Raw genomic sequence first — 138,924 nt, forward strand, 5'->3', positions numbered from 1 at the left:
TAATTTTTTAACATCCCTATTTGTTATAAAAGTCAACACTGGTTTGTGTTGTATATCAAAAAAGTCAACACTCTTAGCATTTTAAAGGAATAGTGCAACCAAATATGAAAATTCCTTTATCATTTACTCAACCTCATATTGTTTCAAACCCGTATGACTTAAGGACCATTTTTGCTTCTGCATTGAAACTACGCCATAGGGACCAGGTTTGCATTTGTAGTTCTGCCTTGGTGTGTCTGCATTGTCCTGTGAGTACACAGCCAAAGTGCTAGTATATTGAGAGAAAATGCCTTAATTGCTGAAATAGCTACTTTACATTTAATAAATAAACATATTTTATATAGATTCATCCACAATGAATCCACAAAATACATAAAGACAATGTATTTTATGGATTCATTGTGGATGAAACATAAACAGAACATAAAAACAGCAGATGTTCCCAAAAAACGAAACTAAAAAAGTCGAAATACAATGTGACACGATAACTGATCAGTGGATATGGATAGATCTTCAAATAATCTTGAAGAAAATGCAACGTATATTCCCTTATGAAAATTAACCATGGGTACTACAATACTACTATTGTAAAACCATGGTTACTATATAGTTACTACAATATTACTAGTAAAACCATGGTTATTTTTGTAAGGGTTAAACAAATATGGTGACAACGTGAAATTGTACAGAAATTTATGCTTAACATTAGGCTTGTAACTGCATCAACAATCAGAAAATTTTCCTGATGATTAGCGATATATATAAAAAAAAATTCAATAAAAATAAGGCTAATCATGTAATATAGTCTTTGTCTCTTCCTACATATGTCTCAACACAACTTTGGTAAAGAGTGAGCAGCAGGGTAACTTAAAGGGGGTCGCACACTGGACACATCTGGCGGACGACATGGCGCGTTCTAAAATCAGAATCTATTTTCTATGAAGGTACACACACCGCCGCTGCCGCTAAGCGTCTGTTGGCAGCGCCCAGCTACAAGTCCAGAGGCTGCTCAAAATTCTGCACGGAGCACAACTCGCATAGTTTTCCATTCAATTTGAACCAAATCATTATCAAAGGACGTACATTACATCATTTACTTTAGCCATCACTGGATGATATATAATATACTGTATATGTATCTTTCACATAACCAACACAATGTATTTTCAGTTACAAGCATGCAAAGGCGTCATTTATGGGTGGGATGGGTGGGACATTTCCCCACCACTTCTTGTGTTGGCCAATTTTGTCCCCACCCCTTTTTGAAAATGCTGTCCTGACATAATTGTCTAATGCAGAAGAAATTTTGCCAGTTTCTGAGCAGGAGTTCCCAAATCCCAGGACCAACAGTAGCAGATACTGGGATAAAGTTATTAAATTAATTATGTGAAATATTGATTGCAGCTCTTGAATTGGTCATCAAGAATATCTATTTATTTTTAAAGAGTAATTATTTGTGCATAACCTAATAAATATTCATGAGTTTCACAATGTCAAAACATTTTGTTTTTAAAAAAGAAAGTAAAGTCCGTCAGTGAACCAGTGAAACATTCATATGAACTGGTTAATTTACATAAACCGACTTACTAAAACGAGTTCCCAATGCTAAATGTACGGGAATTGTTTATTTTAACTTGTTAACTTTTAACATTTATATGAACTGTCCTGGGAACTAATTAAATGATTTGGTTTTCCCAGCGCCACTTATGAGAGAGAGAGAGAAGATGGTTTTGGTGAGCGTGTTTGATGACTCCCTCGGTTCCATTAGGTGGGTTTCCATCCAACTAATTTTATGCGCATTTTGAAATTGTGCATAAGAAATCCTGAATGGAAATGCTAGATATGCGAATAAACTTTCTAAATTTGCTTAAAAATTTAATGCGCTAGGAGGAGGTGGATTTTCTAGAATTTTGCACTAGTTTAAATGCGCATTAAGGAGATGGAAACAGTTTATTCGTAAAACGATGACGTGTTTTGACCATTCGTGCATGTTTATGAGTGTGCGATAGCTTGATGTGACTAGCCCACCAAAAGGTCTGACCTTGGTACACAATTCTTTGAACATAGCCCTTGTCATTTGGAAGTGTTTAACCCACAGCTGGTCGAAAAAGTTAAGGGAGTAACAGAGAAAAGTAAACATAAAATTGGTTGGGGTGAGTGAGTACCAGTCCCCTGCCAAGCACAACAGACACGTCAAATTCCAATGTCAAGTATTTTATTTACAATATTTACACCTCGAAAGCGCTGGCGATATGCCTCAGGCACCAGTTCATATGCACGTAGCACCGCTGCTTTCACAACATCGTAATCTAGGGACTGCTCTATTGGTAGCGCAGCACATACCTCTTGAGCCTTACCCACAAAGTTACATTGAAGCAATTCGCTCAAAGGCTATGAAGTAGGCATCTACCTCAGCTTCTCGAAAGGGAGGCACTAATTTTATATACTTTGCTACATCAAAGTTAACCTGAACATCATTCGGAGATCCAACATTAACAGTGCTATTCTGTGCCGGAACGGCAGACAAAGGTGAGGAAGGTCTAGAGCGTGGAGCTGGCACAGGCTTACGGCGTAAAGTCTCTGCCTCAATTGCTAAACTTTTCAGCTTAATGTCTCGGTGAGCTTGAGCTTCAATAGCATGGAGCTGGATAACTTGAGTGTCATGCTCCTGTTGTTTAATGGCTAGCTCAAGTTCTTTTAGCTTGATCACTAATACAGGATCCATGCTCGGTTCAGTATCAAGGGGAACAGCAACAGCACTAGTTTCAGCCATTACAGCTACTTCATTCTCCTCCTCTACCCCTTCAGTCTGCGAATCAGTCGGTAGGATACCAGCGTTAACTAACTCAGTGTACAGTTGATCTTTTAAAACCTGTTTTGTTACATCTCTAGACACAGAGATATTAAAGAAGTCAGCAATTAACAGCAAGTCCTTCTTACGGCAGCGATTGAAAACTTCTACCGAGGGAGCGAGGGTAAACTCAATCAAATCAAATTCCATTCCACATAGTATAACCTCTCCGCCCCTAACAAAAAAAAAAGAAAACAGCCAAAACTTAGTTAAGCAATACAAGAAATATCAAAACACAAATTAGCTTGAAATGCTCACAATAAATAACTTATTAGTTTTTCTTTGCACAAGATTTCAAACACAAATTTTAGTATTACATAGAATAAAACAAAGTTTTCAGCTTCACTTTGCACCAAATGGAATATTGCACTGCTTTACAGTGTTGAATTATCCCGGATGAGCCCCCAATTTTCACTGTTACATCCCAGATGTAAGGGTCTAGGGTAAGGGAGTAACAGAGAAAAGTAAACATAAAATTGGTTGGGGTGAGTGAGTACCAGTCCCCTGCCAAGCACAACAGACACGTCAAATTCCAAAGTCAAGTATTTTATTTACAATATTTCCAAATGACAAAGTAAAATAGGAAGCAAAATAGACTCCAGGAGGGGGAAAGGCCAAAACAACAAACAAAAGGACCCTCTAACTAGTTAAGGAGCAAAACTGTCTAAACTGACAAAATTAACAACAGAAATTTACACTAACTCCCTAACTAAGCAGAAACAAGAGAAAAAGATTCACAGAAATAAAATGGCACCCACCTCCCTACGGCTTCCAACACAGAGAAACACGTAGCGCAACAACAACGCTAATTACTTATTTGGAGGGCTACAATAAGCCATAACTTGAGTAAGTTTTACACAGTATCAATCTCTGACAAAACTACTAAAACAACACAAGGCAGGCGAGAGGTACAGCACTCTGGAAGTCAAGCTTCAGAGTGGTAGGCATGTTGAACAGCTTTTGAGCTTGCAGCCTCTGCACAGTAACGAGCGGCAGGTGCGAGCGATCACCTTCCTCTCTTCCGCACCTGGTTGAGCGGCAGTAACACACGGAGAAACACAGAAAGAGAGAGAGAAAGAGCACACAGCAGCACGTAGCATCCAACAATATTATATAAATAAACACGGAACGTAACAAAATGCACTTAAAAAATGCTAAACATTTTGGATGGAAACCCAGCAAGTGATGCATGTGCAATACAATGTGACAAATGTAGCGCATTGTGATGCTACAACACTACTTGTTGGAAAACGTAGCTTGTTACTGGAAAAGCTACACCATTGTGAAAATAGCTGAACTACTGTCACCCTACTGAAAAATTTACAGTAGTTCAGTTAATAGCATCTCTGCATTTAGTTAACTTCTCCCCAACACTGCGCAACATATTTGAATGTTCGTGAGCGACGAAGGGGAAGATTTCCATTGAAAAACAACTTTAATGTCAGTTTCTCACACAAAGCTATCGTATGGCTTCAGAATATAATGTGCAAGTCATTTGTACTAATTTATGGTGTTTTTTTGTTTGTTTGTTTTTTGTCCTAGCCCCTGGTCACTGTATGCATTTGTTGTATGGAAAAGAGTGACTCGGACATTCAGCAAAACATCTCCGTTTAAGTTCGACATGAGACAGAATTTTGAATTTGGTGAGAACTATCCCTTTAATGTGCATGCTTATCTCCTCTGTGGCATTCAAAACACCTAATTAGTCTATTGCAATGTCTTTGATATCTCTCTTAATAATGCACACTAAGAGCTTTGGGTCACATAACAAAAAGGAGAGAATCCAACCAGTCTGAAAGCTTACAGCAGCGAAACGCAGTGTAACCTTCCACTTGTCACATCAGCTAATTAACGGCATCCAGGACCATGACAAACACACAAACACTATAGCCATAATGAACAAGCTCTAGTGTAAAAGAATCAGTATCTCGGCAGGCACAGAGGGCTTGAGTTATGAAGCGTTCCATTGGCCGTTGCTATAACAATAGGGGAGGAGAGACAACCATGTGGGGGTGGAGACCCAGCTTGATTATAAAATCCTTCAGAGAGCCCACATTTGCTTCCTGTATGTTTTTTTCTTAATTTATTATTATTATTATTTTTTCTGTTATGTTTTGGTGCACGTCCTCCTGTCAGGAGGTCTCTCATGAATAGAGGTAGGAGGGAACATAGAGAGCAGGGATAAGGCAAGAGAAGCAGCTGTGCCTGTGTCTACTGCATGCATGCATGCATGCTGCAGACTAAATAAGAAACCTCCAGTCTTGGATTATCTGTCTGGCAGTACACTCGCAGCCTGAGACCCAGAGGCCGCCGCCTTCTCTTTCTCCTCCCTTTCACACTGAAAGAAGAGTAGAGACACTCTACTGTTTGTCTCCTGCAGACTCCATCCACTCCTGTGAGTATGCAACTGTGCATGCAACCATGTATGTGTTGTATCTGCACTGGTTCCATGATCTAAACTATTTTGAACTGTTTTAAGTTTTAGATGCATGAGTCTTTTAGATGTCTAATTGCTGATTAAAACATACTGTGTAGGCACTGAAATGCACTGCCATTGTTAGACTTTCAAGCTAGACTGCAATTGTGCATCAGGTTGTCCACTTTGATACTGTCTTTATTGGAAAGCATGTTTTGCAGGTTCAATTTGTGTTTAATGCTTGAATAATAGCATATATGTGCTGTTTTTTCCTTTTAGGTTTGTTCCACACATTTGCTCATCTTTCTAAACCCACACGCAGGCGTTAGGGCTGAAGTGCACTGACGCAACATATGTGGCTTCGGGGTCATGTGCGCTTGACGATGTGTGCTTTGACGTGCACATGATTCATGGTTGCATGTATACAGCCTGAACTATAGATTCCCGTGGAGTGCTCTCAGCCACCGGCGTCCCGAGAGCAGCGAGATGCTTTAAAGTGACACATTGCAATGTTTACATAACACACCTGCTTATTACACTCTATCTAACACCACTAAACCACAAACGCACACATAGCGTCACCCAATAAAATGCATTTAAAGCAGGACCAGTATGAAGCTACAGTAGGCGGTCAACGGTGGCTCATTAGAGAAGAGAAAGAGCTATTGATAAAGAAAGCATGCAATTTTGAAGTAAAATGCAGTCAGAGAGCCCACTGGCTATGGATGCACTCTATAAAAATAAAGGTTCTTTAACTGGAAGATAACATCTTTCTTTCTTAAGCACCATTTTTTCACTGTAAAAGTTTTTTAAGTTGGCTATAAGGTTGTTTGGAGATAAAAAAAAAAAAAGTTTGGTTACAAATTTGGTAACTCATTCTATATTTATTTATGCAATACAAATGACTGATACATGTCAATAGCCTGTAATATGCTTCCCTTGTCTCATTCCAAAAACCCAATGTTTTCTTTCTTCCATGGAACATAAAATTTATTTTTCTATTAAAATTATGGTCAGGTTTAGGGTTTGGGAAAGGGGTGAAACTTAGGAAAAACTGTAATAACATAATTTGTTGGTTCGTTTATTTTTCTTTATAAGAGTAAAAGTCATACTTTTTTGATGGGCCAACTCATACGATTTTGCAATCTTGTACTATTATTACGACTGGTCATGAGAACGGGTTTCAAAAAGAGATGTAATGCAGAATGACAATGTCTCAGGGCTCTATTTTGTGACAGTGCTAGGCACAGTGAAATGCTCAACTATGCCTTATCTAATTTTCGTGAGAGTGCTAATTCTAAGTGCAATTTTCATGCCAGCGCAAAGCGCAAGTGGGCGTGGGTGGGAGTGTTTGGGCTATCTGTGGGTGTATGCGCACAAACTGTGGGTGTAGTGTATGTTAATGAAGTGGCACAAAGCCCAATTAGCTATTTTGCTGAGAAATAGGTAATTGACATTTGAGAAGCACGCCTAATCTTGGCGCACCTCAGTTCATGCATTTGCAGTTTGGGAATCCACCAGCAGGTGGTAATAAAGTTAATGTCCAAACTCTGAAAATATAATGGAACATCAAATTATGTCCCTGACAATCACAGCCGTTTTATGAAATAAAAATGTATGAGATTTGTGTTAAACTTTCTAGAGGTTTTTGCATGATCTAATTTGTATTGGTATTTTTCCAACTGTTGTCGTAGAGTGATTTTTAAGTTACTGCAAAAGAGGCCTGTGGAAAAAGTTGGAGAGGGTAAAATGTGGTGGTGGCGTAGTGGGCTAAAGCACATAACTGGTAATCAGAATGTTGCTGGTTTGATCCCCACAGCCACCACCATTGTGTCCTTCAGCAAGACACTTAACTCCAGGTTTCTCCGGGGGTATTGTCCCTGTAATAAGTGCACTGTAAGTTGCTTTGGATAAAAGCGTCTGCCAAATGCATAAATGTAAAATGTTTGGTTTATTGACCAAAATATTTTTAAAAAAACTAAAAAATTTACCACTCTATTTTTGTTTAGTTTGAAATGTAATTTGAATTTAGAAATATTTTTGGTTTAAGTTTTTTTGTGTTTTAATAAATACATTTAATTTTTAAAGCAAAACTGACTGGTAGAAGTGAAGTGTGTGTCTATATAATTTAACAGAGCCTACATTCAAGTCCTGACAAGACCCACATTTTCCATGTGTATAAAAGAGCGTGTCACTAGAAATATGCCCGACATTCAATGCACAAAAAAAAATAAATAAATAAAAATAAAAACGTAAGTACATATTTCTATTCTTCTAATTGATTGCAAACAGCCCATTTACACTACCAAATTCTTATGAATGTGCTGTCTTTTTTTAAATCACTGGTGCTTAACAGGGAATGGACTATATAATTGGACGCAGATGGTGATATAACCGGAGAATAACTTAAGAATTAAATTGCATTTGACCCAGCCCATTAGTGCTTTGCACGGGAAATTTAGCCAAACCTACTTGCACCTAGACTTAGCGCATGCTTGCACAAAAATACTAAAACTCAATGGCCACTCCCACTAACTTTGCACGTATGACGGATCACATAGTGCTGCACTTAGCTCTCCTAAAATAGAGCCCCAGTCAATATTCACTTTTATTGTACAGAGAAAAATATGAATGGTGACTGAAACTAATATTCTGCCTAACATCTCCGTTTGTGTTTCATGGAAGAAAGTGAGTAAATAAAGACAGAATTGTAATTTTTTAGGTAAACTATACCTTTAAGGGTATACCATAATTTGGTACCCTATGATCAGAGTATGAATCAATAACAAAACCTCTCACTTAGGTTTAGGTTTGGGGTTGAATTTAGAAAAAATCGCAGTAATATTGTTCATTGGTGTGTTTATTTTTCTCTGTGGGAGTAATAGTCGTACGTTTTTATACAAGCCAACTCGCAGGAAGTCTCCCGCTTCTCAGACTTTTCTCCTGAGAAAAAGACTCCAGTAATCTCACAAGAGTTTCCACTAGATTTTAAGAAGAAAACTCAAAGTCTCAAACTGTGCTCAGATTTGCCAAGACACCAAAGTCTGTAATCAAAAGTCCGAGATTGCAATATGAACTCAAATATTTCACATCAATCCCAGATTATTTGCTCTATGCTATCCACATTCATTTTATTGCTGTAGACTCTTACTGTACATCAACAATTTACTCATTTGTGTCCGTTTTTGATTCTCTAAAATAATTTTTTATCTCCATTAAGTATCCTGAGCCATGAAAGAGCAACCTCTGAGCAATAACACTGTCCAGTTGGCCAGTCCCAAATTGGTTTTAACATTTAAATAAAAGGAAAAAAATGCAATTTTCCCTCGAGCAAATACAAACATGTGTCTTTCCATGTGCCTTCACTGGCTAATCTTTGTGACATCACATGTTCTGAGTATTTCAGGATCCTTATTCAAAAGTTCAGTGATTGCTTGCTGATGGAAACTGTGAATTTAATAGGAAAATCACTGTTGTGTACTATGGAAGGATGAAAACATCTTGGGGATTTGGAACGGAATGAAGGAAGCATATTACAGGTTATTCACATGCATCAGTCATTTTTAGGTCACACTTTAATTTAGGTGGCCTTAACTAATATGTACTAACATTAAATACAAACAAGACTATGTATTTACTGTGTATTTACATGTTGTTCTGCAAAATACCCACTCACATACTGGTTGAGTTACAGGTAGGTTTATGAGTAAGGGTAGGGTTAGGATTAGGGGTTAGATTTAGGTTTTGGGGTAAGGGTTGGGTTAGGGGTAAAGTTAGCAGTGTAACTACAATTGTAATTAAATGCAGGTACTTTAAATGTAATTACAATGCAACAACATGTATGTACATAACAGGTACATTGTATAACATGGTTAAGTGCATAAATAAATATGGAATGAGTAACTAATGTTTACAGTTTGTTCACAGATTTTTACTCTTTGGGGAATAAAAGTTGTACCTATTTGTACAAGCCAAGTTGTACGATATCTTACAATTTCGCCATCTTGCACGAACTATTAAGAGTTGTCATGAGATTATGTTGAGACTTCATCAAAAGTTTCCATTTGCTCTCCATTTAATCTCACTGCTGTGAAAAAACTGTGGAAATGTTTAGTTTAGTACAAAAAAAGGTTATTTTTACTACTGTAGTCATGCTGACCAGTCAGTTTCCATATAATTTGCTCCACAAACTCTATTCCATATGTGTGAAGATAACCTTCATTCAATAGACAGAGAGGCAACAAGGACAAACCTGTGATGAGGAGAATTTTATCGTCAGATTATGAGTTCCTTTATAGGACGAGAGTACAGTATGACAGATATTATCGCCAAAGTCTAGACAGCTCACATTTTTTCTCAATGGTAAACAGCACATTCAGGAAGGGAAATTGCTGTTTGTTCGTCTTCAAACTCGGTTAATTTAGTTCCTTGGCTGTACAGACGTACCTCAAGAAGGCGATTGAATATAATTGTGCAATTGGGCCTTGGAAGAGAGCATCAAACAAGGGGTTTTATTGCTCATTTGAGATCAAATATGCCTCGCAAAGGCTTTGTGAAGAATGTTGTCATACAAAAAATTTCCTCAGGAAAAAGTAAGGCCGATTGTAGCAAATCTCTTGCTCTCAACTGAAGGAGGAAGCAGGAGCCGGGTAAACATCCAAACATAGGACATTTATTTTACACACACTTTTCAGTGTCACACATAATGGTGTGCTTTCCAGCACCCCCTCAACATAGACACACAGACAGCTTCTCTCTCTCTCGAACTGCGGCTCTGGCTCCTCTTTATCTCTCTCCTGGCTGATTGCGATAATTCTCCCCCAGCCATCCATCCTTATCGCTCGGCCACGCTCTGCTCGCCACAGCGAAATATCATGTGCTCGGATCTGGTGATGCGATTGTCTCAGAATAAGTAAGCAAATCTCTTGTGTTCAGCGTGTACGTAACAAAGTACGTACGTAACAGCTCATTGTTCTAGATCAGTGAATGTCCACATCCCACATTTCAGACCTTTACGATTATTAAGTAGTTCTCTCTGCCTTTTTTCTCAGCCTTTGTAGTGGTAATGACCTAAATTCCCAGTCCGACAAGAAATAACACACCTGGATACTGAATATATACAACCACCACCCTGTATTGTGAATTATTCTTGTTAGTCAAAGCTCTGTTGTGCTTTGATGGGAACAGGAAGAAGGTCAACCAACCAAAAATGGGTACCAGGGTACCGGCCTGGGGTGACGAGAGGCTCTGGGTTCATCCTCTTCACCATCTGCCCTCACTGTCTCGCTTTGCTGGCATCATTGCTCACAGCCCTGTGAACTGATAACCTCCCTTCACAGTGCTAGCTTGCAGTTGTGGTTGCTGATGTCAAAGAACTCAAACAAATTAGCAATAGGGGTGGGCAGTATGACCAAAATCTTTTATCACGGTATATGAGTAGTTTTATATCAGGGTAGTTTTAGCATTGTGAACTTCTCGAAAGTGAAGTCCCGTAAAAAAAATGTTCACACTTTCGTTATTATTATTTTTTTATTTATCTACTAACAATGTCCAATTGTGGATGTACATGCATCACATGAGATTTATGTCATTTTTGTCTTTTTCTCTGAAATTAATGCAAATTTGCATCACAGTGTCATTTCCAGAACATCTCAAATTCTGTATTGTGGTTTATAGAATTCTGAGGTGGAAATGACGGTGATAGAAATATATTTTTTTTACATTTTGTAATAAAATGGCAGACTCCTTTGCCATGCTAAGTCTAATTGCATAGCATATCTTAAATACACACAACAACATTTTTACAAATTGTTTGTGTAATTTGGCAAATTACAGCTTGATTGGAAATTACATCCAATAAAATTTCACAAGTGATTTTTAACCTTGAATTTTCTTTATTTTCTTCAAACATATTTCATACAGTATTTCATCTCAAGCATGCTCTTCACTGACACTTTGGTCGACTTGGTTAACAAGTACACTAACTTAGAAAAAAATATTAGGGGCAAAATTGTTTGTGGTGGAAATTACATAAAACAGTTGTAAAATTAGAATTTTGTAGAATTGATTTTCACACAATAAATATTGAAATGGTTTGTTTATTTCACTCTGTTTAGATGATCATCGTTTTAAACATGTAATAATTCATATGGATAAAAAATGGAAAATCGTAATGGATTTTCATTGTTTAATATTGAAGAGTACCAAAAAATAAATAATGAAGGCCTAGTAAGATTTTTCCAAACTTGAATGTTACCTTTATAAAACAAAAAGAAAAAAGTTGAAATTTGTTAGTTTTAAGAACAATCAACTCCTTGGACTTGAAAGTGCCAGAAGTTGAAGAAACGCCCATCATGATAATATTATATTATATCATGATATAGTTAATTTTGCTAGGAATTCATTGAAAATATGGTTTATATTAAGAAATAATGTGGTATTGGCTATTTTTGGATAATCCAGAGAATGAAAACTTTTGTTAAACTTATTAAAAGCAAAATTATTTCCTCTTTTTATTCTGAAATTGATGAACCAAAAGATAAAATTATTCATAACACATGAATGACAAGTCTTGCATTGTATAACATTTGAGTTAGCCCTTATGTTGTGTTCCGGTCATTTTGACCCAGACGATTTATTTATTTTTATTTATTTTTTTACTTAATCCAATTGGAATAAAATTCCTGGACTTTGTTCACATATGGTATCTGAACACACACAAAAACATTTTATTGGTTTTATTTCACTTTGTTACACTTGTTGTGTTCCTGGTCAAAAATGACCGGCCATTGGAAATAAATGGATTAGACTACAAAATACAGAAATGTAAGGTGTTCAGGAGCATCCCAATCCTTTAGATGAGCACATATGTGGATGTGTTTATGCACACACAAAGTCCTTGGACATGTGCACACACACATAGACACACACACACATCATGCATTTAGCGCACTTTTTGCATTGTCTGTCCATGTACACTCTTCGAAGAATATTTAAAGATCAGCTTATTATATTATGTTGTGGTTGGGCTCATTTGAATCGGGATAGGCTGCTGTAAGTTTAAATACGTCATTGTATGTTTTAGGAAATAATAAGGACGTGACAAAAAAACACCTCTATTTATTATATTTATGTGTGTTTGTGGGAATTTCATACACTAATACTCATTGCAGTTTGGCCTCTGAGTGAAACAGATTTTCTCATTGCATTATACTAATTGAGACCTTTCCAACAATTTATAACACATGGCTATCTCATCTTTTTTTATGGTTTTACCAACTCTGAATATATTTGTCAGAAAATTAAAAAGCATTATTTTAGAACTGGTAGGAGCTGGTAGCTATATGCATTGTAAAGACCAAATTCTATGCTTTAAAATGACACCTCCTTTGTTCAGATCCAGCAAGTGGTAATTAATTTATTATGTTTTATTTATTTATTTTTTTTTTTTATTATTTTTTTCGCATGTAGTGCCCCACACTGGCCCGGTATAAGCTCTGTTCAATGAATCCTTCTATCAATAATATATATATATATATTTATTTATTTATTTTATATGTTGAAAAAGGAGTAAAAACCCTGTCTAAAAAAAAGAAGTTGATAAAAAGATATATACAATAATATATGCAACATGATTTATAAAAAATCTTAGTGGACCACTCATTTTTGACTGGAAACACACAATGTGTTAGCACACAATGAACACAACACAAGACTTAAGAAGAAAAAAAAACTAAAAAGAGTAAAACTATCATTGTTCTGACTCTAAATTTTGATTGGATGAGCCGCGTTCAAAGCTGTTCTAGAATAGCTGATATATGCACACCTGTGACCGCACCACACACTTGTTGATTTCTATATTCTATATTTCTATGCATCAAGTTGAACATTGCTCAGCCACCACAAATAACATAACTTTGCTTAGAGTTGAACCCTCCTAATACCAAGTTCTTCCACATCTTGACTTGTTTGGGGTATGTTATGCTCTGTATTTTATTCTGTATTATAGCTCCCATACGTAAATAATGTAAAGCAATTCGGCAACAGATATATCTAAACAGTAAGGCAAAATCTCTATCGGTTGAAAGATTTCTACTGCAACTCATCCTGAACCACTTAGCTGTAATGTGAAAAGTATGTTAATATTTAAGCAAATGTGATTATTGCTTAGTACTTTGATTCATGTGTATTTGAAATAATGAGTAATTAAGACTCAGCTAATTAACTTCACACAGAGAGACATGCTGTATTGTAGCAACTCAGTATGTGTGCAAATTATGCAATGCCTTTTAGGCGGTATTCAGAATGACTTTCACTTTTCAGCTTTTTTAAGGAATTCCTATCGCTAATTTTCAGCGCACCATTGATTGTGGTCATTCACAATCAATGGTACAATAACACAAATTGTATTTGAGGTGCTGAGCACAATTAACCAAATGTCATTTATAAGTAATTTTTAAACAAAACATACGTTTTTTTTTTTTTTTTTTTGGGGGGGGGGGGGGGGGGGGATATACAATACTTTTATGTGCAAATACTGTATTATAAAGTGATAATAGGGATTTTTTTAATGTCATTTATGCAATTCTGATTCTAATGGAAAGTGTTTAAGCAGTCTACTGTTGCTTGGTTAACACTTTTTATTCATATTCTTTAAGTTTGTGAATGTTAATTTGGCATTAGTTGGTAATACAATGTCGGTTAAACTTTAAAATAAAATTCTGTTCGTTAACTTTCATAGATGCACTAGGTAAAATGGACTATCAATAAACAACATTTTTAACAGCATTTATTAAGCTTGGTTAATGTTAATCTATGAAAATACAGTTGTTCACTATTGGTTCACGTTTAAAAATGCATTAAATATGTCTAATGTCCAAGTTGTATATACAACTTTTAATGATAAAATGTATAGGTAAATGCTGAAATTACCATCAACCAAGATTAAAAGGAATATTCCAGGATCAATACATGTTAAGCTCAATCGAAATCATTTGTGGCATAATGTTGATTACCACAAAAACATATTTTGACTCGTCCCTCCTTTTCTTTAAAAAAATTAAAAATCTAGGTTACAGTGAGGCACTTAAAATAGCAGTGAACGGTGCCACTCCGTAAACGTTAAAATACTCACTGTTTCAAAATAACAGCCACAAGATGTAAACAATATGTGTTAACATGATTTTAGTGTGATAAAATCACTTACTAAACATTTCTGTGTAAAGTTATCCAAATTTACAGCTTCGCTTGCCATAACAACGTAACACTGTAAACCCTAAAACCACAGCAAAAACGACCATTTAAACAACTTTACAGCTCAGATAATGCACAAGCTTTAACAGAAGAATTATACAATTATAAGCTTCACATTTCTGCTTTTAAACCTTCCAAAAATTAGCCACATTCACTTCCATTGTAAGTGCCTCACTGTAACCCAGATTTTTTTTAAGAAAAGGAGGGATGAGTCTAAATTAGTTATAGCGGTAATCAACATTGTGCCACACATGCTGTCGATTAAGCTTAACTTGTATTGAACCCGGCAAATTCACTTGTAATAAATGCTGTAAAATTATTGTTCATTGTTAACAAATACTTTATTGTAGTGTTACCACACTGTCTTGTAATTTAACTTTTGTGGTTACTGAAATTTTTGAAAACAGGTTACTTGTGTAAATTTACTTAAAATCAAATCAAAACTCTTTACTGTGTACTTCTTAACCCCCTGGTAATTCTCACCCTGAATATAGTCACCGCAACAAATAGAGAGAGACAGAGAGATACAATATTGATCTACAAAGACCAGTTATGGCCCTTAGGGTCTCTATAGGGCAACTATTGATTTACTACAAATAACATAGAACTGAGTGCTTATTGATCTTTGTTTTAGAGCAGACCTCTGATGACATCACTATAAATCTGTGAGCGATTACAGGAGATTAATGGTCTGCTAACTGGACAGATAATTAGTCCATCATAATTTAACCCATGACTGCCACAGTTATTTATTACACAGCGCATGGCACAAGAAAATAAAAATGGGCAAAGGTTGTCTGTTCAGCCCTGTGTATATTCATTATTAGGGGCAAAGGTAGTCTATTCTGCGCTGTGTGCTCGAAGTGTGAACAGAGGGTTACATATGCATATATACTGTACACAGGCTTAGTATTTCTGTATAAACATCAATGCTGCTATTGTCACAGAATGGACATATGTAAGTCTGTTTGTCTATTTTTCTGCAAGATCTGCAAAAATGCATTTTTATATATACTGTATATATATTTGTCGTTTTCCAGTATCTAAACATCCTTAAAACCAGATCAACTGAGTTTAGAAGCAAAGGGACATAAGATAGACTATAAACATGTTTTGCCAGGTAGCATTAAGAAATTTGCTTTAAGTCGAAACATCTAAATTAACTGGTTTTATTCAAGTCAGATATGCTATTTAATATGAATAAATCAACCTGAAAAATTAGGTTACAACAACAAAGGTAAATGTTAAAGGTTATATCAAGTAGAAATAGAAAGTTTAGGTAACTATTGCATGTTCCCTCTTTTTTCAGTGTTTTAAAAGTCCTGTTTTCAGAAAAATCTTACAAAATGTACAGAGGTTTATGCTTAAAACAAGGACAGATATACATTTAAGGGGAAAGCATTAAAATCAAGTTTCGATCTTGTATGTAACTTGATCTTGCAGTCCTAAGTTCATATCCCACATTTACAGAATGTTTAGCCTTTGTAATTCACATAAGCTATAGTTTTCACCTCTTGAATTTCACAAAGGCTATTTGATTTCAATAATTATTTCTCTGGGTGTAAAGTTAAGCTATTTAAAATGACCCATGGAATGTATAATGACTCAGCGATGTGAATCACAGGAATCTGTAATAATAGACAAACAGTAATGTTACTCATTGTAAAGTCCCATCTGTGTTGCATGTTCTTGTTTGTAGTCATTTAAGGTCAACTTCACCTGTTTAAGTCTTTCATTTTGACAGTTTTAACAAACTGGTCTCAGATCAGTGTCATCTCTGAGAATATCAGGGTGACGACGTGCAGCCCACATCATAAACAGAGCTAGTCAACCAGCAGCACTGAGAAAGTTAGCCTGTCAACACAGTTTTATTTCTATAAATCACATCTCGTTGGGGCCATTTATGGGTCATAAACTTGTACGCAGCCTCCAGCAAACCAGCACGGGACCGGTTCCTTCAGCAAAGAACATACTGCCATGTCAAATTCTGCATTGAAAAGCATATTTTATATTTGGCTAGTCATTTAACTGTTTAGCTTTATTTTCTGTAGTATGACTTTGGACATACTCTGGGGTTCCTTAGCGTTGCTTGTACCTGTTGAGATATATGAATATTGTACTGTTACTTTATGTCAACAACAGTCTCTTGTGTCATGTCTCTCCAAAGGAATTTCTGGAAAAACATCTGAGACAAAGTTGATACTTAAAACATAACTCAGGACTCCAAGTCCCCTGAGCTTTGAAAGAGCAACCTCTGGGCATGTTCCTCTGGGGTCATAAATTGATAAAATAAGAATATATATATATATATATATATATATAAAGTAAAATAAAGGTGTCTACTGTAGCAGAGATTAGCATGAGTGTTAGCAAGAGTTAGCGCTAATGTTTATGTGTGCCTCAGCCTAGTATTTAATTGACGGTAATGTTTACGGTAGCTAGCTTGCAGTTTGCTGTAAATAAAGAACGGTCTTGTAAATGAATGCTGTCCAATGCTTCAAACAAACACAGTTTTACTCATAAAAGGTGCAACACACTGACTTTTACGTCAAACAAATGTAGAATACTGTTTTAACAGATCGCTAAAGGTTTTCATAGCGGCTCAAGCCTGCTAGCAATCAACACAGCAGGAGGGTACAAACTCTGCGATATAAAAAGTGACAGAATGGCCATGGCGTCTCGGTACAATCACAGTTTGTTCTCTTTCACCAGGCTCAGTTTCTTTTCACAAAACCAGCTGAACGAGTACAACTATTTCAAGTGTTTAGCTGCTAGTTGGCAGTTCTCTTTTGTTATGTCGTCAGATTTTCTGAGAAACACTAGAGCCATTGTTTTAGTTTCGTTGAAGGATTCTTCATGCATCTACAGTACATAACTAAAGGAAAAGCTTCTTATAGTGGTACAAGACATCTCGCTAGTGACAGGAACATAGGTCATTTTTTATTGCTCCATCAAAAAGGGAGGCAGGAATTAAAGGCATTTTGGCTGAAAGTCTTCTTTCTAAAAATATACAATCACTCCATCCCCCAGATTAATGTGTGCTTCGGATTTGGAGCCATGTCAAGTGTTTACTCAAGCAATGAAAAGCATACAACCAAAGGAAAGAAAATTATATGACACCGGCACTAACAACATTACTAATGCATCATTCACAGCTCGCTCCTTTCCAAAAAAAGACGAACTAATATGTCAGTCTGTGTAATATGCATCTTTATCTATGTCCATATATGCCAGGGAGCCAAAAAGGATGACAAATAGCCCTTCCTGTCATGTCATTTGCAGCTTTGCCAAATATTAAACTGTCCTTGTGTACATGCAATCCATTTGTCTTCGTTAAGTTGCAGATTTTCAGCTTGACAGGCAGGAATATTGTTCGGGGTTGTGGGGGGTGGGGGGTTTGGGCATTGCCATCCATCTTAAGGGGGACGTCGCAATTTCACAAGCACCGAGGCAGGACAGGGCACTGTACGAGGTCAGTTACAGTGCATTCTATCAACAGAAAACAGCAGTAGAGGATCATTCAGCACTTTGCAAAAAAGTAATGTGTTAAAGACTAAATAAAATCGTAACTAGAGTTTTATGGCTTTAAGTTTAATGTTTCTTAGTTTTGAGGTGACCTAAACCGGTATGTGTACATTAGTAGAAAACAATTTAAAATTTTAGAAAACGGTTTGGAATTTTACGACTATGTGTGTCATCTGCCAGATGCGTTCGGTATGTGACTCCTTTAATACTACCTACCTACTTCTAAATAGCAATAGCAAGTAGAAAATCATGGTACATGACATAAACTAAAGGCAATTGCCTATTTAATTAAAAAAGAGTTGAGCCATTCAAATATGTCCTGCCCCAACTTCCTGTTTCAATAGAAAATGTGTCAGCAATTTTTTAATCAAGCCAATTTCCCTGCTCTGTTTGCTTGAGCACCCAACTACCCGAAATAGCAACATCGGCTTAACCAATGGAATGAGTTTGGGACAGGACTCTCTGTTTTCTGACAAATTGAATATGGGAGAATGTTTGGGAAACCATTTTGAAACAATTATTTTTTGACATTCCATTTGGTGCTGCTAGCTGCATAGAAATTACACACTTCAACATTAGCATTTTTGATGCACACCCAGGTTTTGTTTGACATCAAAGTTCACTGTTTTCCAAACTTGAGAAACCTGAACCATGTCCTAAATCACGGAAGTTAACTGCTGTTGATGAAGTATAATTTGCGTCTTTGCGTGCTCCTAATCTATTTCTCCTACTTGCTTGTCTCCAAATAAATCGCCTTCAGAGAGCAGCTCAAATTCTTTACATCTCTTGCAACGCATCCATGGGTTCGCGGCAGACAAACATTTAGGGTTGTTTCTAGCTATCTTGTTTTGAGCCATCAGGGGGCCCCCGTAAAGCAAGGTCATTTTTAATTTTACATGCTTTTATTACTATTTTTGAATATTCTTAAAGCTGCGAGTAAGTCTAAGGCAGCTGTTATTACTCAATTAGACAGTTGTGGCCGAAGAGGGAAGGGAGAATTTAACTACAAGGAAAGAGTCACAGATACCGCAGTTCAGACCCATTCAGAATATGATGAGAAGAGAGCTCTAAACATCCATTAGAAACAGCAGTTCTAAACAACCAGCTCTTAAGATCAAAGGAATTGAACTCTGGTTCGACCTAAGCAATCAAACCAAGTTTGAAAGCACCCTTTAACAAATTATCCCAACGTTTTACTTTTCATTTGGCTTCCCAAAAGCTTACAGGCAGCTGTAGACCAAAGGATAAAAGGGATGTTTTCTGGAGGAGAACAATGCAGCTGCTTGTAGTGTTGTCAATTTGAAAACATGGGCAACATTGTGTTAACACGTTGTGAGTTAAACCGCAACAGAGTGCGTACTTGCATGAATGTTCCTAGCTAGCGTGTGTGCCACTGGGGCATAAACTAATCTGACCACAGGGTTAAGACTGGCACCACCGTCTTTATTTGGTTTAGGCCTGAGTCAGAATCCAAAATCTGGGTCACTTACTAATGTAGCCATTACGAATGTTATTCCAGAGGCAAAACATCTTGACATGATAGACATTCTGGACATTTTAATGGATATATATAGGCTAATTTATTACATGGAAATTATACTGAAAACTACCTGTAGGAACAAAAAAAAATAAAAAAATCACAATTTAGATCTCTTCAATTTTGCAGTTGAAAACAATACGATTAAATGGAGAGCAAATTCAAACTTTTGCTCGCCTGCTTCTCAGATGTTTCTACTATCGATTTAAATGAGCATATTATGTCTCCTGAGCATTCAAATTTTCCTCTGGGCACATTTATATGTGTTTTTTCCAAGACATGTTTGGTTATTTAAAGGTGCAGTATGTAAGATTCAGAAACCCTTGTTATTAATGACACCTGTGGCCATTAAGTGAACTGCAGCCAGCTACTACTAAGTGCCCACACTCCACAGGGACGCGAGTGAGCGAGCATCAGCCAAAACAATGACAGAACATACAAAGAGACTGAACGTGATTCATGGCATCATGCTGACAGATAATTAAAATTACACAGTTATGATTGTATTTGATATTTGACTCTCCAGTGCTGGAACAGGGCTAAAACAAAGTGTAGATATACGTCTGACTATGCAAGACTGTAGTTTGAAGTAATTACTTTTATTTGCATGATACATTGACTGCATTTATACGATAGCCAATGTCGGCGTTAGCTAGCTAGCCAGCTTTATCAATAGCTGTTCGATAGTTTAAATTATTTGAAAGTTACGATGCAAGGTAGCTTGCAATTCGTCAGCGTTAGCAGGCAAGATCAAGTTAGCTAAAATTACACAGATCAATCCTTATGGCACTATATTTCACATGCTTTGCAGTTATGTAAGCTTACCTGTCCAATAAGAAGAAAGCCAATTCAGGGTCGGTTTTGATTCCCAAAAACGAACGAAGTTCCCACCAGGAATCAATGCCCTGCCGATGTTCACTCTAGTTTGCCCTCGACCAAGATCACATTACCGCTTAGCCAGATGGGATTCAGTAGATAAATGTTGTATTTTTTTTTTTTTTTTTGGCTTACTCAGAGTTCGTGTAGGTGTCGGTGTTTTGCTGGGAGCCGGTCGTTTGAAGGATTCCATCTCTAAGATAACGTTACCTAATAATGCAGTCTGACTGTTGACGCAGAAGAGAAGCTACTGTCTGTGGCGAGGCTCTCGGGAGCGTGCATAAATGTCACATCCTTTGGATTTTCCTGGCAAAAGCGACCCGCTCCCTTTGCATGAAAATCAGTCTACAGGCTTTAATAGGCAACCTAGGAAGTCCGGGAAGGGCTCATTATTTAAGTTGTGTTACAAGCCGTTCACACATTGGCAAAAAAAAAGGTGAATATTACATGAAATTTTAATTTTGTACGTTGCGCCTTTAATACAGAACAATTATCCATAGAGAGTATTCTGTAACTCACTGACAAAGTTTCCATAACATTTTGGTAGTAATTTCAGAACAGAAGTAAAACACCTTTTATTTTTCTGAGTGTAGACCAGGCAAGGGTATAGTGGACAGTCAAACTGGGCTGTTCTCCTCATTAATCTGTCTAGACCCCTGACCGTCCCTGTTTATTTCACTTCCACTCTGTCCTCATGACTTCCCAAAACAGAAAGAGAGAATGATGGTGAGAGACAGAGGCTGTTTTTCCTAGAGCTACTATCCCTTGTTAGTGATTCCTCCCATTACTGATTTAACTAAAAAAAAAAAAAAAAAACTAAAAAAAACAGCAAGGCTAAATAACACATCTGCTCCAACTTGCTATTTTTTTCACTCACTTTACTTTGAATATCAGTAGATAAAACATGTTGTTATCCATTGCTGGATTTTATTTTCCCTTACCAATGGTAAAAACAGCTCTGCAATTTCAGGGTTGAATGATTTTAAGACTTTAAACATGAAAGTATAAAAAGCAAAAATAAGTGGCTTTTGAAACAATGTACACTGAATTTTTATTTTATTTTATTTTATTTTTTTAAGTCTGATAAGCTTTCCTTTAGTAGATTAGAACCTTCTTTGCTCCAGAGATAATATTAGGGGAGTGCACTTCCAGATGAATGACTCTTTTAATCCCTTGAGCGTCTAATAGGATCTAGGTTATCTTTTATCAGACACAGGTATTTCTATCAGGAAGACTCGCAGACTTGAGTGAAATTTAAGATGATATTTATTTAATGAATATAAAACAGAAATGTAATGTCTCTCTTTGGCGTAAGCCCCGTCTGGCAGTCCGAAGAAGTTGTACTCGGAACATCATATCCTGCCGGAGATAGGATGCAGGGGCGAGGAGCCTACCCCCGTGCAGGACGGGACTCGACTGGTGGTGGTGGGGTGGTGGAGGTTGCCGTGTTAGCACACTGAAACAGCAAGGTGATAGATTGTGAGCAGACTTATAAAGCAATGGCTTACATGTGATTGGCCAGGAGTTACCTAGCTAATGGTGCGATGATGTACAGCTGCTAGTCTTCCCGCTAAAACTATGCTGCGCTTACATTTCCAGAATCAGAAGTTCTGTATGTATGGCAAATGTTTCTGTACGATTTGTTTTCAGGAAAGATGGCAATATTTCAGAGCTAATCATATAGAGAATTTTAGAAAATGTGTGTAAATTAAAAACTTGGAGACATTTTTTCTTTGGTTCGTTTGTGTTTTCTTTCTGTTTCTTTATTTTTTCTTTCTTATTTAATTACATTTAAGTCAACATATAATTAAAATTGTACTTTTTATTAGTCTTATTGTCTTATTCATCTGTGCACGTTATTCCAAAGAAAAATAAAATTTGTCTTTGTAATCTTTTAATATTCAAAATGCAATATCTTGCTCTGCCTCTGAAATTGCTTTCCTTTTCGGCAGATGTAACAAGAGATCGTCCGTGCGCATTGCCTGTGGCATACAGTATATCAGCGCACCATCATATACTGCCGCAACCTTGAACTGCATGTTGTTATTTTTTTTAATTAATATTTTTGTAATCTACCAAGTTATAAGTTTCCCTGTATAATTTACAGCATTAGCTGAGAGACAATTTCATATGTAATCAAACTGGACATTATAACAGAAATACACCCAAATGAATCACAGTCAAATCAAATTGTGTCTGAATTGAGAGCTTGTGAATAGGAATCAAAACAAATCAGGAAATCTGTATCAATACCTAGCCCTAACAACCTGTCTACACTGGACAAGTGGCGGTATGTTGCGTCTAAAGCAAATAGAACTCAATAAAATCAATTATGCTGTCTACACTGGATGTGTTGTTCCGTGTTATGTCGCGTAGCGCCGAGAATTGACGGATGCCCTGTTCTATTTTTTGCTGCACATGCTGGTGCTACTCCTGCCAATAAGAAAAATAAACAGTTTTGAACATTTGTTTAGATGCCTCCAGTGTAAACTCTCTCACGCCATTGCAGGGTGTAGACAGGGTATAAGTCTTGCCATACATTTTTTCTTATTGAATATCCTGTCTCACTCTAAATTATGTTCGATAGTAAAATGGGAATGCCATTGCATGTAGACTCTAAGAGCATTCAAATTAAGATATTTTAGATAACTGACAGAATAGTCTAAAATGAAACCCAGATATTACACAAAAGGTGGAGCATTGTAAAATTACAGTAAATTACAAAATTGAATAGATGCCGTTATTTAACAGCGACATTACCAAAGAACAAACACAAGCAACAAGCTGTCTTTGTACAGCTTTTGTGTGCATGAATAGATGCTATAATCTTTCGGCTTCCAATCAAATCTCAATTCTTTTCAGGAACAGTACCACTGGCTTCTCTCTGGGGTCTCTTTGCAGCAATCTCTGCATGGTGGCCTCCTTTGGACAAAAACTAGCATTTGATCAACTGCAGTATTGAAAGAACTCAATCCACAGGCACCTAAGTATCAATTAAAGAGAAGGTGAAATGAGTTTGCTCTCAGTACATGGAGTACTCAGCCTCCACAATGCTTCAGCACTGCTCTGCTGGAGGGCTCAGCCATGTTCGCCAGAAGCAAATGTCATGTCGTTTTCCTATTGTTCAATAAATGGGCTTGGTGGACAGACATCTGTGCAGTAATGCCAGAACAGTAATGGTGGCAACAAAGCCAGATGGAATAGAGAAAAAGCATCCAATTTTATGTTTTAAACCATCTCTGTAGGGTATCTAGTTGCCTAGCAAGTCATAACAAGAGATGCTACGGTAGTTTGGTACACATTTAGGGACGATAATAAACAGAATCGTAAAACATTAAGAGTCTGTTCTGACTAAATTTTATTTGATTATCAGATCTGTCCATTTTTTGAACAATGGCCATAGAATGATGACACCAGAGAAAGCCTGCTCCATAAAACAAGCTCACGGCTGTAGTAAGAGTAAGAGTCCAATTGGCATTGTAAGAAAAATAAGACACGGAACAACTAAATACAAAATGGCAGACAGTGGGTGCTCAACACAGTTTTCCAGCAGATAAAAAACAGCATATTAGATGAATACAATGCTGATAAATGGGTTTTAGTGAACAAATTTAGTGTTTACAATGCAAATAATCAAAAACTCAAGGCTTGGACCACAATGATGGAGAAAGTTAATGGTGGCAATTCTGTTTTGGATGTCGATGCTGATGATTTAAATCAGGTGTGTTAAAAAAGGGAGGCATTGTGTGCTTCTTCAGTGCATCTCAATCAGCTTTCTAGTTCAGTAGTTAGTACATTGGCCACTTCTAGTGCTATCCCATTGACAAAATCACTCCAGTGCACTGAAACATATACTCTCTATACATTTTTAAATCTGGCAAAAACAGATTGAAAGTTCTTCAGTTGAAATCGGTCTGTGCTTACTGAAATTTGAACAACTGCCTCCAGTGGCCGAAGCTGGAAGTGTTGTTAAACGGACGGCTATGTTTGAGTGTCAGTTTCTAGATAAAATGTCCACAGAGGGGTGCCAAAAGCAAGTTGTTTTTAGTCGTAAATGATGTAATAGAATCAACAGGAATGCATATAAAGTCAATTATTTTACTTTAAAGCAAAAATGCAACCTTTTAATCGCGATTACTTCATGATTTCCACGGGACCCGAACCTGCATCTTCGAGTGAACAAGATTACTTCCTGGTTTCTATGAGACCAGAACTCCTGTTTTGGTGGTCACTCGCACAACATTTTGTCAGTAGTGACACAGGGAAAGGTAAACACATTTGAATTGATGAAAAAAATGTCTGTTAAGTGGATGATGCTTGTCAGAAATTCAGCAGAATCTGGTACATGATTTCAGGGTAGATTAACATTCAGAAGCAGTATCTTGATTTCCCATGTGATCATGTTGATTGTACATACTACAGTATACTGTAGAAATAGTATGAGTAGTATGGTAGTAGTAAGCAGTGTTGTTGACAAATACTTGCTGTGTTTTAATGTGCAACTTCGTAATTGTGTCTTGGGTAATTGATTTTTTGTTAATTGGATTATCGCCCTTGCTTTTGACTGAATTTGTGAATTGAGAACCACTGTTTTGAGGGAGCAAAGGGCAAACCCAACATCAAATGCGATCCAGCTGCCACTCCATGCCATAAGTGAGATTCCAATCGCTAGATGAATAAAAAACTCTGTTTTCTCTCTCGCTTGGATGAACATTGAACAAAGGCATATGGTACACACTAAGGGACAGCAATAAACAGAATTGTAGATCATTAAGGGTCTGTTCTGACTAAATTTGATTTGATTATAAGATCTGTCCATTCTTTGAACAATGGCAACATAACAGTGACCTTGTGGTTGGATGATCCTTTGGGGAAGCATCAATGCTGTTCATACAGCACTATATAGAGGGCAAATCCAACATCAAATGCAATGTCACTCCGGGCCATGAGTCAGATTCTAATGACCATATGAGTAAAAAAACAAACTCCTTGATGTTTTCTCTCTAGTTTAGGAAAACTCAGAAAAAGACGTTCTGACATGCTACAATGGAGAAAGCAGCTTGAAACAAGACTGTTGCACCATCAAGGACTTCCCACTGCCAAATGATGGGTTTTCCCATTCTGAGCCCTCGGCCAAGTTGATCTGGCATAAGCAACAGGAGCAGATGCCATTTGATAATGGCGAGCCAGAGATGAAGCGGCCAAACTCTGTCAAAGAGATCAGATTTGTCACATTATTTTCTCACATCTTTTCATGTGGGAAGTTGTGTTCCCAATCAAAAACCACTGTGCCCCGCAGAGTGTCCAGGCCACAGTCTGTAGAAAATAGAATTAGTCAAGTGACGGGTTTGTTTTGCTGTGTGTCTCTCCATGTAGGGGTTCTGGTTGCAGTTTTCGCTCAGTATGCGGGGTTGTTCTCACCCGTGAATAAGACCTGCATGGATATTGGCCTTTTGGCTGGGTGCACAATATGCCAGTGTGCTCTTTGCTCCATGCCAGGCTGGAGCTGTAGTCTGTAAAGAAGACAAATGGGGCGCATCCTGATTTGGAATGCATTCCTGGCAAAGAGCAATTAAGCGGCTGTGGAAAGAAAAAGGAAAACAAGAGAGAGAGAGAGAGAGAGAGAGAGAGAGAGAGAGAGAGGTGAAAAGGTGGATAAAGTTAGTGTCCAAACTGTCTCTTTTCAGTGCACACTTTTACAAAGAAAGATATTAGAAGTTCTATACTAGGACAACATCACTATTGCATCACTATTACACTTTTATTGCTTACAATTGGGATTAGGGTTTGAACTAACCCCTTACCATAAATATTAAACTTGCATAACTCATCCCGGACCGTTTGTGCTATGGACACGCATCAGAACACCCTTGCAACAACTAAGAAACATTAACATTAACATCCACATTGCCATGTTCTGGCAATCATCCAGACAGCCCTAGCAACCAAAAAGCAACGTGATAAAAAACACTTTGAACACTTTGGTAACGGCATAGCAACACTCTGGCAACCACCCAGACCACACTAGCAACCATCAAGACATGTCCTAACAACTGCAAAGCAACTTGTTAAAACCACTCAGAACACCTTAGCAACCACATAACAACCACCCAAAATACCTTAGCAACCATTTAGAACACCGTAGCAATTTCATTGCAATGCTCTGGCAAACACCATAGCAATCAAAATCTATGTGATAAAAACCACTTAGGACACCATATCAACTGTATAACAAAGCTCTGGCAATTATCCAAAGAACCATAACAACCACCTAGCAGTGCCCTAGCAACTGCATAGCAATGTGATAAAAACCACTAAGAACATCAAATCAACCAAGAAGCAAAGGACACCCTGAATACTTTAGCAACCACATAGCAACATCATGGTGTGGCAACCAATCAGAATAACCTAGCAACCACCAAGCAATACCCTAGCAACTGTATAGCAATGTGATCAAAATGACTCAAAACACCTTAGTAACTATACAGCAACACTCTAGCAACCACTAAGACCACCCTAACAACCACTTAGCAATGCCCATAGCAAACGCAAAGCAACTCATTAAAAACAACTCAGAACACTTTAGCAACCACATAGCAACACTATGTCAACCATCCAGAACACTTTGGCAACCATCTAGAACACCCTTGCAACCACTTAGCAATGTGCTAGCAACCACATGGCAATACCCTACCAACTGCAGTGCAACACAATCTAAACCACTCAGAACACCTTATCAACTGTTTTACAACACCCTAGAACACCAGCAACACCCTAGCAACTTGCTAAAAACCACTCAGAACACCTTAGCAACCATATACTGTACAACCACACTTGCAACCACTTAGTAATGTCCAAGCAACTGCAAAACAACTCAGAACACCTTAGCAACCATATACCGTAGCAATACTCTGGCAGCCATCCAGAACACTTTAGCTTTCAAGAAGCAATACCCTAGCAACTGCACAGTAATGTGATAATTTTTTTTAAAACTCAGAAAACCTTAACAACTGCACTACAAAGCCCTAGCAACCACCCAGAACACAGTAACAACAACATATCAATGTGCAAAAAAAACCCTCAAAACACATTAACAACCGAATAGCAACACCCTGTCAAGCACCAAGACCACCCTAGCAACTACTTAGCAATGCCCTATAACAACCACAAATCAACTCACTAAAACCACTCAGAACACCTAGCAACCACCATGAACACCCTAGCAACAATGCCTTAAGAATGGCAAAGCAACTAGTAAAAAAAACGCTCAGAACAGCTTAGCAACCACATGGCAATAGCTTATATGGCTGCAACTAACGATTATTTTGATAATTGATTAATCTAACGATTATTAGAACGATTATTCGACTATTTGCGATTATTGCAATGATTAATCATTAGCTCTTAACTAACAATAAAGAGGACAAAATCATCTTTTAAAAATACCTCTAAATGACATTCACTGAATTAAAGGGGAAAAAATACTTTTTATTAAGTTTAATTCAGTAAAGAAATTCACTGCAAAAAAATCTATTGTTATCAAGTATTTTTGTCTTGTTTTCATTTAAAATTGTCTAAAAATCCTTAAAACAAGACACATTTACTTGAGAAGCAACATATAAGATATTTAGACTTGCTTTAAGAGAATGTATCTTAAATATAAGTGTATTTTGTATATAAGTGTATTATCTTCACTTGGTTATAATTGTACGAGTGCAGTAAAGACAAAATACACTCATGAAGGTCGCAGAGGCAGCCCTTGCCCCGCTAAGGGAAGTGGGCATTCACATCCTCAACTATCCCGACGGTTGGCTAATCCTAGCTCACTCTCGGGATGTGTTGTGTGCACACAGGGACCTGGTGCTCTCGCACCTCAGCCGACTTGGGCTTCAGGTCAACTGGGAAAAGAGCAAGCTCCTCCCGGTTCAGAGAATCTCTTTTCTTGGTTTGGAGTTGGACTCAGTCTCGTTGACGGCACGCCTCATGAACAAGTGCGCACAGTCGGTGCTGACCTGTTTGAAGGCGTTCAAACAGAAAATAGCTGTTGCACTGAAATTTTTTCAGAAGCTCCTGGGGCATATGGCATCCTCAGCGGTGGCCACTCCGCTCGGGTTGATGCATATGAGACCGCTTCAGCACTGGCTTCAGACTCGAGTCCCGAAATGGGCATGGCGATGCAGGACACATCGCATAGTCATCACGCCGGTCTGTCACCACCTCTTCAGCCCTTGGACTGACCACACATTTCTACGGGCAGGTGTTCCCCTAGAGCAGGTCTCCAGGCGCGTCGTGGTCACGACAGACGCCTCCAAGACGGCTGGGGCACCGTTTGCAATGGGCACGCAGCCGCCGCCTTGTGGACGGGCCCGCGGCTGCGTTGGCACATCAACTGCCTCGGTTGCTGGCAATTCTGCTTGCCCTGTGGAGGTTCTGGCCGTTGATCCAGGGCAAGCACGTGTTAGTTTGGACAGACAACACGGCAACGGTAGCATATGTCAACCACCAAGGCGGTCTGCGCTCTCGTTCTATGTCACAACTCGCCCACCGTCTCCTCCTCTGGAGTCAGCAGCACCTCAAGTCGCTGCGAGCCACTCACATCCCGGGCGACCTCAACACTGCAGCGGATGCACTGTCATGGCAGGTTACCCTCAGGGGAGAGTGGAGACTCCACCCTCATGTGGTCCAGCTGATCTGGAGTCGTTTCGGACAGGCACAGGTAGACTTGTTCACCTCCCAAGAATCCTCCCACTGCCCAGTCTGGTATGCCCTGACCGAGGCATCTCTCCGTATAGACGCACTGGCACACAGCTGGCCCCCTGGACTGCGCAAATATGCGTTTCCCCCAGTGAGCCTACTTGCACAGACACTGTGCAAGGTCAGGGAGTACGAGGAGCAGGTCATCCTGGTAGCACCCTACTGGCCCACCCAGACATGGTTCTTGGACCTCACGCTCCTCGCGACGGCCCCCCCTGGTGAATTCCCCTGAGGAAGGACCTTCTTTCTCAAGGATGGGGCACCATCTGGCACCCGCGACCAGACCTCTGGAATCTCCATGTCTGGCCCCTGGATGGGACGCGGAAGACCTAAGCAGTCTACCACCCACGGTGGTAAACACGATCACTCAGGCTAGGGCCCCCTCTACGAGGCACCTGTATGCCTTTAAGTGGCATCTGTTCGCTAAGTGGTGTTCTTCCCGACGGGAAGACCCCCAGAGATGCGCAGTCGGATCGGTGCTTTCTTTCCTGCAGGAGAGGTTGGGAGGGCGGTTGTCCCCTTCCACCTTGAAGGTGTACGTAGCCGCTATAGCAGCACATCACGACACAGTGGATGGTAAGTCCTTAGGGAAGCACGAACTGATCATCAGTTTCCTGAGAGGCGCCAGGAGGCTAAACCCCTCCAGACCGTGCCTTTTTCCCTCATGGGACCTCTCTGTAGTTCTTCAGGGTATACAGAGAGCCCCCTTTGTGCCTTTGCAGTCAGCTGAGCTTAAGGCACTCTCCTTGAAGACTGCCCTCCTGACTGCGCTCACTTCCATCAAGAGGGTAGGAGACCTGCAAGCGTTCTCTGTCAGCGAAATGTGCCTGGAGTTCGGTCCGGGCTACTCTCACATGATTTGAGACCCCGACCGGGCTATGTGTCCAAGGTTCCCACGACCCCTTTTAGGGACCAGGTGGTGAACTTGCGAGCGCTGCCTCAGGAGGAGGCAGACCCAGCCCTGTCGTTGCTGTGTCCGGTGCGCGCTTTACACATCTATTTAGATCACACGCAGAGCTTTAGGATCTCTGAGCAACTCTTTGTCTGCTTTGGTGCACAGCGGAAAGGAAGTGCTGTCTCCGAGCAGAGGATCGCCCACTGGCTCATTGACGCCATAGTTATGGCATATCACGGCCAGGACGTGCCGCCCCCGGTAGGGCTACGAGCCCATTCTACCAGGGGTGTAGCGGCCTCCTGGGCCCTGGCCAGAGGTGCCTCTCTAACAGACATTTGCAGATCAGCGGGCTGGGCAACGCCCAACACCTTTGTGAGGTTCTACAACCTCCGGGTGGAACCGGTTTCGTCCCAGGTGTATCGCTTGCACATAGCGCCTTTCACCTCCTCTGAGATGAAGACATGCACCATTAACTCCCAGTAGTGTTCACAAACTATGTTCCATGGTTGACTTCCTCCGAGCCCTGTGGCAGTTGAGTTTTTGATAATCCCCCTTTTTTTTAGGGAGTGGAAAATAAGATGGGGAAAAGAGGCCACGACTGGGCTAGCCTGTCTCTTTCTTTTGGGTAGTCAACTTGTTCCCAAAGGGCTGTTCAACACTCATAACTATGTTGGGGGAGGTTACGTGTCGGCCTGATGCACTGACTACGAGGCACACAGTTGTCTGCGCATCACACACCGCCAATTCACGTAACACAGTTCAGCCAGTTGCGCCGTTTTGTATAGGGACCCCTAGTGTCACTACATCGACACAACGTCGAGTGAGTGACAGATAGAGAACATCATGGTTACTTGCGTAACCTCTGTTCCCTGATGGAGGGAATGAGACGTTGTGTCCCTCCTGCCACAACGCTGAACTACCCGCTGAAATGGCCGGACCATGTCTCGGCTCCTCAGCATAAAACCTGAATGAGTGGTTGCATACCAGCACCTTTTATACCCGTATGTTCGGGGGAGTGGCATGCAAATACCACTCGCCTATTTTCATTGACCTTTTATCAAAGACCAGAGGTGTCTCGTGCTCCCAAGAGTGACCCCTAGTGTCACTACATCGACACAAAGTCTCGTTCCCTCCATCATGGAACGGAGGTTACACAAGTAACCATGACGTTTCTGAGTTTGATCTGCTTCCATATTATTTTAACTTTAATAAAGCTTTAACGCATTAAATATAACTGCATTTAAGATGTAACGTCGAGGTGTTTCCTTTAAAGACGCTCGACATGCAAGTTTTGCTTCAGCGGAGCAGCAGCTCCAGCTCCACTTATTCCACAACGAGAGTGCTTCTGTATTTACTTATTTTGTATTTTTGCATTATAATTCCCTCATACTTTGCGATCAGGAGCGAACTGCAGTGCTGCTTTCACGCGTCATCATTAGAGTTTAATGTGATCTCACGTTACGTTAAATGAGATCAAACAACTATTTGACAATGCAAATATTTGTTGAAAATGTTTTATTGTCGATGTTGTCGATAATGTTGACTAATCGTTTCAGTCGTTAATAGCTTACCAACTGTGCAGCATAGCAATACCATCTAAACCACTCAGAACACCTTGTCAACTGCATTTCAACACCTTAGCAACTCCCTGGCAACCTCCTAGCAACTTACTAAACCACTCAGAACACCTTATCATCCATACAGTATACTGTAACAACCACCCTAGCAACCACTTTGCAATGTCCTAGCAACCACAAACCAACTCGCTAAAAACCACTCAGAACACATTAGCAACCATATACCAACCTTATAACAGCACCCTAGCAACCACAAAGCTAAAAACCACTCAGAATATTTTAGCTAAAATGTAAAAAAATAAAATATCTAGTTGTATGAGATGCCCCACCCCCACTTTTTTCTTTTTTTTTCCAAGCAAACAACAACAGAGGTCAAATATTCCCTAATGTGTTTGCACATCTTACCAATGTTAATAAGATCTTTCATTTTGGCATCTGGCAGGAGAGGTAGTCAAGGACAGCAAGGGCTTTTTGGTGGAGGGGCTGGGGTGAGGTAGTTGCACAGCTGTGCACTGACTCTCTCTCTCTCTCTCTCTCTCTCTCTCTCTCTCTCTCTCTCTCTCTCTTGATTGCTTGCACTCTCTCTCTCTCTCTCTCTCTCTGCCTCTCGATCAACAACAGCCTCATTCAGGGGTCAATACGTTTCAGACAGTAGTGTTTGTGCTGTGCTAACAGTGGAGAGCTAAATTTATACTATCAATACATATTGACTCGTTCAGAGAATATAAGCAGAGATGGCTGTGACAGAGGGAAAACTTAGTAATGAGTAACAGAACAGCTGGAGAGGGGGTTCGATTAAAAAGACAAATAGAGCATGATTCTTAATGAGATGGGTTTCATTTATTGCTTACTTCAAATGAACTTAGATCTGACGTGTATTTAGCTGGTTAATTGAATGATGGATACAGGGGTGTCTCTAGGATTTGAAAACATCAGTTGCTAAAGCCACAACATCAGGGGCTAAGGGTATTGATAAATACCACGGTAATTACATGATAGTTACCTGAAGATTATTTTTAAATCATCTAAGCGTCTGGAACCCTTTGAATTTGACACAGAATTTTTTTATTTATGGTACTTAACATCTGATTTCTATAAGAGTAGTTTTAATATTCTGATTTTAAACCACTTTGGAAATGCGCAAGTGAAAACAGATCACAAACCTGGTGCAATGCATTGAGGCGCTATTTTTTATTCTGAATACAATCGCACAAAAGATGTAAAAGCTCAAGTGAAGGTACAGATTTTCATTGAATAGCTCAAATAAAAAAATGACTTAAAATTAAAATTTTCCTCAGTTCTCCAGGCTCCTGAATCTCAACTGGTACAGCACTAACAATGCCAAAGTCATGTGTTTGATTCCTAGGAGAATATATCTATTTAAGTCACTTTTACGCATCTGCCAAATGAGCAAGTGTAAATGTAGATCTCTAGTGGGGCAAGGCCACACCACCTACAATACCAGAGAAGAACAAACTGATAAAACAAAGGATTAAATGTCACTTCACATTTCTATATTGCAAGCCTGGCCACATTCTAGAGCACTTAGTGAAAACAGTCCAGTGGAAATGTAAATGGACATCATGTTAATTGTATTTTAATTCTGGTGATGGCATTGAGCCCACAGCTACAGTATCTCACCCATAAAGAGCTTAGGCCGAGATAAGCCAAAACAAGCCATAACTAAAGACACAGAACAAAAGGCATGATTGACAGTTATTCTAGAGGATTATGAGCGATTTGAGCACAGCAATCATAATCCGCTGGTTTACATGACATTTAAATTACATTAAAGCGTGGAGTTGTAGATGATTGCATGAACATGAAAACTAGACCTAAAACTAGAAGTCAGCCGCACAAAATGGTGTTGTAGAAGCCAACCCTGCTTAAAAAAGCCTAGATGCTGAAGCTAAAATGCTTTAGATGGCGACCAGCTTAAATGACCAGATAAAACCACTAGTTACTAGTATGTATGTATACTGTAATTTCAGCACAAATTGACCAGCATTAGTTTGTGCTAGTGAAACACTAGCATTTCCTTTGGAGAAATAAATCTAGATTGACATTTGACAATCGTTGACATACAGTAAGAATTTAGAGCTATACAATCAATGTGGATTGCACTGCTCAAATCATTTGGTCTTGGAAGAAATTGATCAGAAATGTTTATAATTAGCTTTACATTACAGTTTATATTGAAATATTTGACTTTTGATCACAAACTTTAAGGTCTTGGAAAATCTGAGACTAGCGACTGAGACTTTTACTCAGGATTAAAAAAATCTGAAAAATAGGAGTATCTATTTGCCCTCCATTTATTCTCATTGCTGTCTAGGAGAAACTATTAAAGATATCTTTTTTGCGTTTTTGTCTTTCTCGGGGGACATCAAAATAGCAGAACTCCATGCACCAGTTATTTTAAAATTACTTTTTGCATATGTATCTTCTGAAAAATTCTCTAGGGCCTGGTGTCTCAGTCAAGCTCACATCCACAAAAACCAGCCCACTCCAGGAACACAGAGTCCCTCGGCCTCCATATGCCACCAACCCACCGACTAAACAAAAAAACATATTAATAGATTCCCTGTCAAACAGAAGTCATGTCCCCATTGAGCGTAGTGACTACAGGGTGTCGAATGACTCATTCTGAGTATTCAATAACAGCCTCAGATGCTTATGGAGGAGATCGCATCAGTCATAGGATAGTTATCTCTATTTTGAGTCACCACCATCCCCACTGAACCAGAGGAACTTTTGCACATAGCAAACGCATACAGTCTGGGAGGCAGTTTGGCTGATGGACAGAGTAGGTCAAATGAAACAAGACTGAAGTATATGAAGCATCTCTGGAAGCAAGTAAGTTGACAGCACATTGGTAAAGTCATATGAATGCAAACTAATTTTGAGCAATAAAATTAGAAAGAAGGAATTCACCTTCGGAATAAGAATTGGAATAAATTATGGATGTCAAAGCAGCCACCACATGAAGTTTTCACAGAGAATATAAAGTCACCTCTCTGGATGATTCGGTTACCATCTGCTTATGACACCCTCACATCTTTAGAGGCATCCCTGGATTTCAAGATGTAATTACAGTTGTACGCTCTGATTAAATTTTGGATTCGATCAGAGTGAATACGGAAGAGGCCATTCTGAGAGACAGCATCAATAAAATATATTTCCACTGTGTGGGATTAATGTGAGTAAGCTATGAAATGCTGACGCCTTTTAAAATCATGTTAATATTCAGCCTTTAGATTCTGTCCTACCCTGGACTTTAGCAGTGGAGATCTCTTTGACTTGAATCTTTTGATTTTGTTCACCACAGAGTCTTTCTGAAAATGTTCATTCCATCCAATTGTATTGTACACACTATATACTGCAGAAATAGTATGAGTAGTACGGTAGTAGGCTATTCCGAACATACTGTAGCCAAATAAATTATTTAAGGGGGATGCACACCAGACACGTTTGGCGGACGACATGGCGCATTCCAAAATTCGAAACAATTGTTTTCAATGAAGGTACGCACACCGCTGCTGCCACTCGGCGTCTGTCATCGGCGCCTAGCTACGACTCCGGAGGCTGCTGAAATTTTTGCCGCACCACGGAGCGCAACTAGCAAATTTTCCATTAAATTCGACCCAAATCATTATCAAAAGGACATAGATTATTTACTCCAGCATTGTTCATTCTTGAAGAAGGGAAAAACCTTGGTAACTTTTGTGTGTACTGTCTGCCACCTGAACCACATCAACATGCCCTGTGTTTGATACCTGTGCCGTGTCCTAGCCGTGACATGGTGTGACGCTTCTTGTCTGGTGTGCGACCGCCTTTTCGACGATTCAACCAACCGAAACACCACAGTATTTTACCAGAACCGACTGATGGTGCTTACCGAAAATCAATCTACTGCCCCCAGTGGTCGAAGCTAGATGTGATGTTGAATGTATGGGCACATTTTATCTCCAGTTTCTGAGCGAAATGTTGCATGTTGTTTTAGTTGTAAAGGTAATGCATATTTTATTAACCATATATCCAAACCCAAACCCCAACCCTAAACCTAACTGTAAGTGGAGTAAACATGCAATTTAAGAGCAACAATGCAACCTCCGAATCGCACTCACCATTATTTATGCACTACAGGGAAACGTAAACACAACTGAATTTAAGCAAAAATGTCTAATGGGAGATGCCGTTTGTCAGTAATTATGCAGAAAGGGGTTGATTTCAGGGTACATGAAGATTTGGAAGCAGCATGTCAATTTCCTGTTTGATCACGTTGATTGTACAGTATACAGTATACTATATATTGTAGTATGTACAAGTATGGTAGTTAGCTCTTCTGAAAATATCCAAAGAAATTACTTACAACCAAGTGCATGAAAGTGAGCAAGAACAATTAGTTTACTTAAAAAAATCGTTTAAACAATCGAAACACCACTACATTTTACCAGAACATTGAGTGAAATGTTGTTCCACATTGAAGCTGCTAACCTCCCAGAAATATGAGCAAGTTAATGAGATTATTCAGACAGATGAGCATCTGCATATCATCAACTTCATGAAAGGACTGCATGGAACAATTACGGAGAGTCGTGTTTCAAAGACAGAAACACTAAATTGTTACCATTAGCGAAAAAAATACCCAGCATAATCAAAGTGGAGGAGAGAACTAACAAGAAGATTAGGAAATGCATCAACAAAACCAGCAACTTTTTTCGCATTAATATACAGTATATACATTTTTTCACAAAGTACTTTTGAGAAACACTGGTGCTTTGAGACACAGCTATTTTGGGGTTAGCTGATGCTAATTGGCAATAAGAGTATTGGCTAGACTCCTTCTTTAATTTCAAAATAATTAGTAAAGAAGACAGCACAATCTCACACCCGGAGATAAACGAATGGCAGTGGAGCCCTTAGCAACTGCTCTGCCTGGAAACGTGGTAATGAAACGGTTGGAGAAAAAGAACGAGAGAGTTTGACAAGCTGTAGTGAGACTGAGTTGAACTTCAGATGTAATGAGATGGAGATTCAATAGAATTCTGTTATTAGATTCTATCAAGTTGTTTTTGCTACTGTCCATTTAAAGACCTATTGAAACAGGGATTTGTGGCAGGACATATTAACATATTGTCCATTTTCTGAAAAAGCCAATAGCATTTAGCTTACATTATAGTCACACAAAACCACAGCTTGTAAAAAGAGTATAATAAAAAAATATATATAATAGTTGGGAAAAGCAAATGCAATATGAGAGTTAGCGCAACCGAAGACCTGCCGCAAACAATGATTTACTTCTTGCTAGTCGGAGGCACACAGTATTTATAATTTAGCAGGAGGGGACGTTCTCGTTCTAGAGGGCGTTTCATTGGACAAAAATTTGTGTACATCCGTGATGCAAGATGTTTTGCTGGAATTTGAAATTTTGCAAATTGAATTTTGCTGTTTTTTAAATGCGTAAATGTGCTAAGAGTTTGCTTTGACACATTTTAGGAATACACTAGCACATATATGACCTCACAGCTAACAGACATGGACAACAATGACAAAACATCAATTTTAAATTCACAGGGTCTTTAGAACTTATTTGTAAATGACCTCTGTTATGATTGGCTAACCTCAGCGTACCAATGTCTATCATCAGAGCCAAGTTTGTGAATACTGAAAGCGTAGTTACTGTATGTAAATATGAGCGGTCATATGTTAATGTGCTCATACTGTACATCATAAGCATTAGGATTTCTGAACAAACTTTTTTGGCAGTTTAGTTTCAACAAATGGTCTGTGTGGCCTGGATCAGGAGCTTTGCATAGTATATATAATACATACAGTAATATATCAAACTTTTATTTAGAAAAAGCTAAGAACGTTGTGTTCCCTATCTGTCACACACTGGACGTTGTGTTGATGTAGTGACACTAGGAGTCACTCTTGGGAGCCCCAAACACCTCTGCTTTTTAGAAAAAAGGCCAATGAGAATTGGTGAGTGGAATTTGCATGCCACTCCCCCGGACATACGGGTATAAAAGGAGCTGGTATGCAACCACTCATTCAGATTTTCTCTTCCCCGATCAGGTTCTCGCACGAGACCGCCGGCTCATCTCAGCGCGAGTTCGACTTCTCGTTCGGAGCTCGGGAAGATGATGAGTCATCGAGCACAGCATCGGAGAGCGGGCTCGTCCAGTCTGATGCAGAGGCTTCGGCTGTGCTTCCTCCTTCAGGAATGGTCGCCCAGTCTCACGCCAATGCGGAAATGACGGACATGCTTTCGGGCTAGAGTGGAACTCTCCCCTGTACCCTCGCGGCTCGACGATTGGTTCTGGGCCTAGGAGTCACTCTTGGGAGCCCCAAACACCTCTGCTTTTTAGAAAAAAGGCCAATGAGAATTGGCGAGTAGAATTTGCATGCCACTCCCCCGGACATACGGGTATAAAAGGAGCTGGTATGCAACCACTCATTCAGATTTTCTCTTCAGAGCTGAGCGGTTGTATTCAGTGCACTGACGCATCTCAAAACTGCTGGATTTACAGTGCATTTCAGCGGCTTCTCCCCCTCTGCACCCGTGGAGTGCAGAGAACGCCCCTGGGCGCTTCGGCAGAGCGAAAATAAGAGAGTATATTCTTAAAGAGTATATTTTCATACACATAAAGAGTGGCACACACATGGAACATCTTTTTAAAGATTCCTTTCCATTTGTGTGTTATTCCTGGTTGCGGTTGTTATCTCTCCACTTCTGACGGGCACGATCACTGTCTTACATGTCTGGGCACTGCCCACGCGGAGACCTTGTTCGTGGATGAGTCATGTCCTCATTGCGACAACATGGCCATGGCAACATTGCGGTCACGGCTTGCTTTCGTAAGAAACAAGCCACCCCGCCGCACGGTCCTTCCCAGAGCCGTTCGTCAGTCTCTCGCGGATCGCTCTCAGGCTCGGGAAGACGATGAGTCATCGAGCGCAGCATCGGAGAGCGGGCTCGTCCAGTCTGAAGCAGAGGCTTTGGCTGTGCTTCCTCCTTCAGGAACGGTCGCCCAGTCTCACGCCAACGCGGAAATGACGGACATGCTTTCGGGCTAGAGTGGAACCCTCCACTCTCCCCTGTACCCTCGCGGCACGACGATTGGTTCTGGGCCCCCATTCCTTTCTTCCCGGAAGTGCATGACAAGCTGACAAGATCGTGGGAGGCAACTTTTACTGCCCTGTCCCAGTTTTTCAGCTCCCTCGCTCTCACTACCCTCGATGGTGGAGCGGCCAGGGGGTATTCGGTGATCCCCCAGGTGGATAAGGCGCTCGCGGTGCACTTGTGTCCGCAGAGTGCTGCACCTGGCGCGGGCGCCCGAAGCTCCCGTCCAGGGCCTGTAGGTTTACATTGTAACTGATGACTGTGGCCTGCGGTGCTGCTGGACAAGCCGCCTCCGCCCTGCACACCATGGCTGTCCTGCAAGTACACCAAGCCAAGGCGCTAAAAGAACTGCATGAGGGTATTTCTGACCCGGAATTGATGCAGGAACTGCTCTCGGCGACCGACCTCGCTCTCCGGGCGATGAAGGTCAAGGCGCAGTCACTCTGGCAGGCAATGTCCACCCTGGTGGTCCAGGAGCACCACCTTTGGCGGCCAAGGCACGTTTCCTTGACACCCCCATTTCCCAAGTTGGCCTGTTTGGCGACACCGTCGAGGACTTTGCCCAGCAGTTCTCATCGGTGAAGAAGCAGACGGAGGCCTTACAACATATCCTGCCCCGGTGCAGCTTAAGACCCCGCACCCTGTCTGCTTGTCATCAAGGGCCCCCTTGGCCCGGCTCCGGAGTGGAGCCCTCCGCAGGAAGCAGATGCCGCCAGGGGCAAGGAGACCCACTTCTCTGGGGCTGGTCAACAGACCACTCCATCCCCCGGTGGAGGGCCGGGAGGAGAATCTTTTGTTGCCAAATGCCCTGGAGGCTGCGGCACCCAAAAGCCTGACAAAATAATGGTTCCCTCATCTCCTGGGTCACATATCCGGTGCGCTTGGCCGTCGTCACTTCCACCTTGGACTACGGGGACGAGATTCCTCCTCCCCCCTCCTTGGCCAATCTTATGGTGGGCGGCAGGAGCAAGGTAAGTGCTTCGATGTCCCTGGACTCAGCACGGCCACGGGGCTCGAGTCCCCTCGACGTGGCACCTCGACCTCCGCCCCACCACGAGGCCCCACCTGCCGGTACCTCCAACGTGATAATTCCCTTGGTCCCCGTCGCCTGGAGTTTGGGCTCATGGTTCGCGATTCCAACCCGTCGCGATGGCTGACCTGGACCGTCCAACTCGGCTATGCAATTCAGTTCGCCAGGCGCCTGCCCAGGTTCAGCGGCGTCTGCTTCACCTCGGTGAAGGGCAAGAACGCCACTACCTTGCGTGCGGAAATCGCTACCCTTCTGCGCAAGGGCGCGATAGAGCCTGTCCCTCCAGCCGAGATGAAGAAAGGGTTCTACAGCCCTTACTTCATCGTACCAAAGAAAGGCGGTGGGTTGCGACCAATCCTGGACCTGCGAGTATTGAACCGGGCTTTGCACAGACTCCTGTCCAAGATGCTGACACAAAAACACACTCTAACAAGCGTCCAGCATCAAGATTGGTTTGCGGCGGTAGACCTGAAGGATGCGTACTGCCACATCTTGGTCTTACCTCAACACAGACCCTTCCTGCTGTTTGCCTTCGAAGGCCAGGCATACCAGTACAAGGTCCTTCCCTTTGGCCTGTCCTTGTTCTCTTGCATCTTCACGAAGGTCGCAGAGGTAGCCCTTGCCTTGCACAGGGTCTGTGCAAGTAGGCTAACTGGGGGAAATGCATATTTGCATAGTCCAGGAGGCCAGCTGTGTGCCAGTGCATCTATACTGAGGGGTGCCTCAGTCAGGGCATGCCAAAGTGGGCAGTGGGAGGATTCCCGGGAAGCAAACAGGTCTACCTGTGTTCGATCGAATCGACTCCAAATCAGCTGGACCACCTGAGGTTGGAGTCTCCACTCTCCCCTGAGGGTAACCTGATGTGACAGTGCGTCCGCTGTGGTGTTGAGGTCGCCCAGGATGTGAGTGGCTCATAGCGACTTGAGGCGCTGCTGACTCCAGAGGAGGAGATGGCGGGCGAGTTGTGACATGCAACGGGAGCGTAGACCGCCTTGACGGTTGATGTATGCTAGCGTTGCTGTGTTGTCCATCCAGACCAACACGTGCTTGCCCTGGATCAACGGCCAGAACCTCCACAGGGCGAGCAGTACTGCCAACAACTCTAGGCAGTTGATGTGCCAACGCAGACATGGGCCAGTCCAGGAGCCGGTGGCTGCGTGCTTATTGCATCCGGCGCCCCAGCCCATCTTGGAGGCGTATGTTGTAACCACGATGCGCCTGGAGACCTGCTCTAGGGGAACCCCTGCCCGTAGAAATGCAAGATCAGTCCAAGGGCTGAAGAGGCAGCGACAGATCGACGTGATGGTCACGCAATGTGTCCCGTGGTGCCATGCCCATCTCGGGACTCGAGTCTGAAGCCAGTGCTGAAGCAGTCTCATATGCATCAACCCGAGCGGTGTGGCTGTTGCTGAGGATGCCATATGCCCCAGGAGCCTCTGAAAAAGTTTGAGTGGAACTGCTGTCCTCCATCTGAATGCCTTCAGACAGTTCAGCACTGACTGAGTGCGTTCATTCGAGAGAATAGCTGTCATCGAGACCGAGTCCAACTCCAGACCGTGAATAGAGATGCTCTGAACCGGGGAGAGCTTGCTCTTTTCCCAGTTGACCCGAAGCCCCAGTTGGCTGAGGTGCCGGAGCATGAGGTCCCTGTGTGTGCACAGCAACTCTCGAGAGTGAGCTAGGATTAGCCAGTCATCGAGATAGTTGAGGAATGCGGATGCCCACTTCCCTTAGTGGGGTCAGGGAGGACGAGGAACAGGTCAGCCTAGTAGCAACCTACTGGCCCACCCAGATGTGGTTCTTGGATCTCATCTTCTTCATGACAGCCCCCCCTGACAAATTCCCCTGAGGAAGGACCTTCTTTCTCAGGGTCGGGGCACTATCTGGCACCCATGATCAGACCTCTGGAATCTCCACGTCTGGCCCCTGGACGGGACGCGGAAGACCTAAGTGGACTACCACCCACGGTGGTAGACACATTCACTCAGGCTAGGGCTCCCTCTATGAGGCGCCTGTATGCCTTGAAGTGGTGTCTGTTTGCTAAGTAGTGTTCTTCCTGACGTGAAGACCCCCAGAGATGCGCAGTCGGATCGGTGCTTTCCTTCCTGCAGGAGAGGCTGGAGGGGCGGCTGTCCCCCTCCACCTTGAAGGTGTATGTATCTGCTATCTCAGCTCATCACGATGCAGTGGATGGTAAGTACTTGGGGAAGCACGACTTGATCATCAGGTTCCTGAGAGGTGCTAGGAGGTTGAATCCCTCCAGACCGTGCCTCGTCCCCTCGTGGGACCTCTCTGTAGTCCTTTGGGGTCTACAGGAAGCTCACTTTGAGCCATTGGAGTCAGCTGAGCTTAAGACACTCTCTTTGAAGACTGCCCTCCTGACTGCGCTCACTTCCATCAAAAGAGTAGGGGACCTGCAGGTGTTCTCTGTCAGCGAATCATGCCTGGAGTTCAGTCCAGGTTACTCTCACGTGATCCTGAGACCCCGACCAGGCTATGTACCCAAGGTTCCCACGACCCCTTTTAGGGATCAGGTGGTGAACCTGCAAGCGCTGCCTCAGGAGGAGGCAGACCCAGCCTTGGCGTTGCTGTGTCCAGTGCGAGCTTTACGCATATATTTGGATCGCACGCAGAGCCTTAGAAGCTCCGAGCAGCTCTTTGTCTGCTTTGGTGGACAGCGGAAAGGAAGCACTGTCTACAACCAGAGGATTGCCCACTGGGTCATTGACACCATCGAGATGGCATACCAGGCTCAGGACGTGCCACCCCCTGCGGGGTTACGAGCCCACTCTACCAGGAGTGTGGCGGCCTCCTTGGCCCTGGCCAGTGGCCCCTCTTTGGCAGACATCTGCAGAGCAGCGGGCTGGGCAACACCCAATACCTTTGCAAGGTTCTACAGTCTCCAGGTTGAGCCGGTCTCGTCCCGTGTATTGGCAGGCATGAGCAGGTAAGTTCCCCTCCCTTGAGGTGAAGACGTGCGCTCTTGACTCCCAGTCGTGTTCACAGACTGTGATCCCTGGATGACTTTCCTACATAGCCCTCTGGCAGTTGAGTTTGCGGAGAAACTCGATGACCAGCCCAGTACGTGCGCTAATGAGCCCCTGTACTGAGGTAGGTGCTCCACATGTGCTGGTTCCCCAAAGGCGACCCCATGTGATATTTTCCGCAAAATTGTTTCCATGTCGGCAAACTGCATCTTCCTTGGGCAGAGGCCTCTCTGCCCCCGGCCGCCATGCTCTGTAGAAACTCCTCCCCCTTCGGTAGGACCTACCTTGGGACCTCTCCTCATGACATACTTCCGACAAGACTCAGTAAGACCATGTGACGTATTCCACTCTTTTTGGGGAGAAAAGAGAGGGAAAGAGGCCTCGGCTGGGCTAGCCTGTCCCTATAGTTGGGCAGTCGACTTGTTCCCGATGGACCATTCGACGCTCATAAGAGCGTTGGGGGAGGTTACGTGACGGCCTGGTGCGCTGGCTATGAGGCACACAGTGGTCTGCCCATCACACACCGCCATTTCATGTAACACAGTTCAGATAGCTGTGCCGTTTTGTATAGGGACCCCTAGTGTCACTACATCAACACAACGTCTAGTGAATGACAGATAGGGAACGTCATGATTACTTTTGTAACCTCCATTCCCTGATGGAAGGAATGAGACATTGTGTCCCTCATGCCACAACGCTGAACTACCCGCTGAAATGGCCGGGACCTGGTCTCGGCTCCTCAGCACAAAACCTGAATGAGTGGTTGCATACCAGCTCCTTTTATACCTGTATGTCCGGGGGAGTGGCATGCAAATTCCACTCGCCAATTCTCATTGGCCTTTTTTCTAAAAAGCAGAGGTGTTTGGGGCTCCCAAGAGTGACCCCTAGTGTCACCACATCAATACAACGTCTCGTTCCCTCCATCAGGGAACAGAGGTTACAAAAGTAACCATGATGTTTTCCATGAAGTGTACCATTAATAAAAGTCCTGGATAAAGTCTTTGTGTAGCAAACATCGAATTTCACACTCTTACTGTAGGTAAAAGGAGCCAGTGATGACAGAACAGAGGCAAAACTTTGTGAAAAACTGTAAGCATTAATCTAAGCATGACTCAATGTACTGTAAGCTCTCCAGTTTAATTTAATTGGATTTTGAAAGAGAGAAAACAGCAAGAACACTGTTAGAGGCCCATAATATTGTAACACTTTGTGTTTGAACTCTTGACTTTCATATAGAGAACAAAACAAGACAAATTAAATTTTCTCAATTTCGAAAAAAAAAAAACAACACATGCAGATGTTAATTCAAACTGTTCTTGTAGGAGTTCTTGTCCAGTGAGATGAACAAGATGAAGAACTTCAAGAGGCGTTTCTCACTCTCCGTGCCACGAACAGAGACGATAGAAGAGAACGAGTTAACGGAACAGATAAATCATTTCAACATCTGCTGCAATGACGGTACGACTTTCCTCTCAGTATTAACATTCTCCCATTTACAGCTCAAGACATCCGAACATACAGTATTTAGGCATCATATCATAGTCTTAACTTACACAGTATTAGCTGTTTGTTTTGTATTACTGCTGTGCATAATCAAATGTGCTTATAGTTTGTATTACAAAATGTATAATATGAAAACACATTTTATCCTAATTTGGGCACTTTTACTGTATATGCAAACTTATGTGCAAAACAATTGCAACCTAGTCTTTGGTGGTTTTTCACATCTGTTCCAATCTTTTAATGTCATTAAATCCAGACATTGTGAAAAATTGTAGGTTTTTAAAGACATCATGAAACATCATTCACAATGCATTCAACATACAGTAAGTAATATGACATATTTGAGTAAAACAGTATATTCAGCAAGAAATATTGTAAAGCGAGACTTGATTTGATCCATTAGCAGTTGATTTGATGCAAAAAGTGGGCTAATATGTTATTGGTTAATGGTTTTCCCTGCCCACAAGGCCTTGGTTACATCAGCAGAAAGAAAAGTCATTCAGATCTAGAGACAGTTACTGATTTGACGAAGGATTATGAAAATCAAACTTTTTTTAACATTTCAAATAAACGTGAAATGACATTCTCAATCCATTTTACTTTCATAATGTAACATTTCACAGTGAAACAGGATGTTCAACAAGAAAAAACGAGGGCAGGACTCAAGCGCCATCTCCCATCAAAAATGTTTGCTTCAATTCAAGTGCGCTGCATGAGGAACCTCCGAGACATGGGATCAACCAGCCTGTGTAGACCTCCGGGGGTCAGGGTTACTCCAGAGTAGATGATGAGGAAACCGATTTCTAGCCCTCGAGCATCTGTGCTCATCTGACCAAACGTCTCAACTTAAATTGCAGTCATGGTTATCTTTGTGCCTACAATATTAATGCAGAGGTAATAGTACTATTCTGCTCTCCTGTCTGGCTCTTTGGTGTTACTGCCTTCATAAGTCAATATTAAATTTCTAGGGAGAGTGTACAAGCAAGACCACTTCAAGAATTTAAGACTCTGTTGAAGATCTTGAGGGGGGATTTCGCACAACTGTGGTGTTACAATATTTAAAAAAAAATAATATCTATCTGGGGAAAAATGTATCATTCTGGTTATTGGCCAGTGTGTATCTTGTTATAACTCAAAAGAAAAAATCTTTATGCTCTTTAGTTTGAATTCCAATCAACTTCATATGAACAAGTCACAGAATAACTGGGACTTGAAAGTGAACATAAATAATGATCACACCTACAGTAAATTCACTGACCATCTGATGTATATAGCACTGAAAAAATGGCAAGTGCTGACTGAAATGACAAGCTCAAGGAGTGAGGGTGCATAGGTTTTGAAATTAGTCTGCCTGGAAACAAAGTCGTGTTTACAATTTATCGGGGTAAGAGCTTCTGATAAAGAACTATTGGAAAGAAACATTGGATTTTGCCAGGTTAGTGGCAGCAAATCTTAGAAAGATAAGCAGAGTTTTGTTTAAGTCACTTTGTAGCAAGTAAACTAGATATCGATGAGCAGAACTGTATATTGCCAGACTGATTACACTTTGAATTCAGAAACAGGAGTTTGAAAATTCTGCTGCTGTAATCGATTTGAGTTTACGGACATTCAAGCCACTGCCCCCAGTGGCTGAAGCTGGATGTGTTGTGATGAAATGTCCATAGGGTGGCGCCAAAAGCAAGTTGTATTTTCATATGTAAATTATGTTTTACAGTGAACAGGAATGCATATTTTATTAACCCTACTCCCTAGCCTAAACCCCAACCCTAAACCTAACCGTCAGTGGAGTAAAAATTTCATTTTAGAGTAAAATGCAACCTCTGAATCACACTCACCATTGTTTTTGTGAATTACGATTAATCCCTGGTTTCTGTGGGATGAGAACCCATGTCATGGAGATTGCCCAGGCTATCAGTAGCGCCACAGGAAAAGGTGAACACATTTTAATTGCTGAAAAAATTTCTGATGGGGCATGATGCTTGACAGTGATTGGGCAGAATGGGGTATGATTTTAGGGTAAATTAACATTCGGAAGTGGCATGTTAATATCCTGTGTGATCATGTTGATTCTGTAACTTGCCAAGCTACAAGCTACTTTTAATTTAAAGTAAATAAACTTTAAGTTACCCTTAAAGTTACATTTTAAAAACATAGTTAGCTACACTCAACCCAGTAACAAAAAGTAGTACTACTCTGAAGATACTTTGTTTTCTGTGTTATGTCTGTGAAATAGTGACATATTTTTGTAGTTTTCTGTTAGCTGGCCATTATTTATTTATTTTTTCTTCACCAGTCTGTTTTTATGGTGTAATTTATTTCAGATTAACCTGCTGCTACATGTCATGTAAAAGCAAAACAAACTCTGGTTGGTCACTTTACATGTTGGTCAAACATCCTATTCATGTCCAAGTGGGCAGTTCTCGGTCAAAATAAGCCTGCAATGTGAACCAGACCTTATGTCGAAAGTCAAAAGCCTGGCTACGTGAGACCTGAGACACGCTTAATAAAAATATACTAAGAAAATAAAACCGCATGTTGAACCTCCAGTCAGTTATAGGACAGGGATTTGGCTCTAGGTGCAGGCTGGGAATGAAACATTTGTTTGGGGAGCAATCAGGTTCCTCAGCTGTCAGTTTGAGGCAGCTGTTTCCACAATGCCCAATTTTTCCCCATCATGGGCAAGCTGCTTTGATTGGCTGAGAGAACGGCAACCCCCCAGGAGATGCAGTGGTGACGGAGACAGCTGGAGCTGGATAGAGTTTGGAAGGAGGGAGTGGATTTGAAGAGAGATGGACAGGAGATGTGTGAGCGATTTTCATATATTTACATCGTCCCCTTATCTCCAGCTGCAAAGGAACCTCCAAGCCAAGCGTGGAGGGAGGCAAGTCTGCACCAGCCGGGTCAGGGAGGAAAAGCAATGCTTGAAAGCGCCTTCGAAATGGAACGTTCGATTTGGCTTGCCTATAAAATGTTGTGCTCATTAGTTTACATACTCCTTGGAGAATCTGTAAGATGTTTAGCTGCCTAACAGATTTTTAAGTATATCCCACAAGACAAAATAAGAACTGAAATTACACAAATTACTATTCTAAAGTTTACACACCCATGGCTCTTAATATTGTGTGTTGTCTCCTCGAGAAGTCCTTGCTTGCAGCATTTTGTGAAAGATTTGTATGTAAATTTAAAGAGTGTGTGAACTTTAAAACAGGACAATTTGTGTAAATTAAATTATTATTTTTGCTTTTGGAGTATATGTAAATACTGTATCTGTTGTGCCATTTTAGCTACATCAGGGCAATACTAAATGAAAAACAAAATGCATTTTTGCAAGATTCTGCAATGGGGCTAGTAAGCTTACAAGCAAAATTCTACCTTTTATAAGGCTTTTTATTTATTTATTTTTTATGCCAAGGGCACCAAAATATTATTCAGTAGACTTCCTTTCTAAAATATAAATACAGCTATACAGTATATTTTAATGTGCTGTATGTATACCTATTGATACTGTGTGAGAAAAAATAGTGACATAAAGGCAACAAGTTTGCAAAATTAAATCATTGGATTTTATACTGTCATTGTACAAAGCTAAAATAAATTATTAAAATATTATCAGAAAAAAAAAAAATATTACGTTTTTTTCTACCCAGCATAAAAGCAATGTTAGATGTATAAACCTGAAGTCTCATGACAAATGTTATAATAATACGAAATGGTGATATAGTGAGAAATCAGACATGTTACGGTTAAGTTAGGGTTAGGACAATAGTAAATGAAAAACAAAATGCATTTTTCTAATACCAATTTTTTTCTTAGAAAATTATAAACATCTTACAGATCCTGCAGTGGGGCTAGTAAACTTGCAAGCAAAACTCTACCTTTTATAAGGCTTTTCTTTTTGATGCTAAGGGCACCAAAATATTATTCAGTAGACTTCCTTTCTAAAATACAGAGAGCTGTATATTTTAATGTGCTGTATGTAGACCCATTGATACTGTGTGAGAAAAATAGTAGGTGTGATATAAAGGCAACAAGCATGCAAAATTAAATAATTGGCTTTTATATTGTCATTGTACTAAAGCAAAAATAAATTATTAAAATATTATCTGGAAAATATTTAGTTTGTATTAAGTTTTTTCTGCCCAACAATTTTTCCTTAGTTTATCCCCTGATGCAAATCTAACCTAACAATGACATCTAAATCCTTACCCTATCCCTAAACCCAACCATGATTTTAATAGAAATATAACTTTTGTGTTCCATGAAAGAAAGAAAACATCAGGGTTTGGAATGAGACGAGGTAAGTGTAGTACAATTAATTGACATCTGTCATTTGTTTTGCATAAATAAATATGGAATGAGTAACCAAATTTGTTCACTGACATTTTCTTTCTAAAAAGAAAGTGTTGGATAGGAGGCTACCAAAAATGTTTTGCCTGTATTGTTTAGATTTGAAATTCTCTTTGTTAATTGGATGGTCTCAATGGGAATAAAAGTCTGAATAAAAATAGAAATATACAATACAAGTACAAACTATTCTTACGTGATACTGATTTATTTTTTCTTTTCTCTTTTTTCTTTCTCGAATTGTTTCTTTCTGTGAAACTGTCAAAAGAATAAAATATTCACCTCAACTGACCTCATGATCACCGGCCTGTTTTCCGAAAGCATGATGAAACAGTAATATCCCATTTGTAAAAAATCTCTGAAATATGCCACTGACCTCCTAGCATCATTATGTCCTTTGACCCCAGTTTGAAATCCCCTGCCTTAGATAATTAGAACTCAATCATGGCAAGGTTAATGTAGCGACCTGACGGAGAGACCGATCTGATTCAAGTTAGGGAGGCAAGCCTCATATTTCTTCCCTGGCAGCATGTCAACCCTCATTATCTCGTTATATTTGTGATGTATCGCTGATCGCCATGCAACCAAGTAATTCTCCATGGAGTGCCGCCCATGATGGAGTCATCATGCAAATGTCGGAATAAGTCTTTTGGTTAACAAGTGTTTCTTGATTACCAGAAAGATGTAAGCTATATTTAATGATAATGCTTCCAAAATGGCTTTTTTTGACAGATTCCTTAGAAGGTCTAACATAATTACACACCCAGAAACACCCACGCTCGCACACACACAGAGATTGTTTTTATAAGCACACCAAAAAGCACATTGAGCAGTTCATTTTGCAGAGGATGAATGTAATGTGTGTTAGGCAGAACTGAAATGAGATGCATCTCATTTCGAGTCAGTCATAATAATAATTGCCAGCTGTTGTGTGGCTCTCTGGCTTGGCATGAATGAAATATGTTCTCACTTCTGATGAAAAGCATCAAGGACTGCAGTGCCTCAACCGTTTTGCTTAGAGGTATGAATGCAAAATAATTGTATGAATGAGGAACCGGGTGTTTAAAGGTCTATGCTTGCGCAAAATAGCATAAATTCCAGCACAATTGCACATTACAAAAAAACAACCAAATAGAGCTTAGGCCAAGTCCACACTAATATGTTTTTGGTTTTGATACATTTTCGATAGCATTTATTTTGCTATGTTTATGGCTTTCATCCACATTGGAATGGTGTTTTCCTCCACCGAAAACTGAGACTTACGAAAACGCTCTTCATTACCGCATACCGCATTTCGTTATCAAATGATAATAGACTAATACTCATATGAAAATAATTATTTGAAAATGCATTAATTTCGATACTTTTACGGCTCCCATTCACACTGGAATGACACTGAAAACGGAGACTTTTAAAAACACTTTCCATTACCGCATACTTTGAAAAGCGATGACATTAGGAAACTGAAAATCAAATCAAAATCAAATCACATTTATAGTCACACAACCATATACACAAGTGCAACAGTGGGTGAAAGTCTTGGGTGCAGTTCCGAGCAACATAGCAGTCATGACAGTGATGAGACATAGATGAGACATATTCTAATTTGCAATAAACATCAGATTTACACAACACAATTTACATATCTAATATACACATAATTATACACAACACAATAAACAAATAATAATATGCAATGTACAGTATACAATACACAATATAGAATACACATACACATAATATAGAATGCACATACAATAAAACATTATATAAGTATATATAAAATATACAGTAGGTTTTATTGTACTGTACTGACATTCAAGCTGTCGGCTGATAGTCAGTTGCCAGTGTGTTGTTAAGAGAGAATATAATTTATGACAGTCCGGTGTGAGATAATAAGATTAATAAAGTGCAGTGCTGATGTATATTGATTGTGAGAGATCAAGAGTTCAAAAGTCTGATTGCTTGGGGGAAGAAGCTGTCATGGAGTCGGCTGGTGCGGGTCCTGATGCTGCGATACCGCCTGCCTGATGGTAGCAGTGAGAGCAGCCCATGGCTCGGGTGGCTGGAGTCTCTGATGATCCTCCGAGCTTTTTTCACACACCGCCTGTTATATATGTCCTGGTGGGAGGGAAGCTCACCTCCGATGATGTGTCTGGCAGTTCGCACCACCCTTTGCAGGGCTTTGTGGTTGTGGGCGGTGCTATTGCCATACCAGGCAGTGATGCATCCAGTCAGGATGCTCTCTACAGTGCAAGTGTAGAACCGTATGAGGATGTGGCAGTTCATTCCAAACTTCCTCAGCCGTCTCAGGAAGAAGAGGCGCTGATGAGCCTTCTTCACAACAGCCTCAGTGTGGACAGACCATGTGAGTTCCTCTGTGATGTGGACACCGAGGAACTTGAAGCTGCTGACTCTCTCCACCGGTGCTCCATTGATGGTGATGGGGCCGTGTTCTCTGTCTTTTCTCCTGAAGTCCACCACAAGCTCTTGGTCTTGCTGACATTGAGGGAGAGGTTGTGCTCCTGACACCAACATGTCAGAGTGTGCACCTCCTCTCTGTAAGCTGTTTCATCACTGTCAGTGATCAGACCTACAACCGTCATATCATCAGCAAACTCAGTGATGGCATTGGAGCTATGTGTTGCCACACAGTCATGTGTGTACAAGGAATACAAGAGTGGGCTGAGAACACAGCCCTGCAGGGCTCCAGTGTTGAAGGTCAGTGATGAGGAGATGTTGCTGCCCATTCTAACCACCTGGCATCTGCTTGACAGGAAGTGCAGGATCCAGCTGCACAGCAAGCTGTTTCAGCCCAGAGCCTGGATTTTCACATAAAGCGTGGAGGGCACTATGGTGTTGAATGCTGAGCTGTAGTCTACAAACAGCATTCTGACATAAGTGTTCCTTTTTTCCAGGTCGGAGAGAGCAGTGTGTAGTGTAGATGCAATGGCATCATCAGTGGAGTGGTTGTTGCGGTAAGCAAACTGCAATGGGTCCTGTGAGGCAGGCAGCACAGAACAGATGTAATCTCTGATTAGTCTCTCAAAGCAATTGCTGATGATGGGGGTCAGAGTAACAGAACATCAGTCATTTAAGCAAGTGATTTTGGATTGCTTTGGTACAGGCACAATGGTGGACATTTTGATGTGGAGTTGGAGTTTGATGTGCAATGGAGTTTTCAAACAAAAACTGTTAACCTTGGTCTATCTGTTAATCCCTTAAAGTTCTAATATTAATTCCAACCTAGTCTCAAAGAATGAACGTTACTCTAACAAAATTTTTGCAAACTGACTTTTCTGTTTTGCCGCAGTTTCCTGTTGAAATTAACACTAGAGGTGCTACAAAACTGTGCATTACATTCACTTCCACACAAATCTCGTCTACAATGGTTGATTATGACTTCATACACACTGCTATGTTATGACATCAAAACACTTTTACTCTAACGCATCATTTGAAATATGATACATTTTAACGCTTGTATTACAGACCCACCTACATTTACACACTTATTCCAACGTTATTAGCTTCCGCGGTAGCTTGCATGATATAGTGTTGTACTTTGGACTTGAAAGTAGAGGTCTGCGTGGGACTGTATTTTCCATCCCATACCCGCCCGCTCCCACAAGTTCACCAGCTCTCTACTGCATTGATATTCTTCCCGACTGCCCACGTTTGTTTTCACACAGGGCAAAAACCATATGAATAGACAACAAGTGTATACAAAGAACGATATATAACGATATATTTTTCTGTTATTGGCTTAATCAGATGACATGTGGCATGATGCCCATCTAGCTCACCTTAGGTTGATTTCTTAACACCTTATTGACCATTTTCAGTCCGAATTTTACATCCTTTGATGTCACAGTGTGTCCAAACTTTGCTCTGCCATTCTTCTAAAGCCCTGTTGACTACCTGTTTTTGTAAAAAACATACTAACTGTAAAATAAAATAGAAATAATAGTTTTTTTTTCATTCATTATTTAATAGACTAAAAAGAGATATACACATCAGATTTTTTTTAGACTATTCTCTGACTGCCCGCTCCCATCTACAACTCATTAAAGTACCGTCAGCTCCCAGCATAGTACCGTAGTACCATAATCCGGTGCCTCAATTAATCTAATCGGGTCCTGCAGGTCCTGCGGGAGTTCCGTGGGAATGCCGGCCGCTACTCGAAAGTACGCGGTTCGACACCAGCCAAGCACACATACGTGACATACAAGCGCCACAAGATCACAAAGATGAATTAAAAAATTTTGCTTTTCTTTTAGAATTTTGTTTTTGGACACTATCGGTTAGTTAATTGTAGATAATTTATTAATCATTTATTTTAGATATTATTAATGTCTTGAGAATTGGAAACAGACCAGCAAACTAATTTGGGCTAGTTTAAGGGGGCAAACTGAATTAAATTTGTTTTAGATCATTAGACATAATGTTATGGTTCTTAGTGTCTTTGTCAGTGGCGGATTTAGGCATAGGTGACATGGGCAGCCCGGGGTGGCATCTTGGGGGGCGGGGGGGTGTTATGGTTGGAGGGGGTTGTGGGCGACACAGACAAGTAGGTGCCCTGAACGCCACCAGCCATCTCATCACCCACAACACCCCCTACACCAAGTAGCTTTTATATAGTAGCTTTAAAAAAAGGTAGTATGTCTCAAATGTAATTCCTTCAGGGAGGTATTGAGCTCTTGAAAGATCACAGAGAAGTGGGAACGTTCATAAGATACCTGTGTGTGTCTGTGTGTGTGTGTGTGTGTGTGTGTGTGTGTGTGTGTGTGTATGTGTGTGTCTAGGCTCTGTTTGAGTCCAGTGGGAGTAAGTGGCCCAGGCAGAGAGATGTTTGGGCCCCACGGCCTCCAAGAAGTAGGACACAAATATTCAGACATTAAGGGTCGGCAGTATACTCTCAGGGAGGGCACACACAAATAATGGCGGATGAATAAGGTTGCACAGATAGTAATTTCTGGACAAAGAGCAGAAAACTTAACCTTGCAACAAATGGCTAGATGCATCGAGATGTTGTTTAACATATCAATATCTATTATTCCTTTTGACATGTGCCTGTACTCTGGGGATCTATAACAACAGGTCAGACTGCAGGGCTTTCCATTTTACCTCTCCAAAATTACTATCTGACAGTAAATTCTTGTAACAATGCACTCTCTCTCCGCTTTCGTCTTAAAGATACATTGTTGGGAGTTTCTTTGAATATGGGCACTTTTGGCCCTGTGGATTTCACTAGTTTATTTAATTTGTCAACTAACAATGTCCAACAGCTAATATGCAACACAGGACAATTCTGTATTTGTTTTAAAAAAATTTAAACCGTCATTTTCCTAAAGCAACAAATGTAATTTCAATCACTTCTTAAACATTCTGAAACATTATGTGGTAGCATTTTATTTATCCTAAATACACACAATTAATAAAAAATGTTCACAATTTTTTCATAATTAGACAAAAATTTAGCTTCACTGGAAATGATGCACCATAAAACGATTCTATCCACAAGTAATACATTTGATATTTCTTGATATATTAAAGGAACAGTTCACTGAAAAAATAAAAATTCTCTCATAATTTACTCACCCTCGTGCAATCCCAGATGTGTATGACTTTCTTTCTTCAGCAGAACACAAACAAAGTTTTTTAGAAGAGTATCTCAGCTCTGTAGGTCCTCCCAGTGCAAGTGAATGGTGATCAGACCTTTGTAGCTCTAAAAATCACATAAAGGAAGCATAAAAGTAATCCATACGAATCCAGTGGTTAAATCCATGCCTTCGGAAGGGGTATAATAGGTGTGGGTGAGAAACAGATCAAAATGTAAGTCCTTTTTTTACTCTTAATCTCCACTTTCACTTTTACATCTGAAAATCTTATGGACTACTTTTTTATTTCCTTTACATGATTTTTGGAGCTACAAAGGTCTGGTCACCATTCACTTGCATTGTATGGAACTACAGAGCTGAGATATTCTTCTAAAAATCTTTGTTTGTGTTCAGCAAAAGAAAGAAAGTCACACATCTGGGATGGCATGAGGGTGAGTAAATGATGAGATAATTCTAATTTTGGGGTGAAGAATTCCTTTAATATTTATTCACATGTCTTAAATTGTATCATTGCTAAAAAAGGACATAAACAAAAGTAATGTATAAGCATCATTTTCACCAACAAAATGTCATTTCCACCATATCTCAAATTATAAATTTAGTTTTAAAACATTTTGTGATGGAAATGACATTTAAACATTTTTGGATTTTTTTTATTTTTATTATTCCTTTGTCTTGCAAATGCTAATTTCATAGCTACCATTTAATGTATTCTAAATACCAAAAAATTAGTAATGTTTTCACACAGCATAATTTGATAAAATAATAGCTTGACTGGAAATGACGCACCCTAAAAAATATTCCATCCACAAGTAATTAAAAAGACACTACCCAAGGAGGCAAACAAAAGTTATTTATAAGTGCCATTTCCACCATATCTCAAATTGGGAATTTTATTTCCCTATCTGTCACTCACTAGACATTGTGTCGATGTAGTAACACTAGGGGTCACTCTTGGGAGCCCGAGACACCTCTGGTCTTTGATAAAAGGCCAATGAAAATTGGCGAGTGGTATTTGTATACCACTCCCCCGGACATACAGGTATAAAAGGAGCTGGTATGCAACCACTCATTCAGATTTTCTCTTCGGAGCCGAACGGTCAATGCTCACTGAGCTGAATTCCCACGGCTGTTCATTCACCTCTGCTGGATCTGACGGCACATTTCAGCGGCTTCTCCCCCCTCTGCACTGGTGCACCTCAGAGAACGCCCCTGGGCGCTTCAGCAGAAATAAAAGTGTATATTTCTCTAAAAGAGTATATTTCTCTAAAAGAGCGGCACACACGGAACGTCGCGTCTTTTTAAAGAAGCCTTTTTTTAAAGTGTGTTATTCCCTAGCCTATTTGCATACCACTCCCCCGGACATACGGGTATAAAAGGAGCTGGTATGCAACCACTCATTCAGGTTTTATGCTGAGGAGCCGATATAAGGTCCGGCCATTTCAGCGGGTAGTTCAGCATTGTGGCAGGAGGGACACAACATCTTGTTCCCTCCATCAGGGAACAAAAGTTACACAAGTAACCATGACATTCCCTATCTGTCACTCACTCGACGTTGTGTCAATGTAGTGACACTAGGGGTCCCTATACGAAACGCCACAACTGGCTGAACTGTGTTACGTGAACTGGCGGTGTGTGGTGGGCAGACTACTGTGTGCTTCATAGCCAGCACACCAGGTCGACACGTAACCTCCCCCAACATAGTTATGAGTGTCGAACGGCCCTTTTTGGGGACAAGTCGACAACCCAAAAGATAGAGACAGGCTTAACCCAGTCGTGGCCTCTTTTCCCCTTCTTTTTTTCCACTCCTTAAAAAAGAAGGGGGATTATCCGACTGGGCCGCCAGGTCTAGTCAGGGGGTGTCCCTCCCAAGGGGAAGACACAGCGGAGACAACACCTCGCCCAAAGAGAGGGGGGGATATTTAAGTGGAAGAATATGTCACATGGTCTATCCAACCATGTGGAGAGTCTTCAAGGTAGATCCTGCCCAATGGGGGAGGAGTTACTACAAACATGGAGACTGGGGCAGAGGGGCTCTGCCCAAGGAAGATGCAGTTTGCCAACAGGGAAACGAACTAGCGGAAGATATATATCGCATGGGGTTAGCCTTACAGGGAACCGCCACATGCGGAGCACCTACCCCAGAACAGGACACTTAATTAGCACTTGTACTGGGCCGGCAGCGAGTCTATCCAAAAACTCGACTGCCACAGGGCTCGGAGGAAGTCAACCAGGGAACAAAGTTTGTGAACACTACTGGGAATTAATGCTGCACGTCTTCAGCTCCAAGGGAGGTGGAAGGTGCTATGTGCAAGTGATACACCCAGCCAGCTATCCCGGGCTTATCCGCTTGTGTTGCGTGCCACTACCTGGGAGGAAACCGGTTCCACCCAGAGGTTGTAGAACCTTGCAAAGGTGTTGGGTGTTGCCCAGCCCGCTGCTCTGCAAATGTCTGTTAGAAAGGCACCTCTGGCCAGGGCCCAAGAAGCCGCTACACCTCTGGTAGAATGGGCTCGTAGCCCTACTGGGGGCGGCATGTTCTGGGCGAGATATGCCATAGTTATGGCGTCAGTGAGCCAGTGGGCGATCCTCTGCTTGGAGACAGCGCTTCCTTTCCGCTGTGCACCAAAGCAGACAAGCAGCTGCTCAGAGATTCTAAAGCTCTGCGTGCGATCCAAATAGATGTGTAATGCGCTCATCGGACACAGCAACGACAGGGCTGGGTCTGCCTCTTCCTGGGGCAGCGCTTGCAGGTTGACCACCTGGTCCCTAAAAGGGGTGGTGGGAACCTTGGGCACATAGCCTGGTCGGGGTCTCAGGATCACGTGAGAGTAACCCGGACCAAACTCCAAGCATGTTTCGCTGACAGAGAACGCTTGCAGGTCTTTTTGATGGAAGTGAGCGCAGTCAGGAGGGCAGTCTTCAAGGAGAGTGCCTTAAGCTCGGCTGACTGCAAAGGCTCAAAGGGGGCTCTCTGTAGACCCTGAAGAACTACAGAGAGATCCCATGAGGGAACAAGGTGCAGTCTGGAGGGATTCAGCCTCCTGGCGCCTCTCAGGAACCTGATGATCAGGTCATGCTTCCTTAAGGACTTACCGTTGACTGTGTCGTGGTGTGCTGCTCTGGCGGCAACGTACACCTTCTAGGTGGAAGGGGACAGCCTCCCTTCCAGCCTCTCCTGCAGGAAGGAAAGCGCTGATCCAACTGCGCATCTCTGGGGGTCTTCTTGTCGGGAAGAACACCACTTAGCGAACAGACGCCACTTAAAGGCATACAGGCACCTTGTAGAGGGGGCCCTAGCCTGAGTGATTGTGTCTACCACCGCGGGTGGTAGACTGCTTAGGTCTTTTGCGTCCTGTCCAGGGGCCAGACATGGAGATTCCAGAGGTCTGGGCGCGGGTGCCAGAGGGTGCCCCGTCCCTGAGAAAGAAGGTCCTTCCTCAGGGTAATTCCCCAGGGGGGAGCTGTCGCGAGGAGCGTGAGGTTCGAGAACCACATCTGGGTGGGCCAGTAGGGTGCTACCAGGAGGACCTGCTCCTCGTCCTCCCTGACCTTGCACAGGGTCTGTGCAAGCAGGCTCACTGGGGGAAACGCATATTTGCGTAGGCAAGGGGGCCAGCTGTGTGCCAGCGCGTCTATGCCGAGGGGAGCCTTGGTGAGGGCGTACCAGAGCGGGCAGTGGGAGGATTCTTGGGAGGTGAACAGGTCCACCTGTGCCCGTCCGAATCGACTCCAAATCAGCTGGACCACCTGAGGGTGGAGTCTACACTCTCCCCTGAGGGTAACCTGCCATGACAGCGTGTCCGCTATAGTGTTGAGGTTGCCCAGGATGTGAGTGGCTCGCAGCAACTTGAAGTGCTGCTGACTGGAGACGGTGGGTGAGTTGTGACATACAATGAGAGCGCAGACCGCCTTGGCGGTTGACATATGCTACCATTGCTGTGCTGTCTGTCCGAACTAATACATGCTTGCCCTGGATCAATGGCCGGAACCTCCACAGGGCGAGCAGAATTGCCAACAACTCGAGGCAGTTGATGTGCCAGTGCAGTCGTGGGCCTGTCCAGAGGCCGTCGGCTGCGTGCACATTGCAAACAGCGCCCCAGCCCGTTTTGGAGGCATCTGTCATGACCACGACGCACCTGGAGACCAGTTCTAGAGGAACACCTGCTCGTAGAAATGAGAGGTCGGTCCAAGGGCTGAAAAGACAGTGACAGACCAACGTGATGGCCACGCGATGTGTCCCATGGTGCCATGCCCATCTCGGGACTCGAGTCTGGAGCCAGTGCTGAAGCGGCCTCATATGCATCAACCCGAGCGGGGTGGCCACTGCCGAGGATGCCATATGCCCCAGGAGCCTCTGAAAAAGTTTCAGTGGAACCGCTGTTCCCTGTTTGAACGCCTTCAAACAGGCCAGCACTGACTGGGCACGCTCGTTCATAAGGCACGCCGTCAAGGAGACTGAGTCCAACTCCAATCCAAGAAAAGAGATGCTCTGAACCAGGAGGAGCTTGCTCTTTTCCCAGTTGACCTGAAGCCCTAGTCGGCTGAGGTGTGAGAGCACCAGGTCCCTGTGTGCGCACAACATGTCTCGAGAGTGAGCTAGGATTAGCCAGTCGTCGAGATAGTTGAGAATGTGAATGCCCACCTCCCTTAACGGGGCAAAGGCAGCCTCTGCAATCTTCGTAAAGACACGAGGAGACAGGGACAGGCCTAAAGGGAGGACTTTGTACTGATACGCCTGACCCTCAAACGCGAACTGCAGGAAGGGTCTGTGTCCAGTAAGGATCGAGACATGGAAGTACGCATCCTTCAGGTCTACCGTCGCAAACCAATCTTGATGCCGGACGCTCGCCAGAATGCGTTTTTGCGTCAGCATCTTGAACGGGAGTCTGTGTAAAGCCCGGTTCAGTACTCGCAGGTCCAAGATTGGCCTCAACCCACCGTCTTTTTCTGGTACGATGAAGTAGGGGCTGTAAAACCCTTTCTTCATCTCGGCTGGAGGGACAGGTTCTATCGCGTCCTTCCGTAGAAGGGTAGCGATCTCCGCGTGCAGGGTGACAGCGTTTTCGCCCTTGACCAAGGTGAAGTGAATACCACTGAACCTGGGCGGGCGCCTGGTGAACTGAATCGCGTAGCCGAGTCGGACGGTCCGGATCAGCCATCGCGATGGATTGGAAAGCGCGAGCCACGCATCCAAATTCTGCGTGAGGGGGACCAAGGGGACAATGTCGTCAGATGTACCGGCAGGTAGGGCCTCGCAGCGAGGTGGAGCGCGAGGTGCCACAGCACGTCGTGGCCATGCTGAGTCTAGGGACATCGAAGCACTTACCTGGCTCCTTGTGACCACCCCCGGAACAGCCTGGGGAGGAAGATGCCTGTCCTTGTAACCCGTGGAGACTGTCACATCGGGGGCGGCTGTGTGCCACAGCTGGGCGCTCAGGGGCGCTCAGGGGTGGAAAGGCCACCGCTGGAGCACAAAACCTGCAAGAAAAATCCCGTGGACGGTAGTCATGGTGACCACCGTACATACCGGGTATGTAACCAAGGGAGGAAGGAAGCCGCTCTTTTGCTGAACTGTTGGGTACCGCAGCCACTTGGGCATGCGGCGAAATCAAACAAAAAGGCAACAAAAGATTTTCCACCCGGCCCTCCATCGGGGGATGGAGTGGTCTTCTTACCAGCTCCACGTGAGTGGGTTCCCTCGTCCCTGGGTCACCCGTCTCAGGGGCGCTTCGAGGACCTCCGTGGGTTCTTCGGCACCGGCTGTGAGATGGGTGGCATCGGCTTCCTGCGGTGGGCTCCACGCCGGGGCTGGGCTGAAGGGGCAGGCTGCGGCGGAGCCGGTGCAGTCACCACAGACGGGGTGCTGGATCTTGAGCTGCGCCGGGGCAGGATGTGCCAGATTGCCTCCGTCTGCTGCTTCACCATCGAGAACTGCTGGGCAAAGTCCTCAATAGTGTCGCCGAATAGGCCCGCCTGGGAAATGGGGGCAGCAAGGAACCGTGTCTTGTCGGCCTCGCCCATCTCGACCAGGTTAAGCCACAGGTGGCGCTCCTGGACCACTAGTTTGGCCATCGTCTGCCCGAGAGACCGCGCCGTGACCTTCGTCGCCCAGAGAGCGAGGTCGGTCGCCGAGCACAGTTCCTGCATCAGATCTGGGGCGGAACTACCCTCGTGCAGTTCTTTCAGCACCTTGGCTTGGTGGACCTGCAGAAGAGCCATGGCGTGCAGGGCAGAGGCGGCTTGTCCAGCAGCACTGTAGGCTTTAGCCGTCAGGGATGACGTGAGCCTACAGGGCTTGGATGGGAGCTTAGGGTGTCCCAAGAGTGACCCCTAGTGTCACTACGTTGACACAACGTTGAGTGAGTGACAGATAGGGAACTGGTGTTGAGCGGGTAGAATTCATGAAGCTGTCAGCTGAGGACATATGAGGTGTCTATTTCACAAATTAGAGACTCTGATTTACTTATCCTCTTGTTTAGTTGTACATATGGCCTTCCACATCTCTTTCTGTCCTTGTTAGAATCAGTTGTCCTTTGTCTTTGAAGACTGTAGTGTACACCTTTGTATGAAATGTGCAATTCAAGCATTGTATATCCTTCATTCCTCAAAACAATGATTGACTGACGAGTTTCCAGAGAAAGCTGTTTCTTTTTTGCCATTTTTGACTTAAGACATGCCAGTCTATTGCATACTGTGGCAACTCAAAAACAAACACAAAGACAATATTAAGCTTCATTTAATGAACCAAATAGCTTTCAACTGTTTTTGATATAATGGCAAGTGATTTTCTAGTATCAAATTAGCAATTTAGCATGATTACTCAAGGATAAGGTGTTGGAGTGATGGCTGCTGGAAATGGGGCCTGTCTAGGTTTGATCAAAAATGACTTTTTTCAAATAGTGATGGTGCTGTTTTTTTACATCAGTAATGTTCTGACTACACTTTGTGATCAGTTGAATGCCACTTTGGTGAATTAAAGTACCAGTTTCCTTCCAAAATAGCAAAATCTGTATATTATTCTAAACTTTTGGCCACCAGTGTATATGTAAACGCTGTATATTATGAAATGGAACACTCCTTTGTATTGCTACTGCTAATGTCATAGATTGCATTGTTTGTATTCTAAATGCACATGATTAGATAATGTTTTCAGACTTCTGGCATAATTTGATTAAAAAAAAAAAAAATACATAAATAAACATTTTTAAAGGTTTTAATGTGACTTTCATATTACAAAAAAAACAACAAAAAAAAACAGCTAGTTTTAATAAGAACCAACCCCTCAGACACAAAAGTGCCCACAGTTGAAAAAACACCCAGCTACTCAATACTCAAGAGTCTAGACACCTGAAATAAAATGGAAAGACAAATCTACTGAGTGCCTTCCCTTTATTTGAGTACCCCACAAGCTATTTGCTCGTACCTTCTGCAGTGTGTCTATTCTTATTGCAGGATTTCATCGCCAGGGGAGGTGTGGGTGTATTTTGATACGTACAGTAGGTAGATGAAGGTTTGGGCAGGATATGAAAGATACGTGGGGAGTCCAGATTGCAACAGGATATCCTGGAGAGGACAATCTCTGCAATAGAGTGCAAGAAAATGATTCGCCTGCTACGACCCCAATTACCGCAGAGGAGATCAAAGCGCTCGCTGCCACTGTGATATTTAAATGATGAGCCTGGAAAGGGCCTCGCTTTTCATATCTGCAAATGAAGGAAACCAAGGCCCATTGCCGCCCTCTCTCTCGTTCGCCGTGCCTTTGTGCTATGTTTGAAATCGGTATACAGCTATTGCTTTTGCTAACCTTGGAATATTGATGAGACAAAATGCCAACCACACTGTGTTTTTAAAGGAATAGTTCACCCAAAAATGAAAATTCTGTCATCATTTACTTACATGGGTGTGATTGCTAAGGGAACCGGAAAACATTTCAAAGTGTGAGAGAAAAGTTGCGAGGTTCAGCCAGAGACTATTTAACAGAGACGGGCTACTTCTATTTAAATGAATGGGAGAAACTGGAACGCCCAACCAAGAAGTTCTAGCACCCAATGGTCAATGGATGTAGAAAGTCCCACCTTACAGGCAAAAGAGCCAATCACCTTTTAGATACAGACATCGCCTGTCAATCAACTCGCTAACGTGCATGTGCATTAGCTATACAAGAAGGGAAAACTGCGTGTTTTGGCGTAATTTTAGGTAAAGAAGCACAGTTTATGGTTCCATTATTTTATTTTTTTATTGCTGAGTTGAAATATGTTCTTTGATCGTAATCTTGATCAAACGTTTGAGATTTCGGTGTTCCTCCATGACTAGAAATAGCCTCCCGAGAGCATCTTGTAAGCGTAAGTCTTGTACCTTTGTCTTTTTGACCGATTTTCAAATACTTTTTTGCTTCAAATCAAAGTTTGTAATGTTATGATTCACATCAGAGCTGGTTGGTTTAGTTCATGGCTTAGAACTCTTTTATGAAGACTCTTATGAAATCCCTTTGGGAAAGAAATGTAATGGTAACAACACTGTTTTGTCATCATTTACTTACCCTCATGTCGCTTCAAACCTGTATGACTTTATCTTTTAATTCTGTAGAACACAATTTTTTTGAAAAACAACAAAAAAAACCTATTGTTAAAATAGTCAATAAAATTTTATGCCAGAAACATGCATGCAAATGTGGCAATGTTGAGTTTGCGACGCATTTAGTTTAGATTTTCATTTTTGGGTGAACTAACCCTTTAAGTCATTGGCCACTGATAATCTTCCCCTCCCCGAAATGAACTATTTATTTGTTTGGACTATAAAAATGGCACGTTGATGCCGCTGACACCAAATGCTGTTGGGATTAGCGTGTCTCATGACCAAACTACATTGATGTCAATAGCACCATATTTGATTGAAAGCTATCATATGGCTTCTGACGACTTGAAATACAGCAATATACAGAAATACAATGATATAGACTACTTTTATGATATTTCTATGGAGCTTTTTTATCATTTTGGAGCTTGACAGACCCAGTTCCCATCCACTTTTATTTAGAAAAGAGTGGCCAGGATATTCTTTAAAAAAAAAAAATCACATTTAAATTCCATGGAAGAAAGTCATACAGGTTTGGAACAATGTGAGGGAGAGTAAATAATGGCATTTTTTATTTTTGGGTGAACTATCCCTTTAATTAGCAAATGTGGATTATTGGACATTTACCTCTGTCCTAACAAATCAAGAAAATCAAAACATTTACCCATCTGTTTTGGGAAAACCCCTCCCCCGCTGCATTCTTAGGCCAGGTGTGAACATAAAATGCAATTAAATCAATGTGAGAAAATGGAGAAAGAGAGAGAGATACATCTAAGGCTGTGCGGGGGACCTGCTATTGAATTTCAGATCTGCTGAAAAGCACGATGTGATATAAATATTGATGAATCAGATGGCTACCTGAGAGACAGAATAGCAATCTCTTGTTATCCAGATCCCATCGTTGCCTTTGTTATCAGTCGGTGTCTCCATAGCAACAAGCAATTAAATGGCAGCATGCATTAAAACATCAGAGACAAGTTGAGTTTCATGCCAAACGCAGGCTGTGTGTGATTACTCGGGGAATCGGATAACATTTTAAAGTGCGAGAGAAAAGTTGCAAGGTTCAGCTGAATTGAGGGTAGACAAAAAGCATGTAAATGCTGAAGTACCTCTTACAATATAATTTTTTTTAAAAAGTTAAGTACACATTAAGTCTTGTACCTTTGTCTTTTTGTCCAATTTTCGAATACTTTTTTGTTTCAAATCAAAATTTGTAATGTTGTGATTCACATCGGAGCTGGTTGGTGTGGTTCATGGCTTAGAACTCTGTTATGAAGACTTTTATGAAATCCCTTTGGAAAAAAATTTAATGGGAACAACACTTCCGTAACCAAAAATGTGGGCGGGCATCGTTGCACCCTATTACATTTTACCACACTAATCTTATCTGGCCATATCTTTATGTGGTGGGCATAAAGTGTTTTATGGTAGTACAGTAAGCCATTCTGATCTCAACCTTTGTTTTAGCAGGTTATATCACTGTATGTTTGTTTATAAACCTGTTCATTAGAAAGGGTTCCCATATACTTGTCCATGTAGTGTATGACTGTTTGTGGTATTTGTCGTCCTCCAATCAGAAATCATGCTTCTGAAAGTGCATTAGGAAACATTTGGAAACATCTGCAGAGGGATTTCTTAATTACATCTTTAGGAACCGTATACCATGTACTGACTGATATTGACAAACTGAGGAGCCTTCAAGGTCCGCTTAGTCTAACTGCTGTTATAATCCTATTACTAATGATCTTCCATTGAAAAAAAATAAAAATGACCGCCTTTGAATATGCAAACGCTAAGCCGCGCTTATTACCTGGAACATCAAATATCGCAAGCTGGAATCGGTGATTCATCCGCACACTTGGCCGTGTTAATAGGGATACTCAGGTTTTGCCAAATAAAGAACAGAGCAGGCTGAAGCACTAGTATCATTGTGTATGGAGAGGGAGGGGGCGAGACCGGGCTTTTGATCACCCAACAAGGCCTACTGCTGCTTTCAAGGCTGTCATTGACATAAGGGAGCATTAGTGATCTTTTGTGCACCTAGAAAAGGTTATAGAAAGGCAAAGGGAAGAGGCAGGAAAGACTAGAAAACAAATGAAACTGTGAGCAAAAAGGAGAATAGGGCAATCTGTCCGCTATTTATACAGAAAGTGACTGTTTAGCTTTTTTGTGAATCAAGGTCTTATCATTCACAGGTACATTCATTTTTATCAGTTATGCAACAGTTAACTTCCTTGAGAGGATTGTATTACGTCCATCACATAGTACAGACGTCCCTGGTGAGCAAATAGCATTAAAGTGCAGGCTGTTAAAGGCATTGTTTAACCAAAAATTTAAATTCTGTCATCATTTATTCATGTTGTTCCAAACCTGTATGAATTTAATAGAATAAGATACAGTAAAAGTGAATGGTCTAAGTCGAAACGCAACGAAACATGACCATTGGTATCGCAGTGTTTGTCGTTTCCTGTCTGCAACCACAGAGTTTTGTCTTTCCCTCTGTGCTATGATAAACACACCTTCAGGTCCATTTGCACAGAACAAGTTTTTTTAATTTTTTTATGTTTTTTATGTAAATGCATTAGAAAGACGTTTTTTACCATTGCACCGCATTTCGCTGTTTTTTTGTTTGTTTTTTTTCAGTGTCTTGTGCAGGAGCAGCATGTATTTTAGACATCATGTCAGGTTAAAATGAATGGCGATTTTTAAAACACATCTCAAGACACCTTTGTTCTTTTCTATTTGTTTCACTGAACTCTTTTTTAGCGCAAGAATGCATTCGGTCTGAATGGCCCCTTAGAACGTTTTTTGCACCCGTCTGTGCTGTTTTTAATTGTTCTGTGTAAACATATGCTAGATGGACGATTTTTTACTGTTGCGCTACATCTCAGTTTTTTTTCACCATCTCACGCAGAAGCACATTGTACTTAAGACGCCATGTCAGGTAAAAAAAAACATGGTCATTTTTTAAAATGTGTTGCGAGACACCTGTGTTCAATTCACTGCGCTGAGGTTCCCTATCTGTCACTCACTCGACGTTGGTGTCGATGTAGTGACACTAGGGGTCACTCTTGGGAGCCCGAGACACCTCTGGTCTTTGATAAAAGGCCAATGAAAATTGGCGAGTGGTATTTGCATGCCACTCCCCCGAACATACGGGTATAAAAGGAGCTGGTATGCAACCACTCATTCAGATTTTCTCTTCGGAGCCGAACGGTCATGCTCGCTGAGCTGAATACTACTGTTCATTCACCTGCTGGATCTGACGGCGCATTTCAGCGGCTTCTCCCTCCTCTGCACTGGTGCACTGCAGAGAATGCCCCTGGGCGCTTCGGCAGAAAAACTAGAGAGTATATTTTCTGAAAGAGCATTTTTCCCCTCTAAAAGAGTATATATTTCTCTAAAAGAGCGCACACACGGAACATCTTTTTAAAGACGCGTCTTTTTAAAGATGCTTTTCTGATTGTGTGTTATTCCTGGTTGTGCTCGTTATCTCTCGCCTTCTAACGGTCACGATCACTGACTTTCGTGTCTGGGCACTGCTCACGCGGAGACAGCGTTCGTGGATGGTCACGTTCTCATTGCGAGAATATGTCCATGGCAACGTTGCGGTCGCGGCTCGCCTTCGTAAGAAAGCGAGCCACCCCAGAGGCTCCCGCCTCGGTCCTTTTACCCACGGGTTTGAGGCCAGCGCGGCTAGCACTGGGGGCGATTTGGGGACCCCAATGGGACCGCCTCCGCCGGGTATCCCCCCGCGGACCTCCCATTCCCCAGCACGCTCGTCTGCCCCGATCGGGCTTCCGGGTGAGTCCGCCGGCTCGTCTCACGGCGAGTTCGACCTCTTATTCGGAGCCCGCGAAAGTGATGAGCTCTCGAGCGCAGCATGGGAGAGTGGGCTCGTCCAGTCGGAAGCCTCAGCTGGGCTCCTCCCTTTGGGGTCGATCGCCCAGTCACAGGCTGACGCGGAGATGACGACATGCTTTCCCGGACAGCCGCGAGCGTCGGTTAGAGTGGATTTCACCGTTCTTCCCTGAACCCTCGCAGCTCTGTGACTGGTTCCTGGGCTCGCGGCGCCGCTCAAAGCCACGCCCCGCCCCGTTCATTTCTTCCCGGAAGTGCATGAAGAGCTGACAAGGTCGTGGGAGGCACCTTTTACTGCCCGGTCCCAATCTTTTCAGCTTCCCCGATCTCACTACCCTCGATGGTGGGGCGGCCAAGGGTTATTCGGCAATCCCCCGGTGGATAAAGGCGCTCGCGGTGCACCTATGCCCGCAGAGCGCCGCCACCTGGCGCCGGTGCCCAAAGCCCCCGTCCAAGGCCTGTAGGTTTACGTCATCTCTGACAGTCAAAGCCTACGGCGCTGCTGGACAAGCCACCTCTGCCCTGCACGCCATGGCTCTCCTGCAAGTCTGCCAACGCGCTAAAGGAACTGCACGAGGGTAGTTCTGCCCCGGGATTGATGCAGGAACTGCGCTCGGTGACCGACCTCGCTCTCTGAGCGACGGAGGTCACGGCGTGGTCTCTCGGGCGGACGATGGCCACACTAGTGGTCCAGGAGCGCCACCTTTGGCTCAACCTGGTCGAGATGGGTGAGGCCGACAGGACACGATTCCTTGCTGCCCCCATTTCCCAGGCAGGCCTATTCGGCGACACCGTCGAGGACTTTGCCCAGCAGTTTGCGATGGTAGAGCAGTAGATGGATGCTAGCCGGCTTATCCTGCCCCGGCGTGGCTCAAGATCCTGCACCCCATCTACTCATCGCCGAGGGCGTCCCCCTGCGGTGACTGCACCGGTTCCGCCGCAGCCCGCCCCTCCGGCCCGGCCCCGGCATGGAGCCCACCGCAGGAAGCCGATGCCACCCGTCTCACAGCCGGCACCGAAGAACCCACGGAGGTCTTCGAAGCGCCCCTGAGACGGGCGACCCAGGGACAACGAAACCCGCTGCTCTGGAGCTGGTAAGCAGATCTTCATCTTTTTGTTACCTTTTGCATTTAATTGCGCTGCATGCCCAAGTGGCTGCAGTACTCAAGAGCTCCACAAGAGTGGTTTCCTTGTTCCCTGGGTCACATATCCGGTGTGTACGGCTGGCATCACGACCACCGTCCACCACTCCATTTGGCAGGTTGGCGCTCCAGCGGCGGTCTCCCGCCCTGAGCGCCCAGCTGTGGCACAAATCCGCCCCCGATGTGACAGTCTCCATGGGTCATGAGGACAGGCCTCTTCCTCCCCCGTCCCAGGCTGTTCCGGGGGTGGTCACAAGGAGCCAGGTAAGTGCTTCGATGTCCTCGGACTCAGCACGGCCACGATGTGGTGTGGCACCTCGAGCTCCGCCCCGCCACGAGGCCCCACCCGCCGGTACATCCGATGACGTTGTCCCTTTGGTCCCCCTTGCGCGGAACTCGGACGCATAGCTTGCGCTTTCCAGTCCGTCACGAGGGCTGGTCCGGACCGTCCGACTCGGCTGCACGATTCACTTCGCCGGGCATCCGCCCAGGTCCAGCGGTGTCCACTTCACCTTGGTGAAAGACGGAAACACTGCTACCTTGCGTGGAGATCGCTACCCTCCTACGGAAGGACGCGATAGAACCTGTCCCTCCAGCCAAGATGAAGAAGGGGTTTTACAGCCCCTACTTCATTGTACCGAAAAAAGATGGTGGGTTGCGGCCAATCTTGGACCTGCGAGTACTGAACCGGGCCTTACACAGACTCCCGTTCAAGATGCTGACGCAAAGACGCATTCTAGTGAGCGTCTGGCATCACGATTGGTTCGCAGCGGTAGACCCGAAGGATGCGTAGTTTCACGTCTCGATCCTTCCTCAACACAGACCCTTCCTGCGGTTCGCGTTCGAGGGTCAGGCGTATCGGTACAAAGTCCTCCCTTTCGGCCTGTCCCTGTCTCCTCGCGCCTTTACGAAGATCGCAGAGGCTGCCCTTGCCCCGTTAAGGGAGGTGGGCATTCGCATTCTCAACTATCTCGACGACTGGTTAATCCTAGCTCACTCTCGAGACGGGTTATGCGCACACAGGGACCTGGTGCTCTCACACCTCAGCCGACTAGGGCTTCGGGTCAGCTGGGAAAAGAGCAAGCTCCTCCCGGTTCAGAGCATCTCTTTTCTCGGTTTGGAGTTGGACTCGTTCTCCTTGACAGCGCACCTTACGAACGAGCGCGCCCAGTCGGTGCTGGCCTGTTTGAAGGCGTTCAAACAGAAAACAGCGGTTCCACTGAAACATTTTCAGAGGTCCTGGGGCATATGGCATCCTCGGCGGTGGCCACCCCGCTCGGGTTGATGCATATGAGGCCGCTTCAGCACTGGCTCCAGACTCGAGTCCCGAGACGGGCATGGCACCACGGGACATACAGCGTGGCCATTACGTCGGTCTGTCACCGTCTTTTCAGCCCTTGGACCGACCTCTCGTTTCCACGAGCAGGTGTTCCGCTAGAACTGGTCTCCAGGCGCGTCGTGGTCACGACAGACGCCTCCAAAACGGGCTGGGGCACTGTTGGCAATGGGCACGCAGCCGCCGGCCTCTAGACGGGTCCGCGGCTGCGTTGGCACATCAACTGCCTCGAGTTACTGGCAATTCTGCTCGCCCTGCAGAGGTTCCAGCCGTTGATCCAGGGCAAGCACGTGCTAGTTCGGACAGACAGCACGGCAGCGGTAGCATATGTAAACCGCCAAGGCGGTCTGCGCTCCCGCTGTATGTCATAACTCGCCCGCCGTCTCCTCCAACGGAGTTAGCAGCACCAAGTCGCTGCAAGCCACTCACATCCCGGGCAACCTCAACACTCTGGCGGATGCGCCGTAACAACAGGTTACCCTCAAGGGAGAGTGGAGACTCCACCTTCAGGTGGTCCAGCTGATTTGGAGTCGATTCAGTCAGGCACAGGTGCACCTGTTCGCCTCCCAAGAATCCTCCCACTGCCCGCTCTGGTACGCCCTCACTGAGGCCTTCCTCGGCATATACGCGCTGGCACACAGCTGGTCCCCTGGCATTCGCAAATATGCGTTTTCCCCAGTGAGCCCGCTCGCACAGACCCTGTGCAAGGTCAGGGAGGACGAGGAGAAGGTTGTCCTGGTAAGCACCCTACTGGCCCACCCAGACGTGGTGCTCGGACCTCACGCTCCTCGTGACAGCTCCCCCCAGGCAAATTCCCCTGAGGAAGGCCCTTCTTTCTCAGGGAAGGGGCACCATCCGGCACCCGCGCCCAGACCTCTGGAATCTCCATGTCTGGCCCCTGGACGGGACGCGGAAGACCTAAGCTGTCTCCCACCTGCGGTGGTAGACACGTTCACTCAGGCTAGGGCTCCCTCTACGAGGCGCCTGTATGCCTTTAAGTGGCGTCTGTTCGCTAAGTGGTGTTCTTCCCATCAGGAAGACCCCCAGAGGTGCGCAGTCAGATCAGTGCTTTCCTTCCTGCAAGAGAGGTTGGAAGGGAGGCTGTCCCCTTCCACCTTGAAGGTGTACGTTGCTGCCATAGCAGCACACCATGACGCAGTCGACGGTAAGTCCTTAGGGAAGCATGATCTGATCATCAGGTTCCTAAGAGGCGCCAGGAGGCTGAATCCCTCCAGGCCACGCCTTGTTCCCTCATCGGACCTCTGTAGTTTTTCAGGGTCTACAGAGAGCCCCCTTTGAGTTTTGCAGTCAGCCGGGCTTAAGGCACTCTCCTTGAAGACTGCCCTCCTGACTGCGCTCACTTCCATCAAGAGGGTAGGTGACCTGCAAGCGTTCTCTGTCAGCAAAACGTGCCTGGAGTTCGGTCCGGGCTATTCTCATGTGATCCTGAGACCCCCGACCGGGCTATGTGCCCAAGGTTCCCACCACTCCTTTTAGGGACCAGGTGGTGAACCTGCAAGCGCTGCCCCAGGAGGAGACAGACCCAGCCCTGTCATTGCTGTGTCCGGTGCGCGCTTTACGCATCTATTTAGAATCTCTGAGCAGCTCTTTGTCTGCTTTGGTGCACAGCGGAAAGGAAGCGCTGTCTCCAAGCAGAGGATCGCCCACTGGCTCATTGACGCCATAACTATGGCATGTCTCGCCCAAAACATGCCGCCCCCGGTAGGGCTACGAGCCCATTCTACCCGTGGTGTAGCGGCTTCTTGGGCCCTGGCCAGAGCTGCCTCTCTAACAGACATTTGCAGAGCAGCGGGCTGGGCAACACCCAACACCTTTGCAAGGTTCTACAACCTCCGGGTGGAACCGGTTTCGTCCCAGGTAGTGGCACTCAACATAAGTGGATAAGCCCGGGATAGCCAGCTGGGTGTATCGCTTGCACATAGCGCCTTCCACCTCCTTTTGAGCTGAAGACATGCGCTGTTAATTCCCAGTAGTGTTCACAAAAGTTGTTCCCTGGTTGACTTCCTCCGAGCCCTGTGGCAGTCGAGTGTTCGGAGAGACTCGCTGCCGGCCCAGTACACGCGCTAACTAAGAGCCCGGTTCTGGGGTAGGTGCTCCGCATGTGGCGGTTCCCTGTAAGGCTAACCCCATGCGATCTATATCTTCTGCTATTTCGTTTCCCTACTGGCAAACTGCGTCTTCCTTGGGCAGAGCCCCTCAGTCTCCATGTTGTAGTAACTCCTCCCCCATTGGGCAGGATCTACCTTGAAGGCTGTCCACATGGTTGGAAAGACCATGTGATGTATTCTTCCATTTAAATATCCCCCCCTCTCTTGGGGCGAGGTGTGGTCTCCGCGGTGTCCTCCCCTTGGGAGGGACACCCCCCGACTAGACCTGGCGGCCCAGTCAGATAATCCCCCTTCTTTTTTAGGGAGTGGAAAAAGAGAAGGGGAAAGAGGCCACGACTGCGTTAAGCCTGTCTCTATTTCTGGGTAGTCGACTTGTCCCCAAAAAGGGCCGTTTGACACTCATAACTGTGTTGGGGGAGGTTATGTGTCGACCTGGTGCGCTGGCTATGAGGCACACAGCAAGTCTGCCCACCACACACCGCCAGTTCACGTAACACAGTTCAGCCTTGTGGCGTTTTGTATAGGGACCCCTAGTGTCACTACATCGACACCAACGTCGAGTGAGTGACAGATAGGGAACATCATGGTTACTGGTGTAACCTCCGTTCCCTGATGGAGGGAACGAGACGTTGGTCCCTCCTGCCACAACGCTGAACTACCCGCTGAAATGGCCGGACCTTATATCGGCTCCTCAGCGTAAAACCTGAATGAGTGGTTGCATACCAGCTCCTTTTATACCCGTATGTTCGGGGGAGTGGCATGCAAATACCACTCGCCAATTTTCATTGGCCTTTTATCAAAGACCAGAGGTGCCTCGGGCTCCCAAGAGTGACCCCTAGTGTCACTACATCGACACCAACGTCTCGTTCCCTCCATCAGGGAACGGAGGTTACACCAGTAACCATGACGTTTTTTTAGCACAAGAACTCGTTCGGTCTGAATAGCTCCACAGGATGTTATACATCCGTTTTTTAAATTGTTTTTCTATGTAAACAGCACTAGACAGATGTTTTTACCATGGCACCATGTCTAGTGCAGGAGTGCTATGTATTTTTGATGGAATTTCAGGTAAAAAAAAAAAAAATGGTAGTTTTTAAAAGTGTTTTGAGACACCTACGTACTTTTCTATTTGTTGCACTGAACGTTTTTCATGTTCAGTCTGAACAGCCCTTTAGGATGTTTTTTGCATCCGTATGCGCTGTGCATCCACACTTTTTAAATTGTTTTTATATGTAAATCATGCGCTAGATGGATGTAGCAAAAAATGCGCGCTCCTGCGCAAACCGCTGCAAAGACAGCGAGACACAGCGTAACAGTCAAAGATGTCCATCTAGTGCATGTTTACATAGGACAACAACTGAAAACAGCATTGGATGGACGCTAAAACATCTGTGCATACATGTTCAGTCTTAAAGGAATGTTCCGGGTTCAATACAAGTTAAGCTCAATTGACAGCATTTGTGGCATAATGTTGATTACCACAAAAATAAATTTTTGACTTCTTCCTCCTTTTCTTTAAAAAAAAAAAAAAAAAAAAAAAAAAAAGGAACAATCGAGGTTAGAGTGAGGCACTTACAATGGAAGTGAATGGGGACCATTTTTGGAGATGTGAAGCTTATAATTTTATAAAAGCACTTACATTAATTCTGTTAAAACTGATGTATTATTTGAGTTGTAAAATTGTTTAAATCGTCATTTTTACAGTGTTTTTTTTTTTATTATTAAAATTTTTTATTAAATCATACAATAACAGGGTTTGTTGACATCACGTCATCATGGCAACGAAGATGTAAAATTGACTATAACTTTACACAGAAAAGGTTAGTAAGTGATTTTGTCACACTAAAATCATGTTACACACATATTGTTTACGTCTTGTGGCTATACTTTTAAAACAGTCAGTATTTTAACAACAAAAAAATTGGCCCACATTCACTTCCATTGTACGTGCCTCACTGTAACCCAGATTTTTGCTTTTTGCTTTTTTTAACAAAATGTGGTGATCAACATTATACTACAATGCTGTCGATTGAGCCTAATTTGTATTTAACCCAGAATATTCTTTAACGGCCCCTTCGGCTTTGATTATTTTCAAAGTTTCGCTTAGATCCTGCAGCGTTCGAAAGTCAGAACCCAGCAACTGCACACAGTCGTGAAGCCCGGGCTCACGTGGCCATTCCAGTCGATGCAGGTGGTCATCTTTACTTTTCATCATGCTGCTGTTAGATCGAACGGAGAGGTACAGTGAGACTGTGATGTTAGAGGTCAGTTAGCGTGCCAGACTGGATCAGATGAGATGAACTTTGATGTTTGACGAGGGCCATAGTCACTCAAGCAGTTCAGATCCAATTTCTGACCCACATGCTCGGCTCCGCTCCCTCTGATACCCTCAGCCTGACAGGAAGGAGGGATTTAGATCCTTGCACAAACTCAGGACAACAGCAAATGCCAAGTAAGATTAGATACACCACCTGACGCGTTGAGGCTCGATATTAACCTGGACGTACCAGAAAGAATTCAAATGGTGTTAAAGGGAAACAAAAAAATCCTCCATTTGATCTCCATTTTATTTCATTGCTGTCTATGAGAAACAATTGAGATATTAAAGAGAAGTGATTTGTATTTTTTCTTTCCTATGGGTGGCGATGAAATCGCTGTCAGTATAAATGCCGCATTATCCAGGTGGCTACAGGGTCCAAACCTGATTTCCTCATAATATGACGGTCTCTGGCTTGATTGTTGAGCCATCAAGGTCATAACAGAGATGCACAAAACAGCTGTCGTGATCATCTCAGACAGGATAAAGACAGCCGTGGGTTATGCGGCTGCATCAACGGCTGTTTCTACCAGATGTGGCATTTTACAGCACTCACTCCCTAAATGACTGAGATAAAGATTTCACTTTGGCGGTCTGGAGAGGATGAGGCCAGCATAAATGAGAACGGATGAGCCTGGCAGGCAATTCTTATTCAGCGACGGGCTCTGCCCAGTAATGAGGTGGATCTCAATTATGCCGCTACGGCGCTGTGAAATGGACCAGGGGCTCCCACCCCGACGCCTCCAGAGGGCCTTCAAGCCACCTCGTCCAAATTGAACTGATGGAGCAGAAAGCCATTTTGATTTTCGTTCTCACCTCTGTAGACACGGTTTGGCAGTGATAATGCCAGGCTGCTGTGGGCATCTGCCGTTCGATCGCAAAGGGGGTCAGGCGTAGCGTCGGTGGGTCCCTATCCGATGTGTTGTATAGGGGCGTAATTGGATTTGTGCTGACAGTCTGTTGACACAGGCATTATTAATTGGGGTGGTCGGATTGACATGCATTTAGATGGTCACATCATAAATGCATGAAACTCAGCGCGATAATTGCTATCAGTCTGGTAACTGTGGTTGGCTTGATTAATGATGGCTCCCTTCATAAGCATATGTCAGTGCTGACCTCATGGTTATTGAGTTAGCAGGCTAATCAGAGAAGAGGTGGGACGTCCATGGCTCATTCACACTTGAGAGAGCTACAAGAGATTGTTGAGACTCTTTAAAACAACTCTTAAGAACTAATGACGGCCATAGTTACCAGTGAAGTTTCAAGTATTGGAAGAAACAACCAAACAAGGCACAACAGGACTACTAAACATGTTCTAAAAGTTTTGTTTTTCATAGATACTTGAGCACTGGGACAAAACAGAATATAGAACTGTATATATATTTTCAATATACACTCACCAGCCACTTTATTAGGTATACCTGTACATCTATATATTCATGCGATTATCTAATCAGCCAATCGTGTGGCAGCAGTGTAATGTATATAATCAAGCAGATACGGGTCAGGAGCTTCAGTTAATGTTCACATCAACCATCAGAATGGGGGAAAAAAATTTGATCTCAGTGATTTAGACCATGGCATGATTTTTGGTGCCAGACGGGCTGGTTTGAGTATTTCTGTAACTGCTGACCTCCTGGGATTTTCATGCACAACAGTCTCTAGAGTGTAAAGAGAATGGTGCGAAAAAAAAAAAAAATCCAGCGAGTGGCAGTTCTGTGGGTGAAAACGGCTTGTTAATGACACAGGTCAGAGGAGAATGGCCAGACTGGTCCAAGCTGACAGGAAGGTAACAGTAACCCAAATAACCACACATTACAACAGTGCTTTTTTGTGTTATTTTTCCAAAGTTGGAGTGCCTAGAACAACAGAAGTCTTAAAAATATCTTAGATTTGAGTTCAGAACAAACTTTTCTTTTTGTATCTTGATTTTTAAGGCCTTATATGGTTAAATCCCAGAGATATGGGGCTCTCAATGTGGCTCCATCTGTAAATTGTTCCATTTAATTTATTAAGAATAAGCTACAAATGTGGCTCTTCAGTTAGTGCAATACCGATATCTAGTTTTGGGGTTTCTGAAATTAACATCTGGAATGCACCATTAAAGGTAGAAACACCAAAGGTTTTCTTATTATTCTTTTTATGCCTTAAAGTGTCTGGGGTCAGAGACTGTAAATCATAGAGATCCCAAACATGGTGGGATGATCAAGCTCCTTCACTCAATATGGACCAATATTGTCAGATCCACAAATCATGTCAAATTTATTTAATTTAAATATGGAAATGTTGCTATTTTCAAAACTGATGGCACATACAGTTGTGAGACATCTCAAGAATCAGTGCTATGTTAACTTGATCCTAGAACTGAGAACTACTGTGTTAACAGAACCAGGTGTAAATCAAGTAACTGGAAGGGTTGTGCTTTTCCCCTACAGATGTGGTGCCAAATAGTCTTGGTCTACACAGCCTACAACCCAGTCCAGTGGCACCAGACAGTCAGGCCCAGTCTCCTACCCAACTGCAATACTGTAACAAAGTCCAACATCGCCGGTTCTCCATGGAGGTGAGTAAGATTTAATCATCAAGGCAATGTCCCACCAAGAGCTCTTACCATAACAAAATGAAATCTAGTCAATTTAAGGAAGTAATTTTGCTACTCATGATTACATGATCCAGGGTGTTGTGTCCTTGCGTTTAATTCTGAAACCTGAGGTTATTAAAATCTTTCCTTGATTCATTTAGCAGACACTTTTATCCAAGGCAAATATAAAATTGATTCTAAAACTCTCAATTGCTCAATGTACATCACCAGAACATACTCCTCCTTACACAATTATATATAGGCCTATTCGTGTTTGTTTCTTCATTTCTTCCAACCATCACAGAGAGCTCTTTCTAGAACATTTGAAATGATTCTTACAGAACAACACAAGCCCTACCAAAGCTTTGCTTAGAATTTTTATCTGAGACCTTGATAAAGTCCTCGCCAGAGGCGTTAATGCCCTGTTATCAAATGTTTTGCTTTGTATAAACCAAATTTCTTTATGCTTGAAGGTGATAGCAGGTAAATTAAAACCAAAGACTAAAGCGATGCTAAGTTTGAGTGTGACTGTTATAAACAGACATACTGTATGTAAAACGCTCCCTACATAAATGTACCATTGTAAGCATTCAGTAGTTACATTTACATTTACTGTATTCTTTAGGCAGATGCTTGGATTTACACGTGCTTTCAAAGTGTAGGCTACGTTTATCCATTCGTGCATTCTCTGTGAATCAAACACATGAACAAGAGCGCTATACTCTACCAGTTGAGCTACATCAAAATACCATAGGTATCACTACTGTAAAATCATATTAAATTAATATGAGACCTATTACAAACAGTCTAAGGCCACGTCCACATTAATACCTTTTCGTTTGAAAACGCATTCATTTTGCAATGTTCACACCTCTCATCCACACTGGAACAGTGTTTTCCTCGAATGAAAATCAAGAAAATGCTCTCCATTACCACATGCTTTCAAAAACTGTGATATTAAGAAACTAACATCATAGATTCATGTTTAGGTGGAATAGAACAGCATGCGGGTGTCCTGAGATGCATTATTTCAACTTGAAGTTTTTTTTTTTTACTTGACACGGCATCTTAAAAATGCTTTACTCATGAGCAAGAAAAAGCTAAATGCGGCGCAACAGTTAAAGAACTCCGTCTACTCTAGCGCAAGCTTACATAGAAAAACACACACAAAAAACTGCGTTGACAGAAACAAAAACATGTTGTGTGAACAACCCCTATGAAGTTTTCAGAATCTATTATTTCTTTTCTCTTCATCTGTTGATGACAGTGGTATAGTTATAACTGTAGTAACTAGTATTTTGGATGAAAGTACAGTATTGTTACTATGGTTCATTTTTGTAGGGTATATAATCACTTTCTACGCCAAAAAAAAAAAAGGAAAGAAAGAAAGAAAGAAAGAAATTTATATTGGCACCTTATGATTTGTTATTGTGTCATAAATATGTCATTCCTCACAAATGGTGCATTTAACCTGGTCTCTTAGATTCAAAATGTAAATCGCTTTCAGCTCCACTCAGTAGACATTTCAGCTCAGAACAGCGTGACTAATACATGTAACAAGCCACCTAATATCACTTTTAGGAAATGTTGTCACAGTCACGTCATTTTTATGAGATTAGGCTGGGTGCATTTTACCTCCTAGAAAATCATGTTTAAAATAAACCATACCAACTGGATTTCCATATGAAAACAACCGATTAATCAGAACCCTCCACAAAGTCGTTGCCTTGATCATCTTTCTCTTTTTGCCGTTCGTACATCATAATCATCCATGCGATTCTATACAGGGTGTGCAAGAGAAAAGCCCCCCGTCCCTTTTGCCTCAGTTGAAGTTGCCACTGAAAGATAAAGTCCATCGTTAAATGGAGTGGAAATATTACCTGTAAGTTAGTCCAGCACCACAAAAGAGAGACTCCACATTCGCAATGTTCTCTGCCTTGCCTGTCAGCTTTCATATTCAGTGGGCATGAATCTTGAGGGGGAAAATTGGAATGAATGCCCTCTCCCATTTTTAAATTCTTTCTGCTCTCACAAACCTTTTATCTGCACCGTGGACCCTTATTTTATTCCCACTGGCTTGATGGGAGAGTGGCCAGGACTTTTTATTTGCTCATTTTATTCAGAATTGCTAGCCAGTTTCATTGCACAACCGTACAAACTCAGCCACAAGGCAAAACGAGAGAACTCGCAGGGAACGCTCTTATTTTTCAGGGCACATAAGATTCCTCTAATTTCTGTGCTATTTTTGGGTCTCGCCAACTATGTTCAAATAAATCGAGTTATCTCTGTATGGTATTGTGCAGCCATATGGCAACAGTGTATTTTCTTTCACTTTCTCACCTTCAGAAAAAGCTAAAACAATTTATTGTTGAAAATGAAAGGACAGTCTTTTAAGATGCACTCAATAACTTTTTTGTTTGTGTCATCTTTGACTTACAGTGACACCTAGTGGTGTGGATGCATTTTCATTGGAAATCAATAGTTTTCATTGTAGAAAGTCACTATTCACTGTCAGCCAGGATTCATGTAATCCAAGAGTGAAAGTGTCCAATAACATCTTTAAAACAACTTATATAAGGTTATTATATGACTGGAGACTTCATCTTATGTGAGTGCTCTTGGTTTTGTACATATGTTTCAAAACTACAATTCATTTCTATAGAAGTAAAACCTTAAATAAGGAAATAATTACTGAGTGCACCTTTAAAGGAATAGTTTGCCCAAAAATGAAAATTCATCATTTACTCACCCTTATACCATCCCAGATGTGTATGACTTTCTTTCTTCTGCTGAACTCAAATTAAGATTTTTAGAAGAATTTCTCAGCTCTTTTGGTCCGTACAATGCAAGTGAATGGGTGCCAACATTTTGAAGCTTAAAAAAAAAATCACATAAGCATAAAAGTAATCCATAAGACTCCAGTGGTTAAATCTATATCTTCAGAAGCAATATAATAGGTGTGGATGAGATACAGATCACTTTTACATTCTTCTTGTGTTTTTGGTGATTCACATTCTTCATGCATACCACCCCCTGCTGGGCAAGGAGAAGAATTTCAGGCAAAAATGGACTTAAATATTGATCTGTTTCTCACCCACACCTATCATACCACTTCTGAAAATATGGATTAAAACACTGGAGTTGTATGGATTACTTTTATGCTGCCTTTATGTGCTTTTTGGAGGTTCAAATTTTGGCACCCATTCACTTGCATTGTATGGACCTACAGAGCTGAAAAAGTCTTCTAAAAATCATAATTTGTGTTCTGCTGAAGAAAGAAAGTCATACACATCTGGGATGGAGGGTGAGTAAATGATGAGAGAATTTTTATTTATGGGTGAACTATCCCTTTACAGTGACCAATAATTTGCTGTTTTTAAGCCACATGACAGACTATTTTGTCTTCAAGACTGTTTTTCGGGAGTTAACCCTTATAAGAGAGACACCTGCTTAAGTGCCTCACAAATTGCTCTATTAAACACTACAATTTTGGAATGTTTCTTCTACATCAAGATTTTTTTTTTTTTTATGTTGTTGTTAACTGATTAACTTTATCTTTCATAGCTTTACAGAACATTTAGAAAATATGGCAATGTTGTTCCTCAATGGAAAAAAAGTGCTTTGTTTACAACAATGGAATTCCACTAATGCATTTTTCCATTGGGAATGTATATAGTGGCATCTATTATATTATTGCATTTTATTTTTCATTTATTTGGAAATGTTCACCATTATATAGTTACATTTATGCTTAAATAACTCAATCATGATTTGTATTTCTTCTTTTCAGACAGAAATTAAAACAATAATGTTTTATGGAGAAGAAAATTACATGGCTTATCAACAATATTGAACGCATGATGAATTTACTCTATTTTAGTTTGTAGCAGTTCCAATATTATAAATTTGTCAATAATTAAAATCTATTAATCAAAGAGAAACTAGCTTTTAGACAATTTCCCACTATGGCACAGAGTTGCCATATGGCAACATTTCCTCAGAAAATGTTCAAATATTTTTCTTTTTTTACGTTTTTATTTTTGTTTTTATTTTTCTTATTAAAGCAAAGCCAATTTTATGCCAGAAAATCAAATAGGAAAACATATTCCATTATTAAAACAATGTACCATACAGGGTTCTGAACTAACTCTTGCAGAATATATGAAAGCCAATTAAAAGGATATTTCACCAAAAATGAAAATTCTGTCATCATGTACTCACCTTCATGTTGTTCTCAACCTGTATGCTGTTATTTTTTGTCCAAGGAGCATAAAAGGTGCGCTGTATTCCCAGTCTTCTAAAGAAATACAACTGCTTTGTGTGAGAACAGACTGACATTTAAGAGCCAATTTTGAATCTGGTCACAGACGCGTATATTAGGCTTGATGCGAGCTTCGGCAGACGTGAACATTTTCAGTAAATATTTATCTAAATTTCAGTCTGTTCTGCCCACAAAGCTGTGTCTTCAGAAGACTCGGAATGTAGCACACAAGTTTTCTGGACCATATCTTTGATGGTCATTTTTGGAACTTGACAGGCAAGAATGAACGGTTGTTTTATGTCTAAGCTGCGTAACTATTCTTCAAAAACCTCTACATTAGCATACAAGTTTGGAACAACATGGGGGTGAGTAAATAATGACAGAATTTCTATTTTCGGTTGAACTATCTCTTTAAAAGATTGTTGGATAAATTACAGTTCATCGTAGGACACACTATATAGTGCTATACTGCTTTAACTTGTTGAAGCAAGAATCCTTTATTGCGTGCAAATATCCACACCTGAGAAAAGTGACAGCTTTTCCCATTGTCATGCCAAGTTTGTCATTATAAGAATAGTGAGCTCTGCCTACAGGCATATAGTTGTGTTCCGCAGTCGAGAAAGCTGTCATATTCACCTTCACATTCTGTGTTTTTATGTGTGTGCTAGATGTACGTTAATAGCTGACAGCTCTTTGATGTTTTGTGCTTCTGTGTGTGTGTGTAGGATGTATCTAAGAGGATGTCTCTGCCCATGGATATTCGTCTCCCTCCAGAGTTTCTGAATAAGTTACAGATGGAGAGTCCTCCACCTTGCAAACCTCTCAGCCGAATGTCCAGAAGAGCTTCACTGGTTAGTGATCGGGTGTTAAAGGGATAGTTCACTCAAAAATGAAAACTCACCATTCACTGACCACTAATAATTTTTTCCAAACTCATATAGCTTTCTTTCTTATGTGGAACAAAAAGGAGATGTTAGACAAAATCAGCGATGAATATGCACACATAAAAATAAATATATATAATGTGTTAATAAATTAAACAGTATCACACAGTATGATTTTCCCTTCTAGTCAGACATTGGCTTTGGGAAACTGGAGACTTATGTGAAGTTGGGCAAACTAGGAGAGGTAAGATGTTTTCTCTTCTCTGAATCCAGATAAAGCTAAATAAATTGACTACAGGCCTGGGCGAAAATTAAAAACACAAAACAGCAGCCTTCGAAATCAAGAATCAAATCTATTCATTACAATACGTGATTCCCTGCAGACTCAAACTATTAATGTACATGAGTCTTGTTCAATGCAGACAGTGATTTAATGTCTTTTCTTTGGTATGAAGAGACATCAATCTTTAATATGCTCAAAGCTGTACTACAACAAACCCGTCAATGTTCCATAAAGTGCAGCAAAGCAATAATAATGAAATCATGTACTACATGCAAGCATGAGGAATACCATATTTAATGTGTATGTGAGCAAAACCTTAAGTATTAGAAAAAAAAAATAATGGACGCCCACCATAGTGAATTCGCTCTAATAAGATACCGCACAACAGTAAAATGATTTTTAAAATGATGATTTATGAATCAGCAGTTATAAAAAGTTTTATAACAATTAAAGGTGTTTGCTTTTGACATATAGGCCTTGCTGTTTGTGATCCAATGAAAGACAAGTGCTCAACAGTAAGGACTTTTTATGCTGGTCCAGTCGGACCAGTAGTTGAGATCTTTACTCGCACTGCTAATATTTCCAATGGCTCCACAACAGAAAATAACTTTTTTTCTTTTTTTTTTAAGCAATGAGTTTTTATAAGTGCAAGAAAGGTATATTTCATCAGACATTATGTTGTCTTTACAAACAATATTTTTGAACCAATTTACTAGGTTTTTAATTTGCAATAACTGGACATTATACAGCTAAAATCTAAAATCATGACATATTTTTGCTAGAAATGATGGCATAAAATGTTAATGTTTTATTGTTTTCATTCCATTCGTACTAATGCCTCCAAGAATATCACAGTCATTCCGCAATTTTGACAAAAGCTCTCCTATGTTAGCCAACTAAATAATTATACCTTGGTAACGTGTTTAAATCAGCAGAATTTGCAACAACAACGTTCAAAACATCACAGAATATGAAATGATTAAGTTTGCAGGGTATAAAAATGAAAGAATGTAAACAATAAATGGAAAATGTATTGACAATAGACCCCAATAGATTGTCCCAGTCATGGAAAACATGGAAGTATCAGGGAATTAATAAAATTTTTCAAAAATCACAGACAAGTCCCAGAATATTTTTAATTGAAAAATATGTACAGTTGAAGTCAGAAGTTTACATACACCTTAGCCAAATACATTTAAACTCATTTTCACAATTCCTGACATTTAATCATAGAAAACATTCCCTGTCTTAGGTCAGTTAGGATCTCTACTTTATTTTAAGAATGTGAAATGTCATAATAATAATAGAGAGCATGATATATTTCAGCTTTTATTTCTTTCATCACATTCGCAGTGGGTCAGAAGTTTACATACACTTTGTTAGTATTTGGTAGTATTGCCTTTAAACTGTTTAACTTGGGTCAAACTTTTTGGGTAGCCTTCCACCAGCTTCTCACAATAATTTGCTGGAATTTTGGCCCATTCCTCAAGACAGAACTGGTGTAAATGAGTCAGGTTTGTAGGCCTCCTGGCTTGCACACGCTTTTTCAGTTCTGCCCTCAAATTGATTGAGATCAGATTGAGGTCAGGGCTTTTTGATAGCCACTCCAATACCTTGACTTTGTTGTCCTTAAGCCATTTTGCCACAACTTTGGAGGTATGCTTGTGGTCATTGTCCATTTGGAAGACCCATTTGTGACCAAACTTTAACTTCCTGGCTGATGTCTTGAGATGTTGCTTCAATGTATCCACATAATTTTCCTTCCTCATGATGCCATCTATTTTGTGAAGTGCACCAGTCCCTCCTGCAGCAAAGCATCCCCACAACATGATGCTGCCACCCCCATGCTTCATGGTTGGGATGGTGTTCTTCGGCTTGCAAGTCTCACCCTTTTTCCTCCAAACATAACGATGGTCATTATGGCCAAACAGTTCAATTTTTGTTTCATCTGACCAGAGGACATTTCTCCAAAAAGTAAGATCTTTGTCCCCATATGCACTTGCAAACTGTAGTCTGTCTTTTTTTATGGCAGTTTTGGAGCAGTGGCTTCTTCCTTGCTGAGCAGCCTTTCAGGTTATGTCGATATAGGACTCGTTTTACTGTGGATATAGATACTTGTCTACCTGTTTCCTCCAGCATCTTCATAAGGTCCTTTGCTGTTGTTCTGGGACTGATTTGCACTTTTTGCACCAAACTACATTCATCTCCAGGAGACAGAATGCGTCTCCTTCCTGAGTGGTATGATGGCTGCATGGTCCCATGGTGTTTATACTTGCATACTGTTGTTTGTACAGATGAACGTGGTACCTTCAGACGTTTGGAAATTACTCCCAAGGATGAACCAGACTTGGAGGTCCACAATTTTTTTCTGAGGTCTTGGCTGATTTCTTTTGATTTTCCTATGATGTCAAGCAAAGAGGCACTGAGTTTGAAGGTAGGCCTTAAAAAACATCCACAGGTACACCTCCAATTTACTCCAATTAGCCTATCAGAAGCAAATTGGCTAAAGGCTTGACATCATTTTCTGGAATTTTCCAAGCTGCTTAAAGGCACAGTTAACTTAGTGTATGTAAACCTCTGACCAACTGGAATTGTAATATAGTCAATTAAAAGTGAAACAATCTGTCTGTAAACAATTGTTGGAAAATTACTCGTGTCATGCACAAAGCAGATGTCCTAAACGACTTGCCAAAACTATAGTTTGCTAATATGAAATCTGTGAAGTGGTTAAAAAATTAGTTTTAATGATTTCAGCCTAAGTGTTTGTAAACTTCTGACTTCAAGTGTATATATATTGTCAGCTCTAAGATATTTCACTGGGTAAAAATCACTCTTTCTGAGTGCCATCTCAATAAAATAATTTTTAAAAATCCTAGAAAAGTCTTGGAAATTCATTGGTCCAACGGTTTGGGAACCCTGGCCATGGTACTACTTTGTTTTTTTGACAAATATGGTAATATCTAATTTCAGGCCACTGTAACTTGGACTACCATGAAATACTATCTGATACTATCTCTGTACCATGGTACCACCACAGTACTTTCTTATAAGGGTCTGTATGGAACCGTTTTGATTTTATAGCTTTTCCTAACTGACATTATGGTTATAGACAAAGAAAAACTAGACCAAAAGACTTTTGTCCACAGACTGACTAAAATTTCAAAGTGATCTGTTATTCCACACCGCAATCCTTACCATTTCCCAAAAAAGTGACATTCTTTTCTCCCTTTGTCTGTCATACAGGGCACATATGCAACGGTATTCAAGGGTCGCAGCAAACTCACAGAAAACCTGGTGGCCCTGAAAGAAATTCGTCTCGAGCATGAGGAGGGGGCCCCGTGCACTGCCATACGGGAAGGTAGCATCCTCTCTCTCTCTCAGACACAACTAACACCTGAATTACTTATGATTTCGAGGTCCCAGTTGTTCAAAACCCAGATTGTCACGAAGAGTAGTACATTCTAAACTAGCGAGCCACAGGCATCATCTTCACCCAGCCTGAATCACTCCATCTAAATGAGATGGCGTACGTGAGCAGGATTGCTAATGCAAGACACTCGGCATGAAGCAACGCTGCCCCCTGGTGGCTTTTGAACAGATTTTATTGAGTTCACACTACAGTGAACATGCATATAGGCTCTTGAGATGGATGGATGGAGACAGACAGATAGACAGATAGAGACAGGCAGACAGATAGATAGAGACAGACAGACAGACAGATATAGCTTGATTAGAAATTACAACTAATAAAATTATATTCTGCTCACAAGTGATATTTACCTTAAATTTACTTTGCTTTCTTTAAACATCACTTGTCTCATCTTTCATCATAAGCATGCTTTTCATTGACACTTTTGACAACTTGGTTAACAAGTAGACTAAATTTTAGGGGCAAAATTGTTTGGTGTGGGACAGATGTAATTTTTGAAAAAAAAAGAAAGAAAGAAAGAAAAAAATAATAAGAAAACATAATTTTCACTTTTTTGTTGTTGTTGTTGTTGTTGTTGTTTATTTCACTCTTTGTTTAGATTACCATAGTTTTAAACATGTAATTATTTGTATTTTTATTATGGATTTTCATATTTTAATATTTTATAAGTCTTGGTCTGGGACAAGGCTAAAACAGGACAATCTATTCTTAAAGGCATTTGAAAAATAAAATCAGTTTGTATGAATAAAAATCAATCCCTGGGACATCAAAGTGCCCGACGTTGAAGAACCACCCTGATTTTCTTTTAATCTAATCCAATTTTAATTTTCCTTCCTTAAATTACAATTACAATTTTGTATTCCGTTTGCTACCTCAATTCAAACATAATTCAAATTCAGGAACTGGGCATTCTTTATTAAATTCTGAATGGCGCACAACTCTGCTGGGGGGAGAGTTTATTGTTGAATTCTTGTTTTTCAACAGTGTCCCTGCTTAAGAACCTGAAACATGCCAACATCGTAACACTACATGACATCATCCATACAGACCGATGCCTTACCCTGGTCTTTGAGTATCTGGTAAGCCACCTTGCACTGCTATTTGACAGCGTCTTTTCTTTTGAAATTCTTTGAAAAGAAGCAGGCTTTAGGTGAGCTCCTACGCTAGTCTGTTGTCTGCTATAGTCAGAATGCAACTGTCCATGCCATGATGCACTGTAATATTATATGGGGTGGTATTTAAAATATTTGCCTCTCTTTGAAACTTAACATCCAAACACTTCAAGTATGCAGCGACCTTAAAAAGTGACTGGACCAGTTTGGTTTTAAATGGTGTTGTGACTATATAACTTCATGTCTTTGTAGGACAGTGACTTGAAGCAGTACCTCGACAACTGTGGAAACCTAATGAGCATGCACAATGTGAAGGTAATAGCTCTTCAATACTGTCACTGAAAAACATCACCAGCTTACTAATTAAATGAATATTCCACCAAATAAGAATTCTGTCATCATTTACACACCCTTACTAATTAAGTTCGCTTAAGTTCACTTCATATAGAATGAACTTAACTATTTAAATTAAGGTAACTAGATGCAAGTAGATTTAACTGAGATTTGCTATTGAAATATTGTTGTTTCAACTTAATAATTTTAATTGAATGGACTCAAATGTATGTCATATAATAACACAGCTTGAAAAATGAAGAATATAACTGATTCTAGGTCAATCATTAAATAAACTTATTTCTCCACAGAAATGCATATATGCCTGTACTTCAATTGCACATGCACAAGCAGAACTTAAGTTAACTGTGTTAACAGGGTCCAACTTGACCAAAGGGGATACAGATCACCTTAATGTTGACATCACACAAAACAACTATTTGCAACAAAACAACACAACTGATTCTATAAAAGAGCTAAAACATCAATGAATTCTTAATTACGACTATTTAAATGCCCCCATATGTTCCCTTTGACATAGTAAACATAATTCAATAATTCAAGCACAAGGCATTGTGGGTATTACCCATAGCCTCAATTTTGTACTCAATAGTTTGAGTTATTAACACTTAAAAACTTAAGTCTATGGGTTTTTTAGAAAAATAAGTTCAAGGAACATAGATATTTGAGTTATGAGCCCAAAACTTGACATTTCAATTAATGTTTAATTAAAACAGCTTGATGTTTCCAGTGATGATAACATTAGGTTTACAGTTTGGAAAAACAAACATAAAAGGCAACATTAAGTATCAAAAATGTAGCCATCTAGATGTCATGCGCTCTATTCCAACTCTTCTGAACCCAAACAATAGCTTTGTGTGAGGAACATACTTAAATTTAAGTCATTATTCACTCAAAATATTCCCCTCTGCCATATCTCACAAAGTCTCACTCGAGTTTGCGCAAATTTTGTTATGAGACATTCGAGAACTAATTGCGTTTGGTTTCACTGACAGCAAACCTGAAGCGACACATCTTAGTTCATCAAGTTTGAAAATGTGCATGGGCGAATTAAATGAGCTTTGACAAAGGGCAAGAATTTCAGTGAATAACAACTTAAATTCAGTTTTCTAACATAAAGCTATCATATGGCTTCAGAAGACTTAGAAAACTGTGCACAAATCATATGAACTACTTTTATGGTGCTTTTTTATCCTTTTTTAAGCTGTTAGGAGATTATCCAAAATATCTTATTTAGTGTTTGATGAATAAATTCATACAGGATTGTAACAACATGAGGGTGAGTAGATGTTGACAGAATTTTCATTTGTGGCTGTACTATCCCTTTAAATTAGTCACCATCTCTCCCTCTTTGTAGATATTTATGTTCCAGCTTCTTCGTGGTTTATCATATTGTCATATGAGGAAGATTCTCCACCGGGACTTGAAGCCTCAGAATTTGCTCATTAATGACAAGGGAGAACTCAAGCTGGCAGACTTTGGTGCGTCTCCCTCAAAAGATCTAAATATTCACATATGAATTTGCTTTGGTGTGTTCTACAAAGAATATTTGGCTTATTTTTTCAAGAACATTACGCAGTAGTGGTCTCCCATGCCACTATATTTTAATTCGTTTCTTGGCTCAGATTCTGGGTTACCCAGAAACATTTGTTCATTGAGTTAAGCATGTGTCTTACCTTGCTTGTTAAGGTTTAGCCAGAGCAAAATCAGTCCCAACAAAAACCTATTCAAATGAGGTTGTGACCTTGTGGTATCGACCTCCTGATGTTCTACTGGGTTCTACAGAGTACTCCACACCAATTGACATGTGGTAAGATATTCTGCAACACCTGCTGCTACAAAAAAAAAATACCAACATGACCACATTGGAAAGGGATATGGTGCTATCGAATGTTCCAGTAAACTGAAATCAAATTTTTGCATCAATTCAAATTTGCTCACCTTTTCCTGTGGCGCTACTAATAGCCTGTTGCACAAGCAATCTCACAAGGTTCTGGTCCCGTGGGAACCAGGAAGTAATCGTGTTCGCATTGAGGTTGCATAAATCGGAGGTTGCAGTTTTGCTCTAAAACGTAATTTTACTCCACTAACAGTTAGGTTAAGGGTTGAGGTTTGGGTTAGGGGGAAAAGTTAAAGGGATAGTTCACCCAAAAATTAAAATTATCTCATCATTTACTCACCCTTATGATATCCCAGGTGTGTATGACTTTATTAGAAAAATATCTTAGTAGGTCCTTAAAATGCAAGTGGATGGTGATCCGACTTTTGAAGCTCCAAAAAGAACAGACAGTCAGCATATGACTCCAGATGACTCCAGCGGTTAAATTAACCGGTCTTCTAAAGTGATACAATCGCTTTTGGTGCGAAAACAGATCAATATTTAAGTACTTTTTAACTATAAACCATAGCTTCCGGTAAGATTCAAGAAAGGGTGGAGTTCACATGGTCTCTGGTATTCGCGTTGCCATGTTACGGACGTAATCTCACATTCTCCTCTCGGTTGAGACATCCAGGATAAGCACACAAATGCACCATTGTGAGTAAAAAAACAGATTCAAATACGATCTAAACCAAAACCAACTAAGCTTCTGTACAGCATTCCTCCTACTCATTTGTAAACAGCACTGCTTTTCCGGGTGTGTCGCATATGCGTCAGTTCTCGCGTCTCACGTGCCAACGTGATTACGTCACATGCGCATACTGCTGCTGACCAGAAGTGATGATTTAGAGTTAAAAAGTACTTAAATGTTGATCTTTGTCGCACCAAAGGCAATCGTATTGTTTTAGAAGATATTAATTTAACCACTGGAGTCGTTTGGATGACATTTATGCTGACTACCTGTGATTTTTGGAGCTTCAAAATTTGGATCTGAAATTTGAAATTTTGTATTTTAAGGACCTACTGAACTAAAATAATTTACTGTTTTTCTTCAAATGTGTTCTAGTGAAGAAAGAAAGTCATATACGGGATATCATGAGGGTGAGTAAATGAAGAGAGAATTTACATTTTTGGGTGAACTGACCCTTTAATACATAATTTACAACAACAAATACAACTTGTTTTTGGCGCCACTCTGTGGACCAACGTTCAAGAACACTTCCAGCATCAGCCACAGGGGGCAGTGCTTCGAATTTTAGTAAGCACAGACTGATTTCAGCTGAAGAACATTTTACCCACTGTTGCTGAATTAATAGTGAGATCAGTCTGAAAATTCTGAACACAATATTATTATGAAAAAAAGCCAATTTATACACTTTTATGGAATAATACATCAATGTACCTTCTGATCATTGACAGTTGGCCATCTTTCAGAAGAAACATTCAGTTTAAAAATTGAATTCTGTCCTTACTGACACAACCTTTTAACACCATACACACCCTGACACAGTCCTCAGGCAACCTCAGATAGCTGAAACGGACTCGGACATAAATGCTTTTTTAAAGTTAAGCCGTCCACCTCAATAAAAATATCATCCTGTTAAATCCACAGGATTAGTCCATTGGGCTAATCAATCCATGTCTGACAGCCGCCACATTTGTCTTTCCCATATCTTGACCTTGCAGACTTTCCGAGAGCACCCTTGAGTTGAGCAAATGTCAGAATGTGATAGGAAAATACTTTTAAAGAGAGATTATCCAAAACATCTATGACAGTTCCAGTCTGATGTTTTCAAATGATGTCTGTTTTGTTCGTTTAGAAGTTTGACATATAAAATAACAGTATTCAATTAAAATATATTTTATGACCATAACAGAGAGTAGCAGCCCTGCAGTAAAATGATGGATGATTGTTTTATGACTAGGGGTGTTGGCTGTATCTTTTATGAAATGGCGACGGGACGTCCCATGTTTCCTGGGTCAACGGTGAAAGAGGAATTACACCTGGTATTTCGGCTTATGGGTATGAATATCATTTTGTGTATTAAATTATATGTACAAATGACAGTGTTTTGTCATATGCAAACATTTAAAAAAAAAAAATCGTTAACACAAACAGTAATTTTTATAACTTTATGTCTGTGATTTTCACAGTATGTCTTTATTAAGAAAATGCAGGTTTAAAGGGATAGTTAATCCAAAAATTTTAATTCTGTCGTCATTTACTCACCCTAATGTCCTTTCAAACATCAAAAATGAAGTTGAGCAGAATGTCCCAGGTGCTCTTTTCCATAGTCAAATGGATGATTCTCACGAAACGTGAAGAAAATCTGCTAGTCATATTTAGTTCTAAATCAATCAATCAAATATACTGTATGTATATATGTTGTGCAGCGTGCCGTGAATGTCAGTTGGTGAATCCACTGGCTACCCCAAAAGCGCCATTGCGCCCTCTGCCATTGATCGAGGTCCCCTTCGAGAGAATTGGCATGGACATCATCGGGCCATTAGAGTGGACTGCACATGGCCATCGCTTTGTATTAGTTCTGGTGGACTATGCAACGCGATATCCGGAAGCAGTGCCCCTGTGCAACATCTCAGCAGGTAGTGTTGCGGAGGCACACTTCAGAATGATCTCTCGAGAGGGGATTCCAAAGGAAATCCTCACTGATGAAGGCACAACATTCATGTCACGTACACTACGCGATCTGTACGAATTATTAGGCATTAAATCGATTCACACCAGCGTTTATCAACTGCAAACTGACGGGTTGGTCGAACGATTTAATAAGACCTTAAAAAACATGATTCATAAGTTCGTACACGAAGACACTAAGAACTGGAATAAGTGGCTCGAACTCCTGCTGTTTGCAGTACAAGAGGTCCCGAAAGCCTCCACAGGGTTTTCCCCATTTGAGGAATGGCATGCTCAATGTCATACAGGAAGCTTGGGAGAAAGGACCTTAGAATAGCAAAAAAACAAATTCAATATGTTCTTGACCTTATAGCAAAACGGCTCTGGTAGCCAACTCAAAATAGCTCTCTACAATACAGTCTCTGTTGTGGGTCTTTCCTCCACCACTGCTCTGGGCCACTCTCTCTCTCCCCTCTGCCACTCTGACGGGCCTTTTCAGGTCTCCCTTCGCCATCACTATAATGAGAGACAGGTGTTAGAGTAATTACAGCCCAGGTGACGAGCCTTACCGCTTTCCCTCTCTCACAGACAGACACACGACCACGCCCCCCACCCCCCCAATGCCACAGTATGCTTGGGGTCATTGTCCATTTGGAAGACCCATTTGTGATTGAGCTTTAACTTCCTGGCTGATGTCTTGAGATGTTGCTTCAAACTATCCACATAATTTTCCTTCCTCATGATGCCATCTATTTTGTGAAGTGCACCAGTCCCTCCTGCAGCAAAGCACACCCACAACATGATGCTGCCACCCCATGCTTCACGGTTGGGATGGTGTTCTTTGGCTTGCAAGCCTCACCCTTTTTCCTCTAAACATAATGATGGTCATTATGGCCAAACAGTTCAATTTTTGTTTCATCAAACCAGAGGACATTTCTCCAAAAAGTATGATTTTTGTCCCCATGTGCACTTTCAAACTGTAATATGTCTTTTTATGGCGGTTTTGGAGCAGTGGCTTCTTCCTTGCTGAGCAGCCTTTCAGGTTATTTCGACATAGGACATTTTACTGTGGATATAGATACTCGTCTACCTGTTTCCTCCAGCATCTTCACATGGTCCTTTGCTGTTGTTCTGGGATTGATTTGCACTTTTTTGCACCAAACTATGTTCATCTCTAGGAGACAGAATATGTCTCCTTCCTGAGTGGTATAATGGCTGCATGGTCCCATGGTGTTTATACTTGCGTACTGTTGTTTGCACAGATGAAAGTGGAACCTTCAGGCTTTTTTAAATTGCTCCCAAGGATGAACCAGAATTGTGGAGGTCCACAATTTTTCTTGGTTGATTTCTATTGATTTTCCCATGATGTCAAGCAAAGAAGCACTGAGTTTGAAGGTAGGCCTTAAAATACATCCACAGGTACACCTCGAATTGACTCCAATTAGCCTATCAGAAGCTAATTGGCTAAAGGCTTGTCATCATTTTCTAGAATTCTAGAAGTTGCTTAAAGGCACAGTTAACTTGTGTATGCAAAATTCTGACCCACTGGAATTGCGATATAGTCAATTAAAAGTGAAACAATCTGTCTGTAAACAATTGTTTGAAAAATGCACAAAGTAGATGTCCTAAACGACTTGCCAAAACTATAGTTTGCTATATATCTGTGGAGTGGTTAAATTAGTTTTAATGACTTGAACCTAAGTATATGTAAACTTCAACTGTACATATATGGATTATAGTGTTTGAGTTATATAGGTCATATCGGATACTTTTGTCACATATCTGTCAGAACAGATTCAGAAGGACCCATGGATGCAGAGAGAAAAAGTTTATTTATTAAATGAAAAAACAAAAGAATCCACAAAGCAAAAAATATAGTCTAGAGGGTGGAAAAAATAAAGTCCAAAACAAGCTGGCAAACATCGGTGAAAAAAAACAAACAGTTAAAGTTCAAAGCACGCTGGAAAAATCAGCTGAGAGAAAACAAGGATAATCCACTCTAAGGATATGGCAACGAAAATCAGTTCATAAAAAATGTCAAAGACAACCAAAAAGGCAAAAATCCCAGGAGGCAGGAACAATGGCGAGTGGTAACAGGTAGTCAGTCCACAAGCAGGGTACAGAGTCAATCAGGTAATCCACAGGAATAGTCCACTCACTGGTATCTGCAGCGGGAATGAAAACTGGGCAGAAAACAGATCAGGCCATAACAGAGACCAACAGGTTGGCAGGAAGATAGTACAACTGACTACCATGAAAAACAAACCAGCACTGAAGATGAGATGAGCAGAGGAAAATATAGGGCAACGCCATCGAGGACGCCTCATGTCTAAAAGGCATCTGACCAAGTAAGCCGGAGCCCCCTCAATCAGACGAGGAGGTGGGGGAACAGAGGCATCGGGGTGAAGGGGGTAGCGAACACGTGTTTGATCTTAGATACATGGAAGATGGGGTGAATAGTTCGAATAGAGCCGAACCGCCACTGGACTAAGCACTTTGGAGATGAGAAACGGTCCATTTAGAGCAGTGATGGTCAACCGATGTTTTGATCTGATCGCCAGTCCTTAATAAGGCTATACTGGCGACCCTCCAGGTGTGACAGTAATGCTGGAGAAAAGAGTGCGCATACGAAACTAAAGCATCGGGTTCTTGGGTAGACTAAACAACACTGGAAGGGTGACACCCATAGACGATACTGGCAAATAGTTGTGAGCGTTTTCGACCTAGGCGAGCTTGGAACTCCAAGTCGATGGCTCTCGAGAGGCCATGCAGTGCAGGACGCGCTCTAGATCCTGGTTGGCTTGCTCAGCCTGCCCGGTCTGGGGATGGAACCCAGAGGACAGTCTAACAGTCGCACCCAGTTGTCGGCAGAACTCTGCCCAAAACTTAGAGACAAACTGGGGTCCCCTGTCAGAGGCCACGTCTGTCAGGAGGCCATGGATGCAAAACATGTGGTCTATGACAGTAACTGCTGTCTCCCTCACTGACGCTAAACTGGGGAGGGGAATAAAATGGACCACCTTTGAGAACTGTATTGCCATTGGATGGGGGTAAGCCAGTAACAAAATCCAAGGCAATATGGGACCAGGGTCTCGAAGGGACTGGCAGCGTTTAAAGGAGCCCCACAGGGGGCCAACTGGAAAACCTGTTACTAGCACAAACGGGACAAGCTGAGACAAACTCACAGACATCCTGTGCCATCGCGGGCCACCAGAACTGCTGCTTTATAAATACCTGATTGCGAATCACCCCCGGATGACAGGCGAGATTGGAGGAGTGGCCCACCTGAAGGATGTGAGTTCGGACTGCCCCAGGACAAATAACAGGTTCGCTGGACACTCTGCGGGAGTATTAACGTCGCATAAAGCAGAGCGGACTTTCGCTTCGACTTCCCAAGCCACCACTGCAACCACCACAGAGGGTGGAAGAATGGTGTCCTGTGAAGCCGAGGTGCTCTCGGTTTCAAGAGCATGAAAGAGTGTCAGGTTTACCATTCTTTGAACTGGGACGATACGATAATATGAAGTCAAATCTGCCAAAGAAGAATGCCCAGGGAGCCAGTCTGGAATTAAGTCTCTTCACGGTGCTTATGTATTCAAGGTTCCTGTGGTCGGTCCAAACAACTAATGGAACCCCCGAGCCCTCCAACCAGTGTCACCACTCGCCCAAAGCCAGCCTGACTGCCAGTAATGTTGATAGAACTTGGCAAATCCCAGAAACCGCTGGACTGCCTTGCAAGAGTCTGGGGTTGGCCAACTCTCAACAGCCTTGACCTTATCAGGGTCCATTCGGATACCAACAGGCGAGAGGATGAACCCCAGGAATGAAATCAACTGTGCCTGGAACTCGCACTTTTCCACCTTGACGAACAGTCGATTCTCCAGCAGCCTCTGAAGCACTTGCCTGGTGTGCTGGACATGGTGATTAATGTCATGTGAGAAAATCAGAATGTTGTCTAGGTATACAAACACAAATTGGTTTCGAAGAGCCCAGTGGGTGCATTAAAAGCCATCTTCCATTCATCAATCTGGTAATCCACAGGAATATTCCACTCACCAGTATCTGCGGCGGGATTGAAAACTGGGCAGAGAACAAACAGACCAGGGCATAACAGAGAGACCAACAGGTTGGCAGGAAGATAGCACAACTGACTACCATGAAAAACATATGAGGAAAATATAGGGCAACACCAACGAGGAACAGCTGACATGAATTAACTTGTGAGCGGCATGAAGCAGCGTCGTCGTAGCAACGCTGATCACCCATTCACGAGTTAAAGGGCAGCACAAGAGTAATAGGCGAACACGCAGACACAGAAAAAAATGACATACCCACCAGAACCATGACAAAATCTTAAATCTTAAATATATTATATTATTATTTGGGCTATCAATCAATAAAATAAATACAATTTTAAATCGAATGAATTACATAATATGCCAATTAATTAATTTAATCACAATTAATTGCAAAATATTTGCAGAGAAAGGACTTCAAATAACAATAATTGAATATATAATGATTAAATAATTAATAGTTATATTTAAAGAGTTATTAACAGAATATATATTATAAATTGAATAATTCAGATAATTAAAATGCATTACATTATTGTGACAGATGAGTAAAGCATTGACAAGACAATACAAAATGTGGTTTAGAAGGCAATATATTGATAGCCTATCACTGGCCTACAGTTCACAGTAATGCATTTTGCAATTGAATTTGTCAATCTGTCCGAGATTCCTGTGACACAGTCAAGCACCACTATGATGTATAAATGCTTTTGCCTTAATGCCATTTTTTCATGTTGCGGTAATGAGAACTGGAGGATAAAATGTATATACAAGATAAATGTACATTAAGATTCACATATTTCAAATTCATAACAAAAGTTCATCAAATTGATTTTTGGTATGGTGAAATTATTTTCAGAACACTTAAGCACATTTACCCCCCAATTCTCATTACCGTAACATGTCTGGACATTTTACTTCTACTACTCCCATTTTTTTCAGTGACGATTCTCATTCCTGTAACACAGTCATATTTTAAGTTTTTACTGTATTACAATAAAAAGATGCTGTATTACAGTAAGTTTCTAAATTAAAATCAGTGAAAACATGATAAGCAATAACAAGGGAGTACCACTATGATGTATAAATGCTTTTGCCTTAATGCCATTTTTTCATGTTGCAGTAATGAGAACTGGAAGCTAAAATTTGCATACATCATGAATGCAAAAAAATTGAATGGCCCTAAATATAGGCTTAATTTTCCATAGGCAAAACATACATAAAAAATGTTTTTTTTAACATATGTTTTAAAAAATTACATATTTTCAGAGATACATATTTGAATTTCATAACAAAAATCCATTAAATTGAATTGTGTAATTTTTTATATAATTAAATTAATACAGCTTTTTTATTTAAAATTATTTTTAAGTTGTTGTTTTTCTTTCTGTTAAATAAAATTAACAAAATTAAAATCCGTAAAATATATATATATATATATATATATATATATATATATATATATATATATATATATATATATATATTTACTTTAATTTCTTATTTGTTCCTTTTGATTTTGGAGTAATATAGGACCAGGACATTTTCTTAAATCATTCAATGGTGATCAAGCTCCAACAATGACAAAAAAGCTCCATTAAAGTAGCCTGTATGACTCATATGCCATATTACAAATCTTCTGAAGCCATATAATAACTTTGTGCAAGGAAAAGACTGAAATTTAAAGTCTTTATTTACTGAAAATTTGGCCTTCTGCCGTAACTCTCAAATCTCATTTGCACTTCCACATACTTAAACAGGTGTGTCATAATCAGTTATGAAATATGAGACAACCAATGGCATCTGGAGGTTCTGGCAGATTTTATGAGGCTTTTTTTTTTCTTTTTTTTTTTTTTTTTTTTTTAGCTTGACAGTGTCTGTTCTCACTTTTATTGTGTAGACAAGATTAGTATAAAGAAAAATCTCACATATTTGTGTTTCTCTGAAGAAAAAAAAAATATTATAAAGGTTTGGAATGTCATGAGGGTGAGTAAATGATGATATAATGTTCATTTTGGGGTGAACAAATCCTTTAAAAATCTCACTTTAGGACATATATTTTGTTTCTTTGTAACCAGGCACCCCAACTGAAGAGACTTGGCCGGGAATCACAGCTACTGAGGAATTCAAATCATACCTGTTTCCTCAGTACCGAGCACAAATGCTCATTAATCATGTGCCCAGGTACCAGAACAACACAAAACACTGACCAACAAGCAACAGGACTAGCCTTTGTCTCCTGTGTTTAAACCTTGCAAACAAAAACACACCTGTATCTATAAATACACAAAGTTCTGGACTTGACTTTGTATGCTATACATTGTTGATGGGGAATATTGTAATATACTAGCAAGCTTTAGAAGCAAAAAAATAAATAAATAATGGTATTGGATGGCTAATCATTAGTATGTATATTTTTTTGTTTTTAGGCTAGACACAGAGGGGATAGACCTTCTTACAGCTCTGTTACTGGTGAGTGTAAACATTTGAAACATCATGTAGTAGAACATTCTGACTCAGGGCAAAAACATATTCTATGCACGGACACAACGCAGACGTGGTCTGGGCAGCACATTGCAAGTGTACGTTCTGGTTGCCGAGCAACTTTGCATGAATAGGATTCAGCTGTGTGCATCCTATATTTTACAGTGGCTTCAAATGTGGCTCATCCAGTCAGATTTAGAGTTAGAACTACCTGTTTTATAATATTAGTTTTATTGTTGAGAAGCTTGTTTTTACCTCAAGATTTACATTGTGAATCTTTTTTGATCTGATGCCAAATTTATCATTCGTTTATTTTGAATAATATTTTGGTATATGTCCATCAAGTTACAAATAAAATGAGAAAATAATCAAATCATTCATTGGATTATCCAAAATATAGGCATTGCCACGTGATTATTTAATATCTAAACATATTTTTGTTAAATTTCCATAAAAATATTGTACGTGATATAGCGGTCGTCGACAAATAAGTCTGTCCGAGATGATACAAATGAACAAACGTATAAAAATATAGAACACAAATATAAAACAATTTAACAGTTTAAAATACATGTATCAAGTTCATAAATTTTTTTATATTTGTGTTCATGTTGGTTTCATATAGTACATTTTTTTTTTTTTTAAATAGCATTTTCTACAAAAAAGAAAATATATTTGACTTAAAAATTAAAAAAGGTTTTAAAATACCTCACTTGCACCTTAAATACACACGTGTTCACAACTTAATCATTCTTTTTTTTTTTTTTTTATTATTATTAAAATAAATATTGTGAATTTTGGAGTCACAAATATCCTTACATTTTCTTAGGGTTATTCCATCTGCATTTATTTTCTGTCACATGACAACAGAATGGCTACCTGCATGTTGGTTACACCACCTGACTTTGATTTGGTGGACAACATTTTTTCAAATTGTAATAATATATATTAAACAAATGTTTCACTGATTTAAAAAAAAATAAAAAATATTCATGAAATATTATTCCAAACTACTTATGCCAACATGTCTTTTTTGAAGAATTTCAGCTTTTAATAAAAATGTCATTATGATTTATTTTCTATCTCCAGACGGTTACACCACTCAGACATTTTTGAATGTCCCAGAAAAAAATATCAAAATGACAACTCAATACTGAAAATATATTCATCATATGATAGAGATGTATTCAAGTAATAGTTTTGTGTCAATTGCATTTTTATGTATTTTTAATGAACAACAGCTCACCGCTCACCCCTACATTACACAATGCATGCCATACCATGCAACCATGAATGCAATTCCATTCACAACTGCATGAACACACACTTGTGTCAAATTTAAAACAAGCACACACACTGGCCCCAAAGGCTAGTGAGGTGCAGTTTAACACCCTAGATTTACAACTATCTTGGATCCCAGAAATCCCCAGGTGAAAAAAGCCCTTGTTGAGAGTTCCACTGCCGAGTCAGAATGAACTCAGAAGCTAATTATGGTGTTGACTGCCTCTCTGCCTGCTCTCCTCCAGGTCCAATTAGTTTGATACAAGCAGTGGTGTCAGACGCAGAGCATTATAGCGTTATCAAAACACAGGTAAACAAACGCAGGCTGACACCGCAGTGCTTCACTCAAGTAGAGAGAAGAGTAAAGACCTTTCAGAGGAATCTTGCTCAAGATGATGTTGGGGGAACTATTGGACAAAAAAAGGGTACAGCAGGCTAAAGACACTTTCAGGTAATGACTGATCACTGCTTTGTAACTGTAAGGGAAGTATATGTTGCTTCCCTTACAGCAAAAAATATGCATGTTTCTGATCAAGCTACAAGCTACTTTAGGGAACAAAATTGTTTAAAAAAAAAAATGTCTCACGGATATAGCTAAATTTGAAGAAAAATAAATATACTTTGTGGACATTCTCTAAGAAGAAATTATTGTAAATCATGTCTTTATTCACTTGTTTATTCAATACAAGTTGTATTTTAGGGTTCTCCAGTATAGCTAGGCAAAGATGCATGTGGGTATATTTTATTTTATTTTGTTTTGTTTTTGCAATACTTGTGTGGGCCATAGAAATAAAACCTACTTATGCACTCTTTATGATTTACTAATTGTGATTTACACATTTCAATTTCAAAACAACATTTCATTAAATTCAAATGTGTAATGTTTAACACAACTTAAATTAAAACATAAAATATTTGTTTTTATTTTATTTATTTTATTAAAGATTACTCAATTCAATTTGATGGAATTTTGACATGACATGCTTAAATGTTAAAATAATTTATGAAAAGTGGATGGTCCATATACGGTATAAAGAAATTAAATTAACAAAACTTCAAATATTTAGGTTTTTAAAATGTTATATTATTAAATATTACTCAATTCAATTTGATGAAATTTTGTTAAGAAACTGAAATGCATAAATCTTAAAATAATTTTTGGAGTGTGGCCGAGTCGGACGGTCCGGACCAGCCATCACGATGGATTGGAAAGCGCAAGCCACGCGTCCAAGTTCCGCACAAGGGGGACCAAAGGGACAACGTTGTCGGACGTACCGGCAGGTGGGGCCTCGCGGTGGGGCAGAGCTCGAGGTGCCACACCATGTCGTGGCCGTGCTGAGTCTAGGGACATCGAAGCACTTACCTGGCTCCTTGTGACCACTCCCAGAACAGCCTGGGACGGGGGAGGAAGAGGCCTGTCCTCATGACCCGTGGAGACTGTCACATTGGGGGTGGATTTGTGCCACAGCTGGGCGCTCAGGGGCGGGAGACCACCGCTGGAGTGCCAAACCTGCCATGCACACCGGATACGTGACCCAGAGAACAAGGAAACCGCTCTTGCTGAACTCTTGAGTACTGCAGGCACTTGGGCATGCAGCGCAATTAAATGCAAAGGTAACAAAAAGATTCTCCTCCCGGCCTTCGACCAGGGGATGGAGAGGTCTGCTTACCAGCTCCAGAGCAGCGGGTTTCGTCGTCCCTGGGTCACCCATCTCAAGGGCACTTTGAAGCCTTTCGCAGGTTCTTGGCAACCGCGAGACGGGTGGCGTCTGCTTCCTGTGGTGGGCTCCACGCCAGGGCCGGGCCGAAAGGGCGGGCTGCGGTGGAGCCGGTGCAGTCACCGCAGGGGGACGCTTGGCGATGAGCAGACGGGGTGTGGGATCTTGAGTCACAGCGGGACAGGATATGCCTGATAGCCTCCATCTACTGCTTCACCGTCTAGAACTACTGGGCAAAGTCCTTGACGGTGTCACCGAATAGGCCATCCCTGGGAGATGAGGCAGCAAGGAACCGTGTCCTGTTGGCCTCACCCATCATCGACCAGGTTGAGCCAAAGGTGGCGCTCCTGGACCACTAATGTGGACATCATCTGCCCGAGAGACCGCGCCGTGACCTCTGTCGCTCGGAGAGCGAGGTCAGTCGCTGAGCGCAGTTCCTGCATCAATCCCGGGGTGGAACTACCCTCGTGCAGTTCCTTTAGCGCCTTGGCGGACTTGCAGGAGAGCCATGGCGTGCAGGGCGGAGGCGGCTTGTCAAGCAGCACCGTAGGCCTTGGCCATCAGAGACTACGTAAACCTACAGGCCTTGGACGGGGGCTTCAGGCACCTGTGCCAGGTGGTGGCGCTCTGTGGGCATAGGTGCACCGCGAGCGCCTTTATCCACCAGGGGATTGCCGAATAGCCCTTGGCCACCCCACCATTGAGGGTAGTGAGGGCGGGGAAGCTGAAAAGATCGGGACCGGGCAGTAAAAAAGTGCCTCCCACGACCTTGTCAGTTCTTCATGCACTTCCGTGAAGAAAGGAACGGGGGCAGGGCGTGGCTTTGAGCGGCGCCGCGAGCCCAGGAACCAATCATCGAGCCGCAAGGGTTCAGGGAAGAGCGGAGGGTTCCACTCTAGCCGACGCTCGTGGCTGCCCGGGAAAGCATGTCATCATCTATGCGTCAGCTTGTGACTGGACAATCGTCCCCGAAGGGAGGAGCCCAGCTGAGGCTTCCGCGTCCGACTGGACGAGCCGGCTCTCCGATGCTGCGCTCGAGAGCTCATCACTTTCGCGGGCTCCGAATAAGAGGTCGAACTCACCGTGAGAAGAGCCGGCGGACTCATCTGGAAGCCCGATCGGGGCAGACGAGCGTGCTGGGGAATGGGAGGTCCGCGGGGGGATACCCGGCAGAGGCGGTCCCATTGGGGTCCCCAAATCTGCCCCCAGTGCTAGCCGCGCTGGCCTCATTCCCGTGGGTAAAAGGACCGAGGCGGTGAGCCTCTGGGGTGGCTTGCTTTATTACGAAGGCGAGCCAGGACCGCATCGTTGCCATGGACATGTCCTCGCAATGAGTAAATGACCATCCACGAATGCTGTCTCTGAGTGAGCAGTGCCCAGACATGAAAGACAGTGATCGTGACCGTCAGAAGGCGAGAGATAACGAGCGCAACCAGAAATAACACACAAAGGAAAGGCATCTTTAAAAAGACGTTCCGTGTGTGCCGCTCTTTTAGAGAAATATACTCTTTTAGAGAAATATACTCTTATTTCTGCCAAAGAGCCCAAGGGTATTCTCTGCAGTGCACCAGTGCAGAGGAGGGAGAAGCTGCTGAAATGCGCCGTCAGATCCAGCAGAGGTGAATGAACAGTCGTGGGAATTCAGCTCAGTGAGCATGACCGTTCGCCTCCGAAGAGAAAATCTGAATGAGTGGTTGCATACCAGCTCCTTTTATACCTGTATGTCCGGGGGAGTGGCATGCAAATACCACTCGCCAATTTTCATTGGCCTTTTAGCAAAGACCAGAGGTGTCTTGGGCTCCCAAGAGTGAACCCTAGTGTCACTACATCGACACAATGTCGAGTGAGTGACAGATAGGGAACTAAGTACATCAGAGACTTTAGTTTGAGAAATAGAAGCCTCACATGTCCTCAGCTGACAGCTTCATTGAATTCTACCAGCTCAACATCAGTTTCATGTACAACAGTAAAGAGAAGACTCAGGGGTGCAGGCCTTATGAGAAGAATTGCAAAGAAAAAGCCACATTTGAAACATAAAAAAACAAAAAGAAAGGGTTAGATTGGGCAAAGAAACACAGATAATTGGAAAAGAGTGTTATGGATCTGAACCCCATTGAGCTTTTGTGGGATCAGCTAGACTGTAAGGTACGTGAGAAGTGCCCGACAAGACAGCCACATCTATGGCAAGTGCTACAGGAGGCGTGGGGTGAAATGTCACCTGAGTATCTGGACAAACTGACAGCTAGAATGCCAAGGATCTGCAAATCTGTCATTGCTGCACATGGAGGATTTTTTTATGAGAAATATTTGAAGTAGTTTAAGAAAAAGAAATTCAAATTGTAATTTTAATTTTTCACGTTATTAATGTCCTGACTATACAATGTGATCAGTTGAATGCCACTTTGGTGAATAAAATTACAGATTTATTTCCATAAGAGCAAAATCTGTACATTTATTACAAACTTTTGGCCACCAGTGTACATTCGTGGTGTACCAAAGGTAATTCAAAGAATACAAAGACACATGCCCAAAAAAAAAACCCATAGTAAAATCTTAATTTTTTTTATAAGTGTAAAAATACTAAAAGGTGTCTATTGGGTGTAATCAGCTTAATTGAAGAACAACAGAAGGCAGTAGGAGGTCTATAGGTTTGAGCGTATATTTAGGTAAAGAGTGAAATATTTGTGTGCAGGTGGAAATGTGAGCACGTTTCTCTCCTTCTCTGTGCACTTTCTGATGGCGCGAACACAGAATGAGTGCATGCTGACCTGTCATTATGATGAAAGACTGTGGTGCGCTGCGGAGCGTGCGATTCGTTAATGGTGACAGCCCCCTTAATGAGTCCGAACCGCACACCTGTTTCTCATCAAACCCCGCTGACTGATCACGCTGTCAGACGCACACAATTCACTCTCAACGCTCCACTTGCTTGAAACAGCGCCAAACTTTGCCAGAGACAATTTTATAACTTTTTGTGAGATGACAGTGGGGTGATGGGTGATTCAGTATTTAAAATGATTTTATAGCTCAGGGATCAACAAGTCAGAGGTGTTATGATGAAATCGAGTCAGTAGTTAAGAGCGTGCATGACAAGAAACATGTGCAAAGAGTGAGGGATGCGTTATGTATGTGCAAAGGCTTAAGGATTTAAAGGAGTATTTCACCCAAAACTGGAAATTCTGTCATTACTGTGTTAACTATTTAAGTGAAAACATGTTTTTAAACCTGAACTTTCCATTGATTTCTATTGTTTATTTCTATTGTTCTGAAATTGCAATTGTATAACTTAATTCTTAATTATATATGGACATAAATTTTACATATTATATTATTATTATTAGGGCTATCAATAGATTAAAATGTTAAATCGAATGAATTACATGATATGCCAATTAAATAATAGAATTCATTGCAATTAATTGCATAATATTTGCAGAGAAAGGGCCTCAAATAACAATAATTGAATATATAATGATTAAATAATTATAGTTATATTTAAGGAATTATTTATTTATATATATATATATATATATATAGAATAATTCAGATAATTAAAATGCATTACATTATTGTGGCAGATGGGTAAAGCATTGATAAGTGTGGCTTAGAAGGCAATATATTGTAAGCCTATCATTGGCCTAGTGTTTACAGTAATCCATTTTGCAATTGAATTCATCAATCTCTCTGAGATAGATTTATTATAAGGGCTTTTCTAAGGACATGTCAATGTACACATATGCATCAGATGGATGCTTTTGCACAGTCTCACTTTGGTTGCTTTGTGCCATATACAGCGTTTTTAGGTCACTGTGTCAAGTTAAACATAGTTTGAAACTTGGAAAAACACTTCTCGAGATCCATGCATTCGGAATTGTGCTCCGTCCAGCTGTGTTTGAATGCAAAAATTATGAGGTTGATGTGGTTTGTTCTCTGTACAGCTGTACGTTGCTTATACAGCTGGAGTTCGCTTACTGCCTCCAGCTAAAAAAACAGGTGGTACTTCAAGCTTAAATTGCACCAATTGAATATAATTTTTTTCTCCCCTTTTTCTCCCCAATTTGGAATGCCCAATTCCCAATGCGCTCTAAGTCCTCGTGGCGGCGTAGTGACTCGCCTCGATCCGGGTGGCAGAGGACAAATCTCGGTTGCCTCCACATCTGATACCGTCAACCCGCGCATCTTATCACATATCTTGTTAAGCGCATTACCGCGGAGATGTAGCGTGTGTGGAGGCTTCACGCTATTCTCCATGGCATCCACACACAACTCACCACGCACCCCACCGAAAGCGAACCACATTATAGCGACTACGAAGAGGTTACCCCATGTGACTTTACCCTCCCTAGCAACCGGACCAATTTGGTTGCTTAGGAGACCTGGCTAGAGTCACTCAGCACACCCTGGATTCGAGCTCGCGACTCCAGGGGTGGTAGTTGTCTTTATTCGCTGAGCTACCCAGGCCCCCCCAGAATATTAATTTTTACATTCCAGGGACATGATTAATTGCATAAATTAACTGCAAAAATTCACTTAATTAACGTGTTAAATCGACAGCCCTAATTATTATAATTCTAAATTATAATTCTTAAATATATGACTTACTAAAGCCACTATAGACGAACCCCAAACCTGAAATAAAAGTTATTTCATTTTTTATATTTTTTAATAATTCAAATATTTTTTTATTCATATTTGTAATATCATTAAATATAATTTGAATTAGTGGTTGACCAATATGGGTTCTTTAATGGCCGATGCCGATATCCAGAGAGCAGGATGGCCGATAGGCCGATACAATGCCAATATATCACACAATTTAATATAGTAAATAACAAACATGAAATTGCTAAAAATAATAATAATAAACTCTTATTTTGCACTATATTTACTCAATTTCACACAAAACAAAAAAATATTATTGTATTTTAAATGGTGGATAACAGTTTCTTTAGATTTCTGTTTTGTTATCAAATTTTAGTAATTTATTTGCACATGTATAATATAATATATTAGGAAGAAGGAAATAACAGTACACACAGTAGTCCAGCAACCATGGATGGCATGTCCACATTAGCAATCGCATTTACTCAAAAAATACCAAAGCAAACCAATTGTACATACAGTACACAGTGAATATGACATTTACTCATAGCACACGTGAAGTGCTTTTACCTTGGGCTGGATCCGAAAATGTAGGCAGCTAACTTGCTGCCTTGCTGCCTAATCAGTTAATGGCTTAACTGACATCTGCTTTGAATGAATGGAACTCTTAAGGAAACTGGTCTCCAAACAATTTGAAAAGCACCTTATTTTCATTGTACCTCCTTATACAGCCTCCGCAGGCAGCATTTTCCGGGTTTCGGATGCAGCCTTCTGCGCTCATGCGGATCCAATGCAAGCCTCAATCTCCTGACAGTTTAAAAGGTCTGGATCACCTGCTTGGATTGTCACAGACGGACTGTCATGATTTGTGAATGAGAGGAACTTTTGATCCTGATCCTTAAGTTTTTTATTCTGGCTGATAGAATACGCACTTCAGTGGAAGATATTAGATGAGCGCTCGACGGGAAGAAAGCTCTGGATCTTTGTGAGTTTCGTGAATGGTATCTTTTTAAACGAGATATCTGCATATTTGCAGATGGTATGTAATTGTTTTATTGATATTTGCCTTTTATCATTAGAAAAGTTACAGGGAACTGTTGAGGAGAGACTGTTAGAATACGTGCTTCCACAGGATGCTGGATCTGCTGAAGTTGTGTGAGGTTGGTTTATTACATCTGTTTAAATGAGATATGTGCATATTTGCAGACAGTATATGATATTAGTTTTATTGATATTTACCTTTTTATCATTAGTTAAGACAGTTAAAAGTTACAGGAAACTGTTGAGGAGAGAGAGGGAGAATGAAACAGGTAGGGAAGTGCCCGAAGCCGAATACCTTATTCGGAAAGGCACGAATAATGACTTCAAAACGAATAACGGATTCATCCGAATAATATAAACAAATATTTGTATGACAGATTATCCAAAAAGCACAAGGATGAAGCAACATTTTAAATAAACATATCCAGAATTACAACGAATTTATGAATCTGTGCAGCCAATATTTCTAAATTGTAAACCTTATGAATGAGAATGCGCACGGTGTGATTTCAGATCGGATGTGCACGGTCTCAACACAGTTTGTGGACTCTGTTAATTGTTCACGTCTGGAGCTTGTCAAGTGTAACATTAATTAAGATATGACATCATATACACATTCCACTTCTTGAAATGTCTATGTTAATGTACAGTTGTCCTCAAAAGTTTGCATACCCTGGCAGAAATTGTGACATTTTGGCATTGATTTTGAAAATATGACTGATCATGCAAAACATTTTTTTTTTTTTTTTTATTTAATTTATTTAAGGATAGTGATCATATGAAGCCATTTATTTTCACATAGTTGTTTGGCTCCTTTTTAAATCATAATGATAACAGAAATCACCCAAATGGCCCTGATCAAAAGTTTACATACCCTTGAATGTTTGGCCTTGTTACAGACACACAAGGTGACACACACAGTTTAAATGGCAATTAAAGGTTAATTTCCCACACCTGTGGCTTTTTAAATTGCAATTAGTGTCTGTGTATAAATAGTCAATGAGTTTGTTAGCTCTCACGTGGATGCACTGAGCAGGCTAGATACTGAGCCATGGGGAGCAGAAAAGAACTGTCAAAAGACCTGTTTAACAGGGTAATGGAACTTTATAAAGATGGAAAAGGATATAAAAAGATATCCAAAGCCTTGAAAATGCCAGTCAGTACTGTTCAATCACTTATTAAGAAGTGGAAAATTTGGGGATCTCTTGATACCAAGCCAAGGTCAGGTAGACCAAGAAAGATTTCAGCCACAACTGCCAGAAGAATTGTTCAGGATACAAAGAAAAACCCACAGGTAACCTCACGAGAAATACAGGCTGCTCTGGAAAAAGACGGTATGGTTGTTTCAAGGAGCACAATACGACGATACTTGAACAAAAATTAGCTGCATGGTCGAGTTGCCAGAAAGAAGCCTTTACTGCGCCAATGCCACAAAAAAGCCCGGTTACAATATAACCGACAACACCTTGACACACCTCACAGCTTCTGGCACACTGTAATTTGGAGTGACGAGACCAAAATAGAGCTTTATGGTCACAACTATAAGCACTATGTTTGAAGAGGGGTCAACAAGGCATATAGTGAAAAGAATACCATCCCCACTGTGAAGCATGGTGGTGGCTCACTGATATTTTGGGGGTGTGTGAGCTCTAAAGGCACAGGGAATCTTGTGAAAATTGATGGCAAGATGAATGCAGCATGTTATCAGAAAATACTGGCAGACAATTTGCATTCTTCTGCACGAAAGCTGCGCATGGGACGCTCATGGACTTTCCAGCATGACAATGACCCTAAGCACAAGGCCAAGTTGACCCTCCAGTGGTTACAGCAGAAAAAGGTGAAGGTTCTGGAGTGGACATCACAGTCTCCTGACCTTAATATCATCGAGCCACTCTGGGGAGATCTCAGATGTGTGGTTCATGCAAGACAACCAAAGATTTTGCATGACCTGGAGGCATTTTGCCAAGACGAATGGGCAGCTATACCACCTGCAAGAATTTGGGGCCTCATAGACAACTATTACAAAAGACTGCACGCTGTCATTGATGCTAAAGGGGGCAATGCACAGTATAAAGAACTAAGGGTATGCAGACTTTTGAACAGGGGTCATTTCATTTTTTTCTTTGTTGCCATGGTTTGTTTTATGATTGTGCCATTCTGTTATAACCTACAGTTGAATATGAATCCCATAAAAAATAAAAGAAATGTGGTTTGCCTGCTCACTCATGTTTTCTTTAAAAATGGTACATATATTACCAATTCTCCAAGGGTATGCAAACTTTTGAGCACAACTGTATCACATGATTCACATGTAATGATTCCCATATATTTATTTATGGCCTAAACCTGAGCGCAATGTTAAATTCCTGACCTGGGCCTAATTTCCCAATAGCGGTTGATCTTAGTGGTTAAGAGCGTTTTCTACGAGCGATTTTATGAACGTTTGTTATTTCACACAATCAAAGTTCGACATTCACCAATCAAAGGGAGATCTGCTCTTTAGTCCCAAAAGTGATAACAGTAACAGTGATTAGCAACTGCATGGTGCGGGCGAGAGCGCCCTTAGGTGTCAGAGAGGCAGTGGAGACGAGAATGAGGAGCCAATATACTGTATGGACGATTTTCATGCACGGTAGCAAGTTATTGACTTTTTTCCTTCTCTCACTCTGATTGTAATTTTTACAGTTCTCTGCAACAATCATGCCACCACTTTGTTGTTACCTACTAGTCCACAAATAACTTATATTTATACTTATACTTAAATAAATAATTTGTTTACTTATTAATTTATCTGTTCATCCAATATTGACAAACCATTTTCTGCATTTTTTATTGTTATTATTAGTAGTATTGTCAGTTAAAAATAATAATAAAATAAAACGTACGTATACTGATATTAAATGAGCATAAAGTGTAGCTATAGGTATTTAAATTGTATAAGGTATCATTTCGCAATTGTCCTGCAGATGTCTGCATAAGTCTGTGTCATTACGATGTTCTTAGCGCTGTACGACTACTCCAGAGCACTTGTTAATCTACGAGCATTTTCAAGTACTACTTAAGTTACAATGCTTTTGGGAAATGGGCCGCAAAACTAAGATGAATCGTAAGATGGATTCTACAATCTACTTAGGCTTATAATGCTTTTGGGAAACGAGGCCCATGAAATTATTTCACGTCTGAGCTTGTCTATCTGTTGACCACATTTATATCCACATCAGCGATTAAGGTTATTAACTTAAGACTTTATTCCACAAAGGGGGCCTGGGTAGCTCAGTGGTAAAAGATGCTGGCTACCACCCCTAGAGTTCACTAGTTCGCTAATTCGAATCCCAGGGCATGCTGAGTGACTCCAACCAGGTCTCCTAAGCAACCAAATTGACCCGGTTGCTAGGGAGGGTACAGTCACATGGGGTAACCTCCTCATGGTCGCTATAATGTGGTTCGTTCTCCGTGGGGTGCGTGGTGTGTTGAGCATGGATACACGCACTATGTTTCCGTGGCCACACGCTCAACAAGCCACGTGATAAAGATGCGTGGGTTGACGGTCTCAGACACAGAGGCAGATGGGATTCGTCCTCCGCCACCTGGATTGAGGCGAATCACTACGGGACCACAAGGACTTAAAAGCGCATTGGGAATTGGGCATTCCAAATTGGGTGAAAAAGGGGAAAAATCCCCCACCCAAAAAAAACTTTATTCCAAAAAAAGAAAATATTAAAATGCCACATATAGGTTTAAATACTCCATATATTATGGCCTATTATGGCATATATCACTATTAGGAATATTCCTCCTTATGTGAGAAATTTGAAAAATTCAAGTGTTCTTGAACTCTGGTAAGGCGCTATATAAATGTAACATTAGTATTATTATTATTATTATTATTATTTAACTAATAATTGTGTCCTGTCTATAGACTTACGGGACTTTCATCTGTTTGTAGGCTATATTGATTTTATTTTAATTTATTGTAATGTTTGAATTTGTATTTATTATTCACTGCAACATGTGTGCTTGACAAACGAAAATTCTGTTTCATGCAGATACTAAAATCTCAAATACCAGGAGAAACCACAACATATTCCACGGTTAATGTAGCCTACAAATTCAGCTTCATATGCTAAGAAAAAAATTATAAAATATTTTTTAAATAATAACTGTATAATAATAATAATTATTATTATTATTATTATAATTAGGATATTATTATGAAAAAGCATATACAAGGCATATTTTATTAATAGAAACTATAAATGTAAGAGTAACACTTAAAAATGTGTGTTTCATTTAGTTTTGACGCAGTTCCGGTTTAAGCCCTGCATATATTCACATATGAACAGATACAGATACAAATACAGATAATGGCTTCGCTGCACACCCCTAGAAACAGGTGAGCATTTTAACATTATGAGCTCAAACGTGTCTGCTGAGGCTCTGACCGTTTAAATGACACTGTGTTGCATCGGTCTATTGTATGTAGTAACACAATGGCACATAACAACAAAACGAACCATGACTGGTCATTTACATGTCTCTGTCGCTTCACATGCAAGCAGGTGATTTTCAGCGCCCTCAAGAAAAATATCAGCCAAACGGGAAAAATTATTATATTTTTATTAAAAAAGTCAGAATATCGGCTGATTATTGGTCGACCACTAATTTAAATGTAATTATTACATTATAATATATAATATAATGATTATAATAGAGTGAACGAAGTGAATATATATATATATATATATATATATATATATATATATATATATATATATATATATATATATATATATATATATACCGATCAGCCACTACATTAAAACCACCTGCTTAATATTGTGTAGTTCCCCCTCATGCTGCCAAAACAGTGCCAACCCACATCTCAGAATAGCATTCAACGCACAACTATGCCTTGTAGGCTGCTCCCTTTCTCACCAGAACTCCATTGGGGGATTTTGAAGTCCTGGGATCAACCTTACTCTGCCAGGATTACAAACCAAATCAGCCTCAGAGTTTTTAAATGTGTGTCGAGCTTCCGACCACGGATATACTTTAGTCTCAGAGATGGAGGAGCACATCTCTCTCTTTCTTCGGCGGCCATGTGGAAGTGGAGGCCTAGTCTTTTTTTGCAAGTTTTGCAAGCCTACCAAGCCCATTTTTGAGGGATTTAGATGGGAGCTGGACTAGATGCTGAGGCCATCATGGAACTACGCTGGGCTTCTGATTTGGTGCTGAGAGCTACCAAACACATTGCTTGTGCTGTTGGTCGGAATATGATGGGCCTCGTGGCAGCAGAATGCCATCTGTGGCTCATGCTCATGGATATTCATAACAAGGACAAGGCCTTCCTAATAAATGCCCCTGTGTCACAATCTGGGCTGTTCTGTGATGCAGTCCAGTCGGTGGTGGAAAAATTCTGTAGCTGTAAAAATTTACAGCAGACTCCCACATTCTAGCAGATGCTTCTTCGCAGAGAGAGAGAAAAGCCCGTTGCAGCTCCAGTGCACTAACGTTCGGCATCTTCGCAACGTCTCACCAAAGAGCTGCATAAGGCGCCGGATACGAGTTTTCCTTCAGACAGTATCGGGATGAGTTCGCCGTTGTACACGCTTCGAACGCCCGACAACCAGAATATGGTTCAGTTTCCCCCGCAGCTTGTGCTGGACAGCGAACATTAAAAAAACGCTTCCCGAATTCAGCCTCTGTCTCCATGCCCAAAGGTCTCGAGACATGTATAAAATAATTCAATGTTCATCAAGCACAAGTGTACACAAAACACACAGTGCTCGTAAGCACCATGCGTTGTCCCCCGTAAAGAATGCTAAGGCCGTTGTGGTGAAACAGTTTTCTAAAATAAACATTCCCCCCAATGTTCACACACTCTTCCCTGTTCAGAATACCAGGGAAAAAGGTTTATTCTGTCAGCATCCCTGCTGTAAATGCATTTCAAGGTGCTCATCATTTATGCCTGAATACAGTAAAGGCAGAAACATTATTAAATCCCATTCAACCAGCCACAGGCCCCCCTCCGCTGTGACACTGGTTGTGGTGCAGTCGGCAAAATTAAGTGCGCCATCTAGGGGTTACATGTCATGCTATGGACCAGAGCCATGCATTAATTCCTCTGTCTGCCCGTCTAGCAGCTTGGCAGAAGTTGCAGGGCGTTTCGAACTGGGAACTTCGAACGCTAGCGCATGGTTATGTCAATTCAGGCAGGCTCAGCCAGTATTCAATGGGGTTGTTCCAACAGACGTCTCTGTTCGGGAAGCCCAGTTTGTGATTCGGGAAATTTACTCTCTCTTAGAAAAAGGGGCAATAGAGGAGATTCCCCCTCCTCAGAGAGAAAGCTGCTTTTACAGCCATTATTTTCTGGTCCCGAAAAAGACGGCGGATTGCATCCCATTCTGGATTTGAGATGTTTGAATTTCACCCTTATGAAATGTCAATTCAGAATGCTGACACAGAAACAAATAATTACAGCCGGAGGACTGGTTTGTGACAATAGATTTGAAGGAAGCTTATTTCCATATTCAGATTGCGCCAAAGCATAGGTGTTTTCTCCGATTCGCTTTTGGGGGCAAAGCGTACCAATTTTGCGTCCTTCCGTTCGGACTTGCACTGGAACCATGCACTTTCACAAACTGCATGGATGCAGCTCTGACACACTTGAGGCTTCAAGGCATCCGCATTTTGAATTATCTTGATGATTGGTTGGTGTTAGCTCACTCAGAGACTTTGGCTGCCCAATATCGAGATGTCGTACTCAGCCATTTGAGCAAGGGCAACAGGCTCTGTTACTAAGTGTGGAGCTGGTCTTGCAGGCGATGCAGACGCACCTGTCTCCAGCTTGCGTTCTGTCATTATGCCAGTTTCTAGCGATGTTCAGAGTGGGACATGTTCTCCCTGCGAAAAATTTCACAGGATTTTGGGGCTCATGATAGCAGCGTAATTCCTCTGGGCATGTTGCATGCGAGATCTTTTCAGTGCTAGATGAACACCACAAAGGGACTTCAACCACTGACGCATGTGCTTCGTCCCTTCAGAGTAACACGTGGGTGCTACCATACTCTGCCTTGGAAATGGACCTGCCTTCTGATGTCAGGCATTCCATTGGGACAGGTGTGTCGCCGCAAGGTGATAACGACAGACGCCTCCTCCACGGGTTGGGGCGCTGTACATGAAGGTCGTCCAGCCCATGGAGTCTGGACAGGGCCAGCGGCAATACTGGCACATGAACTGGCTGGATGGTGCTGCTGGTGTTAAGGTTTTTCCTTCCGGAGATTCAGGACAGTCATGTCCTCATCCAGTCGAACAACAGGATGGTGGTGTCCTACATCAATCTCCAGGGAGGGGTGCACTCTCGTGCCATGTTTAGGCTGGCACGTCGCATTCTTCTGTGGGCACGGGACAATGTACTATCTCTACGAGCCATACGTGTTCCGGGCTGGTTGAACTTGGTGGCAGATCTCCTGTCCAGACAGGGTCTGATGCCCAGAAAATGGACATTACATCCTCAGATTATGGAACAAATCTGGAGGAGGTTTGGCAGAGCAGAAATGGACCTGTTGCTTTGAGCGAGACGTCGCACTGTCCCCTCTGGTTTTTCACTGTCCCCCGGCACCACTTAGCATCGATGCACTGGCGCATCAGTGGCTGAGAGCGCATCTTTATGCATTTCCAACGATCAGTCTGGCACGCAGTTCTGCAGAGGTTTCGGGAGGATCAGGTTCGGCTTCTGTTATGGGCGCCGTACTGGCCATCTCAAGTTTGGTTTTTGACTTTGGTCTCTCTCCTGGAAAAGACACCTTGGGAGATTCTAGTCAGAGCAAACATGTTGTCTCAGGCATGGGGCAGCATTTGGCACCCCCAGACGGACTTGTGATAGTTACGGGTGTGGCCCCTCAAAGGGGTACTCTTTTGAATGAGGGGTTATTCCCCGCTGTGGTAGATACCATTCTTAATGCTAGAGCTCCATCAACAAGGAGGCTACATACGTTTAAGTGGCGTATTTTTGCTTCTTGGTGTACAGCGCAAAGTGAAAATCCAGTTCACTGCCCTGTTGGTACAGTGCTGGAATATTTACAGGAGTGTTTCGGGGCCAATGCTTGAAGTCTATGTTAGCAGCTGAACATGCGCTTATCAGTGGAGTCTCTATTAGTAGACATTCTCTTGTCTCTCTCTTTATGCGTGGGGTACTCAGGCTTAGACCTTTTTGTCCCATCGATGTTCCTTTATGGGATTTATCTGTTGTTTTAGAGGTACTCTCGGGTGCTCCATTCGAGCCCTTGACAACAGTAAAAAGGCACTGCTAGTGGCATTGGCATTGATTAAGAGAGTCTGTGATTTGCATGCCCTGTCAGTCAATCCTTTATGTATGGATTTTGCGCCAGGGTGTTCAAAGGTTGTGTTAAGACCTCGTTTGGGCTATTTGCCCAAGGTTATTTCTCCGTTATTTTGCTCGCAGACCATTATTTTTCAGGCTTTCTCTCCTCCCCCATTTGAGTCGGAGGATCATGAAAGGTTTCATATGCTTTGCCCAGTTCAGAGTTTATGTTGACCATACTAGCCAGTGCCGTAAATCAGAGCAGTTGTTTGTGTGCTTTGGTGGTCGCAACAGAGGTGTTTCATTGTCCAAGCAAAGACTGTCTCATTGGCTTATTGATGCCATTTCGAGTACTAACAAAGCATGTGGTTTACCTTCGCCTTCAGGTATTCAAGCCCATTCTAAGAGGATCATGGCATCTTCATGGGCTTTGGCTAGAGATGTGCCCTTGGAGGACATTTGTATGGCTTCAGGGTGGTCCTCTCCATATACATTTGTTAGATTTTATAATCTGAACAACGGTTTGACTCCTGCTTCCCAGGTTCACTCTGTTGGAACAGGAGTAAATTCATAATTCCTTTTATTTAGATGCTTTAGCTCGCTTGAGCGCCACTGTATGCTTGCCACACTGGCTTAGACAGTTGGCAGCTACTGTTCATATGGTGTGAATGTATTTCGTTCCCATAATGTTCATATGCAGCTCGAGTTCCTCGGTTACATACGTATCCTTGGTTCCCTGAGGGGAACGAGACGCTGAGTAGCTGGTCATACTTTCTAGCAGCTGCAGAGGCTCGTGCCTTTTGCAGAAAATCTGACTCGATGGCATGAAAGCGAGCACCTTTTATGGAGCCCATGACGTAGCTCCCTAGGGGGCATCACTTAAGTGCCATCAGCCAAAAATAATTGGCGTGATTGTATAAGGGCTTCAGACTATGTGACACTCGGACAGTGTCCCATAGCAATCATACGCAGCGTCTCGTTTTCCTCAGGGAACCAAAGTTACGTATGTAACCGAGGCAGTTTCTTACATTGTCAGATTTTTGAATAAGCTTGTTTTTGTTAGTCATGAGCGTCTTGCTCAGTGTCATGCTCTGTGCTGTCTGGGAGAGGTGCAACTTTGCTGCTGCTGTGTTTCTGCATCGCAAATCCACAGATTTGCCTGGTGATGTTGGCGTAAATAAAATGACATGTTTGATGTACTGTTGTGCCGGGACATGACACTGTTGTTTGATAAATTCGACAACCTTCAGCCTTAGTCTACTTGCCGTTTGCCATCGATCTTCTCGCCTATGTACTTTAGATCTGTTGCTCTGTCAGCAGCCACCTCTCCAGGAAGGAGACTATTTCTGCAGCGCTCAATGTTGCGCTGCTTGGATTTAATTGCACTATAACGTGTTTGTTTATGTATCGTACAATACATATGATATTAAATCGTGAGCATGGTATCGTATGATACAATACGATATTTTTTTACACCCCTAATATATATATATATATATACACACACAGTATATATTAGATTTTACTTCTGTTAATATTTCCCCCAAAATGTTGTCGATTTTGTCCCTAGATATATCAGCACGCATAGAGTTTTATGTTATAAACATATTATAAAGCTGTTATTCCCTTCCACTTTTGATTTGTTTCTCTTCAGTATGACACCAAACGCAGGATTTCGGCTGAGTTCTCTCTGAGACACTCTTACTTCTTAAGTCTGGGCGAGAACATCCACTCTATACCTGACAGTGAGTCCATCCCTACATTTACATACATAGTGTGCTCCTGTAAAATCAGCTCTACACAAATCTCACAATCTGTTTTTTACTTTTTACATTAAAGACACAAATTGATTCAAGTCATTGTAACAGACAATATGGATTACAGATTCACTTTGATCCTCACCCATTTGCCTTTTAATCTCCCTATCTTTAATTCTCTAGCTTCGTCAGTGTTTTCACTGAGGGAGATACAGTTACAGAAGGATCCAGGACATAGAAGTTCAGTATTCCAGCCTCCAGGTATTTAGTTCCATAGCTTTGACATGACTCAGCCCAGTCTCTTTATATGAAGACTGCAATTTGATCACATTTAGTCATGCATAATGCACTTTAATCTATAATCACACATTACATACTTACCCATATACCTGTGGATCAGTCTAACAATGGATTGTTTTCTCCAGGTCGAGGGAAGAACCGCAGACAAAGCATATTCTGAGGAATGAATCGTAGAGGTGTACATGAACATCAGATCACCAAAACAAAATCACTATAAAGCAAACAGCTCTACATGGCCTAATATGTTACAGAATTATTTATTTCTCACCCCAAAACATGCATCGTTAATATACACTCCAAAAACATGGTGCACTATTGGTTGTGCCTCAAATAACAGACTGAATAGAACTAAATCAACCTCAGTTTCATTTTGGTTTAGACCAGAAAATACCTAATGTTGAACTGAAGTTGAACTGGATCTAATGTACCGGTAGTACTTTCAGGTGTTCAGAGTTATAGATTTTTTATTTTTAAGCATGTGCGTGTTTAGTAAATGTGCAAGAAACATGGTAGCTCCATGTCTTACTTTTCCCATTGCTTGAAATTTCCTAAATTCTTATTTGTTTTAACTTGTTTTGCCATATGTGTCTGATAAGTAACTACACAAGCTCATATTTGTTTATTTTGCAAGCAGTAGTTCAATACTATAATATTTAGAAGGGTTGAAATGTATTAAAATGTTAAATTCCAACATAAATATTTGAGCCATTGAATAGAGAACCCTTCTTGAGAATTTCTTGAATTTTTTCATGTTGCCATTGAACTTTAGATATTAAAGGTGCTGTAAGCGATTTTAGCTGTTTTGCCAAATTCCGTTAGATTTAGCCATTAAATTAAAGCACCCCCCATCCCGTCAACCACATCCACTCTCTCCAAAGGCCCGCCCCTTGACATGTCAACGTAATGTCTGAAATTTCAAGCATCCAACATGATTGAAAGGCAGAGAGCATTTGTAATTTATGGCCACAACCCCGTTTTTTTTTTTTTTTTTTTTTTTTTTATTTGCTGTTTACAAAGAAATAGGTGTCTTTGATTTCTCAACACACCTATTACAATGATATCTGTGATTAAAAATTGCTCACTGCACCTTTAACATTATAGTTTCTATTTTACAAAATCATCAAAAGGTGCCTTTTGAAGACCATAAGAGATGAATATTACGCCTTCAGAAAATACTATCTACTTCAATTTTCTCAAGGATCTTGGTCCTTTCAAGTAATCACACATACTGTTATTCTTTTGCAGTTTAAGCTAATTGCTACACCGTATTTGCACATGGCATGCAAGTGTCCTCTTGAATTTAGACCTAATGTTGTTCTCCTACTGTACCTTGTAGTTTAAAAAATAAAGCACTATGACTCTTTATTGTAAATGGCACTGAGCACATACTAGTTTTGCAGTGGACAAAATAAAAAGTTTTCAGAAATGTTCAAGGCCAGAATGACTGATGGAGAGAGAGAGAGAGAGAGAGAGGTCAGAGCCAATTCTTTAATATATTATGACAACGATTTAGTTTAACATGACTGCAGCAGTGGCAGTAATTTATGTGTTTTACGGTAAATGAAAATATTTTAAATACTCTATTGAAAAGAACTAATATATAAATATATGTATTTTGACAAGTGTTTTTCTTTATCCATTTTTGCCAGAAAAAAAGACGATGGTATTAAATGATCTTAGGTGATGTCTAAATGTTTTATAAAAGATTTTGATTTTTGTATGAAATGTGATATTAAATATTTTGTGTTATTTGTCTATTCTATTATTATATTCTGAAACTGAATGTACTGTGACGAAAATACCAAAAGTAATTAAATATACTAAATTAATGATAAAGTTCCACAAATTGCAAAGAGTTTGGTCATTCTTTGGCAATGGGGCGGCCCATTGGTGGCCAGTGCAGTGTTACTCATCATGAAAATAATTCCCTTATCTCAAACAATAGTCTTACTGTCTTGCATGGTGCTGTTTGTCATTAGTACACTTCAAAGTAAACTTAAAATAGGCCTTGGCTTAAGCAACATATAGCCTAAGTTATTATACTGTCTTGTGAGCTATGTTCGAAAAGTTATATTAGCTTATTACCTACTGAAAACTGTGCAGTATATGCAGTATACTTTATATTTTATGCAACATGTTTTAAACAGTAGTTTGATGCATTGCGGTTACATGACCGCATTATGTTGCATGTTGATTTAGCAAGTGGAGATAAACTTGAATTTTTTTTTTTTTTTTTTTTTTTTTTTAATAAAAACATTTCTGGTCAAATAATGGGTCTAGAGAGATGTCAAATGTAGTATTTCATCAGGATATCCTATAAAGTATTACCGCAGATATACTTAGAGTAGTATAGCCTTGGTCATCTGATATGTCGATTACACAGCCAGATAAATATGTGAGAGTGTGTATAAAGGTGTCTATCTGTGTTATAAAAAGCATTGCTAACATGTCAATACAAGAACTAGTCAGACCTGTCAGTTGCAATGGCAGACTGTAAATGAAATGATAAAACAAAAAGACTCCAAATACGTAGCCTACGTCGCCCCAGGCACCAGAACGTGATTTTTACCCTCAAGTGTACTTTTGCTTGAATAAATTCAGTGGGAGGATCAAGCTTTTGCTAACACACCTGTGGCACTAATTCTCAAGAATCGAATCTTCAAAGTATTCACTGATTTGAGTCACTCAAAAATAGTCTCAGAAGTACATTTTAGTTAAATAGGGCCGACTATCACTATTTTTTATTTCTATTTTTTTTTTCGATTAAGTTGCTATATTTGTATTATACCAGCATGTATGACATTCATGTCGGAGTGATCGTTATTTAATAAACGAGGGCACGCGATCTCCACCAACGTTAACGGTTTTCTTTTAAATCGACTGATAAAGCATCAGTTATACACCTAATACACACACTAAACGCTTTATTGTTCCAATAGCGCTATAAAGCTTGCCATCTTCGTCGCGAACTGTAAAAGAGAGAAATAACTTTCTAGAAAAGTATTAAGCCCAACTGTCGAGTGATTCACAAACGCTGTACGAATCGATTTAGCTGAATGATTCAAAAGAATCATTTGGATAGAACAATTCGAAAGAATGATTCATTCGCGAATCGGACAAACACCATGACTCTTTCAACTCAGTTGGGTCTTTCTTTGAGAGAGTTTTGTCACGTCTGCTATGAATTTAACTGAATTTAATGCTGAAGAAACAGTTCAGAAAACTTCTCCAGCATGAAGCCGTGGTTCAATGAACGGATCTGCGCTTTATTCCGCAGTAACTGGCAGCATACTTTAACATACTGGAGTGTGTTCTTCAGTTTTGGACTATGTATCGCTTTTCTGGGTCCGACCATCCTGGACCTGAGATGTCAGACCCAGTCCAGCCTACAGGAGATCACTCTGGTCTTCTTCTCCCAGCAGTTTTTCCTCTTCATTGGAAGCACCATTGGAGGATTCTTCAGTAAAACGCGAGTATTTATTTATTTATTTTTGGAGAAAATATAAAGCCCTTAATTAAGAAATTATTATATTACTTACATATAATTCGATTTAGTATTTACATCTTTTTTTTTTTTTTTTTTTTTTTTTTTGCTGTTGTGATCTATTTAGTTGCTTCCTCAAAATGTAGCCTATTGTCATTCAAAGATAATACTTCCCTTTAGTTCTAATGTTGTTTATTTCAGTGTTTTCTACTTTTAGTGAAATTCAAATGAATTAGGCTATGCTTCTAATGTCATCGAGCTGATGACGAGAGATGTGATTTGTTTAAATGAACAATAATTTATATATATATATATATATATATATATATATATATATATATATATATATATATATATATATTAAATTGAGTAATGGATTTTAAGGTTATATTTAAACACCTCTACTGATAATCAATATCTAATTTAGTTCACAGTTTGTTTTGTATATCACTTACAACTCTGAGATACTTTAAAGCATGGAAATTGTCCATGCATAGTATTTATATAATGTAATGTAATATAATACAATACAATATAATATAATATAGTACAATACAATACAATTGTATATTATTATAATATAATATAATATAGTATAGTACAATATAATATAATACAATGTAATATAGTATAATAGAATACAATACAATACAATATAATATAGTATAATATAATATAATATAATAAAGTACAATACAATATAATATAATATAGTATAATATAATATAATATAGTATAATATAGTATAGTATAATATAATATAAAGTACAATACAATATAATACAATACAATACAATATAATATAGTATAATACAATACAATACAACACAATACAATATAATATAGTATAATACAATACAATATAATATAGTATAATATAATAACATATATTATACTATATTATTTTATATTGTATTGTAATATAATATATTATAATATAATATAGTATAGTACAATATAATATATTATAATACAATATAATATAATCTAGTATAATATAATACAATACAATATAATATAATAAAGTAAAATATAATATAATATTAGTATAATATAATATAATACAGTAAAATATAGTATAATATAATATAATACAATACAATATAACATAATATAGTATAATATATAATATGATATAATATAATATTAGTATAATATAATACAATACAATACAATATAGTATAGTATAATGTAATATAATACAATATAATATAGTATAATATAATAACATATAATACAATACAATATAAAATAAAATAATATTGTATAATACAATACAATATAATATAATATTGTATAATATAATATAATATAATACAATACAATATAATATAGTATAATATTGTATAATACAATACAATATAATATTGTATAATATAATATAATATAATACAATACAATATAATATAGTATAATATAATATAATACAATACAATATAATATAGTATAATATAATACAATACAATATAGTACAATACAATACAATACAATATAATATAGTATAATATAATACAATACAATACAATATAATATAATAAAGTAAAATATAATATAATATTAGTATAATATAATATAATACAGTAAAATATAGTATAATATAATATAATACAATACAATATAACATAATATAGTATAATATATAATATGATATAATATAATATAATATTAGTATAATATAATACAATACAATACAATATAGTATAGTATAATATAATATAATACAATATAATATAGTATAATATAATAACATAATACAATACAATATAAAATAAAATAATATTGTATAATACAATACAATATAATATAATATTGTATAATATAATATAATATAATACAATACAATATAATATAGTATAATATAATATAATATAATACAATACAATATAATATAGTATAATATAATACAATACAATACAATATAATATAGTATATTATAATACAATTCAATACAATACAATATAATATAATATAGTATAATACAATACAATACAATACAATATAATATAATATAGTATAATACAATACAATACAATACAATACAGTAAAGTTCAAAACAATACAATATAATATAGTACAATACAATACAATACAATATAATCAAGATCTTAGACTTTGGTAGTTCCCTATTTGTCACTCACTCGACGTTGTGTCGATATAGTGACACTAGGGGTCACTCTTGGGAGCCCCAAACACCACTGCTTTTTGAAAAAAGGCCAATGGGAATTGGCGAGTGGAATATGCATGCCACTCCCCCGGAAATACGGGTATAAAAGTTGCTGGTATGCAACCACTCATTCAGATTTTCTCTTCGGAGCCGAGTGGTTGTGTTCAGCAAGCTGAATTACTCTGCCGATCCATTCACCTCGAAAAGCTGTTGGATTTACAGCGCATTACAGCGGCTTCTCCCCCTCTTGCACTGGTGAAGTGCAGAGAATGCCCCTGGGCGCTTCGGCAGCTAAAAGAGTATATTCTTCCTACTAAAAGAGTATATTTTTCCTTCTTAAAAGAGTGGCATTAACGGAGAGCGTCTTTTTAAAGATGCCTCTCCATTTGTGTGTATTTCCTGGTTGCGGTCGTTACCTCTCCACTTCCGATGGCCACGATCGCGGTCTTACGTGCTTAGGCGCTGCCCACACGGAGACAGCGTTCATGGACGGGTCATGTTCTCGCTGCGAGGGTGTGACCATGACAACGTTGCAGTCGCGGTTTTTCCTTAGTTAGAGAGAAAGACCACCCCAGCGGCTCCCCGCCTCGGTCCTTCTACCTACGGGTTTGAGGACATGTCGGTTAGCACTGGGGGTGATTTGGGGACCCCAGTGGGAGCCACTCCGCCGGGTAACTCCCCACGGACCTCCCATTCCCCAGTACACTTGTTTGCCCCGCTGGGATGAGACCGCCAGCTCGTCTCAGGGCGAGTTCGCGGTCTCGTTTCAGCACTTGCGAAGTGGATGAGCTCTCGATTGCAGCATCGGAGAGCGGGCTGTCCAGTCTGATGCTGAGGACTCGACTGGGCTCCCACCTTTGGGTGTGGTCATCCAGTCACAGCTTGATGCGCAGCTGGCAGCCATGCTTGCCCGGGCGGCTGCGTGTGTTGGGCTGGAGTGGAACCCTCCACCCCCCTGAACCCTCGCAGCCTGACAATTGGTTCCTGGGCCTGGAGCGCTACTCACGGCCATGCCCCACCCCCTTTCTTCCCGGAGGTGCATGAGGAGGTCACGAGGTCCTGGCGGGCACCTTTCACTGCCTGGACCCGGTCTCTGAGCTCCTCTGCTCTCACTACCCTCAATGGTGGGGCTGCCAGGGGGTACTCAGCAATTCCCCAGGTGGATAAGGCGGTTGTGGTGCACCTGTGCCCCCCATCCAGCGCCTGTAGGGTTGTCATCTCTGGCGGCTGAGGCCTGCGGTGCCGCTGGATAGGCTGCCTCCGCCCTGCACGCCATGGCTCTTCTGCAAGTGCACCAAGCCAAGGCGCTAAGAGAACTGCACAAGGGTAGTTCTGACCTGGGATTGATGCAGAAGCTGCGCTCACAGACCTCGCTCTCTGGGTGACGAAGGTCATGGCGTGGTCTCTCGGGCAGGCGATGTCCACCCTGGTGGTCCAGGAGCGCCACCTATGGCTCAACCTGGTCGAGATGAGAGAGGCTGACAAGGCACGGTTCCTTGACGCCCCCATTTCTCAGGTCAGCCTGTTCGGCGACACCGCCGAGGACTTCGCCCAGCAGTTCTCGGTGGTGAAGAAGCAGACGGAGGCTATACAGCACATCCTGCCCCGGCGTGGCTCAAGACCCCGCACCCCGTCTGCTCATCGCCAAGGGCGTCCTCCTGCAGCAACAGCACCGGCTCCGCCGCAGCCCGACCCCACGGCCCGACCCTGGCGTGGAGCCCACCTCAGGAACCCAAGGAAGGCTGAGGAGACCCACTTCTATGGAGCTGGTGGACAGACCACTGCATACCCCTGTGGAGGGCCGGGAGGAGAATCTTTTGTCACCACATGCCCAAGAGGCTGCGGTACCCAAAACTTCAACAAAAGAATGGTTTTCTTGTTCCCTGGGTCACATGTCAGGTGCGCACGGCCATTGTCACGACCACCGTCCCATTTTGGCAGGTTTGGCGCTCCAGCAGCGGACCCCCCGCCCCTGTGCGCCCAGCTGTGGCACAAACATGTCCACACTGGGTTGGTTCTGGCTACGCGATTCAGTTCACCAGGCGCCCGCCCAGGTTCAGTGGCGTCCGCTACACCTTGGTGAAGGGCGAGAACGCCACTACCTTGCGTGCGGAGATCGCTACCCTTCTACAGAAGGGTGCGATAGAGCCTGTTCTTCCGGCCAAGATGAAGAAGGGGTTTTACAGCCCCTACTTCATCGTACCAAAGAAAGGCGGTGGGTTACGGCCAATCTTGGACCTGTGAGTACTGAACCGGGCCTTGCACAGACTCCCGTTCAAGACCTGAAGGAGGCGCCTCACGAACGAGTGAGCACAGTCGGTGCTGAACTATCTGAAGGCATTCAGACAGAAGACAGAGGTTCCACTGAAACTTTTTCAGAGGCTCCTGGGGCATATGGCATCCTCAGCGGTGGCCACACCGCTCGGGTTGATGCATATGAGACCGCTTCAGCACTGGCTTCAGACTAGAGTCCCGAGATGGGCATGGCGCCACAGGACACATCGCACACTCTTCAGCCCTTGGACTGACCTTGCATTTCTATGGGCAGGGGTTCCGCTAGAACAGGTCTCCAGGTGTGTCGTGGTTACGACGGACGCCTCCAAGATGGGCTGGGGCGCCGTATGCAATGGGCACACAGCCGCCAGCTCCAGGACTGGCCCGCGGCTGCGTTAGCACATCAACTGCCTCAAGTTGTTGGCAGTACTGCTCGCCCTGCGGAGGTTCCGGCAGTTGATCCAGGGCAAGCACGTGTTGGTCCGGACGGACGGCCTGGTGTGCTGGCTACGAGGCACACAGCGGTCTGCCCGTCTCACACCACCAGTCCACTTAACACAGTTCAGCTAGTTGTGGCGTTTTGTATAGGGACCCCTAGTGTCACTACATCGACACAACGTCGAGTGAGTGACAGATAGGGAACATCCTGGTTACTTTCATAACTCGATCAGGGAACGGAGGTTATGAAAGTAACTAGGATGTTTCTTTCTAACATTGTTTTATTAGCTACTGTCAAATTGTTTGAATTTGTTGAACACACCAAAAATATATTATTTATATTTTTATTTATATATTTTTCAAAAACAAGAATATCAATGAGGATTCTAAACAACATGGCTGTAGAAATAGACTGTACTCTCTCTTTTCATATTTTTCTTGCTTTAGTAATTTTTTGACCCTTAGGTCTCCTTTAATTGCTAAAATTTGGAAGCTTATGCACTCAGATATCAGACGAGTAGCACTACCTTGTTTTTATTTGTTGATTTCTCATTGCAGATAAAAAATAGGCTTATTTAGTATATTAATGATAGTTTTGGGGCAGGTTGTCTAATGTAAGATTTTTTTCTCTTTTTACAGCCATTAGTATATTTTAAAAACATTCTCCATCCTCTGTAATCTGTTCTGGTTTATTTGGCCACTGAGTTACTTAGAACAAGTAAGCTGGCATAAAAGTAAGGCAGAGGCTATTTGTGCTATGTGTAAAAATCAGAAAAAGCTTCTTCTTTGCACTAAGTGCAAATAGTGTTAGATGCTATTTGCACTCTAGAGCAAAAAGTGTCAGATACCATTATACCCCTGTTTAAATACTAACAAACAGTATAGTGGCATCACTGCAGCTTTTTATTGTGTTTATTTAGAGTCCCTCAGTCACCCTAAACCATCCCCTTCACCTAAACCTAACCATACCTTACAAAAATTAACCATGGTTTTACTATAGTAACCATAGGATCACCATGGTATTTTGTAGTAAAATCATAGTAACCACAAAATTAAACAGTTACTAAGAACATATTACTGTAGTTTATTATAGTAATAGTACATTATTGGGTCAGAAGTTTTCCAGGGCTCGGGCAAGCATTCTACTTTTTTAAAAATGTGGGTGGCCAAACATGCCACTGTAGTGCATTCTCTTTTTTATCTGTTGCATACTGTGTGGTTATACATTATATGGTTAGGGAAAAAAAATGCCCTTATTAAGGTAATAAAATCCCCAGAAAATCAGTTCCAGGCAGCAAATATTACCTCTTAATAAAAAAGTTAATCGCTGATTAGGGTGCACTACATGTGCACTATCATGTGGCTGTATCACCAATACTTGATAAGCTGTGTAAACAGAATTTTACTGGGCCAAGGTGAAAATAAAGTCAGTAATATTCATGCCTTAAGCAGCACAGATAAATGCCACAAAGAAACATCTTCATTTTAAAACTCACATGAGGCCTTTTAAGGGTTCGATCTGTTTGAAACTACTCTTTGTATATTACACCACGGACAAATTAAAGGTGCAAAATAACTTCCAATGTCATGTAGTTTTGCCCCTAAGAAAATAGTGCTTTTGACAAATGCTGTATGTTTAAAATGATGTACACTTACATGACAGACAACTCCAGTCATATCAGTAGCCTAATAAAAGCGAAACATAAACATAATATGACTTTGTGCACCTTTAGTAATAATCCAAATAGTACTGTTGCTTTAATGCAGTTTTCTTAAACGTATCATTGTTTAAAGAAGAACGATTTGTTCTCCTTTTTCTTAGGCTTGTGAACTCTTTGTCAGCCCTGGCTGTGTCCACCCTCATCATTTCTGTGGTTTTTGCCATCATCCCACTATGCCAGAAGTTACTTTTGCTGGCGTTTGCCTTGGCGGTGTCTGGTCTCGCCATGGGCATCATTGACACCATATCTAACCTGCAGTTGGTGAAGATTTACCAGAAAGACTCCACTGTTTTCCTGCAGGTGGGCACTTTTTGTAAAGTTGAAAAAGAAACTTGAATGAAAATTTAGACAAGTTAGATTGTGTAATAGGACACAATAATACTGCTGGCTGATTATATTGTAGCATCACTTCTCACGTCTTTTAGAATAAGCTACTGGCGTATATAATTGCTCCAACAAACTTGACATTTTTTAAAAGGGTGCTCTCACAACCGGTTTAAACCTGTTATTTCTAAAGATATTGTTAGTGCATAACATTAAGTCTTCCATGAGAAGACAAAAACCAGTTTGTCTACAATATACAAAAAGGTAAAAAATGATTCATCTAAGAAATATTATAGTACACTGACTCGAAGAACTTACTCAATTTTCTACAGACAGAAACTTAAAAGATTATTTGGACTAATCAAAATTAATACATTTCTTTTCACACATCAATTTTAAGTCAAATTAAAGCAATATGGCACAAGAGGACATGCATTACAGTGTTTTTACCATGTTTAAGGGGTTTTGTTAGGTACAACAGAAAGTAGGGTGGTAAATCACTGTAACGTACAGCTTCGATTGGCTTATTAAAAGCTAATTCAAAGCCTTATTAAAATTACGGCAACAGAAATGTGATAAAAGACACCACTGTTCAATATACAGTATCTAATTGGATGAACATCTGAAAAAGTGTCAAATGCACATGTGACCACACATTTTATATTAATATACCAAGTTGTTAGATTGCTTGACAACCATATACTGCCTAAACCTGCATGCTCATATGGGAAATCAATTCCCTGTACCCTGAAATCAAGGGTGATTCAAGGGGGCACTACAGAGGGTGATACTGACAAGCACCATCTCCCATCAGATTTTTTTTTTCATCAAGTGTGAACATCTTTCCCTCTAGCGCTACTGACCTTCAAGATATGGGTTCTGGTCCCACGTTCACTTAAATAATGGTCAACATGCTTCGGAGGTTACATTTTTGCTCCAAAAATTCATTTTTACTCCATTGATGCTTAGGTTTGTGTTGGAATTTTGGTTAAGGGGTAAAGTTAATAAAATATGCATCCTGATCTCATTAAATATACGTGACCGTGGCCACATTTTTGCAAAACAAACTTACGTGAAAATTACTTCATTACACGTTTCCCTGCAGTTTCCCAGTGAAATGTCCAGGAGGGGGCACCAAAACCCAGTGAAATGATGTTGTAATCATATAAGGTTTTCAAGGTGAATTTTAGATAGAGGTTTTAATGAGTAAAACTTACACCCTAGTCTAAAACATTAGCCTAAACTTAACCAATAGTGTTTTAAAATGCAAATTCCACATAAAAAAAGTAATTTGTGAAGTAGCCTCGTCATTTCATGGTGCTACACTTTCATCTCATGTGTCAGCTTGCATGCTTGGCTGGTCTCAAACCTCGGTCTCTGAGTCTAAAGTCTGACACTCTATCAGGTGCGCTACCGAGCAAGCTCTCTGTAATAAGTGTTATTGTAGGTGGGTCTGTAATACAAGCATTAAAATGTTTTTCAAATGATGCATTATAGTAAAAGTGTGTCAATATCATAGCAGTGTCTGAGTAAAGTGTGAAAAAAAGTGTTTATAAAATCATAATCAGCCGTTGTACTTGTGATTTGTGTGAAAGTGAATAAAACGCAGAGTTCAGTGTTTCCCCTAGGATTTTTTTCCAGCAGCGGTGCTGTTGTGCACGCGTCCACAATCCCTCAATGTCGGACGCGTGTTAACGCTTATTGGTCGAGGAACAGCTTAAAACAAGGGTGTCAAACTCAATTCCAGCCTGGGCCACATCAGGGTTTATTTGTGCCCTCAATGGCCCCGTTGAAAATGTAGCACATGCTTTGGTTTGGTAGCAGCCATGCAATAACAATAATATTACATAGTATGTGCATTGAAATGAACAGCATTGTTTTTGAGGTTGGAATGCAGATGAAAATTATGATATTAACAACAGTAACATCTTTGGAAAAAATAAACACAATTTTTATATGGCTAAATTGAAATATTCTGACAATGTGAATAAGTTGGGTCTTCATTACAGATTCCTTTCATCAGGCTCCTACTAATTAAACTGCAGTCATCTCTTGGAATTTCTGAAGGCAAACAAAACAATCAGAGAGCATTACAAGAGTACAGATTTTACACAGATGGAAAACTGATAGCTTGGTCCATAATTATGAAAATGCACCATAGTTCTTCCATAGTATCCATAGTTTTAACAGTTATATTTGTAACAGTTCATGGTAACCATAAGTAAAACCATACATTGCTTGTCACTACTATGGTTAGTAACTATGGTTTCTATATAAAGAACTATGCCATTTTTGTAATGAAAAAACAGCAGTCTAAATACATTTAGAAAGTTTTTCTGCCACAACTACCATAGGCAATACAGTACAGTTAGTGTTACTACAGTAAATCCATGGTAAAGTTTTGTAAGCATTGCGATCTGAGAATTGAAAAGCCTTCTAATTGATGTTTTCTCCTCTTTTCGTTGCCAGTGCCATTTAGAATGTGTGGTCTGTTTGTTTTAAACTAGTTTCATCAACGAGACATAACAGTTTTGCAACAGACAATTCTGTACCGCATTCAAACACGTTTTGCGATCCCCGGCACGCATCTCACTGGTTTACAAGCACATTTAAAATAGTCTGTTAGGTTGGGACCAGCCTGCAAATTACTGCACCTGCTCTGTGCTCGTGCTCCTTTATCCATAATTGAGCCGTGCTGATAATTGATCCATGTAGCGCTGTTTCATTCCGCTTTTGAAGTGAGCAAAATGCACTCCAAAATATACAGATGGCAGAGGAAGGTCATTAATATTCGCGTGGAAAGCGCTAACTGATTGTTCAGTGAAACTTTGCGATCCCCTGCCATCCTGCGGTTCAGAAATGAGCTCGCGAGCCACTTGAACTGAAGCGAGTTTGACACGTGTTGTTATGCAGTGACGTCACTGTGAGTATGTGCATGTATTTGTGTGTGTGTGTGTGTGTGTGTGTGTGTGTGTGTGTGTGTGTGTGTGGTGGAGTCTCTTTCACAGTGTACAAAGCATACAGTTGACTGGGGCTGGAAAGCATTATGTTGCATCAAAAATATAAAAATGAATGGTGAAATCCCGAGAGCGGCGCTCATAATTCAGCAGTGGTGCTGCAAAATGCATATAAGGGAAACACTACAGTTTTTGTAGTGCCTCTAGTGTTAATTTCACCAGGAAACTGCAGCGAAACGTAGAACGAGGCATGCAAAACTCATTTCGCAAAACTTTTGTTATAGTAATGTTCATTCTATGAGACCAGGTTGAAAATGAATTGTATTACATGATTTACAAATAAAAATACTACTCGCATTTGACGCCATCCTGTGGACATTTTATCCGAAGACTGGGGCTCACACATGCCCATATGCTGCACATCCAATCGCATAATTAGAATGGGTACCATCAGTTTTATAATGCTGCATTTTTACTTTTTGAATTAGTATCCTAGCAGAACATCATTGCTGATTTTCCTTCATGTCTTGGTTATCTCTGATCTCCCCTCAGGCTCTTCACTTCTTTGTTGGTCTCGGGGCATTAATGAGCCCCCTCATTGTCGATCCCTTCCTGTCTGAGAGCAACTGTGTGATAGGAAACAGCAGCAATACAACATCATTAACACATCTGAGGAACACACTCGCAGGCAGACAAATGCACAACGTGTCCAGTGTCCACCTCCACACCGAGGGCGAGGTGGTGACCAACGTCTCCTATGCTTTCTGGATCATGGCTCTCATCAACGTAAGGCTGATGTGTAAATGTGTCCTTAAATGAAAATTCTGTCATCATTTACTCACCCTCATGAGCACATTATTACAGTTTTTTTCATTTCTGGGTGAACTGTCCCTTTAAACTATGTTTTGAATCCATATTCAGATGTTATTGAGGGTGTAAAGCCATTAGTAGAGTAACCAATGGACTTCAATACTAAAGGCAACAAATTAAAGTAGTGTGCAGTTAGTCTGCATACTAAATGTTCTGTCAGCTCTAATGTTAGACTAAGGGCCAGCTGGGAATGAATTTGAATTGGAGAAACTAATCGAGATTGTCTCCTTGGCAACCGTCTTCCATCCACTAGTTTTTGCATACAAACTGGATATAATGTCTTACGGCTGTGTGTCGCTTGGCCTGAATTGGATAAATAGTAATAGTGTATAGACATAATTAACACAGAGCAATTACATTCAACTGTTTATATTATCTTGATAATTTGGGACAAAACCTTTACATTCTATTTGAAACTACATTTTTGCTGAATATTGAAGTCATCACTCAATATTTTACATTAAATTTCTGTAGAAAAATACCTTTATTTAAATACTGCTGTTCATCACTGTGTTACTTATTAGGTTATATAGATTGCATCAAATGTTGGACGGTTTATGATTCAGTGACATCGTCCAAAGTTCTCCCATAAATCCAAAGTCTTTGTCTGTCCATGTTGTCTGACTATACGGCAAACACGTCTGTATGGGCCCGCGGCCAAAAGAGTATGCTTTGAAAGGCTAGATCGCTCCACTGTGCGTAAGATGGAAAGCTGGCAAAGTATATTCTAGCCTTTACAATCCGACGCTTTGCAAATTGGTTTGTACATTAAAAGAATCAATTTAATTGGGTTGTTCATTATAAAGAATCAGTTCAAATAAATAAATCCTTTGTGAATCAGACATTTCTAATTGTTACTGGTTGGGTGTGTGTGTTTGTCCATGTCTGTATGCACATGTAACTCTCTTCTCTCTGTGTAGCTGCCTGTACCCATCGCAATATTCATCCTGATGTATCGGGAGCGTTTGTTTGCATGCAGTTCTCCCAGTCGCCGTTTACTAGATGGAGACATTTTGGCCATGAATACCTGGGGAGCCACAGGACAGTCAGAGGACACTGGACATCAGAAACAGGGTCCTAAGAGTAAGAATTTAAGCTGATGTAATTTCTGCGCCACTAGTTACACTAAACAGAATTCCAAAAACAAATATAGCCACAAGTGGCAATTATCAGGGTCCAAGCAGTCTGGAAAAGTGGAGAAAAACATTTTTATGCTAGGATTTGCAATTCTGGAGTAAATACCAAAAAATATATATATTAGCTTATTATAGCACCACCTTGTAGCCTATTTTCACAAAATTTGTTATAAAGCCTAATTTTGGCAACCTGTAAGTGGATGTCAAATTTCATAATTATTGGCCACTCACAATGCAAGTTTGTGACAAGGAGGAGGGCAAGTGTCAGGCCCTGACTACGCATGCCCGGCCCCCAATCGGGCTAATCAGCCGAGGAGAGGGATAAATGCAGCTGGATGCGGCAGTTCGGGAGAGAGAGAGCCACACGCAGCTGCTGGTTCCCACCTCCTCCTTGCCCATTTTAAACCATGTTACATTGGTCCCGGGTTTCGGGACCAATGTAACAAGGTTTAAAATGGGCAAGGAGGAGGCAGGAACCGGCTGAACAGTCAAAGTTATATTTAATGAAAACTTAAACAAAAAGACACCACAAAGAGAGCCACCAGGGCAGCTGCGTGTGGCTCTCTCTTTCTCCCGAACTGCCGCATCCGGCTGCATTCCTCCTCCTCGTCACAAAGTTATTAGCTTCTGAAATTTGATTGGCTGCTGGCAGATATTTTGGTTGAATTGGCCAATCAGTATTTTAAGGATATGTTTGCACTTGATCTAAAAAGATGCATGCCAAATTCCAACTTTCTCAATCCGACTTTTGTGAAGTTATATCTGTTTTTTTCAGTTGTAGCACCCCTTTTGGTAGAATTGGCGAAATTTGGCATGCATCCTCAAAATGTCTTCATTTCAAAGTTTCCCAAGTTTCGTTAAGTTCAGACTTTGTGTTTAGAAAATATAGGTCGATAAATGAATTTGGGCCAAGGCCAGATAATTCATTTTGATACAAATTATTTTGATAAATGCTAAATTACATATCAATTGGACCAATGTTCTAGGAGTTCAAAAATATTGCTTTTGAAAATTCAGAATGACGATAAAAAATGTATACATGGAAATGAAATCAGAGATAAACTTGTTGTTTTGCTTGATATGAGTACAAACACAATAGGGTTCCAGCACTTTCGGTTTGGACCCCTAATAACTGTTTTCAAACAGGTTTCCTGAACACTCCATTTGTCAAGAAACATGTAGAGAGCCAATGTCGTTAAGTCGAGCTGCTCAAACAAACCGTGCCGCTATTGACGCAGAAATTACACACTGCTCTTACAAGGCAAGAGCATGTGAAGTTCTTTCCACTCAGCTTGTAAACCCCCACCCCACTTCTATACCAATGATGACATTGACTGAAGAATTACTGCTTTGGATCTGACATGAAAACCATAAATGCCAAAAATTGTTGATGTTGCAAGCATGCGTAGTAATCACTTTGTACATAGCCTACTGTGTACCAGATGTGAGAAGCAGCCAGAAAGCCAAAAAGGATGTTTTGGTAATCTTCCCCCCATTTATCCAAGACTCTCTATGCTGTCTCCACAGGCCATATAGAATTTTTCAGCTGCTGTCTCCTTGGCAACACGCAAGGGCTTCCGTTGTCTTTCTTTGGGATCCATATCCTTGGTGGTCTGGTGCTCTTTTTTTCCGACGGTATAGTGGTAAGTTGGATTAGTGCTTCACAGCTGTATTAAGCTCTGTAATTGAAGAGTTTTTGCTTATTACTTGAATTCATGTATAAATCTCATCTTAATCTCACCTACCTTAGGGTTCATACACAGGCTTTGTCTACACCTACGCAGTGGCGCCCCCTATCAATCTACCTCACAAGACAGCCGGTTACTTGACATGCGTCTTCTGGGTGGCCATTACTGTGGGCCGCTTATCTGCCATACCTCTGTCTTACCGCTTTAAACCTGTCAAACTCCTTATCATCAGTCAGGTACATAACTCCCCGCTCCCTATTATCAACCAGCCAATGAGCAGTCAGGCTCAGCCTCAGACGGCACGTCCACGGACTGGCCACAGTCATTCACTGACTGTCTGATGCATATTGAACACAAAAAAAAATGTAAAGCACTTTGTTGATCTGGCAAGCTCGAATTTGATTTGCTGGCTTTACGCAACTCTCAGAAGTCTTCATTTTTTCCAGTAAATCTGGAAACAAAGATTTTTGTTTTACAAGCTACAGAGTTGCTACAATTAGCACCTTTGAACAAAAACGAATCACTGGATTTGGGGTAGTTTGTCAAAAACATCAAAAGATGCTCAAGAGTTTGGTTTAAAGCACTTAGTAGCAAGTAAACTAGATATCAACAAGTAGAAATGTATATTCTGCTTTGTGTTGTGAGTTATATTAGTGAAATAATCTGTACTTGTTACATTTGTATGGACAGTCTAAGTCTACAGACATTTCCACAACTTTTTTGTGTTTTCTGTGCAGCTGGTTGCCTTTCGACAGAGCTGGGCAATTAATTGAATTCGTTTTTTTCCACACTGGCCTACTCTTTTATTTCTATTTATTACTATTTATTTAGACTCATCCCTCCTTTTCTTAAAAAAAAAAAAAAAAAAAGCAAAAATCTGGGTTACAGTGAGGCACTTACAATGGAAGTGAATGAGGGCCAATTTTTTTACTTTAAAATACTCACTTTTTCTAAGGTATAGTCACAAGACAAACAATATGCATGTAAACATGATTTCAGCGTGAACACTTACTAACCTTTTCTGTGTAAAGTTATAGCCAATTTTACAACTTTGTTGCCATGAAAATGTAAACAAACCCTAAAATGACCATAAAAATGACAATTTAACAACTTTACAGCTCAAACAATACATGATTTTTAACAGAAGAATGAATGCATGTGCTTTTATAGAATTATAATTTCACATTTCTGCCTTTAAACCCTCCAAAAATTGGCCCCATTCACTTCCGTTGAAAGTGCCTCACTGGAACCTCGATTTTTGCTTCTTTTTTTTTTTTTTTTTTTTTTTTTAAGAAAAGGAGGGACGATTGAACCCGGAATATTCCTTTAAACATAGCAAAATCGGTGCATTTTCAAATGAAAACCATTACAATAATCTGTTTTTGTTTGAAGACTTCAGTTTCCTAACACCATCGTATTCCAAAGTACGCGTTTATGGACAGTGTTTTTGAAAACTCTTCATTATTGGTGGAGAAGAATGGCCTTCCAGTGTGGATGAACATGAGGCATAAACATAGCAAAATCAATGCATTTTCAAATGAAAACATATTACACTAAACTGTTTTCATTTGAAAACTCTGTTTTCAGTTTCCTAACATCATCATTTTCCAAAGTATGCTTAGTTTTCGGTGGAGGAAAACACCATTCAAGTGTGGATGAGAGGCGTAAATGTAGCAAAATCAATGCGTTTTCAGACGTAATAAGTGTATTAGTGTGGATGTTGCCTTGGGCGATTCTTGGTCAGAAAAAGCTGCAAAGTGGACCAGAATTCCTGCTGATTATCAAAAATCTGGCAAAGTGAGACTAATTAACAGTAACCCAGTATCAGCATGTGTTTATGAATGAACCATCAACCCTTCAATTGAATAGTTTTTGCTTTCAATAGACTCTTTTCACATTTCTGGGTTTAGAACGTGTGGAAGTAAACTATAGTAGGGTAAACTTCTAAATTGTTGAATGGGAGATCACAGCAAATGTTATTTTTGCGTTCTTATTTGCTCCACCAGCAAGAAAAAAAATCCACTATTGTATTTCCTTGACTTTCCAAAAGACTGTTGATGTTTTGTTTTTTAAGGCTAGGCTAATATAACACAAAGAATAATGTCCTAAATCAGGGGTCGACAACATTTTTGACATGGAGTGCCATTTTTTATTTTCCTGGTCAATGGTGAAAATGTTTCTATTTTGTTCATCGTTTATTTTTCATTACAAGTGATATTATCAGCATAACAGTTTGAGTGAAAAAATTGTGCAGTGGGTAGTTCAGTGTTGTGGCAAGAGGGACACAACGTCTCATTCCCTCCATCAGGGAACGGAGGTTACGAAAGTAACCAGGACGTTCCCTATTTGTCACTCACTTGACGTTGTGTCAATGTAATGACATTAGGGGTCCCTATACAAAACGCCACAACTAACTGAACTGTATTACGTGGACTGGCGGTGCGAGACGGGCAGACCGCTGTGTGCCTCGTAGCCAGCGCACCAGGCTGTCATGTAACCTCCCCCAACACTCTTATGAGCGTCGAATGGTCCTTCGGGAACAAGCTGACTGCCCAAAAAATAGGGACAGGCTAGCCCAGCCGTGGTCTCTTTCTCTTTTTTCTCCCCAAAAAGAGTAGAATATGTTAACCGACTGGGGGCCATAAATGTCTACATTGAGGGGGTGTCACTCCCAAGGGGAAGACACCGTGAAGACCACACGCTGCCCAGAGGGGGTGGGGGGGGGGGGGTATTTTGAGTGGAAATACATCACATGGTCTTACCGAGTCTTGTCGGAAGTATGTCATGTGGAGAAGTCCCATGGTAGGTCCTACCCGAGGGGGGAGGAGTTTCTACAAACATTGTGACCGGGGGCAGAGGGGCCTCTGCCCAAGGACGACGCTGTTTACCAACAGAGAAATGATTTAGCGGAAGATATCACATTGGGTCACCTACGGGGGAACCAGCACATGTGGAGCACCTACCTCAGTACAGGGCCTAATTAGCACACGTACTGGGCCGGCAGTGAGTTTCTCCGCAAACTCGTCTGCCACAGGGCTAAGGAGGAAAGTCATCCAGGGATCACAGCTTGTGAACACGACTGGGAGTCAAAAGCACACGTCTTCACCTCATGGGAGGGGAAAGGTGCTATGCGCAAGTGGTACACCTGGCCAGCTGTCCCGGAACTTACCTGCTCGTACCTGACAACACATGGGAAAAAAAACGGCTCAACCCGGAGATTATAGAACCTCGCAAAGGTGTTGGGTGTTGCCCAGCCCGCTGCTCTGCAGATGTCTGCCAAAGAGGCGCCACTGGTCAGGGCCCAGGAGGCCGCTACACTCCTAGTAAAGTGGGCTCGTAGCCCCATGGGGGGCGGCACATCCTGAGCATGATATGCCATCACGATGGCGTCAACGACCCAGCGGGCGATCCTCTGTTTGGAGACAACACTTCCTTTCCGCTCTCCATAAAAGCAGACAAAGAGCTGCTCAGAGCTTCTAAAGCTCTGCGTGCGATCCAAATAGATGCGTAAAGCACGCAACAGACACAGCAACGCCAAAGCTGGGTCTGCCTCCTCCTGGGGCAGCGCTTGCAGGTTCACCACCTGATCCCTAAATGGGGTCGTGGGAACCTTGGGCACATAGCCAGGTCACATTAGAGTAACCTGGACCGAATTCAGGCACGATTCCCTGACAGAGAACGCCTGCAGGCCCCCTACTCTCTTGATGGAAGTGAGCGCAGTCAGGAGGGCAGTCTTCAAAGAGAGTGCCTTAAGCTCAACTGACTCCAGGGGCTCAAAGGGAGCACCCCGTAGACCCTGAAGGACTACAGAGAGGTCCCACGAGGGGATGAGGTGCGGTCTGGAGGGATTCAACCTCCTAGTGCCTCTCAGGAACCTGATGATCAAGTCGTGCTTCCCCAAATACTTAACTGCATCGTGATGTGCCGAAATGGCGGCTACATACACCTTCATGGTGGAGGGGGACAGCTGCCCCTCCAGTCTCTCCTGCAGGAAGGAAAGCACCGATCCGACTGCGCATCTCTGGGGGTCTTCGCGTCGGGAAGAACACCACTTAGCGGACAGACACCACTTCAAGGCGTACAGGCGCCTCGTAGGGGGAGCCCTAGCCTGAGTTATCGTGTCTACAACCGCAGGTGGTAGGCCACTTAGGTCTTCCACGTCCCATACAAGGGCCAGATGTGGAGATTCCAGAGGTCTGGTCGCGGGTGCCAGATGGTGCCCCGTCCCTGAGAAAGAAGGTCATTCCTCAGGGGAATTCGCCAGGTGGGGGCTGTCGGGAGGAGCGTGAGGTCCGAGGACCACGTCTAGGTGGGCCAGTAGGGTGCTACTAGGACGACCTGCTCCTCATCCACCCTGACTTTGCACAGGGTCTGTGCAAGTAGGCTCACTGGGTGAAACGCGTATTTGCATAGTCCAGGAGGCCAGCTGTGTGCCAGCGCGTCTATACCGAGGGGTGCCTCGGTCAGGGCATACCAAAGCGGACAGTGGGAGGATTCCCGGGAAGCAAACAGGTCTACCTGTGCTCGACTGAATCGACTCCAAATCAGCTGGACCACCTGGGGGTGGAGTCTCCACTCTCGCCTGAGTGTAACCTGTCGTGACAGTGCGTCCGCTGTGGTGTTGAGGTCGCCCGGGATGTGAGTGGCTCGCAGCAACTTGAGGTGCACCATAGGCCTTAGCCGTCAGAGACGACGTAAACCTACAGGCCCTGGATGGGAGCTTCATGCGCCCGTGCCAGGTGGTGGTGCTCTGCGGGCTCAAGTGCACCGCGAGCGCCTTATCCACCTGGGGGATCACCGAATACCCCTTGGCCGCTCCACCATCGAGGGTTGTGAGAGCGGAGGAGCTGAAAGATCAGGACCGGGTAGTAAAAGGTGCCCCCCATGATCTTGTCAGCTCCTCATGCACTTCTGGGAAGAAAGGAACCGGGACGGGGAGAGGCGCGGCCGTGAGTGGCGCTCTGGGCCAAGCAACCAATCATCAAGCCACGAGGGTTCAGGGGAGAGTGGAGGGTTCCACTCTAGCCCGACGCTCGCGGCTGCTCAGGAAAGCATGTCCGTCATCTCCGCGTCGACCTGAGACTGGGCGACCACAGTTCTAACCGACGCGGCCTCATACCCGTAGGTAGAATGACCGAGGCGGGGAGCCGCTGGGGTGGCTTGCTTTCTTACGAAGGCAAGCCGCGACCGCAACGTTGCCATGGT

At 41.4% G+C, this 138,924-nt stretch overlaps 2 protein-coding genes and 1 long non-coding RNA gene across 5 annotated transcripts; 2 read left to right on the top strand and 1 right to left on the bottom strand.

The window, feature by feature from the left end:
• Positions 1-4,938: 4,938 nt before the first annotated feature.
• Positions 4,939-118,412, top strand: LOC127427885 (cyclin-dependent kinase 18-like). Of its 3 annotated transcripts, none has more exons than XR_007894991.1 (16): positions 4,939-5,246; positions 44,152-44,287; positions 76,098-76,225; positions 81,230-81,355; positions 81,576-81,632; positions 84,915-85,029; positions 86,086-86,180; positions 86,466-86,528; positions 87,925-88,048; positions 88,257-88,377; positions 90,372-90,469; positions 97,236-97,341; positions 97,587-97,629; positions 99,168-99,373; positions 116,261-116,351; positions 116,547-116,584. XR_007894991.1 is itself a non-coding variant. In XM_051675787.1 (16 exons), the coding sequence occupies exons 2-16, from the start codon at positions 44,170-44,172 to the stop codon at positions 116,821-116,823; spliced, it is 1,398 nt and encodes a 465-aa protein (XP_051531747.1). In that variant the 5' UTR covers positions 4,939-5,246; positions 44,152-44,169; the 3' UTR covers positions 116,824-118,412. The 3 variants fall into 3 exon arrangements, 2 of the variants coding, with proteins under 2 accessions (XP_051531747.1, XP_051531749.1); XM_051675787.1 differs by lacking the exon at positions 99,168-99,373 and adding an exon at positions 116,789-118,412 and having other exon boundaries at positions 116,547-116,624; XM_051675789.1 differs by lacking the exon at positions 99,168-99,373 and adding an exon at positions 116,789-118,412 and having other exon boundaries at positions 88,263-88,377; positions 116,547-116,624.
• Positions 118,413-119,814: 1,402 nt separating this feature from the next.
• Positions 119,815-136,441, top strand: LOC127427894 (major facilitator superfamily domain-containing protein 4A-like). Its single transcript, XM_051675812.1, has 6 exons — positions 119,815-120,132; positions 126,846-127,044; positions 130,578-130,811; positions 131,816-131,978; positions 133,559-133,674; positions 133,782-136,441. The coding sequence occupies exons 1-6, from the start codon at positions 119,897-119,899 to the stop codon at positions 134,058-134,060; spliced, it is 1,227 nt and encodes a 408-aa protein (XP_051531772.1). The 5' UTR covers positions 119,815-119,896; the 3' UTR covers positions 134,061-136,441.
• On the bottom strand, positions 126,903-133,587 carry LOC127427944 (uncharacterized). Its single transcript, XR_007895004.1, has 3 exons — positions 133,471-133,587; positions 130,502-130,651; positions 126,903-129,129 (listed from the first exon to the last, which is right to left on the bottom strand). It is a non-coding gene; the product is annotated as an uncharacterized LOC127427944 (long non-coding RNA).
• Positions 136,442-138,924: the final 2,483 nt, after the last annotated feature.

The sequence above is a fragment of the Myxocyprinus asiaticus genome, chromosome 37, assembly GCF_019703515.2.
Source record: "Myxocyprinus asiaticus isolate MX2 ecotype Aquarium Trade chromosome 37, UBuf_Myxa_2, whole genome shotgun sequence".
Lineage (NCBI taxonomy): Eukaryota > Metazoa > Chordata > Actinopteri > Cypriniformes > Catostomidae > Myxocyprinus > Myxocyprinus asiaticus.

Coding starts and splice junctions, on each gene's coding strand:
- LOC127427885 (XM_051675787.1), top strand. CDS start 44,170: ATGAACAAGATGAAGAACTTCAAGAGGCGTTTCTCACTCTCCGTGCCA. Junction 81,633..84,914: donor AGTTGGGCAAACTAGGAGAG/GTAAGATGTTTT, acceptor TCTGTCATACAG/GGCACATATGCAACGGTATT. Junction 116,625..116,788: donor TTCAGTATTCCAGCCTCCAG/GTATTTAGTTCC, acceptor TGTTTTCTCCAG/GTCGAGGGAAGAACCGCAGA.
- LOC127427894 (XM_051675812.1), top strand. CDS start 119,897: ATGAAGCCGTGGTTCAATGAACGGATCTGCGCTTTATTCCGCAGTAAC. Junction 130,812..131,815: donor GGATCATGGCTCTCATCAAC/GTAAGGCTGATG, acceptor CTCTCTGTGTAG/CTGCCTGTACCCATCGCAAT. Junction 131,979..133,558: donor TCAGAAACAGGGTCCTAAGA/GTAAGAATTTAA, acceptor CTGTCTCCACAG/GCCATATAGAATTTTTCAGC.